The following is a 111,182-nucleotide window of genomic DNA, read 5'->3' as shown; positions in this document are numbered from 1 at the left end:
CTTCTATATATTTATGGTTTCAGGTCTTATGTCTAGTTTTTTAATCCATTTTGAGTTGATTTTTGTGTATGGTGGTGAGGTGGTGGTCAAGCTTCATTCTTTGCATGTAGCGACCCAGTTTTCCCAGCACCATTTATTGAACAAACTTTCTTTGCTCCAATGCATAGTCTTTGCTCCTTTGTCAAAGATTAGTTGACCATAAATCTGTGGGTTTATTTCTGGATTTTCATTCGATTCCATTGGTCTGTATGTCTGTTCTTGTTCCAATACCATGCAGTTTTGATGATTATGGCTTTGTAGTATAGTTTGAAGTCTGGGAGTCTGATGCCTCCATTCCCTTCTTTTTTTTTTCAGGAGAGCTTTGGCTATTCGGGGTTTTTTGTGATTCCATATGAATTTCATCAATAATTTTTCTATTCTTTGAAGAATGACATTGAAATTTGATTGGAAATAGCATTGAATCTGTATATTGCTTTTGGAAGGATGGCCATTTTAATAATGTTTATTCTTCCAATCCATGAGCAGGGGATGTCTCTCCATTTCTTTGTGTCTTCTTCTATTTCTTTACAGTGTTTTATAGTTTTTCTTTGTATAGGTCCTTTACCTCTTTTGTTAGATTTATTCCCAAATATTTGATTTTTTTTGTTTCCAATAACAAAAGGGATGGTCTTTTCGATTTCTTCTTCTTCAGATTTATTGTTTGTGTATAGGAAGGCTACTGACTTTTGCGTGTTGATTTTGTATCCTGCCACTTTTACTGAACTGATTGATGAAGTTGAATTAGCTTTCTGTGGAGTTTTTGGGGTTCTCTATGTATAATATCATATCGTCTGCAAATAGTGATAGTTTGACTTCTTCTTTTCCTATTTGGATTCCTTGGATGTCTTTCTCTTGTCTATTGCCCTGGCTAGGACTTCCAGTATTATATTGAAAAGCATGGTGAGAGTGGACATCCTTGTCTTGTTCCAGATCTTAATGGAATTGCTTTCAGCTTTTCACCATTGAGAAGATACTGGCTGTTGGCTTGTCATAGATGGCCTTTATGATGTTGAGGTATGTTCCTTGTATCCCAAGAACTTCAAGGGCTTTTATCATGAATGGTGTTGCACTTTGTCGAAAGCTTTCTCAGCATCTATTGATATTATCATATGGTTTTTTATATTTCTTTTTGTTGATGTGTTGGAATAACGTTGATTGATTTTCGGATGTTAACCATCCTTGTGCCCCTGGAATGAATCCAACTTGGTCGTGGTGAATTATCTTATGGATACATTGTTGGATTCTGATAGCTAAAATTTTATTGAGGATTTTTGCATCAGTGTTCATTAGGGAGATTGGCCTGTAGTTTTCCTTTTTTGTGTTGTCCTTGTTCGGTTTTGGTATTAGTGTAATGTTGGCTTCATAGAACGTGTTTTGGTATTGTCCCTTCCTTCTAATTTTTTGAAGAGTTTGTGAAAGGATAGCACTAATTCGTCTCTGAATGTTTGGTAGAATTCATTTGTAAATCCATCAGGTCCTGGGCTTTTGTTTTTGGGGGAGGTTTTTGATTACCATTTCAATTTCGCTAATTGTAATTGGTCTGTTTAGGTGTTCTATTTCTTCTTTATCTAGCTTTGGGTGATTGTAGAGTTGTAGGAATTTGTCCATCTCCTCTAGATTGTTAAACTTGTTTCCATATAACTGTTCATAGTAGTTACTGATTATTCTTTTGATTTCTGCTGTGTCCGTTGTGATTTCTCCTCTTTCATTGATGATCCTGTTTTTTTGTGCTTTCTCCTCTTTTTCCTTTGTGAGCCTGGCTAGGGGTTTGTCTATTTTATTGATTTTTTCAAAGAACCAGCTCTTGGTTTCATTGATCTTTTGGATTGTTTTTTTAGTTTCAATTTCATTTATTTCTGCTTTGGTTTTTTATTATTTCTTTTCTTCTACTGGTTTTGGGGTTTTCTTGTTGTTCTTTTTCTAGATCTTTGAGCTTCGAGATTAGGTGTTTCTTTGCGTTCTTTCTTGTTTCTTTGATGTGAGCTTCTATTGCTATATATTTTCCTCTTATTACTGCTTTTGCTGCATCCCATACATTTAGGATATTGGTGTCCTCCTTGTCGTTCAATTCAAAAAATTTTTTAATTTCTTCTTTGATCTCCTCATTAGTCCATGGTCTTCCAGTAGTGGTGGTTTTTAATCTCCATGAGGTAGGAAAGTTCCTTGCCTTCTTTTTATGGTTTATTTCTAGTTTGATGCTTCATGGTCAGAAAGATGGTTGATATGATTTCAATTTGGTGTATCTGTTGATGTTTGTCTTGTGCCCCAGTATGTGATCGATCCTGGAGAATGATCCGTGTGCGCTTGAGAAAAATGTGTACTCCGTTTTTTGGGGTTTAGTGTTCTATAGATGTCTGTTAAGCCCAATTGCTCTAGGTCTTTAATTAGAGCTTTGGTTTCTTTACTTATTTTTTGTCTTGTTGATCTATCCATTGTTGATAGTGGTGTGTTGAAGTCTCCCACTACGTATGTGTTTTCTCTGATGTCTGTTTCAGAGAGGACAACAGTTGTCTGATATATTTTGGTGCTCCTTCGTTGGTGAGTATATGTTAATGAGTGTTATTTCTTCTTGAAGTATTGTCCCCTTGATCATAATGTAGTGACCATTGGGGTCTCTTTTTATCTTTTTGAGTTTGAAATCTGTTTTATCTGATATAAGTATAGCTGTTCCTGCTTTCCTTTTTTGGTCCATTTGCTTGTAGGATTGTTTTCCATCCTTTAACTTTGAGCCTATTTTTATCTTTTGTAGCTAAATGTGTTTCCTGGAGACAGCAAAAGGTTGGGTTTTTGTTTCTTAATCCAGGCTGCAACTCTGTGTCTTTTTATTGAAGAGTTAGTCCATTTACATTTAGAGTTAATATTGATATGTTAACATCTGTATTTGCCATTGTGTTTGTCTTTCCTTTGATTTTATTTATTTATTCTTTTAATAACTTTTTTTTTTTTTTGGCCTTCTTTCATTGTTATTCGTCGCTCTGAGGTTCTGGCTTTAGAACTCCTTGTAGTATTTTTTGGAGTGGGGGTTTAGTTGCAATGAAATTCCGGAGTTTCTGTTTGTCTGGGAAGGTCCATATTCTTTCTTCAAAGAGGAAGGAGAGCTTTGCGGGATAGAGTATTCTTGGTTGGCATCTGTTTTCTTGGAGTCTGTTGACTATGTCCCTCCACTCTCTCCTTGCCCGTAGTGTTCTTCGGAGAAGTCTGATGTCAGCCTGATTGGTTTTCCTTTGAATGTTATCTGTTTCTTCCCTCTTGCCAGCTTCATTATTTTTTCCTTGTCCTGGATTCTTGGGAGCTTTACTATTATGTGTCTTGCTGTATTTTTCCTTTCGTCGTGGAAGTTTGGTGTTCTTCTTGCTTCTTGTATATCAATTTTCAGCTCCTTCTTCACATTTGGGAAGTTCTCTTCAATTATCTCTTTGAATATTTTCTCTGTTCCTACATCTCTCTCCTCTCCTTCTGGTATTCCTATAACTCTTATATTTCCTTTCCTCATGGAGTCCGATAGTTCCCGAAGTCTTTCTTCGTTCTTTTCCTTCGTACTTCTCTTTCCTTCTCTGTTTTGGTTCTTTTTATTTCTGTGTCTTCAAGATTACTTATTCGTTCTTCCATTTCATCTATTCTGCTTTCATTGCTTTTCCCGAATTCTTTAGTTCTTCCATTAATTCTTGATCTCCTGCATTTCTTTTACTTCCCTCTTTAGGGACTCAATTTCTTTCTTCTGACCATTGTTTTCCCTCTCTAGGGACTCAATTGCATTCTTCTGATCATTGATTATTTTTCCTTATCATTGTTTTCCTTTATGACTTCTGTCAGTTTTTTAATCACGGCAATTTTAAATTCTCTTTCTGGAAGGCTCAGAAATTCTTCCAAGTTATTGTCGTTGCAATCTGGGGGCTGGCTTTCTTTTTGTGGTGTGCTTTTTCTCTGGAGAGTGCTAGGTTGCGTGTGGTTCTTCTCCTCCCTACTGTCTGTTTTCTAATTTGCCGTATGCGTTGGGACACTGTGTTGTTGGGACTTGCCGGCATCTTGGGTGGGCTTCTCTGTTCCCCTCTGGTTCTTCCAGGAGTCATCTGTCAGTTTCAAGCAGCCTTTACTGGAGAAGGTCCCTGTTCTAAAATGCCGATGTGGGGCACACTCCCCTGTGCGCCTGGTCTGCCCCGGCGGTGGGTTCCTGCTCCCCTCTGGGCTTGGACTGCAGGCCAGAGGGGGTCTGGCGTGGGCGAACTTCCCCCGCTCACCTCTGGCTCCTGAGGAAGCCTTCTGCAGGTAGTCTTTACTGAAGAAATGTCCCTGTTCTAAAATGGTGATGTGGGACACACTCCCTGCCGCTTCTGGTCTCAGGCACACTATTCTGCGCGCCTGGTCTGCCCCGGCTGTGGGGTGCTCGCTCTCCCTGTGGGCTCAGACTACTTGTTCAGAAGGGGCCCGGTGTGGGCTAACTCCCCAGCTGGCCACTAGCTCCTTCAGTAGCCTGTGCTGGGGTCAAGTCGCTAGGTGGCACCGAGAGATCTCTCCTAGAGCCCTTGGGGAGCTGATTTTCCACCCCGTGGGACAGGGAGCAGAGCGGGGATGGTAGGGTACACCTCAACGGCTTTGGGGTGCTGTGTCTGCCTTGTGCCCCACCGTCGTGGGGAACCCACGCCCTAATTTCGTGCCCCGGGTCTCAGTTCCAAAGCCTCAGTTCCAGGACGCGGGCTGTAGCCCAGATCAGTGGCGCGGGAATGGCGCCTTTTGAATCCCGCTCCCTGCCTGGGCGCTTGTCCTGCTCACTCAGGGAGGGCCTCCGCCCGGGTCTCAGTTCCAAAGCCCTCAGTTCCAGGACGCGGGCTGTAGCCCAGATCAGTGGCGTGGGAATGGCGCCTTTTGAATCCCGCTCCCCTGCCTGGGCGCCTTGTTCTGCTCACTCAGGGAGGGCCTCCGCCCGGGTCTCAGTTCCAAAGCCCTCAGTTCCAGGACGCGGGCTGTAGCCCAGATCAGTGGCGCGGGAATGGCGCCTTTTGAATCCCACTCCCCTGCCTGGGCGCCTTGTTCCTGCTCACTCAGGGAGGGCCTCGCCGTCTCCCCCGCAAGCCTAGGTCGCAGGCGCAGGGCCCTGGGCAGCTGCAATCCGAGCGCCGCTTTCGCGCAAGCTTACCGGGCGGCCGGGGCTGTGTGCTGGTGCTGGGCTCCTCCTGGTGGGCGGGGCTCTCTTTACTGGCGCCTGGAGCTCACCTCCGCGGCGGATCCTGCAGGGTTCGCCTCAGCTCCCGTTCACGGGTGTGGTGGCTGAAATAGTTCCTTTCCACTCACAGTCCCGCTTGCTGCATCCGTTTTTCTTGTTGGGCGTTTTGGTTTGTTGTTTCCCTCGTCTCTGCCGGTCGGAGAGTGCCCGCCTCTGTGGGCGGGGGAGGGGAGCAGGGTTTCTGTGCTTCCCTCCCTTCTCGTCCTCTTTTATGGCAACTTTCTTCTTTGGCAGTTTGCTGGAGTCGTCCGTTTATCTTCCCTCTATACTCTATTTTTTTTAATAATAAATTTTTTTTGTTATATTCCCATACAATTGCAGCCCCCCCATTCTGACGCCCAATCCCTCCCCTCCCGCCCCCACCCCCAAAAAAGTGTCTCTGGTTCATAGTTTTTTGTTGATTTTGATTTTAACTTTCTTATAGTTATTCATTTTCCTGGTCCCTTATTTAAGTTTTCTAGATTCCTGCTATGAGTGAGACCATCCGGTATTTTTCTTTTTCTTTTTGGCTTATTTCGCTGAGCATGATCCCTTCCAGCGCCATCCATGTTGCTGCAATTGCATGTGTTTTATCTTTTTTGAATGCTGAGTAATATTCCATGGTATATATGTACACATCTTCTTGATCCAGTCATCTATTTTTGGGCATTATACTCTAAATGTCACTATTTCATGTATATGCTCACTCTTTCCAAAAGCAGTTTCATAGGAAAAAAATTACTGAATGTCTTTGCATGTGATCATTTGGTTTAATCACTACAGTGATTGCAATTTTAAAAATCTGAACAACTCAACTATTGCAAACACTCAGCTACGTGGCCAAGACTCTGAATTATATCCTTAATGCTTAGGAAAAATCAATCACCACTGCTCTCAGATGAAGTAGCTTGAAACAAGAGAGGAAAAGATGATTCCATGGAGCTAAGAAACACCACCAGGATAAAAGAATTTATTTTCCTTGGCCTAGCCCAGAATGGAGAACTAAGCTTGGTCCTTTTTCTCTTCCAGCTGCTGGTGTGTCTCGTGACTCTGCTGGGAAACATCCTGATCTTGGTCACTGTGAGCTGCAAATCTTGCCTTCACACGCCCATGTATTTCTTGTTCCGTAATTTATCCATCGCCGACATCTGCTTCTCCTCCATCACAGCTCCCAAGGCCCTGGTGGACTTTCTGTCCCAGAAAAGACCATCTCCTGCGATGGCTGCATCACCCAGATGTTCTTCTTCCACCTCGTTGGCGGGGTGGATGTGATTTTCTTGTTGGTGATGGCGTTTGACCGCTACGTGGCCATCTCCAAGCCCCTGCACTACATCACCATCATGAGCAGGGACCGGTGTCTTGGGCTGATCGCCGGCTCCTGGCTGGGGGGCTTCACCCACTCCATTTTGCAGATTTCCCTTTTGCTGCCTGTCCCCTTCTGTGGCCCTAATGTTCTGGATACTTTCTACTGTGACATCCCCCAGGTCCTCAAACTGGCCTGCACCAACACCTTTGTGCTGGAGATGCTGGCGATTTCCAACAACCGTATGCTCACCATGCTCTGGTTTCTCCTCCTCCTGGTAACCTACATGGTCATCCTCATTACTGAGATCTCAGGCCAGGGAGGGCAGGAGGAAAGCCATCTCCACCTGTACCGCCCATATCACGGTGGTCACCCTGCACTTTGTGCCCTGCATCTACGAGTATGCCCGGCCCTTCACTGCCCTCCCCACTGACAAGGTCATCTCGGTCACCTTCACCATCACCTCCCGGCTGCTGAACCCCATTATCTACACCCTGAGGAACCAGGAGATGAAGTCAGCCATGAGGAGGTTCTGGAAGCACCTCAGAACTTCTGAGCAGGGCTAGATTGGGGCTTACTCCGTCTCACCACCTTTGCAACTGTTGGTCTGTCCAATGACATGTGTTTAGATCAAGGATTTTAATGAATTTCTCTATTTCTACTATAAGAGACACGTGCTTTCAAGCGTCTGATCAGCATGTAAAAATAATGTAAAAAGGTTCCATGTGACAAAAGGAAGCAGGGGAATCATTGTCAGTGGACTAGTGGATATTGACAATGCAGCCTTGGAAGAAATACAGAAAATGGAACCAAACTTTACTCAGACAATTTTATCCCAGTGCAGTTGTTTTTTTCTAGGTCTGTTGAGGTTTTTTCCTAGGTCTATTGAGGTCAAATATATGATAAAAGTACTTTTACATATTTAAGATATATATTTTACATATTTAAGGTGTACAGGGATGTTTGGATACATATATATATATTGAAATAATAATTGGGGAATTGGGTTCAAGTACAATATTTCTGTGTTACTTCATACAACTACCCATGAAAATATCACTGTCTAAATAATATTGTAAATCAAGAAACAAAAATTATATAAACTCAGGTATTCCCACCACACACCTGTTCTGTCGCTTTGAAAAGAGATGAGACTCGTGTTAGATCATATTGGGGCTTGGGTATTGGGATTAAAGCAGTTCTTTCACGAAGTCATCACATATTAATCAAGCAAACACACCCAAAGTAAGCGCCCCTGATTCTATAATGGGAATAATTTAAATAATTACCACCTGAAGATTTTCCCATCTAAAGTTCACACCCCAATGGTGGAGAGCAGGTGCTGAAGATAGAATAGGGATCTTGCCAATTACAAGTTCCATGAGGTTGGCGTGAGCAACAACCAAGTAAGATTATCTATAGATCTATGGCACCAGATGAGGCTTCATGCATGACATTGAAGGAGAAAATGGATTTCTTTGTTTTGAGGGCCTCTGACACCATAGTGTCTGGAGCATGGTATGTAAATAGTCTCAAAATATATTTCACAATAATTCACTGGTGAATGCACACTCCCAACACATCCTTTGCTTTCTCGTCTCTTCATATGAGAAATTTGGTTAAAAACAAGAAAAAAGTGCATTTCCCGGTCTACCATGCTTCTGATTATGTCAATTACTAACACAATAAACAAACCATCTGTTTAAGAAAATAATAATGCAAAGGGATGAACTATCCCACTGGGAATTCTATGCCTTTTTCCCTGAGTTCCTACCTCTTCAGGAGACAGACTCCTGCTTGTCCCCTATGAGCTCTTCCAGCAGAGTGGGCTCAGATCACAAGGTCTATGAGGATTCAGCTCCTCCCTTTTACATTAGGAGAATTTGAAAACCAAAATGTGCGTTCTTGCACACGGCTTCAGTACACGTTTGACATGTTAATAACACTCAAGGGAGCTTCATCCCAACAGGAAACCCTGGCTACTCAAGTCAACAATCACAACCAAAAGTATTCCCCTCAGTGATCCTGCCTTCAGATCCGGGGCTGAGGCTAGATGCTCCCGGCAGGGGCACTGGGGCAGCGTGGTAGGAGGACAGCGGCCATGGTGGAGCCTGCCCGGTGCCCCCAGTGCTAGGAGAGAGGCGACTGATCCAGCCAACCCTCACTTGTCTGTCTGCCTTAAAGGGGAACATCCTTACAACGAGTGACGCTTGAGGTCAGTATGTGCAACCAAATGGCCAGTCCTACTTCTTGGGTAGGGAATTGAACTGCGGGACTTGAAGCGAGATCACTTTGTCATGTTGTCAATTGCTGGTGTGTGTTGCATGTCTGACCGTGTGAGCCCCTGCACCACCGATGCTGACCACGCAGCTTTCAGAAAGGTTTTGAATGTTAACAGTGTTCCTGAAAGGTTGAGGGCGATGTCTACTAAAACGAAAGTCTTTAATGATGCAGAATGGAGCCGTTACTTCTTCAAAATTAAGAAGGTGCCTTGAAGGACATTGAAAGAAGGTCAGTTTTTTTGCAAGATGGGGCAACATTAGGGCACAATTGCGTTGGGGTCCCCTCAAATTGGAGACTATAAATATCAATAAACCTGTTTTATTGATGGCTTTCCCTGTGCGTATTTAAAAAGAAGCACTTGGGGTCTTGAGTTTGGTCTTGCCAAAAAAACAAAAACAAACTTATAAACACTGTCTCTGTTTTCTTCTTTTTTGTTCCAAACATACACACACAGGCAGTCTCACTGGCCCGGTCTCCCTCTCCTGTGTCCTGGCTCTGCATGCATCATGTGCACGGAAGAACACAAGCAAGCGTTTTTGGTAGAATTGGCGATTTGATCACTTTCACAGCCAATTCTGCCCAGAACCTCATCCATTTGGGTTCTGAAGCCTCTTCTTAACCACTACCCTAAACTGTCCCCTGGAAACCCTGTTCTCAACTGCTCATCCTGCCACCACTAACCAACTTACAGTTAACTATCAGGAAACAATGAGCTTGATGGTGGGCTGAGGGGTGACTGTTGGAAATGGACAGAACACAATCTTAGACTAGTCACAAGGTCATTGAGATCAAACGTTATTTAAAATAATCGAGTGAGCTCCAAAAGCCTATAAATCACCCAAATCACTGGGTCCATTTGTTTTTTGAGAGTGAAACAAATGTTTATTTTCTTTTAGTTTAATAATTAAAAATTTTTAAGTAAAGAAAATATGCGTCTGGGTAATCAAAACTATTTTTTTTCTTGATGAGTCCACTTAATATTGTTATGGTGCTGAGTGAACATTTCCTACTCTCAAAAAGGCTTGACATAATGAGTGTTTCCATTTCACTAATGAAAAGACTGAACTTCCTGGAGTTTAGATGCTTTTAAAATTTCCACTGTGCATGGAGCAGCTGACCTCTCCTGTCTCGCCCACTGCTCCCCTCAACAGTGTATTTCCGTCGATCTGCCTGTTCTACTCCCCACTCTGTCTCTGGTGAATCCTCTCACACCCCCTGCATCTCTGGCCTGTACCCCAGCTCTTATATGCCTAAATAAATAATAAAAAAATAAAAAATAAAAATAAAATTTCCGCTGTGGTTCCACGAAGGCATGGAAGCTCACACTTCCCCAGCTGCTTTATCCAACGTCACTTCTGACCATGGTTTAAACAAAAATTCTCTAGGCATTATGTAACAAATTGCCTGTGTTCTAATAATCTTTTAACAATTAATATATACTTTAAAGAAAGTACCTGTCCCTTTCAAAGGCTAAAAACACTTTGAAAATAATGAAATCCTCTAAGAGTGATTGATGGACTCATAAATCATTGGGAGTTCATCAAAAAAAAATAGCTTTAAGTTGCTTGGGCCTCGACAGAGAGAGACTAGGAGGAAAGCTAGGAAAGGAGCTGTTCTGTTCCATGCAAAGGTGAGGCCTCCATGAGCTGGGGAGCTCTGTGTGTACAGAGGGACCCAGTGCTGCTCCCTTTGGACAGAGTGTGGAGGGCAGACGTACAAAGGGGAGTCGAAGAGAGGCACAGGTGGGCGTGAGTGAAAGCCGTGAAAAAGACTGTTCAGTAACTCTGGGGCTTGCTCAGAAATGACTGGGTATTTTAAAAGGGAATCTGGGCCTCCCTGGTCGTGCAGGGGTTAGTCTCAGTGCTATCAAGTTATTGGCAGCCACTGCAGCCTGAGTTCCATCCTTGGCCAGGGAGCTGACCCACATGGCGCAGCAGACCTCTCCTGTCTCTCCTGCTCTCCCCTCAGCAGTGTATTACAGTAGATCTGCCTGTTCTGCTCCCCACTCTGTCTCTGGTGAATCCTCTCACCCCCCACACCTCTGGCCTGTACCCCAGCTCTTGTATGCATAAATAAATCTTTTAAAATAAATAAATAAGAGAGCCTGAGGGAGCGGGGAGAGCAGGGACTCTGCAGACAGAGAAATGAAAATCTGCCAAGAGCCAGTGTAAGGCAGTGGGGCTGTTACGTCCTCCTGCTGGAGTGACTGAAGTCAAAGTTCGATCCTCCTGCAGAGCCAGGGAGCAGAGACCCTTCCTTGTGACTAAATTCAAAGGAATGCCTCCTGGGTGCTTGAGAGAGACATCTGAGTTGCAGAGATGCAGCTCACCATCGCAAGACCATTTCAGAACTGCTCAGGCCTCTCCCAGAGATGGGACAGGTTCACAGCTCCAGATGCATGTCACCCGCCGTCCTTCACCCTAGAACACTGAGCCCCCTCTTCACTATGCTCCCCACTCCCCACCCACCCTCCCTCTCTAGTGGCCTCCTTTCTGCGGTCTTATTTCTAAGGTTTGTTCTGGTTTAGTTTTGTTCTTTTGCTTTGTTTTCTCTCTGTTCCACATACGAATGAAACCATCTATTTGTCTTTCTTCTTCTGACTTATTCCACTTAGCATCATCCCCTCCAGCTCCACCCATGTTGCTGCAAATGGTAAGATTTCATCTTTTGTATGGCTGAGTCGTATTCCAGTGTGTTCATGTACCTCGTCTTCTTAACCCGCTGCTCATTCATGGGGCTTTTCGGTTGTTTCCATACAAGTTGATTTATTTTATTTTTTGTTTTGTGTTTTTTTTGTTTTTCAAAGTTGATTTTTTAAAAAGCTGCAGAGGGCAATTTCATTATAAGAAGCTTGGCAAAACCACAATACCCAGATGCCTGCTAATGCCCAGGTAGCAAGTACTGTAAATGGTCTCCTTTAAAAAGGTGGACAGCAGGAGGAAAGCATTGAACTAGGATTTATCAAAAAATGAAGTTTCATAATCCAAATAAGGGGAAAATGTTCTTAATTGTTTTTTCCTTTGGTGCATCTGCTTTTTATTTGGGGAGTGGGTTTGGAGTTGCTGAGTGGTTTTGCTGGGGAATGTATTTTTATTTATATCTATTAAAGTTGGAAAATGCCAGTCTATAAATTAATGGCATTAGGACCTCTATTAGGAGAGCATTGTAATGCTCCAGAATGTTGATCATTATTTTTGGTATAGCTGCTTTTTAAAAAAAAATGAATAGATTTGATTTCTTGGAGCAATTTTATATTTACAGAAAAATTAAACAGAAAATGCAGAAAAGTTATACATATCCCTCTCCCCCTACCATCGCCACTTTCCAATATTGTTAACATCTTGCATTAATCAATTAATAATTGATGGACTAACAAAGACACATTATTATTAACTAAAATCCGTACTTTGCATTAGGGCTGAGTCTTGTACATTCCATAGGTATTGACAAATTATTAGGGTATCACTGCTGTAAAAATCCCCCTAACCTTACTTAGTCACCTCTCCCCACTTCTACACCCCAGTCTCTGGCAACCACTCAGCTTTTTACAATAGTTTTGTCTTTTCCAGAGTATCACATAGTCAGAATCATACAGTAAGTGCCTTCCCCACTCGGTAACATGCATATAAGATGCCTCCCCTCTGTCATGCCTTAAGAGCCCATTTCTTTTTATCTCCAAATAATATTCCATTGTATGGAACACATCTATTTTTTAAATGCTAGATTGGATAATAGCTGTAATCATTTCAAAGGATGCTATGTTGTGGGAACAGAGTAAACTGTGAATTTTTGCCAATCTTTCCAAAATAATGTTGTACGGAAGATGGGTTCTGTGCAAAATATCAGTTGGCATCATACAGGGGGGAGTGTGGTCTGCAGTGAACTCAGACCAAATAGATGAAACAAGCCTGTTCAAACTTCACAGTCTTGGAAGCAAACACTATCACACACATTTTAACTCGTGACAAACTGAGACTGTGTCCCCTACCAGTGAAGTAACAGATGTTAATGGAGGGGAAGGCAAGGAAGGAGGCCGAGAGAAGAAACCCACTGTGAGTGGCCAGAGTGATAAAACCCCAGCTAAGAGCGTGTTAAGGAGCAGGGACCATAGAGAAGTTGCCAAGCCCGTCTTGGACCATGTTGAAAAGGGAACGAGACATCAAAGAGAAGAGAGAGAAAGTAGAAACAGTGATGGGCTTGATTGATCTCAGCTGCTGCAAAACTGTTAGTCCAGGGTGGAAATAAACTGTAAACTCTTTGGTTGGCTGTTTCCTTGACTTAATGTCAGCCACCTGGAATCATCAAGCTCTGGCCAGACTATGGCAAGTGGGGAATCTATGACAGCAAATGAGGACAGGGAAGTTTCAGGCTTCCAGAAACTATAGAGCATTTTATAATTTCCCCCGCTGTTTCCACTTCCTAACAATTAGACACATGAATATGTATTCGTTGAAAGAAAATCTAGTCTCTTCACTTGCCAGGGCACTCAGTGGATTTTCAAGAAAGGTATAGCGCATGTCAAATTATGTAAATGTAAAATGTTTTAGGAAGAATTTTATGAACACCCTGATTTAGGTGCATCTGTTCATCGCACCTGTGGAAACTCACCTTGATGGGCTCTTGGGACTAGGATAACTCGCTGACTTGCGGGCATTCTTGCCCAAAAAGAAAACACCGACTGAAATAACCTCCAAAGCACCCAAAACCATCTAACTCACACTTCTCTGGTTTTGATATGTTTTCTCTAACAAGAGTGTTTTCTCCCCAGGTACTTGAAGAAAAAGAACTTGACTCAATGGGGCTGGCAAATGACACAAGGGTGAAAGAATTTATTTTTCAAGGGCTGACCCAGTCCCGGGAGCTGAGCTTGGTCTTATTTCTTTTCCTATTCCTGGTGTACGCGGCAATCGTGATGGGAAACCTCCTCATCATGGTCACCGTGATCTACGAGGCTCGCCTGCACACCCCCATGTACTTCCTGCTCCGCAATCTCTCTGTCCTGGACATCTGCTTCTCCTCCATCACTGCCCCCAAGGTCCTCGTGGACCTGCTGTCCCGGAGGAAGACCATCTCCTTCCAGGGCTGCATGACCCAGATCTTCTTCTTCCACCTCCTCGGTGGAGCAGATGTTTTTTCTCTCTCTGTCATGGCCCTGGACCGCTACATGGCCATCTCCAAGCCCCTGCACTACGTCACCATCATGAGTAGGGGGCGCTGCTCGGCCCTCATTGTGGCCTCCTGGGTGGGGGGCTTTGTCCATTCCATTGTACAGATTTCCCTGTTGCTTCCGCTTCCCTTCTGTGGACCCAACGTGGTTGACGGCTTCTACTGTGACGTCCCCCAGGTCCTCAAACTCGCCTGCACCGACACCTTTGTTATCGAGCTGCTCATGATTTCCAACAACGGCCTGATCTCCACCCTGTGGTTCATTTTCCTGCTGTTGTCCTACACGTTCATCCTAAGGATGCTGAGGTCTCAGGCCGGGGAGGGCAGGAGGAAAGCCATCTCCACCTGCACCGCCCACATCACGGTGGTCACCCTGCACTTTGTGCCCTGCATCTACGTGTATGCCCGGCCCTTCACTGCCCTCCCCACTGACAAGGTCATCTCCGTCATCTTCACCGTCATCTCCCCGCTGCTGAACCCCTTAATCTACACCCTGAGGAACCAGGAGATGAAGTCAGCCATGAGGAGGCTGAAGCAAAGACTCGGGCCTTCCAAGAAGGAATAGATGCTGGGAACCCCCATTGGAGGTCAAAGATGAGAAATATTTCCTTACCACACGACAGACAGGCCCAATGAATAGACATCTAGAATCCCAGATGCTCCTTTCATCCTCTTCCACAGTCCTGTGATGAGAAAACAGTCGTTCCTGTGACGTCTTCTCATAGCGAATCCAGAAGCTGTCAGCTGCTAAGGGACCCTAGAGCTGCACCCCTAATACCTGTCAAAGGTAAGGAGATGAAGTGTGGGAGCAAACTACCACTCAGTTCTGGGGTCGTGATGGCACTCAGTGGAGCCTCAGCCGAAACTGGTAAAATGGCCTCCAGGGACCGAGAATCAAGGCTTGAAAATCCATCCTCTCTCTGAGTGAAAATCTCTCTCCATAGCATCCTTGCAGGATCCAGGGTCACCCCTCCCACCCCACCCACCATCACTGCACCCACTGTCACCACCAGGTTTTCGTAAGTTGAGATAAGTGTCGTGTTTTCTCAAAGGTTCCCTGGCTCATTAAGGGCAGAACAAAGCTAGACCAGAGACACCAACCTCGGCTAAGTAGTACATGCACCCCTGCTCTGCCCGCCACCTCCTGCAGGACTCGGTGGGCTGTGAAGCAAGCTCCCCTACAAAATTCCCTCCTTGCTGTAGTATTATGAAAAGTCCTTGGTCATCCCCTCACCCCCTTCCCTCAGGAGTAACTACTACAAGACTACCCCCTCGAAGAATTTCAACATCAGTCTCCAGAGAGGAAGGAATCCTATCCTGTTTCATTGCTAGGATGGCTCGACTCACTTGTACACGTGTCACAAAGGCTAAGAATAAACATTGTCTAGGCCCTGATTAGAAACTCCCCAGCCAGCCCATTCCACATTCCTCTTCCGTGTTCTTTCTAGCATGTTCTTTAGCAACCCTCTTCAAGAGATTAGAAAACAGGATTCAATTCCGTTGGTCTTCTGACAACCCATTAGATGAAACAGACCCAATGGGTGGTCGCCTAACATTTGGGCGGGATGTGCTGGCTGGCCTATAACACCCCAGTCTTCTCTCCCACGCACTCTCTGATGTTTGTGCCACCAGACTGGTGTAACAGGCCATTTGCTTCATGCAATTTAGGAGGGAAACAAAAGCCAAGAAAATCTGCCCCAAACATAGTTCGTCCCAACCGGCCCTATCACTGCTCCCCCCTGTCCTTCCATTGGCCCCTGCCTGAAATTCTTCTTTTGGGGTTATTTTCTAAGTTAGACACAGTTCGGGGGGGACAAGCCTGGTATCATGCCACCACTTCTCAAGTCAGACCCCTCTCTGGAAGACCACAGAACCAGAATCCCATCCTGCCCTAACCAGCATGATTCGTTAACTATCAAGAATGGCAGGTGGGCCTCCCCGGTGGCGCAGGCGGTTGAGCACAGCACTACGAAGCTGTCCACGGACTCTGCAGTGCTGGTTCCATCCCCGCCGGCAACAGAGCAACCCACATGGCAAGGCAGACGTCTCCTGTCTCTCCTGCTGCTCCCCTCAGCAGTGTATTTCAGTCAGTCTGCCTGTTCTGTTCCCCACTCTGTCTCTGGTGAGTCCTCTCACCCTCCTGCACATCTGGCCTGTACCCCGGTTCTTGTATAAATAAATAAATCTTTAAAAAAAAAAGAGAGTGGCAGGTATTTCCCTCTTGGTTAATCATTTTTATTACCAAAATGCCATGCTTTCCTTCAAAACTCAACTCCCCTTCCTTAAACATTTTTTGTTTTAGCATTTAATCTTTACTTTCTAGAAGCAAAGAATGAATGGAGTATTCATAAGAGACTAGTTCAGGAAGAAAACCTGTGCATGTGTGTGAGATCTGTGTATTTATGAGCTGTGTTTACACTTGTATATTTGCATGTAAGCTGCTCAATTTAGAAAAAGATGTGGCATGTAGATAATATTAAAACATACATGTACTTTTTACTTGGAGACTATCCCAGAATTCGCAGAGTGAGGTGGAGACCTCTAAGTAGAGGGGGCGCTGAGGCGCGAGAAGTCAGAATACCACAAAGGAACTATTCTTCCTTTGCGGGCTTGTTCTTTAGAGATATAGTGAGCAGAAATCACCAGAAAAGGCTCCAAGGACTAAGCACCAGGGCCATGAGGGCAGGGAGCGGCTGGAGAGGGAGGCCGAGCATCAGAGGGCTTCTCTGTGAAGGGGTGGGGAGCATTTGCGTTTCAGATCAGTCAGCCCTGGACTGGACAGGTGCAGGCCCGGAGATAGGGCCGCCACGGGTGTCCGTGGAAGACATGGAAGAGAGCTGCAGTCATCAGCAGAGCGGAGGATGATCACAGAGGAAAGACTCTGCGGGCTCAGCCGACGGGATGAGGGAGGCAGAAAGGATCACTGTCTGGTGTCTCTCTGGGGTGCTGGGTAGATGGTTCCCCAAGAAGGGACCAGCTTCCTATGGCAAAATCGTGGGTTCTGTTCTCAAAGGAGGGAGAGCCATCTCCTCCCTGTATGTTCACTCTTAACTCCACGCCTCCTCACATGACCTTGCTCGGATATGGGGTCTCTGTGGTGGTGACGGAGTGAAAATGAGGTCATTGGGGTGGGCCCTGGTCCAGTACCGCTGAGGACCTTATTAAAAGGGGACACTTGGGCACAGAGGTGCACACAGAGGGCAGATGTGCGAAGAGACAGAGGCAGAAGCCGGCGCCCACGGAACATGGAAGGGGCCCAGCAAAGGCAGAGCTGGTGTGCTCAGCACTTAGTGTTTTCTAAAAATTTCCCTTTGGGAAAACTTGATCTACCCCAACCACACCAAATTCACCTCCCAAGTCATAACACTCATAACAACGGCGTTCACTCAGCATTTCCTAGGGCAGATCGTGAATTATTCCCCGAGCCCCCATTTTGCAGAGCGTGGGTCTGCTACTCCTGAGTGGCCTGTTCGGCCACCATTTTGTTAAATCCTAAACAAGATCAGAATGGCCCGGTCAGTTAGGCACAGGAGCCCAACCCTGCAAAGTCCCTGTCAAATCAAACAAGAGCGCAAAGCTGGATCACGCTGGGAAGGCTATGCATCACGAGGTATGACCAGGAACGCCAGAGGGGCTGAGGACGGGTGTAAAGCAAGGGACCCCAGAAGCTGATCAGTGGAAAGCCTTGTTGGTAAGATTAGAACCGTGGCTGGGGAATTAGGGCGTGATCTCAATGACAATACCGAGTCATCAAGCAGATGAGAAGTGCCTGGAGGGCAGACTCACAACGCCTGATCTTCTACATTCTTCCCCTTTCTTTAATCTCCTCCCCTTTCCTTTTTCCCCTCCCCCTTATGCTGTCTATCAATAACAAAGCCAGGATCTTGCTCTTCAGCAGCAGCCTACATCATGTAGCCTGCTCCACCAGTCCCTTTTTTTAATCAGTGTGGTGTTGCCCCCTGCAACAGCAGAGGAGAAAAGGTGGCACAGAGCAGTTAAGCCACCAGTCCAAGGCCACAGAAGGTCCCAGATGTCTCAGGCAGGCATTCTGGGGACTGCACCTGGGCCGGGGGAAACTGCCAGGGCCGCTGTCTGTCCTGGTCTTTAGAGGCCCAGGTGGGCCAGCCCAGAGGACAGGAGGAGTCAGCCGGGCCCGGCTAGAGCTTGGTCCAGGAGAAAAACTCTGCCAGATGGAGAATTTGTAACAGGGTGGTCCCCAGGAAAGGGGGAGGTTCCCTGCCCCACCCAAGGGAGGGTGGAGCTGAGCAGCAAGAGAAGAAGCTGCAGGAAGAGACGGAGGAAGGAAGCAGGATGGAGCAAGGAGACCTGGAGGAGGCGCATGGAGCCTAGAGACACGTGAAGAAACTGCGCTTGTCTTTTGGTCGTGGACTGGGTGACACAGATGTGGGTGAGACCTGTGGGGAGGTGACAATGGCAGCTTTTATCTTGATGTTGATTTTGCTCTTTTCCTTCTGGGCTTGTCCGGTTGTTTGTGACCCTTTTCTGTGGGTCCCCACTGGAAGATGCTTTAGACTTGTGGCAGGCTTTGGGGCCTTGTTCTGGGCCAATCCCATATGGATGGAGTTTTACCCACGAGGGGACGGGTAACTTTGGGTGCTTCATCTAGAAACTGAACTCTTTGCCTCACCTGTATTGTTTCCTAGTTTTTATTAAAGATCCTTCCCATTAAAGTGTCATATGTTTTGTGTTAATGCGGCGGATGGCGAAACCCATTTAGAGTGGGCAGGTTTGCGGGGTTTGGGCTGCCCCTCTCCCTTCCCTATAACAAATTCACTGTAAAACATGTGGCACTGTTGGAACTCTGTACCAGGTACAGATAATTAAGTTCTCAAAAAATACTTTTAATTTAGCAAAGTATGAGGTTAGAGGACTTGGAAATAATCACAAAAGGAAAGGCGGGGGTGGCCTTTAAGATATCCCTCTCCTGAGAGGCATCAGCAGTTTTACAGACAACCCGAGCAGGGTGCAGGGGAGGAGCCAGAAGGCCCAGGACCCTGGCCAGGACAACCTCAGGCAGAGCGCGCACGCACAGCGCAGGCGCAGAGGCCCGAGCCGGCACAGCCGCCTGCACCGACCCGGAGTGGCCACACGGGGCAGCCTCGGGGACGGCGCCTCCCGGTCGCTCAGACTCCGGCCCGCGCGGCGGGGAGACGGGAGCGCCGCGGCGCCCTAAGAGAACACGGTCCCTTCCCCCTTCTCGGAGAAATACGCAAGATCAAGCTCGCAAAAATAAAACCTGACCTACTACTCCGTATAAAACGCAAAAGGGAGGGGTGCGCCCTCGTGGTTCCACTGGGGCTCGAACCCAGGACCTTCTGCGTGTAAAGCAGACGTGATAACCGCTACACTATGGAACCCGACGCTGGCGGAGGGCGCCGGGCCGCCATAACTCCACACCAAGGCGCCGCCCCGACACGTGGGGCGAGGCGGCGCCGTGAGCCGCGGCGCCGGCCCGCAGAGGAGCGTGGACCCGCCTCCCCGCCCCGCCATGGGGGCGCGGCTCTCTGCGCGGCCGGCGTCGCGGGCTGCGGCCGCTCCCGGAGGAGGCGGCGCACACGCAGGCGCTGCCTTGATGTAAGCGGCGCGGAGGGCCGCTGGCGCCGGGCTCTGTGGCGCAATGGATAGCGCATTGGACTTCTAGACCGTTGGGGGCATTCAAAGGTTGTGGGTTCGAGTCCCACCAGAGTCGCTTTTTGTTTTGTGAGGGGAACGGACGGGCCCCCCTACCCCAGGGAGGACGCTCTGGGCGGCGCGCTCGCCTCGAGACGCGGGCAGCTCCGTCCTGCGCCCGGGGGCGCCTCTCGCGGGGGCGCCGGGAACCCCGCTGCGTGGGTCGTGTGGAGGCCGGGTGGCCCCGGAGGGCGCGGGGGCGAGATGAGGTTTGGGCGCGCACGGACGGACGGAGCTTTCTGCCCGTGGTGTTCTTGCACTGCGTGAAGAGAAGCGAGTTTCAACTGTCATGAAACTCGGGTAGCTCCGGGTGGCGCGGGTGCACGAGATGCTCAAGGCGAGGCCCAGCGTCGGGCGGCGGGTGACTAAGGCTCTGGTCTCCGGCCCGGGGGACCTGCGCCCGCTGGGGTGTGCGCCCCTCGTCCAAAGCGGCGTCATTCCGTCCGGTTTCCGAGGATTCCACGACCTTCAGCGGCGCTGAAGCCTCAATTTTTTTTTTTAAGATTGATTTATTTATGCATACAAGAGCTGGGGTACAGGCCAGAGGTGTGGGGGGTGAGAGGACTCACCAGAGACAGAGTGGGGAACAGGACAGGCAGCTGAGGGGAGCAGCAGGCGCGTCAGGAGAGGTCTGCCGCACCGTGTGGGTAGCTCCCTGGCGGGCCAGGGATCGAGCTCGTGCTGCAGGGGCTGCGGACAGCTTCATAGGTTGCGTCTTAACCCCTTGCGCCACCAGGGACGCCCCTGAAGGTTCAATTTTTAATTTGAAATTGAACACCTTTTGCCAGATTTTGAAAATGTAGCAACAAGTGCAGATCCATGCTTTGTAGGAAGAAGTTCGTGGGGGTGAAAACTTGGGCGTTGTAGGGGAGAGCGGGGGCACTGGTTAAAATGCCCCCCTGACCTGAGGCCACATCCCACTTCCGTTCTAAAAGCAAGGGCTGTGGGAATGCACAGATTTAGTATTTGTATTACTTAAATTTTATAAAAGCAAAAGTTACCCTCCAGCAACAGAAAACAAGGCATGGTCTTCCCTAGATTGCAGCCCGGAGGCGCTCGCACCACAGAGTTCCTGAGGGAAGAGGTGAATTACAAAAAGCAAACGAACAGGATGTCAGGTGTGGAAGAGGGACATGAGAAGAGCAGGGCGGGGGGAGGGCGGGGCGGCGCCTTCTCAGGACAGTTGTCCCACGGGACTAGGGAAGCCGATCGCCCTAGGATGATGCCTCCCCTCTCTCTGCCAAACTAAACCTTCCCAGCACCGGCCAGCGCAGGCTCCGTGACCCCCGGGGCTCCCTCCACGCCCGTTCGTTGCCGGGAGTTGCTGCCCGAGGCCCAGGCCGCTCTAGCTCCTCTGCTGGAGCCTGGCGTCCGCTTTCTCGCTGTTTTCAGTTTTTAGTTTTAGTGTTTTTAGTTTTCAGCAAACTCGTCTGACACACCCGTGTTTCCATATGTGAAAACTGTCCCTAGAAATCTTAAAAGTTAAAAAAAAAAAAAAAACCCACTGCACTCCTGTGTGATGTTTCTATGCAAACATCTCCCCTGCAAAGCCGGGGGTCCCGGAGGGGACCCTACAGGGAAGGGAGTTGTTCTTGTCATCTCCGTGCTGGGAAAGTGGGGGTGCGGGGCTCTGCCTATGGGACCCCGCAGAGCAGAATCACCTAACAGACTAGGTTTTTTGTCTTTTTTTTATTTCATTATGAAGAGAAGCCAAGCTTGTCTTTAATCCAAGAAACCCCGGGCAGGCCTCAGGGAGAGGAGCGCGCGTCCTCTCGCGCACCGCAGCGTCCTTCCCCAAGGCGCCGTGTCAGTCCCGTTGTCTTCTGTTCCCAAACACCCCTCCGGGGTCGGCGAGCACCTGACAGCCCGATGGACATCGCTCGAGGAGGCACAGTCATAGATCTCTAATTTTTTCGCAAATAAGCGTTGCACCAAACATCTTGCTTAGCTGCAGCTCCTCGTGTGGGTTGCCTGACGTAACATGGCTCGTTCCATAATGGATTTTTTTTTCTTTTTGACGTCGTCCTTCGCTCCCGCTTCATCTCTCCAGGAAAGAGCGCGCGTGGGGGCGCCCACCCGCCGGCTCTCCCCTGCCCAGGGCTCTTTCCCCAAGACAACCCGAGCCTCCTCCGCCCGGGCCGGGCTGGCGGGACAAGGGGGTTTCCCGGCACAGCAACCCCCGCCCGCAGCCTGCAGGGTCAAAACCTTTCACATGGAAGCTTCGAGAAGCATTCAGAGCCCCGCTCGGCTGCCCGGGGCGCGGGGGCGCCTCCTCTCGGGCGCGGTCGCTGCTCCCCGCGCGCGCAGGCCTCACCCCCGCGGAGGGCCGGGGCGACCCTGAGGCCGAGGGGTCCTGCCGGGCCCGGGGGGCGGGGCGGGCGGGCCTCGCGGGGTCCTGGAGCCCGCGCTCCCTCCGCAGCCGCGCCTGTGGGGTGAGGACGCGACCCCGGCGCGGACTCCTGACGCGGCGCGCTCGGGACGCCCCGGGCGCTGACGATGAAGGACTCCCCGGGCCCCACAGCCGGACGGCGCCGGCGGGGCGCGCCCTCGGGGGCGCCGGGCTGGGGGGACAGCCGGGGTGCGGGCGGGGCGGACGGGCGGCCTTGTCTCGAGGGCGGATCTCTACACCGGAAAAGGGGGAAACGGAGACAGGCCCGTCCACGCCGGCTCGAGTTCGATCCCGCGGCTTCACCTCAGCGAGTCCACGGGAAGCCGCAGGCTCGGGTCCTGAGGGCCAAGGGCGGCCGCGCCCGTCCGCGCCGAGAGGCGCCTGCCTCGAGGGCCCGGGTAGCTCAGTCCGCAGCGCATCAGACTTTTAACCTGAGGGTCCAGGGTTCAAGTCCCTGTTCCGGCGCGGGTTCTTTTAAATCCCAAAGCGCCCTGGAGAACGCTTCTCAACGCCCGCGGAGCGGGAGGGGGTCGCCCACGCGCGCCCGGGGAGGGCGCCGGCCTCTCTCCGGCCTTCATGCACGGCTCCGCCTGCGGGGTCCTGCCCAAAACTCGCAGGGGTTCCTTGTGTGGCCAAAACACCATGAAGCACAGTCAGGAGAAGCGCCCCCCGTCAGCCGCGTCCTGGCAGTGGCGCTCCCGGCAGGATTGCGGAGCGCGCGGCCTTGAGCGATGCTTGCACTGAGCGCGCGAAGGAAGGGTGAGGGCCCCCCGCCGGGTCGCGGGCGCTCTGGGGGAACCCTGAGTGGCGAGTCTTGCTGTGTAGACATGTCTTTGGAGACTGCCTACCACTGTAGTCTGTGTCGTCTGTGACTGCCAAAAGACTACGGGCTCGTGGGTCTGGGCGTGGGTGGGCAGAAGCGCAAGCAAAAGCCCTGCCGAAACCCGGGATCGAACCAGGGACCTTTAGATCTTCAGTCTAACGCTCTCCCAACTGAGCTATTTCGGCGAGCACAGGAACCTTCTTTAACCTATTTGGGAAATTAAAAAAAAAAAAAAAAAAGACTGGTCTCTCCTGGTTTCATTTCTAATTTCACCTTCTCACTTTCTAAATTATTCTGTATTTAACTCTGAAGTTTTGAGGGCGGGAAATGAGCAAGTCCATTCCTGCCAGTAAGAAAAAGTGGGCGTTCTTCCTTCCCAGGTTCCCTTTTATCGTCTTCCTAAGGCTTTTCTGCCTCTCCCCGGGTTCCCAAAGTAAAGACAGTCACGTGCCTACTGTGTGCCTCAGTGCTGTGTGCCTACTGTGTGCCCTGAGTGCTGTGTGTCTGTGTGCCCTCAGCTCAGCCCTATGCAGGCCTGGTTGGCTTGTTGGGACACAAGCTGGCCAGATGCAGGATGCTGTGTGCCTGAGTGCTGTGTGCCTACTGTGTGCCTGAGTGCTGTGCTGTGCTCCTGCTGTGTGCCCTGAGTGCTGTGTGCCTACTGTGTGCCTGAGTGCCTATTGTGTGCCTGAGTGCTGTGCTGTGCGCCTGCTGTGTGCCCTGAGTGCTGTGTGCCTACTGTGTGCACTGGCTTGTCTACCTGAGTGCATTCAGCCCCTACCCCACCCCCAATTCGCCTGATACATGGTAACTTTTTCTGCCCCCACACGGTCCAGACAAGAACCAGTGACAGGCAGCTCCAAGCTGGCAACACCTGGAGGGTCACGGACCAGTTTAGCCCTTTGGTGAAAGAGAGCGAGCATGGGCTTGAGGAGCGGGCGCAGGGAAGCAGGAGGGGGCTCATTGCTGTCTTTGGCCTCACCTGCCCGGTCTGGTCCGTGCGGCTCGCTCAGGAGGCGATCAGAGCAGACACCCCACTTGTGAGGGTGGCCTGAAGTGGGCCGGGCCATTTCCCAGGGTCCCCTCCGGAAGGAGACGATTAGAGAGTTTCCACGGCTCTTCATGCGGCTTCTCGCCCGGGAAGGCCCTCTGGGCGCCCTGAATCACTTTGTTCTGGAAAGATGGCGCAGCAGCCGGACAGCCGGACAGCCTGACCCCGGACGCCGCCCGCACAAGCCACAGGCCCTGGCCTTAGCATCCTGGCATGTTGGGGTGTATTTTGAATACACTTTCAAAGATGTATTAGGAAGAGTTCCCTGCTTGTTTCAGTATGTATCTTTTTGTCCTCTTTCATGAGGAAAATAATACTCATGGCGTCGATGTCTCAGGATGCGAACTGGGCAGACTCGGCTCCGCCCTGTGCAGGCCCTGTTGGCTCGTGCGTCACAAGCTGGCCACATGCAGGCTGGAAAGAAGTGTCCATCCCCTCCTCCCGACGAGGAAGCCGCGCTTTGGGGAGAGGGGGATTTGGTGTGGGCACGGCCGTCGTGTGCACGGGTGAGGGAGGGATGGAGGCCCTGACTCACCCTGGAGCCTCCCCTGGGCCCGGCCCCCTCACCCGCGCACCGGGTGCCCAGCCCATGAGCAATGCCAGGAGCTGCCTCCTCCACCCACCTCATGCTGTTAATGAGGCCAAGGTCGACTTTCTTCCCTTCTCTTGGCAGAGGCGAGGTAGGGATCCCGCCCCCGCCCCCTTGACCTCACAGGGAAAGTCACTTTAGTTTCTTTGAATCCAAGCCTGAGCAGCTCCTTGCGCCCCCAACCCATACCTCTCAGGCGCCGAACCATCCCTTATTCATTTATAGTCCGTGGAAACTAGTTTTGGTTTTTCCTTTTTAAAAAAAATTTTTCAAAAAAAGGTTGTTTATTTGAAAATAAAATTTTAGACCATGTATTTTTTAAAGATTTATTTATTTATTTTAAAGATATTTATTTATGCAAGAACCGGGGTACAGGCCAGATGCGCGGGAGGATGAGAGGATCCACCAGAGACAGAGCGGGGATCAGAACAGGCAGACTGACAAAATACACTGCTGAGGGGAGCAGCGGGTACGACAGGAGAGGTCTGCCGCGCCATGTGGGTATCTCCCTGGCTGGCGGGGACTCGAACCGGCGCTGCAGAGGCTGCAGACAGCTTCACAGCGCGGCGCTCAACCCCCTGCGCCACCGGGGAGGCCCTAGACCATATTTTTAAGTGATAAAGGTTTTTATTATTTTTTATTTTTCCTTTAAATTTGGGGCTACATTTTCGCTCCCCCATAGGTGCACCCTGCACCAGGCCAGCCGCGCCCACACCCGCTCCGCCTGCCTCCCCTCCCCGCCCTCTGCCCCTGCTCCCCGGGGAGCGGTAAGTCCCTGCGCTGCGCCCCGCCTGTCCGCTCCGGCGCGGCGCCGGGCGTGGGGTCTGGGCGTTCCTGTCCTTCCCGGGCGCTGAACACGTGCCCGAGCCCCCGCCCGCGACGGCCTCTCGGCGCGCACGTTCCTCCTCCCCGCCACAGAGGTTCCGTCTCGACCGCGGCTTCTCCCTGTTTTCGGGGTCCCAGGGGGCGAGGAGAGACCCCACCGCGCGTGGGGCGGGGTGGCCGCAGCGGAGGGGAGGGGAGGGGGAGGAGGGGGGGAGGGGAAGGGGAGGGGAAGGGGAGGGGAAGGGGAGGGGCGGGTGAGAGGAGGATCCGCGCCGCGCCCCGGGCCTCTTGGAGGAGGGAACCCCAGAGTCGGCAGGGGGCGCCCACACTCAGCGAGGGAGGCGGCGACCTGGGGCGTCCCCGGGGCTCCAAGGAGGCGTCTGCCCCTCATTTTCCAATGCCAGCAGCCCTGGGCCAGCAGCCGGGCGGGGAGCTGCGGCTTAAACCAGTCCGGAGCGCCCCCCAAGCGGCCCGGACCCCGCTTCCCCGGCCCAGCCGGCCGCGCCCCGACGGGCTCCGGGGTTCCGCTCCGGCCCCCAGGCGCCGGCACACGCCGCCCCGAAGCTGGTCCTTACTGCGTAATTATCGTGGAAAAGAAAAGGATCCGCCCGAACAGGGACTTGAACCCTGGACCCTCAGATTAAAAGTCTGATGCTCTACCGACTGAGCTATCCGGGCTCGCGGGGCTGCCCCGCCGCGGGGACTGAACTGCGTCCCGCGGCGCCGCGCGCAGGCGCCCTGGGCAGGCGGGACCGGGGCCCGGAGGCGCGGGCGCGCGGGGAGTTCAAGGAAAATAAAGCGCTGGGGGCGGGGGAAGCAAAGATTGCCTAAAAATGAACAATGATGTCAAAAAAATAAATAAATAAAAATGAAAATGAAATAAAATAAACCATCCGTGAGTCCTTGGGATAAATCTCAAAAAAATAAAATAAAATAAAGTGAATAAGCCCGGTCCGTGGGCAGGTGCGCCCCCGGCTAGGGGTCTCCTGGGACCCGCCAACCCAGCCTGGGGGGCGGGACACCCCGCTGCTGTCCCGACCCCAGAGCGCAGCCTCCCAGCCCGTCGCGTGTCCCGGTCTCGGGGTGCCCCGGTCTCGGGGTGCCCCTGCTCCCGAGGAGGCGCCCCGCGCAGCCGCTCGCCCGCCCCGGCTGCGGAGTCCGAGGAGGCGCGCGCGGACGGGCGGGAGGACCCCTCCCCGGGCCCCGAGAGGGCCCCGCCGCCGCCCCTGCGCCCCAACCCCCAGCCGCCCCCCAGCACCCTCCGGCCCACTCGCCCCAGTGCCCAGGGGCCGGCCTCGGCGCCCGCGGCCCTGCGGCCAGGGGGGGCGGCACCCCCGTCCCTGCCCGGAGCGCGCCTCCTCCCGCCGGACCCCCCGACTGCAGCTCCGGGCGCCGCCCCCCCGCACCCCGACAACGACCGCTTCCCCAGGGGAGGTCGAACCCCTCCAGACGCCCGGGGGCGCCGCCCGCGAGAGGAGCCCGAGGGGGGCCGGGGGCGGCGCCGCGGGCGCCCCTGGGAGCTGCATCCGAGAGAACCCCAAGACCCAGGCTCGGGAAGCCAGAGGGACTTACTCCGGGGGACTCGGGGAGCTGTCGGCAGCGGGGAGTCTCCTCTAGGTGCCTCGGCTTTGGTCTGGCTCGCCCTGGGACCCCGTGTGAAAGTGGGGGGTGCGGGAAGCCCCTGGGCGGCAGTACAGAGAGTCGACGCTGCTCTGAGAGCAGCGGGGGGCGGGGGGCGGGGGGCTCCTTCTGGAGAGGGAAGAGCAGAAGGTGCCGGTTCTGCGCGGCCTCCTCCCGGCCCGGCCCGGCCCGGCCCGGCCCGCCGCAGCCCCGGGCCCGCGGGCGCAAGGGGACACGGCCTCGCCCCCGGCTGGGGAGCTCCTCCTGCTGCCCGAGACCCGCGGGTGCACAGACCCGGCATTAGCCCCAAACCCGAGGAAGCCCGGAGGCGCGCGGCCTGGCCAAGCCGGCGGAGCAGACAGGCCGTCCAGGGAAAGCCCCTTGGTCTCCTGGACCTGGAGACCAGGCCTGGCTGAGCTCCAGACTGAGAACTGGAAAGCCCTGAGATCCAGCCTACACCACCCCCCCTAGAGCCTCAGCCCCCCACCCCACAGCCTCATCTACCTGCGGACAAAGACCTCTCACTGTCTCAGAGCACAGCCCAAGGGAGCCACAATCCAGAAGCTGCAGAGGAGCCACAATCCAGAAGCCCCAGGTGAGAAGAGTCTGCCCCTGGCCTCCACCCAGCCGCAGAGAGGAGCTTGAAAACGAGTCCTGGGCCCAGGTTCTGGAACTGATGCCCCACGGACAAGTCCACTCTCCAGGCCTGGAGGCCGAGGGGGTTAGGACTCAGCCCCAGTGAGCTTCAGGGGCTCTGTATGTGGGCACTTTCAAAGCCAGGGCCTCAGTCAGCCTGCAAATCCTTCCCTAGGAACACAGGCTGAATGGCACACTCTCAACAAGGAGCCATCAGGAACAAATCAGGCTACTTAGACAAACACAAAGGCATGGGCCGCAGCCTAGAGCCTGGGCAGGTTAAATGATTAGGTTCCACACCCACACCAACTCCAGGCCTCTCCTTCAAGGTTGGCAGAAGTAGGGCTTTGTCTAATACATAGACACAAACAGAGAGTCTAACAAGATGAGGAAACAGGAATATGTTCCAGGAAATTCCAGAATGTTCCAAAGGAAAGAGCCTTCAGAAAAAGGCCTTCATACACCAGACATAAGGAATCTGATTTTTAATACACCCAAAATAACGGTCATAAAGATTCTCACCCAAGCGAGAACTTCAACAGGGAAAAAATATAAGGAAGTTCCAGAAAGACGTAATAATGCAATGAGTGAACTTTAAAATATGCCAAAGTTTCGAGCAGAAGCATGGAGAAAGCCTGATGGGTGTTACTGCTTTTTAATCATTCTATGAGGCTAAATAATGTCTATTTCCAAGAGTATATTACAGGATAAAGCTTTCCACAAACAGCAATAAATAAGGGTTGATTCTGTGGGAAAGAAACAGCATTTTTATTAAATTAGAGAGGACTCCCACATCTGGCAATACAGTGGGTGCCACACAGTTTGTTGAATGACTGTATGACGGGCCTTAACAATGTGGTATCCCTTGAGATGCTAGACGGCCCTCCTCCAGCTTGAAGCCAGCTAACACAATGACACAGTGGGAAGCAATTCTCAGATCCATTTAGAGCAAACTGAGCCCAAATCCCAAAGGAGCAGGGAATGAGGACTTTTTCACTTAGCTCCCTTTCAGAGACCTCCAGGTTTTTTTAAAGATTCCGGGTCCACTCGTGTGACTCCAGTAAGGGAAGGCTGATCAAGCCAGCGTCCTCCAGGGCTTTCCCAGTGAGAAATGGACCACGGGGGCTTCCTCAGCCCTGGATGTTCCTTGGGGACCCAGGCCAAGATGGTTAGAGTTAGTTCTGGGCTAAACCAAATCCCTAAACCAACCCGAATCAGAAATTTTTAGAGACACTGGAAGCAAAATCTCAGGACACCGCCAGAACACGCTGTTTCTCTGGTCCCCTGAAGTTCAGGCTCCTGACCACATCTCGAGACAGCCCGCAGCATGAAGACTGGTGATGGCTTAGGACTTTAATCTGATATATTTTACAATAGAAAAAGTGAAATCAGTCATTATTTCCCAAGTTCGTACAAATTCAACTTCTCACTAAGAGGTGCGCCACCTCCTGGCATTATTGAAACTAGGTCACTCCATTTCAGAGTCAGAAGAGGCTTCGGAAGATCAACTTACTATCTCCTTTCACTTCAAAGAAAAAGCAATATTTCTCCATTTTGCCTTTTATCACAAGGCAGGGGGTTGGGAACATGAGCAGTGGGTCTCCCTCATGTCCCCCCAAAGCCCAGGCTGGCGCCAAACCCAGGAGGGGCCATGCCTTGCGCGTGCACCCCCACCTTGCACTCACCACGTTGAAGCCCAAGGGGCGGTGAGAGCCCCCAGATTCCCCTCCCCCTCCGCACCCCAGGCCGGGCGCACAGCCCTGGAAGCCGGGTGGCCTGCGAATTAGCAAATAAAAACACAACTACACTTGAATGTCAGAGCAAATGACAGCAAGCAGCAGGCACGCCCCACGCGTGTCTAGAGCGCGCGTCTGCTGAGAAAGGCCCTTGATTCCCTGAGATGCAGCCGCAGCCGGGCGCCTGGGTCAGGCCGGGACTCGGTGTAGACAGACGCCCCTGCGCGAGGACCCCCCGGGCCGAGAGCTGTCCTTGGTCCTCGTCGTGACACCAGCAGGGCGAAGGCGAAACGAGGGGTTCGTCGCGCCCCGCGAGCCCGCACGTGGCCGCCGACCTGCGCGCCCCTGGCCCGTGCAGGTGCGCCCCGGCGGGGACCCCGAGCGGGGCGAGGAGGCGCGGGGGACCTGGAGGAGAGCGCGGCGGGGGGGGCGCTGGGAGGCCCGGGGCGGGGCGGGGCGGGGAGGCAGACGGGCTGCAGGTGCAGGGAGGCTGTAAAGGAACAAACTCGGAGCCTTTCCTGCGTTTCCAGTTTCCTCCTCCACCCAGAAAAAGAGCAGATTCCGGGGTTCAAGGGAGAGGGCGAAGGACCCCGCGGGCTGCCAGCCCCGGATTCTTCCCCATTAGGGGATGGGCCGTGGCCACCTGTAAAACCTTTGCCGAAACCCGGGATCGAACCAGGGACCTTTAGATCTTCAGTCTAACGCTCTCCCAACTGAGCTATTTCGGCTGCTTTTGCGCGGCGCGCTCTCGGAGCTGCCATGAAGAACCTCGGTCCAGCGCCGCGAGGGTCAGGGCCAGGCCAGTGGGAGGCGGGCATTGAGCGAATTCCTTTTTTTTTTTTTTAGAAAAATTAAAAAATATATATTTTTTATAATCACTTATAAAATTATTTTAAAATCATTATTCTTCTATCCCTTCTTAATCATTTCCAGTAACATTGACATTTTTCAAATATTAATGCTTACATTGAAAAATGTTGACATTTTCTTTGCTTAATGTTTCAATGGGATTCTTATTTCTCTTTTGCTAAATCATGAGCTTCTTATGGAGGCATCAGAACCTTTCTTTCTCTTGCTTCATTTCTTGAGCGAATTCTTACGTCGGGAGTGACAAACCAGATGACCTCAGGTGATAAACTAGATGCGCTCATTTCATTGTTCTCGGTTGTTTGTTTTTTGAGCCGCCCGTAATCTGCATTACTCATTGAAAAGCAAATCATAGGCTGTTTTCCGGCTTGCAGACCCGGGTCCTCCTGGGTGAGCCGTGCACGGCATTGAGAGCAGGATAGGACGGGGCACATGCAACCCAGTTGCTAATGATGGATGTTTTGATTCACCCCTGGTTTTCATTATTAAAAACAATACTGGAATGATGAGCCTTTTGGATTTGTTTTTCTTGTGAGAAGGCAAACGTAGCCAGGTCAAGAGATGTGAACATTTTCAAGTGTTCAGATATTGTCACACTGGGCTCAAGGTCATGCACCCGGGAAGGCCGCACATGAACTTGCACCTCCAGATGTGATATATATACAGTCACTGTAGCTGTATGTTGACAGCATTGACTTGCTAAACCCAGAATTTCAAATTTGCCTCGTTTTCTAATCTCATCTTGGTGCTTTAAATTTTTTAAGTATCTGGACATTGTTAAAAAGTGGAATTAGCTCAGACATCTCTCAAACTCTTGTGATGCAAGCTGGGTCTAATAATATCACATCATATGCTGATTTTATTCCACCCCCACCCTCCATTTCAAAATTTTGAATCCCTTGCTTTCATATAGACACACACATAGGAGTTGCTCTGGCCCTAATGGAAACAGAATCTCTGCAGATGGGGCTCGGGATTATATATTTATTTATAAGGCGAGCTGGCAATTCATGAGCACCGTCTCTTGGCCTCCCATTCCTCATTCTCACAAAAAGGGAGTTATCCCATCGGGACCATGCTTTAAACTGCCTAATCAACCTCTCCACAGCACCTCCAAAAATAAACCTATCTTTCCCTATCAACTTGTTTATCTTACCACCTTCCATCTAAGTTTTGTGAGCCAGAAAAATACCAAAATTCTTGCTCCCTCTCCCCCTCCCTCCCTCTGCCATCATCATACCCAAGTGCTGTTCATGCCGGTTCATTATTCTGGAACCCTCCACTTCTCTTCAATCTCACCTCATCGCCAACATGTCTTTTTAAAAAAATATTTATTCATGCATACAAGATCCACTGTGGACTTCCAGCTATGCCTCCCTTCAGGACACCCCAACGGTACTTGCCACAGTGACCCCCTCAAAACAAATGTGCACTGCAGCGTGGAGTAATCTAAGTAGGAAACTACTTGTCAGCGGCCTCCCAACCCCGTTTTTCCAGAACACAAGGCTGTAGAGGTCACAGACTCTGGGGTTAAACAAACCCAGCTTTGAATTCCAACACTGTGACTAACCACTCAGCTACGTGACCTGGAGTGGATTTACATTTTTTTCAGTGCCTTTATCTTCAAAATTACTGTAACATTTACCTCTTAAATTTGTTCTAAGCCAGACAACGTTCAGTTCCTATCTGAGTTCACTGAACGCAGCTAATGTACAGGCCTCCCCGTGGGGCGGCGGCTGGGCCTGCTCTCATCTGCGGCCTCTCCAAGGCCCTTTGGTCATCTCCTCCCCTCCCTGAGCCTAAAGAAGCATGTTAGGTTTTCAAGTTACTTCCCTCCAAGGTCTTCAGCACTCAATTGCTTTTATTTCAAAATATACCAGTACTGAATACCCAGTATAAATCCATTTCCCTGGATCCTCTGAGGACCCACACTGGCAGAGACTCAGCTGTTGAGGGAATCCCTACACCAAGCAGCTAAAAAAAATCTGAGAACCTAAACGGGCAAGGGAAAGGAAATTCAAGAAAACTTTTAATTTTTGAGTTGCCACAGGACCAGTATCAAAAGCACTAGAAACTGCTCCCCGTGTCAAAGCGGGGAGTTGACAATTATATGATATCGAAGGGATGACTTCCAGCCTGCGGCCCCTCCGCAATGCCGGGAAACAGCCGAGACTTCTGGAAACCCACGCCCAGTTGTCCTTTTGGTTTCTCAAGATCAGGCGTCCGACTCCCGACTCCCGGGAAGAGCAAATGCCCCCGGGACCAGCTCCCACCACCACTTCCTGCCTAGTGGGAGCAGAAGTGAATCAGACAACCAATATCACTTTTTAAAAATTATTTAATTTAGTATTTTCTTGGAAAAAAAACAATAAGGCAAAAAAACCGAAAATATATATAGTTTTGTTTTCAAGTGACTTTATTTCACCTGAAGGACTCAAAGCTTCTTCCGTTAGCAGGAATCTGACGGGGTGTCAGGCCAGAAATGTAGTGCAGGTGGCAGAGCAAGATGGGGGCGAAAGCAGTGACGTTCAACGGAGCCGCGGAATGCCCACTTCAGCTAAACTCTGCCCAGGTCACACTGGAGGGGCCTCCTTGGAGGAAGCTCTGGCATAACCCCTCGCTCACGCTGGCTCTCTGGTTCTCAGGAAACCCCGACAGCGGCCCCGCTTGTGTGGCATCCCAGCTGGAAGGGCGGGGCGGTGGGGAAGGAGTAAGAGCACTGATTTACCAGGTACAAATCCAGTTTCCCTGGAGGGATGGCTTCCTCTGGAATGATATTTTCCCCTAGGACCCACGCCGGCTGAGGCTCAGCAGTTAAGGAACAGAAACAAAAATACTAACAAAACGCATACAAGGAAGGCACCTCAATTTGTGATCCTCAACCACGGGTGGGCGGCACAGGGTGAGATTCCTGAACGAGACAACTAAAACAAGAACAGAAACGGCGGAAGCCAGAGCCCAACAGGAGTCGTCCTCGCCCCTCCCCACAGCCTAGGAAGCAGGTTGTTTGGGCATCAGCTGCATGTGCTGTGGTTTGGGTAGAGGCAGAATCAAAGTGGAAATGACCCAACTCTTGACCCATCCCTTCCTAACAAAGAAGGAAAACAGGCAGGAGAGGGCAGGAGCTCCGAACGTCAGGCCATGAGGCGCGCAGGGTTCAGATAGCAGCGCGCCCTCATGAGACACACCTCAGGGGAAGCCCCTGCTCCTAACTGCCTGACGCCCTCCTGCTCCAGTTTCAGATTCATCTGCCCCCCAAAAGGTGGACATCAGAGGAGTCTCCGATCCAAATCAAAGTGTCTAAGAGAGTCCCAGGGAGACAAGTGATATCAAAACACAAGATTCTTAATGGGAAGAAGGAAAATCAAACCAAAAAATTAGATTTTTCTCTACATATATATAATATACAGATATTTAACACATTATTCCAGAGGTGGCTCCAGTCCATGGGCTTGAGAGATGGTGAAAACTCTTATTTGATGAACTCCTCTCAAATTCTGAAGTGTATCAAAACGGAACAAGTGGCGTTTTGCTCCACACTGGGGCACAGACCCAAATTGGTATGGGGGGAGGGGGCTGCGGAGGACGTGGGAGAGGGAGGGAGTCAGAGAGGGAGGGAGGGCAGAGAGAAGCCAGAAAGGAGATGAAGGGTGGGGGGTGAGCAGAAAGCAGGAATGGCGAGCAGTCCTTCCATCCTGCCCTGTGTTCCCACAAGTTCTCGGCCGGGAAGTCTGTCCAGCCCCTCTGTGAGGATAGCGGCCCTCCTACCAATCACCAAAGTGGCCTCCGGTGCCGTCAAAGAAGATGAAGAACAGCGGGAGGAAGTTTTAGCAAGTGAAGACAGAGGCTTCCCAGGATGCAACTAATATTCCAAACAAGCTCTCTCACGAGTGTTCGGGTCCCTCAGCGGTCTGTGCACGAACGCCCCACGGGACGGCCCCGCTGGCGCACACGCTTCGGAAGGCTAGGCCTCCGCCTCGCCGCACCCGCTCACTAAGCCTCCGCTGCTGAGTCTCTCATGTTTCTTTTTAAAGGAGCTTCTAAAATCAGCTCTTGCTCTGAACAGCACCAAAATGCCCCTGAATCACACTGACGCAGGTCTTGGCTGAGCAGGAAACGACAGGGGCGGGGGAGCGCCGGCATCGCGCACGGGGGCAGAGGGAGAAGAACACTGGGCTGTGCAGCAGTGGAGCAGCACTGCCACCGGCCTCTGGCGCGCTCCTCACAAACACAGGTATCTAGTATTTCGATTTCAGTTTCAATCAGCTAAGGCAACCAGCCAATCACCACCACTGGTGTCTGCTTCTGGTGATTGATTTGGAAAATGATTGGTTAAGACAGACAAACTTGAGGAAAGCACTCGGTGAGAGGCACAGCGCCTGCTTCCCTCACATCCTCTGTCCTCTTCGCCTTTGGATCCTCCTCCTTTTGTCCCGCTGTCTCAGAAAATGTCTGGGCATGAGTTCCAGTCCTGCTTTTCTTTACTCTCCCAGTATCCGCCCCGATAAATATGAGTCAACTCCTTGGTAACCGGGTCCTTCTTCCGCTCAAACCACAGCGCCTTATAGGGGTCGTAGGGCGTGCCTAGAGGGGAAAGAGGGCAGAGACAGACCCAGTGAGAGCCGAGAACACCCGATCCCCCGCCTCTGAGAGTGAAAAGAGACAGGCCTGTACCATCTTCTGTGGCTTTCATAGCTTCTGCTTCTCTCTTCTTCCTGGAGAGTCTCTGCTTTTCCTCCAGGCGCTGCTTCTCAGCGTTGGCTTCATCCCAGCGTCCGTTCTCCATCAGCCTCTGGTCAGGCCGCAGCCGGCTGTCTGTGGGGGCAGTGCCACCTTCCCAGGCATTGAGAGTTAGAGCAAGCTCCGAGAAGTAGTACATGTTCTCGGCATTCTTCCTAAAAGGGAAGGACGGGAAGAGACGGGTGATGGCAGGGCTAGGGGGCCACGACTGCGAGCCGGCCCAGAGACCCTATCCGCAGGGCTGTTCTACAAGAGGGAAGAATCTAGAACCAAGTCAGGATCCCCTAACTGGACTACCCCCATCCCCACCCTGGATCATTCCACAGGATCCTTTTCTCAACTTGAGATGTGCTCCGCTGAAATAGGAAATTCCTTCGAAGAGAGACACATTCTCCTAAATGAATACTCCTTATGGCTGTTTTCGTTTAAGCCTCTTTCTGGGATAACCTTGGCTACTGCCACAGACTAAAGGCTCGAGATGATGAGAGCAGACAAATGGCTGCATCTTAATCTGTGCCCGAGGCCTCTATATTATCTGAGTGGCCTTCACATCGCTGTTGGGCCCGTGGGCGAAACTGTTAACAGGCGGTAGCCCCTTTCTGTTAACAGGCGGTAGCCCCAGCTGCTTCTGAACACTTTTACTCTAAATTACAGAAAAGCATGTTTGAACCACAATCCAAAGGACCTTCAGAAACCATCACATTTTTTTTTTTTAGCAGAGGTGGTTTGATTCATTTAACTCTCTCAGAACAAGGCAGCTACCCCTCACGTCAGACAGTGCCGACCTCCCAGCATCTCCCCGGAGATTGGGATTTCCTGTGCTCGATCCCACAGAGGCGCCAGGAGGAAGGCAGGCAGAAGGGCCACTGTCCACGCGCCAAGGCCGAGCTCAAGGTGGTGTCTGGGCAGCACGGCCACTGATACTCACGGCAAAGGATTCCTCTTCCACAGCACGACCCTGCTGTCCTCTGCTTCGTGGCCTCTCTGGCGGGCATCACCCCCGTTCTCCCCAGTGACCGGCTGTACTTTGAAACAATCCATTTTCTCATCCCACGTTCCCAGAAGGGCGAAGTGAACTTTCCCCGATGGATCTGTCACCTCCCCTGTCACCTACAGGAATGGGAGCAGGACACACATTCACCGTGGGTTAGCATGCCTCTTCTGGAAACAAATCTAATTCACGGTCAGACAAACACCATGGTGTGTGACCTTTCTGTCATATTTTCTTGAGCTGCTCAAAATAACCGAGGCATGTGTTGGGGGTTTCATTACCATTTTATTGTACAGGGAGTTTTGTTGCAGTGATAATATGTAGGAAAAGCTCTGACCGGTACTCAGAATTATGGCATTTCCTTCTCTCCAGACATCAGAGAGAACCACAAACAGATTTAAATGCCCGACTATTCCTTCCTCTCCCCAGCGACTCGGGGTGCGCCTTCACAGTGGTACGCATCCACAGCTGGATTCCAGCACTGCTCTCACTCCAGCCCCTCAGGCCTCCTTTGGGGATCCCAATTTCCATTTCTCATTGCTCTTGACTTTTCACTTTCTTACCTGTTGTCCTTCCCAGAAAAGAGGATTTGGGTTAATCATACAGCAAATACCCTTTCCTGCTGATTTTCTCCTTTACCTCTCCTTTGTGAATCACCATGTTTATGTACACATATATATTATGTACATATATATATTTAGATATCTGTCCTTCTGTCCATCTACCTGTCCAGCCAGCCAGCCTCCATCTCACCAGACCCTTACTAAGGAATACACACTGAATCAAATAACTTTAAATTCCATTTTCTCTTACCTTTCTTGCTACATCTCGAGAGAAGTAGCTGTAAGGAACAAATTTGAGATTGCACTTGTCTCCCGTCTTGTGATTCACAATATCAATTTCACCAGACTATAAAATGAAAAGAATCTTGAATTAGTTTTAAGACTGGATGACCTGAATATGTGTGATGCCCCAAGACTCAATTCCTTATTTTTCAATCAAATATGCTAGCATTGGGGTTCGGGTCCAGGCCACCCCTGAGATGCTGTGGAATCCCACGACAACTCGGGTGTTCAGATTGGGATCAAGACCAGATGACCTTCTGGCTTTTTTAAAATGATGCGTCACACGTCAGGGGCATGATCTGACCTTCAGCACATGTACTGATATTCACATATAATTACTTTTCTAAACCAATCCCCATTTGTGCCCTTTGAAAACCCTATACTTAAAAGTACTCAACTCATAATACAGTGGGACAGTCTACAGATCCATTTATTTCATTTTCTCTTCCTTTCAAACTTTCAAATCCAATACTGCTCGGTAAGACTCAACTTAATTCTCACACCTACTGTGACATATTTCCTGACTGTTCAGAGAGTATTCCCTCTTTTCTGAATTTACCGCAACCATTATCTTAAGAGCAAACTGACAATTAATTGGATGTTATCTTATGCTAGTGTATTTTGTTAAATACTTTTCAGCCTACATATATTCATTATAATCTCCCATGACATAACGCCACTCTCTGAAGCACAATGTCTCATCTGACTTTGAACCCCCAGGACCTAGCACTCTGTCTGACAATGAGTGACTGATGGATAAGGGGAAGAGAGAGAGGGGCAGCCATGTTGGTTATGCTCTTGCATCCTTCACAGGCCAATCCAGGTCCATGGAGCTGCTACTGAATGACTGTTACTACTCAAGAAATGATAACTTGTCGTCGCTCAGTGGAGCTGGGGGTAAGGCTATTGCCTGAGAGAAATTCATTAGAAGTGATAAAGCAGTGACACTTGTTTGGGGCCAGTTCTCTTGTCCTAAATACTACAGAACTGCACCTAAGGAAGGATTCTTCTGAACTGCCGAGCACTCTGGCCACCTTTACTCACCTGGTCTATCCACAACTTGCCCACAATAATGTTGTGCACCGTTGTAGTAACCTTTTTCCAGGTGTAGTGGTGCCCAGTTGCATGGAAAATACAGTGGATGCTACCTGGACAGAGAGAGAAGTACACAAATTAAGACAAACACAAGACAAACAGCACCATGCTAGCTAGAAATAACAATGCATTGATTCTCTTCAATTGAGAGATCTTAATTTTCAAAAGGAAACAATAAATCAAAAAAAGGATTTGTAACCTGCCTAAATGCTGGGAGCACTGATTGAATATTTTTACTTGATTTTTAAGTTTATGATAAAATATAACAACATGAAGACAAACACTGACAACTGATACAATTCTATTAGTCGTACTGCTAGAAAGAAATAGTCCACAATTGTGCAATTGTAGAAATGAAGACAAAAGCAAAAACCCTAACCCTGTTACCAACGTTGCCTGCCATACCAGCTGCCCCATCAAGGAAAAATAAAATTGCATTTGAAAGCAGCACACACTGGCAGTCAGTACAGAGTGTGTGTGTGTGTGCATGTGCGTGCGTGTGTGCATGCTCACAGAGTAAGCAGCTATGTGACCTTAAGCAAACCACTTATCTAAGGGTCTTAAAAGTGAAAGAGGAGGAGGAGATGGAGCAGGGGCTTTGGAACAGGGAGGAAGGGATTCAATCCTGGCTCCATCACTTGTTGATGTGTGACCCTGTGATATATAATAGTTTGTCTGGTCTTTGTCCATGATTCCTGGGAGGAAACCTCTGAACCCTTAGAATTTCCCACATGATAACTGTTTTTGTTATTCGGTCAATGATCTAATCAATCACGCAAACACAGTGAGCCTGAACAACAAAGGCTGAAGGAGTCTCCCGGCTGGTGAGCACGTCAATGAGCTGGAAGGAAAGGCACCCCGAGCCCCGGGGAGAGCCGCGCGGGGCGCTCTGTTCAGGGCTCTTGAGACCTCACCCGCCGTGTGACTTCATGTGTTGGAACAGTAAATGTCTATTTACCCAGTGAAATGCATGAAACACAGTAAGCACTCAGTAAACACACTTTTTTATACCAGTGAGTTCATGTCAAATTAATACCAAACCAAAGCCAGTGGTTTGAACAGAAGTGACTGGAGAAAAGAAGTAATCAAAAAATTTAAAAGTAACATCTATATCTACATAGGTACAGATACATAGGTAAATTCTAGTAACAGTGCAACTCTAAGCTCCCTCAGCAAACATTAAGGAAAAGAACCCCTGAGTCTTGTTTGTACAAAAGACTAAGCTATGCTGGTGGGCACAGCCATGATGCTGGTGGGCACGGCCAAGATGCCAGTGGCACGAGACACAGCAAGGCAAGCTGCGGGCACCACAGCCACATGCTCTCTCAGCACGATCTCCTTCACCTGCACAACCCTCTTCAAAGTAGCTGCTCTACTGAACACATCCACAATCTCTTGCTCACCTCTCCACTGCCACCACAGCCTCAGCTAAGTCACCATCATCCCTGGCCTGAACCTCTGTAACAACCTCTTTTTAGCCTTCCAGTTTCCACTTTTGCCCCATTAGTCTCACGTCGAAATCAGCTTGATAACATGTTTTATCAAGTTATCACACTGCCATGCAAAATGTCTCCATTACCTCCCACTGCAATTAGAACAAAGTCCACCTAATCACAGTACCCCAAACCTGGCACCTACGCACCCCTCAACTAGTCCACCACTTCCCTCTTGCTCACGAGGAGACAGAGAAGTGGCTTCAGTTTCTCAGCTGCCATGCTGCACCCCCAGCCAGGGGGCACTCTGCTGCAGCACCCTCCCCAAGCCATCTTTTGGTTGGTCTCTTGTTATCTAGGTCTCTGCTCAAATGTAACCTTTTCCAAGAATTTCCTTCAAGGCTCTACCCAAGGAAACACACACACACTCATTTCTCCACTAACCTCTATCTTCATTTTTTTAAACAGAATTACCACTATATAAAATTAAATCATGTGTTTACTTTTTTGTTGACTTAAAAAAAAACCCCACAAACTATTGATCAATGAGGGCAAAGTGGTTTTTGTTCACCACTGCATTCAGTGCACCTAGAAGCATCTTTGGGCTATAGTGGGCATTCAACACCTGTTGCTCTCTCAGCTATGGGCAGTCCTGCCCCCTACATCCACTTGCTACTACTGCTGAAACCAACTGCCACACACCTAGTGGCTTAAAGCAACACAGCTTACTCTCTTCAACTCTGTAGGTCAGAGTCTAAAATCAAGGTGAGCTCCTTCTAAGGCGTCTAGGGGAAAATCTTTGGTCTTGCCTTTTCCAACTACTAGAGGTCATCTGCATTCTTCGGCCCCGGGTCCCTTCCTATTATCACTTAAGCTTCTTGCTTTGGTAATCAATGACTGATCCTCCAGTTTTCCCCTGTGACTATACTGGGTCCATAAAATAATCCCAAAAAATGGGATAGTCTCCCCTTTTCAACATCCTTAACCACACCTGCAAAATTCCTTTCACTATGTAAAGGGACGTATTCACCAGTGCCAAGGGCTAGGATGGAGACATATTCGAGGGGGTGAGGCACTGTTCAGCCTACCATATCCCCCACGTCACCAGTGAGGATTCTGAGCTCAGGTCAGTCAGTGTGCGTCAGCACTGAAGTTTAAAACAAGATTCAAACACCAATACAGGCCAGCTCATGACCCTGCACCTCACCGTGATGTCACGCTGGTTGTCCTGTGGAATGTCTCTGTTCACAGGGATAGTAAAGAACAAAGACTGCCTTGTGACTGTTCTCCTTTATATAATATTTGTGTTTTGAAAACTTGACAGTAAGTTAAAGGTTACCAACGGAACTATTTAAAATATATGAAGGCCCCTAAATCATAAAGTGTTGCAAACCTACTGCAATAAAAAATTACGTAATTTAAAAAATGATGATAAAAAAATGAGATGCATGAAGGGAAAGACAGGCAATTCCAGAATGGTCATACATCTCAATAAAACCAGTACACACACTAGGCAAAGATGATCAGAATCAACTTTTCTGTAAAAATTAGTGAAAGGCTTGCAGTAATCCATAGAGCATGTATTAAGAGAAATGGCTAAATCTCAGTAAGAAAAGTGAGCTTTTTGACATTTTCACTGGAAAGCTGTCAACTGGCCTGTGTGGTGGTTCCTGGTAACTCCCACTCACCAGGCTTATCTTTATTTGCCCTGACTCAGCACCTCAAACAGCCTTGCCCTGGGGCAATTATCACAATAATACCGGCAGCTGTCTAAGGTGGTGATAACAGCTGAGGCAGTTAAATAAATAATGGTCAGAAATTTCCCAAGTTTGAAGAAAAACGTTAATCCAAGAGGCTTAATGGACTCCAAGTAGGATAAACTCAAAAGAGCAACACACCAAATACAGTCTACTCAGAATACTGCAAGACAATGAGAGAAAACAATGAGAGAAAGTGATGCTTTCAAAAACAAGGACCCTCAGCAAGACTGCCAGCAACTACCCGGGCCAGAGGCAGTGGGTGCCACGTTCAAAATACTGAAAAAGATGATCAAACCACAAATTCTATAATCAGGAAAACTACCCCTCACAAACAAAAGAGAACTTAACATATTCCCAGATAAACAATCTAAATCATAACTAGTGGATCAGCCCTCCAAGAAATACTAAAGGGAAATAATAAAAATTTGCAAAGAAAGAAAGAAATATAAAAGAAAGTTCTTCAGAAGAAATGAAAGGACACTAGACAGCCTCAATCTATATGAAGAAATAAAGACACCAGTAGGGGCAAATATAATTAAACTATAATAAAAGCATGAATGTATTTTTTGCTTGCAACTTTCTTATTTCCATATAGCAACCACACACAGTAACAGTTATAAAACTATGTTGAATGTTACAATGTAAAAAAAAAAGATAGTTTGTAAGAAAATAAAAGCACAAAGGAAGGTCATATAGGTGGCAGTTTGTGTATACTACGGAAATTATATTGGTATTAATCTGATCTAGATTAATAGAAGTTGATTACAATACCCTGAGAAACCATGCAAAAATACTTTTAAAATATAGTAAAAGAAACAACAAAGAAATTACAATGGTAAACCAGAAAAATATTTAACAAAAAAGGCAGCATTAGTTGATGAGTAGAGGAGAAAAGAAACATAATTATAAAGAAAACAAATACTAAATAGCAGAGATAAAGCCCACCTACCAGGAATGGTAAGTGTAAATGGACTGAATGTGCTAATGAAAACACTTAGAAGAAGGGATAAAACATACAAAGGGAATCTTTTTACTAATTTTTCAGGCATAGTTCAAAGCCCACGGATCCCAGCAATATCATCAATACAGAAACCAACAGGCTAAATGATGCTTATTTTCACATTGTGATTCTCTTAGTGAGCAAACACCAGAACTACAGAACGCTCTTAAATGCATCTCTTTAAACTTCAACACTACCTACTAGTTCAAATACCTTGACGCTTGCTGAGAAAATTTGTTTATCCTCTACCATAGTTTTCATCATTTTGCAAACTTCAATCACATTTTCTAGCATTCTTCTCTCCAGATTGCAAGAATTCTAACCCTTTTAATCTATTTTACGAGAAGATTCAGACTCACTGCCACGATCTCAAAAAGCAAAAAGCCAAGGACTTGTCTACTAACAACTCCATCCATCTGTCTTTTCTTAGTGACAACTACTGGCTTAGCAACTTTACCCACAAGAACTGAGTGCCAGCACTCAATGAAATGTGCACATTTCACAACGTGATTCTCCTTCCAAGTCACTGAATCAAAAAATACTAAATAGAGTCATTCCCAGGACCAATGTCTGGAAATTCCATTCTTTACACTTTTGTGTGCAGTTTTCTGTCACTGTGACAATCCTCTGATCTCCCTAAAGAGGCTGGGCTCTTGGTTTTTTTCACTCAGGTTTCCCAAGCACCAGGAGCCATGCCTGGCACATAGCAGGTGCCCAGGATCTAACAGATGACGGGACTTAAGACAACATATCCTAGTGACCTGGGTCCTTAGAGAGCCACAGGGATGGAATCCCAGCAAAGACGCTTCTTAACACTAAAAAGTTAGATACACCTCTTACATCACATACATATATTTACTGCTCAAAGAAGTCTAAATTAATGAAATTATAGAGAAAATATACAGCATATCACTGGTAAGTCAGGTTTATTGTTTTAAATGTATACAACCCTCCATAAAGTTAAAGATATAATCTGTTTCTTTAGAGACCCCCTGGTGGCTTCTGAAACTCTTCTCCACGTGTTGCGTCAGAGTGGGCAGCGCCACTGTCACCCCAGCTCTGCAAATCAGGTGTGAACATCCAGGCGTTTAATACTCTTAACACTTTTGAAATAATTTGCTTCAAAGACAATTAAGGAAGTAGAACCTTTTATAATGGTCCTCAGAAAAGATCAAGACCAAAATCACTGAGTTTCCCTTTCTTCTAGGATTCATATTAGCCATGAGTCGACAGAGTTAACACTCTAGTTTCTGATTACTTTTACTATATTGCAAACATTCCTAGAACTTTTCTGGCTAATTTCTAGTTTGTACTCCACCTGATACATTTAGTGTTTCTCAGAGGAAAAGGAATTTATTAAAAGTGAAGACTATACTAACCAAGAATGACAATTACAGCTCATGAAGAACCAGAATCAGGAGCTGGAAGCCCCCAGGAGCCGGGCAGCTCCAGGGTCTCTCCACGCGCTTCGCACTTCGGTCTTTGAGATCCGCACCTGCCGCTCAGCACATACATGGTTGCATGTGGCTGTTCTCACTCAAAAGCGAGAATCTCTGCTACCCTTTGTGAACAATCTCATGTGCCTTACAGTACAGACTCTCTAACATTATGTATTAGGATTCCTATTCCCAGGCCCGATCTTTTTGATCTTGGTGCAAAATTAACTTGTAATCCAATAAGATCTTTGAAAATAAGTTTCACCTTACCTGGAATCCAGCCATTACATAAAGGATACCTAACCCATCTGGTAGATGAAGAGAAAGGGGAGAAAGGAGAGGAGAAGGGGGAGGGACACAGTGAGAAACCTAACCTTGCAGTCACAAGAGTTCACACTTACAGACAGAACCTGACTGCTAGTGCAATGGGGGAAACAACACTAGTTAAGAGACAGAATTTTTAAAATGCATGCTAGGATTCAGATTCTAAAATGGTACCAGAAAATGCAGTAAATACAGCTAAGACAAAGAGTCTAGGACTGAGCAGGTCCCTAAAGAATCTCCTGCCTCCTCACTCATCCCATGGCCGAGTGGCTAGGTGGCCTGCCCTCCACTATCAAGTAGGGTTCAAGCCCAAGCAGACTCCGGTCTCCTGACTCCGAGGCCAGTGGCCTCCTTTGTCATACCAGAAAATCTTTCATTCCTGGTGCACGAATTATCACAAAGATGGGGCCTTACCGAGGGGCATAATGGAGAGGTATTTGCCTCGGAACTTGCTGGTGATTTTGATCTCCTGACGCAACGTCCAGCCATTTTTGGACTCAGCATGGTGCGCAGCAGCAGGGGGGTGGTGACTCACCTTGAAAAGTGAAGGAGGAAAAAAGAAGGGAAGGAAACTGTCTATTAATTGGTGACAAACACCCCAAATTCACACTTAACATTTTATACCCACAACACGGAATGCCGCAGTCCGGGGGGGGGGGGGGGGGGCAGGTACTGCAGGAAAGCTGGAAGCCTGGGATGATAGTGAGCGGATTTCTGCAAAGTGAACACCCTGGAGGATCAGCAAAAACTCATCCCTTTCTTCAAAAAGATGTGCTAACAGCCCCAGGCCCCCTTACCTGCTCACAGAGGGACCGGTACCCACTGTCCTCTAATCGGTCCAGCTCGAAAGTCTCCCCGAGGAGCGGGTTGAATGGCTTGCTGGTACGGAAGACGGTGGTGGAGTAGGAGGACACGGTGAAAGCCGCCACGTAGCAGAGCTGTTCTAGAGAGTTCTCACATTTTGCAGCTCTGTCTAACAGTTCATGGTATTCCAGATCTTCAGTGAGGCGCTGAAGCATGGATAAGGGCTCATTAAAGTTCACCTGTCAAGAAGAGAAGAGATGTAAAAACTTTGCCCACACATCCACAAGAGACCAGTTCAATTTTTTTGCCTGTGGAGAAACAGATACCAAGATGTCAAAACAATCAAGCAAAACACTGGGAAGAGACAAGGCCTTTGTCAGTAGAGCAAAGCTGCATACAAGGCTGTCTCCCTGGTCAGCTGTCTGTACAGGGGGGCAGACATCACCCACCCATCGCTGTCAGCCTTTGAGACAGGAACCACGTCGTTCGTCTGCTCCACTCACCAGTGCCTGTCCACTGATGCCCGGCCCGAGGAGCCCGGCATCCATAGGCATTGAAACAGATAAATCAAAGAGGCAGTGTAATTTAGCACACATATACCCAGAGAGGAAGCGAAGTACTTAAAATCCTTAAGGGAGGAAAGAAAGGAAAGTCAGTTTTCAGCTAAGGTGTGTCCTAACTAGTGGAAAGATCACATTCCACAGGTTCACTCCACTCCTGAGCAGAGGTCAGCCTGGCCTCCCGCTGTGCTCCACCAGACGGGACTGTGCCCACTTCTCGGGGGCTGGACAGCTCTTTCTGGAGCTGGCACACCCACCGGGGGCTGTATTTCCACCTCCCAGGCCTCGGAGCCCACTGAGGGGGCTCATCCACTGGATGAAGCAAGTGTGTGACTGCGGCTTCGGTGGGGGATTGTTTTATTCATTCATTTATTCATTCATTCACTTATTCACGTCACGCACACGCACTGAGCCCTCATGTGCGCCAGATCCATGCTAGCCGCTGGGTACAGAGAAGTATGCAAGAGACACCTTGTCCCCAACACTCCCTCCACCTCCAAAAAGAGTCAGTTTCTAAACTGACTACTTGGAACTTAAGGTGAATTGACTTAAATAAATTACTATGAAAAGGGGTTAGGTCCACAATATATGGAACTCACTAGCCTGAGTTCTGAGTCCAGAGAGCAAAGGAAGGAAGAAAAACAATTTCCTTTCTGTTGAATGGCAGAAAGCAACATTTCAGTTAAATAATTAAAAAAAGTTAATACTTTTTCTCGGAGACTATAGTCCCACCAATTTTTCTGCATGTTTGTCAAACCTACCTGTCAATCTACCCTAACACTGTCTACCCTAACACTGACTTCCTCCCAAATACAAAATATTTTGCAACTTCCACTATAACAAATGTTGAGAACAAAGTATAAAGGAAAAAAATGTGCTTGACATGCCATCATCCAAAAATAACCATTATCAATATCTCGTGTTTGTTTCTATACATTTTTAAAAATTAATGATACACCAGACCTGCCTGACCTCTGAGAAACAGACCAAGCATTTCTCTGTGCAGACCTCCCAGTGGACACGGAGCTGCAGGGCTGACACCAGGCCCTCCTTTAGGAAGCCTCAGCTGGAACACGCCCCTCCAAAGCCTCCTCCTCAGCACCAAGAAACAGTAGCACAAAAAGTGTGCACTGAGGGACAATGGACTGATACGACTTGAGCCCTCATGAGTCTTTTCTAAAGAGGGTGCTTATTAATGACACCAACAATATGTCCAACTGGTAGATTTTCAGGCAACATGAAGAAACACTTCCATACATTTTGAGGAAAATGGAGGCTGGATCGTGTCCTCCACAGGTGGCTGTAAAACCTATCTGCACTGCCTGGGACCAGAGTTGGAGCATCCAGCTTTATGTGCATGTGCACGAGAGACACAGACACACAAACACACACACACCCCACCCTCACCCACACACCCCTCCTCTCCCTCCCTGCCAACTAACACCTCTTGTCCCAGAAACTGTGCCAGGAACTACAGTTTCTCTCAAAGTGCCAAGCTTCTCATATTGATCACTTTTATCACTCAGAGGCCTTTTAGGGATGCAAATGAATCTACAAATCTTAAGTGGAAGGAAACAGGAAACTAGTTATATGGCAGAGTTGAGCACCCAAAAAAGACAACCTAGAGACGCAACAGCAGGAAGCTACAACCACTGCAGGGGGCAGGGACAAGACCAACAGTGGTATTGCTGTAGCCCAGAGGGTGCAAGTAGCTGGCAGAAGCGAAAACCTTGGGGGGCCATGCGCAGTGAAAACTAGAGGCACACAGCTGCTGCCAGAGCCCTGCCCCAAAAAACCTAGTGGAGGGAAGGACCCTGGGGTTCCTGGCTCCCTCGGGTTCCAAACTGCTACTGACCCCTTGCACTGGAGGAGCCCAGCACCCTGTGCCAGCAATGCGGAGCCGGAGAAACAGCCTAGAGGGATCAGCTTTCCTGTGACACAGCACAGAGCAGGGCAGCACCAGGACTGCCAGCAAACAGGTCCAGGGCCGCACATTCTGAATGGCAATGTCAACAAGGAACTAATGGTAGAGGAGGACGGAAAGGTCACCGATTCAGGTGCTACTGTTCAACGGGAACTATATTCCTGAGGCTACGAGGCCACCTCCCCTCCACTCCCTCAAGGCATTACGCAGGCACGGCTGCTTTGCAGGCTCCCCGTGAGCCAGTTTCCCCAGTGTGCTTACTCACAGCCTGTATGCGTCCAGAAGTCAAGATTTTTCTAACAAAATCCTACACACTAACATAGAAATCTATTTGTTATCCAAGTCCCAGTTAATGACTTACTTCAACATCTGCCGGATGGCATGCATGGCCCAGCTACTGCTCAAGCATCAAGGATACAAAGACCAGGACATAGCTCTGCCTGCCAGGGACAGTCACTGGGAGGGAGAAGCCACACTCTGGTCCTCATGTCCCAAGAGGGTAGGGGTGCTTGCTGTGCTTCTGTGACCAAGCACCTGGCTGTGGCAGGACTTGTAGCCACCCTGTCTATGTGCTTCTGCTGCACATAACAGAACTTCCAGTGTTTAACCAGGCCATGCCACCCAGAATAGAAGGCCTCATTTCTACCCCCTTCTCCAGCTACCTGTGACTATCCATCTAAGTTCTGGCTAAAGAGACTGAAGTGAACGGAAGCATCCCTGCAAGGCAGCACGTGACGTTCTTCACGTGCCTTATTCCTACTAACTGGAGTGAGGCGCTGGCGGCCCCAGTGGAGCAACCACTTCAAACCTAGTAATTGAGACCATAGGGAGCAAAGCAACAGGACAGAAAGGAACCCAGTCCTGATACTGCAGGATCCCAAGCCAGCCTTGGACCACCTACTTCTGGACTTGATTACAAAAATGAGAATGAACATTTGTTTAAGGCAGGGTTTGGGCAGCTTCTGCAAAAGGATAAACAGTAAGTATTTAGGCTTTGAGAGCCTATATGGCCTCTGTCCCAGCTACTGAATGCAGCTGTTGAGGCTGAATACAAAGAATAAATGCATGAACATCTGTATGTTCCAATAAAACTTTATGGACACAGGGCCTCCCCTGGTGGCGCAGGCAGCTGAGCGCCACGCTGTGAAGCTGTCCGCCGTCTGCAGCGCTGGTTTGATCCCTCCTGGCCGGCCGGCCAGCAAGGATCCCACATGGCATGGCAGACCTCTCCTGTCTCACCCGCTGCTCCCCTCAGCAGTGTATTTCGTCAGTCTACCTGTTCTGTTCCCTTCCCCACTCTGTCTCTGGTGAATCCTCTCACCCTCCCGCACATCTGGCCTGTACCCCAGCTCTTGTATAAAATAAATAAATCTTTAAAAAAAAAAAAAACTTTACGGACACAAACATCTAAATTTCGTATGGATTTTCACTATTTCATGAAATAGTATCCTTCCTTTGATTTTTCCCCCAAACATTTGAAAATGGAAAACTCAGTCTTCGCTTGTAGACTGTACACAGGGCAGTCAAATTTGACCTAAGGCCCTTAGTTTGCTAACCAGGGTTACTGAGAATGTCTCTTTAAATTGAACCCATCTCTGACAGATACACACAACACCAGGCAGAGAGCGGGTGCTCAGCAAAGGCCTGTGGAGTGAACGGCAAGTGATCTCCCACACCCGGCCAGCAACGAGGGAACATTAGGGGAGCGACATCTCATGACATCTCACCCTGATCAAATACATGGGTGAAGGTTTGCTCAGAGATGACACCAGAGCTGACTCCTGAGGAAAAGGGTGTTAGCCACAGCAAATGCAAAGTGGCAAGGGTGGGTGAGAAGTTCAAAGTTCAGGCAGAAAGAGCAGGTTGCACAAATGCAGAGGAAGACAGTGAGATGCCTCTGAGGACCTGAAGGTGACTCCCAGGGACCACGCTGGTGTGTGAGGGTAGAGCCTCGTCCGTGGGGAGGAAATGCCAAGTCCACTAAGGAACCTGGACTACTTTCTAAGCAATACAGATCCAGGAGAGAATTTGAAGCTAGCAGGTGACATGACCACATTTTCAATTTTAAAAATCACGTTGCCAACAGTACAGACAGATTGGAAGAACACGACTAGAGACAGGGAAGCCAGCATCTTCACTGTGAAGAGGGCCCTCATCTTCCTGGATGATGGTTTCTTGCTTCTGTGCCCCCAAACTTCTGTATGCACTACTCTCATCACACCGTCACAGAAAATAATGTTTTCTCCCTGTTTCATGTATTCGTATTTACATATTTCATGTAAATGTATTCATGTTTCTTTTACATTACATGCGTCTTAAAAACAGAAACTCTAATGTATTAATTAACTCTGCAGCCCCCAGCATAGCCAGCTCAGGAATTTGCTGTTATTGAGCAAATGCACCTAATTCCAAGTGATCTGGAAACATATCAGATCCAGTCAACGTTAAAGCAGCTGATTTTCAAGGACAGCCTAAGGGTAACAAAAACCAAGCCACAAACTGCCAGACAAGTAGGAGGGGCTGTCCCGGTGGCCCCCCCTCCCTGCTGAGGCTGGAGAACCCTCCCACAGTAGCCCAGGTGTGCAAGAACCTCACCGGCATGGGTATCTTAGAGAGCTCTTTGCCAATGCAGTTCTTCATGATGCTCCATAAATTGAGACTATAGTTCGGCTTGTATGGTATTCTAGTTCTCTTTTCTTTCTTGGTCTCTTCCAGCTGATGTTTGTACTAGGAATAAGAACAAAGCCATTTAATGACCCACAAAGAACACAAAACCCAGTATTTGTAACCTTCCCTTAGGCCCCCAAGCTAAAAAGCTCAGAATTTTCTGTTTCTCTTAGCACTTTTCAAGCAGACTCTAGAGAATCATATGCAAAGCCCCTCACTGCTGATAACTCCCAAATAAGAATTACCTGTTCATCGAGGCTGATGTCGCTGCTGGCTCCACTGATGTTGCTGCCAGTGCGTCTACATGGATGGGAAACAGAGCAATCAGGATGAAGACCAGAACCGAGTCTGGTCTCAGCATATCTTTACAAAGCGGAGCTAAGCAGACTGCACGCACTTATCAATGGTGCCTGAAAGACAACGCTCAGAACAGAGCACCCATGGATGTAAACATCACTGGGGAAACATGTGTGGGCAGAAAGCTGACAGAGAGCCCCGCTCTCCGTCCAGCTCAGTAACTGTGATACTCCCTCTGAAATAGGTCTAATCTTTTGAGTGTCAGGTATGTTTATCTGGGGAGGAGACAAGAATAACTTACTTGTGGCCCAGATTTTCAGGCATGGTGATGATCTCGGGAGCATCAAAAAATTCATTCTCATCATCCTCATCGCTCATGTCGCCTTTGCCCGAGCAGCACTGATCTATAAGGAGAAAAGCCCATTCATGTACTGTGGCCACATTAACCAAAGCTTGGCTCAGGGGGACCTTTTAAATACTAACCACAAACAGCAACAAATGTTAGAAGGGAAAGCCAGAAGAAATAAACAGTGCCAATTTCACGTCACAAAAATCATTGATTCTGGAGAATATGGAGTCTTCTATCAATTGCAGGAAACCACCTGGCTCACACCAGAATAGGCCACCCAAGAACCACGCCTCTTACCTTTACCCGAGCCGGCACTGCCCGGAGTGTTTGCAGGCAGGACCGTGGCTCCTCGGAAGGCCCTCTCCAGGTGATTGTGCTGCTTTGCCAGCTGCTCAAGGGTCTCTTCCAGTCGGATACGCTGGTCTCTTTCATACTGTAGTGACTTCTGCCATTTTTTACTATGGGTCTGAGCTAACATGAGGAAATCTCTGCAGGCCTGTACGGAGAAGATTTAATAAGTGTCACATCAACTCAACCAGTCAGAGAGTCCCCTCAAGCCTCTGTATGGCCATTCATAACCTTATTCTGGGAACTTTAAGGGGCAAGTTACAATGAAAGACTTTCCCTGTTATCCCACAGTATCAGGGACAGCCAGCTCCGTGATGCAATCAAGGTCAAACCCAGGAGAAAAAAATGGAACATTTTTTTCCCTATGGTTGTCACGTCTCTTTCCTATTTTCCTGGTCACGAGGACCAAACAAATGCCAAGCGAGCAGTAAACCTAGACAAAGTATTTGTGGCAACATCACAAAGGGCAGGTAATGTGAACAGAATGTGGAAAAGCACAGGGTAACTACTTTTGATAAATTCCCCCAGTAAACTCAAGTCACCTAAAGTTGAGGAATTCAGGCACTAAGAAGAGAGAATCTGCACTGAATTAGACCAAATATGGGAAACTTAATTTTTTATTTTGATCTCTCTGAGAAACAACTGACCTTAAAATTAGAGGCCTCCCAAGGAATCAAAGAAGGGATCTGGAGACGACACACACATCCAGTCAGATCAGTCCCTCCCCGGGCCTGGCGGAGAGCAGGACCACAGCCCACCTAGCGCTCCAGAACATCCAGGGCCCTTCACAGCAGGGCCACCACCCATCTTGAATCTCCCTCTCCGGGCAGCTGCCGCCGCCCCTGCACCCTCCATGCAGCGCAGCCTTGGAACTGCTCTCACCGTTGCTCAGGCACACATTTCTGTCAGGCCTGCCCACCACAGGAGGCGCTATCTGCTCTGCCCATTCCTACCCCTCTTTCTCCACTTTAGCCAAGCCCTCTTCATTCTTTAAGCTCTATGGCAGTTGTTAATCCCTTTGACTTTCCCCCAGTCTGTTCTCTCACCCCCACAGCACTCTACACTACTGCCATGTCCACAGCAGCACCGTGACTGAGTTTCTGCCTCTCTACACAGATTATGAACAACCTGAAAACCAGCTTATCGCTTACTTGTATACATATTTCAGCTCCTGACTTAGTTGCCTTGTACATTCTATGGGCCTGGTAAAGTCTGCCCAATAAACAAATGAAGGAAGGAAAGTAAGCTTGACACCCACGCCCTGTTACAGAAAAACTCTGAGGGAATGTCTCCTCCCAAGACTGCCGGTCAGTGCCTACCAAGTCAGTACTTCCAGCCCTGGGCTCATGGGGCTTCAGGTCAGAGGAATGCCTAACCAACAGTGTACAGTACTCTCAGCAGCAGTAGGCACTATGCTCCCCTTCTGACTCGATAGCTCCCCTTGGTGTCCCCATCCCAAGAAGCACTCCAGGGCCCTTCCACCTGCTCAAGCCAGAAACCTAAGGGGCCTCCTCAAGTCTGAGTTTTTCTTCCCTCCCCCAAACCTAATTACTAAGTGCGACTGAATCTTCTCTGATGTAATAATTAATTCTTTAATAATTTCTGAAATCTAGGGCCTCCCTGGTCGTGCAGGGGTTAAAGTCTCAGTGCTGTCAAGCTATCGCCAGCCAATGCAGCCTGAGTTTGATCCCCAGCCAGGAAATGGCCTGCATGGTGCAGCAGACCTCTCCTGACTCCCCGCTGCTCCCCTCAGCAGTGTATTTCAGTAGAACTGCCTGTTCTGCTCCTCACTCTGTTTCTGGTGAATCCGCTCACCCCCCACACCTCTGGCCTGTACCCCAGTTCTTATATGCATAAGTAAAATTAATCTTTAAAAAGAATAATTTCTGAAATCTACTTCTCTTTCCTTTCTCCATACTCAGAGGCAGTGCAGAGTACATACTCCACAGCTGGAGTGTTAGGGCTCAAATCCCAGCTCCATCTACCCACTCTCTAGTTATTAATTAAGTTATTAATTTTTCCGTACCTCCTCTTCATCTGTAAACAGAGCAACAATAGTAACCATCTCACAGAGTTAAGGCTTTATATGTAAACCACCCAGAACCCTGTCAGGCACAATAAGGAGTAACAACAGTTCAGTCTGCATCAAAACCAGTCTTCTCCTCCTCTAACCCGCTATTACCAAGCTCACTTCGCACAGTCTGCATCCTGTCCCCCCCCCACACACACTTAACTCCTCTCCAGTCACCTTCAGTTACTTCCTTGCTCTACTAATAGTCAATAACAAGCAGTTTCCAGACTTAGTGGGGGAGTGGGAGGGGGCGCACTATGCCACACTTCTACCTGGATCAACTCTTCTCCCGTACTTTATTTTAATAATACTGACCGTAACTAAAATCCAGTGAGAGACAATTATATGCCAGACACTTTGCTGAGCACTTTGTATCAATTACGCAATAAAAGCCTTTCAACAACCTTGTAAGCCACCACTGGTATCACCACCATTTACAGCAAGGAATTGAGGTCACAGAGGAAGCAGGGTGCCCCGGTGACATAGATTGTGAACCGGGCAGCTGGCCTTCAGGACACCAGGTTCCACACTGCTTGTCTGCGCAGGAAGATTCCTGCAATCTTTGAGAAATTCCAGGTGTTTCCTTCTGCATCAGAGCTGACAGCCTCCAGGCTTCTGTGCCACAGCAGCCCTGCTCACGTCCACCCTGGCACTTGGCACACGCCATGCTGACCTGTTCCCATCTCACCCCTCACTAGAGACTTACCCTCTGAGGGCAGGGACCACGTCTACATTTGATTTTTTTTTTTTTTTTTTTGGCCTTTGTTGTGTGTCCCTAACCTAGGCTGGAAACAGAGAAGGTACTCAGCAGGTGTTCACCGGATTAGCAAATGCATACACTGCAGGGTCAAATTACTCCCCTGGTTAGACTCACTTCAGTAGTAAGGAAAGCTATGCCCTGAGAAGCAAGAAATCAAGTGAAATGTGGTCTCCCTTTGACAGAACTTAGTCCACACAGAGATGTGACGCCCTAGTATGTGCATTTCTAAGCTCCATATTACACTTGAGGCCTCACCATCATCACTTACCGGCAAGGTAGAAAGGAAACAAGAGACAAAAACCATCTTTCCAGCCATACCCACTGACAAGAGTGGCAGACAGCTTACCAAGGGAGAACAGAGCGAGAAAGTGGCCTCCCAAGGGGCTGTCCCTTTGACACAAACTCCAGACACATAGAACTTGGGGAAGAATTGCCTCAAGGAATAAAACTAAGCATATTTTCAAAAGAAAATTCCAAATGAAAGTTTCAGTTTTATGAGAAAGTTTCAAATCAAAAGAGGTTTTATTTAGTAAAATTTTCACATCAGAGTAGAAATAAACTGTCAGAGAGTAGGGTGTTCATCTGACATGGATAAAAGGCGACATTCACTATCAGGAGGCCATTGTGTCCTGAGTTGTTCTATTTAAAAAAGTACATTTACTTGCTATTGGTTATCTGACCAGTTTGATTTCTGAGGTTTTGCTGATCACAAGAGGACCAGAAAAACAGGCTCCAGTCACTGAGAAGTGAGACAGTTTGGAAACAGAGCACATGACTAGACATCAGAAACACAGGCACAGGGGTGATTTGTAGGGTGGTCTTGGGAGACAGCTGGTCGTCCCGCAATCCTGAGGTGGACAAAAGGTGTCTCTTCTTGTATGAATTGAGCATCAAAGGCGTTCAAACTTCAGACAATATGAAAATAACAGTTATCATGACTCTGTATTAAGCAACAAAAGGGTTTCAATTAAGAAAAATTAAATTTTCCTTTGTTCGCAGGAAAGGACCTTCGCTCTCCAGAATAGCTAGCTCTCAGCAAATAGACTAGCTCTCAGCAAATATCTTAGTATCCCTCCCTAAACAAGGAAAAATCTGGCCGGAGTAAAGTAAAACTAAACATAGAGCTTCCATATGATCCAGCAATTCCACTCCTAGGTATTTACCCAAAGGACACAGAAACATCCATTCCAAAGAGCACCTGCACCCCTATGTTTATAGCAGCACTATTTACAATAGCTAAGCTTTGGAAACAGCCTAGATGCCCAAAAATAGATGACTGGATCAAGAAGATGTGGTCCATATACACCATGGAATATTACTCAGCATTCAAAAAAGATAAACACATGCAATTTGCAGCAACATGGATGGCGCTGGAAGGGATCATGCTCAGCGAAATAAGCCAGAAAGAAAAAGAAAAATACTGGATGGTCTCACTCATAGCAGGAATCTAGAAAACTTAAATAAGGGACCAGGAAAAAGAATAACTATAAGAAAGTGAAAATCCAAAATCAACAAACAACTATGAACCAGAGACACTCTATGGGGGGTGGGGGGCGGGGTGGGGGGAGGAACTGGGGTCAAAATAAGGTGGTCGCAATTGTATGGGGAATATAAAAATAAAATTTATTAAAAAAAAAAAAGTAATTTTATCCCACTTAGATAGGAAAAAAGCCCCTACATAAGCCTGTTCTTCTAGAGCACTCTTCTCACCTCCCTTATGAAACACCCTCGAGAGCCCTTCCATGGAAGCTGACAGAAACAGCCCTCCAGGCGATGCTCAGTCGGGAGCAGAGGACACACGGCAGATTTAAACCCTGCACTCAGTTCACACCTACCAGCCATGTCTGAGCTGCCTCACTAATGTCAGCCTGGCTTGGGTTTATCTTGAGCTTTGCACCCAAACAGCAGGTTTCCACCAACCACACCCATTATTCCACAACGGCACCCAAAGCAGCAGTCATAAGGAGGCACAAATATTGGCCCCCGTTTTTTCTTACCACCCAGATTCCTCCCTAAAGTCAAGGACTAATAACTGGGCCAATTTGATGGGCTTCTCAGCCTCTCTGATACGGATGATCCCACCCCCCACTGCCACTTGGTGGGCCAAAATATATCAGCAATTAGGGATAAGATTCCAACCTACAGCTCAAAGAACATGACAGCAGAGGGACCCACAGAGACCTTTCTGTTCCCACAGATAAAGTTAGATAAAAATAGATAAACCCACAACAGAGAGGAGTTAAGGGGTTCAACTAGCATCATCTTCTGAGGTCCTGCCAGTGGCAGAGCTGAACTCTGGACACCTAACTCACTCCCTGGAGCAATGTCCCGGACCCTTTCAGCAGAGCATGAAAGTCCCTCTATGGGTGCAGCCTGTTCTGTTCCATGCAACAAACAGCGTAAGTGCAATCTCTTGACCAGTGAAGGAGGACCTGATGTTCTGTGCTTTGTCAGTTACAATTTCCCCACACTTGGAGAATTACATTTCAAGAAGGAACAAATCAAAAGCAGCAGACGCTGTCTGCACTTACATTGATCATGGCATTGGACGTTATCCTGAAGAGTGTGGCCCGCTCATTGACCTGCTTGATCTTCTCGTTGCTCTCCGCAGGCAACCTCAGGGACTCGAGCTCACTGAGGGAGCGCTGCAGCGCCGTGCCGTGCTTGGCTATCAGGTCATTGCACGTGCTCAGGTCCTCCACTTTGCTGGAGAGGGTCCGGAGGGTATTCTGCAGCTCTGTCTTGTCAGTTTGTGAGACAGACTCTTCATCTCCAGACTCGTCTGTAGGGTGGAAAAAGAAGTTACATAACTTCAGGCTCAGCACTCAGTCAGAACCCTAATAACCAAACTGGCACTGGCCACACTGGGCATTCTGACCACAGGAGGGCCTGTATTACCGGACCTCTGTCGAAAGTGTGGCCCCCAGTCCACTGTTGGACAAGCATCACCTTTTTCCCCTGGGGCACACGATTGAATTTATTTTGCTCGTGCTTCCCTCCGCCCCCCACACCAGTTTTATTGGAATGTAACTGACATATAGGAAGTACTGTGTAAGGTTCAGGTGTAGCATAATGAAGTGACTTATATATATTGTGAAAGGATTGCTGCAAGCTTAGTTAACATCCAACATTTCACAGAGATATTAAAAACAACAACGGATTTTTTTTCCTTGTGATGAAAACATTTTGAATCTGTTCTCTTAGCAATTTTCAAATATACCACACAGAGGTGTTAACCACGGTACCATGCTGTACTTGACATCCCCAGGATTCATATATTATATCACTAGAAGTTTATGCCCTTTGGCCACCTTTAGACAATTCCCCCACCCCCCATCTCCTGGCCCTGGATTCTTCTTATAGGTGCAGTCTCTGACCACACCCCCAAAGGCTGATTTAGCTAGTGAGAGGCAAAGGCCAGGAATCTGCAATTCAAATAAGCTGCCCAGGTAATTCTGATGACCCTGAAGTTTGACAACCAATGACCAGGAGGACGGAATGAAGACGCTAAGTGGCTCTGGACTGGGAATCAGTGAATGAGCATTTTAACTCTAGCTTAAGGGTGTCACTCCAGTCTGAGCTCTGTGGGAGATCAGTGGGCCCTGTATGAAATGTGCTAGGAATCTAGCTTTTTGCAAACAAAACCCACATCACTAAAAAAAACCTCATTATTTATCTTCTCTGAAGGAGAACTCAGGAACTTCATGACATGCTAACTTGACAATAAAGTCACCGCTGCATCCAAAACAGTGCAAGGCCTTCTGCTGAGCGACTCTCTAGTGCAAAGTCAAGCAACGAACGAAGCTGTGCCTCCCACTATCACTTGCACTTAACGTTTTGTAACTGCAAAGTGCTTTTCCAGCAGTGTCACTTCCTTTAGGGGAGCTAACATCAGCACTAAAATCAAAACAAAAGACCTGCATGATCTGCTAGACAGCGCGGCAGGTCTGGAGTAAAAATATAACCTGTTACCCAAAAATTATAAAGCAGTGAATCTTCCTTTCACTGTTTACTAGATATGAAGTACAGTATGGGAATGACCAGTGATAAGAAAAACTAGATTAACAGGGGACTCTCCTGGTCAGCTCTCAGCGAGCAAATGCAATATAATTTAAATTATCGATATTGGGGGTGGGGGGAAAAATCTCATCATTTTCCTTTAGGAAAAATAAAAATATAATTAGGTTGTTCTTGATTCTTGAAACTAAGAGGGCAAAAATGTCATAGAAAATACCACACATGATGTTTCTGGTAGTCTTTACTCTTTCAACTCAACTAATAAATAATTGAGAAAATGTGTCAGAAGAAATAAGCAAGGACAGATATAGTTCAAGATTGAACTAGCAATAAATAATTATTTCTCAAAATTTTAAGTCATCAACTGGCTACTATCAAAAATTGAACGACAAATATTTTGCTTCTAGGAGAGTCTTTGAACTTCAGCATTACTGACATTTTGGGTCCAATAACTCTTTGTTGTGGGGGTTGTCCTGTGCATCCTGTCACAATAGTTTAAAGTAGCATTCCTGGTCTCTACTTGCAAGACCCCAAAATCATCACCACCCCTTAGCTGTGGCCACACAATTTGGCAACAGACACTGCCAAATGCCCCCTGTGAAGGAGCACCGACCCCAGCTGAGTACCACCAGTCCAGGAGAAGCACAGAGAAGCCTGAGACAGTTGATAATTAAGGACAATAGGGATAAAATAAGATTAATGCATGAGGGGCAAACAGAAAGTTCCCCAGCATGGCATTCTTTGCTCCATACCTGATTCTGCCAGCATCTTCACAGCCTTGGCCTTGGCCAGCTCAAGGGCTGTCACCCAGCGCTGCCGCTCCACTTCAGAGCTAGCCTTCAGGTGGTAGGTCTGCGCCCCCCCATTGGAAATGATGAAGTTACAGGAGTCCTCCACAGTGATGTTGGCTGTGGCAAGGTTGATGGTTCCGCGGCAGGTGTGTCTCATTTCTGCCTTTGACCTGCAATTGCAAGAAAAAGACAAGCTAAGTACAAAGCCGAAGGCTGGGTTATCCTTACCCGTTCTCCACTTCTTTTCATAGGTCTAAGCTTTCTGAAAACACAGGAGCTTCAGGAATCATCAAATTCCAATATTTCCTTTAAATGGTTCCCTCTAATCAGTCAGTAGGCTTTCCTTTCTGAGCCTGCAAGTGCTTTTTTTCTGAGTCAGATTTTATGGCTCTGCTGTTCCTCTTACCTTTCGTATTTTAAAAAGAGGCTTCAGTGAGGTGTAACGACATACAATATAAATTCAGCAATTTAAACTGTGCAAATTCAATGAGTTCTGACAAATAAAAACAATTGTGTAACCACCTCCACCATCCCAGTGGAAAACATCTCCATCACCCCCAAAACTTCCTCATGCCCTCTTGCAGTCAGGAATCACTTTTCAGCTAACAAGTTATAATTATAAAGCACTTTACAAACTCATGCAACAAAGCTTCGTACAACAACTCCAGTCCCCCAAAGAACAGCCCCATCTTACATATGCTGCAGGCGCACCCGCTCAAGTGTAACTCAGTGGAATGGAACTGTCACGCTGTGTCAGTGTCAGCTGCAGAAGCTGGAGGACACTTGGATGTTTAGTGCTACACACTGACCACTGCATGAGTGATATGGGATAGGAACAACTAGCTTTCTTTGGGAGCAAGGAAAGAATCCCCAAGTGGTATACTCTTTCTGGAATATTTTTTCCTAAGGTCCACAGACCTCTTTTGGTGGGAACTCCTAAGCCAACCTATTAATAGCTAGGGAAGATTCAGCAAATCTGTTCTCAGAGGACTGGGTGTAAAAATTTTCCCCACCTCTACTGACTGACAGTTCTATTAATAAACTCACTTTTGAACCCTGCAGCACTCCTTGGTGACAACAGCTACTAAAATATCAATCTTCTAGCACAATAGGGTGTTCAGTGCAAAGGGTGCGAATTTCCCTATCACCCGTGGATTATGCCCAGGGACCATATGTTGAGACCACAGATTTTGCTGACCAACTTGGAACATAAAGAGGTCAAAGTCCTTTGCCAACTACCACAGTACAAAGCAGGGCCATTTCCCTTTCACTGGTGCCAAGCAGCCAAACACACCTGGCACGTCCAGAATTCCTGCGTGCCAGAAATGACACACACCCCATCTCCAGGAGCTAAGATTTAGTGTGTTTGACAAAGTCTATTTACTGTGCCTAGGAAAACAAATTTGCTATTGTTCAGTTTGTCACATGAAACTGGTTTTTCTTCCTCAGATATCCAAACGAGCAGTATGGGATGACCAGGGGGTCTCAAAGGACTGGGCCATTTTCCATCCCTGCACCTGCCGCACTGTAACGTGAACCCCTGTTTTTTCTATTCTTATCTCCCTTCCTCCGCCCTTAGCTTCACTTACATTATGAATAATGCAAACTCAATTACCCACTTGCCCCTGGCAGGCCAGTTCTCCCTTATTTTCTCCTCCAAAGGCCCTACTTCTTACAAAGTGTTGGTACCTTTCACACACCACTGCCTAGGAATCCCTTCTCCCTGGCTCATCCTCATGAACAAAGAAGTTTCTCAAATCACATGATGTCTGTAGCAGTTTTAAAAATACCAAGGAGGGCCTCCCCTGGTGGCGCAGCGGTTGAGCACTGGGCTGCGAAGCTGCCCGCAGCCTCTGCAGTGCCAGTTCGATCCCCAGCCACCAGCGAAGGTCCCACATGGCGCGACAGACCTCTGTACCCAGCGCTTGTATAAATAAATAAATAAATAAATAAATAAATAATTCTTTAACAACAACAACAACAAAAAAACCCCAAGGAACCCCGGGAGTAAGGCAGGCTTGGCCTCAGAGCTCCTGGATTTGGCCAGGTGTTCCTATGGCCATAATTGACATGTGCAGAGGCTGGAAAGACACAATTTCTAGGGTACAAGGTCAGTTCTTCAGGCACTACAGTACTAGGTGGTATTTTCAGGCTACAAAGTTCCTCCTCCCTGGAAGGCCAGCTGAAACAGTAACTCAACCTCTAGAGGGTAGGCAGAAATGTAATACTGTGGGCCTGTCATGATGTGTCTGGGATGCTACATATGGTTTAAAGTAACTGGACATTGCGTAACTGGGTATGTAAGGAAGAATAGGAAAGGCGGAAAAGAGAAGCGGCTTGCTGAAGTCCTTTAGAACAGGTCAGCAGAGGATGGTCTAGTTAGCACACGATCTCAGTTAAAAACAGCATTTTGTAGAAGACATACACAGGAGATGGCAGCTTTGGAAGCCTGAAAAGCAGAAGGAGTGGGGCCTCCCTGGTGGCGCAAGGGGTTAAAACACAACCTATGATGCCATCTACAGCCACTGCAGCACGAGTTCCATCCCCGGCCAGGGAGCTACCCACATGGCGCAGCAGACCTCTCCTGACTCACCCGCTGCTCCCCTCTTCCTGTTTGTTCCCCACTCTGTCTCTGGTGAATCCTCTCACCACCTCCCCATACCTCTGGCCTGTACCCCAGTTCTTGAATGCATAAATAAATATTTAAAAAAAAAAAAAAAGCAGAAGGAGTGACAATTTGACTCTTTCCAAGAAGATGTGGAACCGAAGAACCCTGGAGGGAAGAAAAACTACCAATATACCTATAGAAGTACTTCTATGATTTTGAGGGTAGTGCATAGATTTGATAACTCAGAATCCTGCTGTTTTGTTGGCTTGTGGGAAAGATCATCTTAGTGGGCAAGGGCAAGTCTATGGTATATTTCCCAATATATGGTTTGGTATGTTTTGGAAGGAGTTTTCTCTGTAGTCAGCTAGGTGCCGACCACTAGCTCTTGTAAGAGAGAAATCAGAAGTGGTGACAAGTCCTTGAAGAGAAAATATACAAACTATTATATCCAACCAAGATCAGTAATGGTCAAGACTGGTACTAATCAAGAGTCAAAAGCCCTCAGAGTGGATCTAGAAATAACCTGGATGAGGAAAAATGATCATACATTAAGGATCTCAGCTGATACACAACTTCAGCTTTTGAAAATGGTGAGCTAAGTTAGGACATGAATCAACTGAACATTAGAACAACAGTCAATGACAACAGGAAAGCATGGTCTTGAGCAGGGGGGAAAGTTCAGAGCAAACTAAAACTTTAAATTTGTGATCTAACCTTAAACAGAGTCCAGGCTGAGTAATTAGAAAGGGTTACACTTAAAATCAATTCTGAATAACGCCAACGACATACACAACCATCACAAGTCATGTAGCTTAAGCGCTGAAGATGAGTTCTCCAAGGCAGTTTCCATGGTTAGAGGCTACTCAAAAATGAGTTCTTACTTCAACGACCTCCAACTCCCACCTTCCATTTCCTCTCAAAATTCTTTAAGAGTCAATATAATGGAGTTGACGCAAAAGGTTCTCCCGGTGCCAGACTCTGGCAGAGGAAAAGAAACGGAGTGAGTTCATCTTACCAACAATGTTTCATTAAAAAAAAAAAAAAAATTCAACTAGAAATGTCATTCCATTAAGCAAGGTCTCCCTGGAAGGAGACTTTTATACATTCTGTATAAAATATACATAGTAATCATGACCTGTAAGCTTACTTGCTACATGTAAGTAATCACCTCCGTATCTGACTGACACATGCAACAGTAGCCTGGGCTTTAGGTGATGTTGGTGTGAAAAGTAGCTTCAAATCCTGCCTCCAGCACCTTGGGAAATCTGCCCAAGAGAAGTCTCAGTTTCCTCGTTAGCAAAATGGGAATATCGCTTACTCCCAGGGTCGTTGCTGGCGTCAACAAAATACTGTCTGTTAACACCCAGCCAGGCTCCAGCTCTCAGGAAATGCTTCTGTTCAGTCTCCAAATCCTGGATCCTAACCCCTTAATCTATAGGAACAGGAGCAGCCAAACGCATATTGTTAGGGCAAGGCCGTGAGTCACCATAAACGCATATTAAACCCTCCAAAACAAACACTGCACAGAGGAAACCCTACCGGCGAGATGCCTTCTCTCACTGAAACTTCAGCCTCACCCACCAGAGACCCCAGAAACACCGGGGCGGCCTCATCACGTCTCCTTCTCATGGGAGGCGGCGGGACCAGCAAGCAGCGAAGCGACACCGGACGCCCCTCTCCACCCCGAGCCCGTCGGGGGGCCGGGGGCAGACCCCGCCTGAATGTGGGGGCACACGCAGGGTGGGGTACACCCAGGGCCACTAATAACCTTGAACTCTGGAGACCGGGCGAAGGCAGCTGAGACTCGGGACTTTCCTGGGAGTTCCTCGGGAGCGGCGTCTGGGCTTCGCTCCCCGAGGGGCGCCCCCGGGCGCCCCCCGCAGCGCCCGCCGCGCAGACGGCATCGCCGCCCCACGGGCGGCGGAGGCCGCGGACGGGCGCGAGCGGGGCCGGGGCCGGGGCGGGAGCTGGCTCCGCGGCGGGCGGGCGGGCGGCCCGGGGGAGGGGCGCGCCGGGCTTCCCCGCGGGCGCGGGCTGTCAGCGCGCGCGGGCGACGGGAAGGGGCCCGGGGCGACCTTGGGGGCCGCGCGGGGGCGGCGGCGGGGGCCGGCGCCCCGGAAGCAGTTACCTGTAGTAGCTCAGGAGCCCGTTGCTCAGCACGAACCACCGGCGCTGGTAGCCCTTGATGTAGTTGGTCCACTTGAAGAGCCAGCCCTCCCGCGCCGAGCCCGAGCCCCCGGCGCCCGCGCCGCCCGAGCCCCCCGCCGGCGGCGCCGGGGCCGGGCCCGCCGCCGCCACTCCCCCGGCGCCCGGGCCCGGGCCGCCCGCCGCCGCCGCCGCGGCCACGGCGCCCGGCACGGCCCGGCGCCCGGCCCGGAGTCTCCGCGGCCGCCGCCTCCCCCGCCGGGGCCCGGTGCCGCCGCCGCCCGGAGCCGCGATGGCCGCCGGCCCGGGGCCCACCACTCCTCTCAGCTCCGTCGCCGCCATGAGCCGCCGCCGCCGCCCCGAGATACGCGACCGGAACCGCCTACGAGGGCCGCCGTCGCCGCCCCGAGCGCCCCACTCGGCTAGCGCATCAGCCGCCGCCGCGCCGCGTCCCCGCCCCGCCAGGCCCGCGCGGGGAGGCGGGCTCGGCCGCCAGGAAGGAAGACGTCGATTGGCGCCGCCGAGCGTCACTCGCGGGAGGCCCCCAGGACACTGGCGTTTCTCTCGGGCCTGTCATTCCGCGCCGCCCCGTGAGGGGCCGGGTGGGACGCGGCCGCCAGGCTCGCCGTTGACTGGTGCTAGCGAAGGCCAATCAGACGCGCGGGCGAGCTCATTGGTGGTTTCTCGCAGTCCCCGGCGCTAGGGCGGGCTCCAGAGTGCAGAGCGCCCGGCCAAGTTGATCGCCGATTGGCTAGGGTTTCCGCCACTCATTTCCGTGGCTGCTCCCGTCACCGCCACGTCACCCCCTCCATCACGCTTCTCCGCGTCCCGCTTCCGCCCTTAAGGATTGGTGGTTGGTAGCAGCAGCCCCACATTTTTCTGCCACAGACTGAGCGAAGAGAGAGGAAAGGGGAGGGGTCTTCGCGGCACGTCCTCATTTTCATTTTTTATTGGTTGTCATGAATGTCACTCATATGTCGGCATCGAGGGGGCGGTGATTGGAGGTGATTGGTTTAGGGAATTGTCTGTGAAAGCCTGCTGACCAATGATAGAGACGTACTGAGAGAGGGGCAGGCCGGGGCAACCAATAAAAATTGGGAAGAGCGCTTGGGGGCGTGCCGGCTGGGGGGCGGGAGGGAGTCTGTGCAAGGCAAGTGCCAGTCAGCGTCTCGAAAGCGTTTTTGATGTGGGCGTGATTTGCCTTTCCCTCTGCTTGAATTAAGGCCAGAGCGTCTGGTTGGGAAGAGTGACTGTCAGCTGTCAGCCCCCGCCCCGGTCTCTCCCCCGAGGGCCGCCTTCCCAGCAGCTGCCTGGGAGCTGGAGGCCTGGGTTCCCGGGCAGCCCCGAAACAGCCTCCCCAGGCTCTCCAGGTCCCCCCCGTGGCCGGGTCCACATCGCACCAGCCCCTCAGCTCTTGCTTCTGGGCCGTCCTCTGCTTCTCCTCCTGTCCCTGGAGCTGCTGACCCAGCTGTGAGAAGAGAATAGATTCGCGAGGACCTGACATGTGTCTGCTCCCACCCCTGCCCCTTGCAGAGCCCAGGGCCGTCCTAAGCGCACGTGTGTGCTACACCCTGCACAAGAAGTGGTTGTTTTTGACTATTTGACTTTTTTCGTGGATTTGTGGAAGCCACGAGTAATTCACTTAACATTCCGATGTTGTCAACAACGGTTGCGAATAGTCAAAAGCCCCATGCTTTGGGGTATCCTGCACCTGTTAGGTTTTGCCCGTTTAAACAGGCAGTGGAAATACCTGTTAGATACTGTAAAACAAATTGCTTTTCCTGGGCAGTGTTGTGAAGCCCCCCAAGTCTCAGCTTTCACTTCTGTTAAGTAGGAACAAAACTTTACAGGGATGCTATGGTGCTGAAATGCATTTGAACGTGTTTGCTAAACTGTAAATAGCTACAGAATGTGAGTTGTATTACCAATCAAGCAATGGACGACTAGCCAATCGCAAAGAAGAAACACATACTTCTACAATGGAAAAAGCTGGCTGTTCCCTCCTTCACCCAGTTATTCAACTTAGCATCAGTAACCCTGGGGCAATCAAGTGTTAGAAAGTCCCTGGTGTGCTGCAGCAGGAAGTATACAGCCTTGCTTTGTGGTATTTTCTTGCCCAAAAAGTCAAACCTGAATCTAATCAAATTTTCCATCTCACCTGTAGTTTACAGGGGCTGGAGGAACCAGCTAAACGACAGCCTGAAGGTGACAATCAGATAAATCTAGAACATGAGGCATTCTATAAGACAACTGGTTTTGCAGAAGATAAAGGCATAAAGATTAAGGAACGCTGGTGTTATAAAAAGGCATCACAGAGGGATTTAAATTTAAAAACTCAAAAGATACCACCAAAATTCTTGATTCTGGTTCTGAAAAATAGTTTTGTGGACATTTTGGGGAAAATTGGGGAAATTTGAAGATGGAATGGTATTAAATCATCTTCAGTAATTAGTACATTAGTTCAATATAATACTAGTATGACTGGTGGGGGGAAAGTCTTTAAAATTGGGAGAAGTATTTACTGAAGTATTTAGGAGTGAAGAATCATAGTGTCTGTTATTTCTTTTGAATTGATTCAGAAATAGAAGTAGAAGGAATCAGCCAGGCAAGAAAAAGTAATACTACTTTGAAATGCACACACACACATGTATCTGTACACATATTAGTACACAAAGCAAATTGGGGAAATGTTAGTGATTGAATGTAGGTGAGTGTTTTGGTGTTTAGTGTAATATCATTTCTACTGTTATGTCTCTGAATTTTTCTAAATGTTCTCAAAGACTGAATTGAGTTGTTACCCATAACTGCCTTCAGATTACAGCCCAAATTTCTTCACCTGGCCCCTGAGGCCCTTAACAATCTGGTGTCACCTCTCCAACCTTTCTCTTACTCTTTTGCCTTGATGTACTTTATGCTTCAATTAAAGGGATGCGTCTGTAATTTCCTTGGAACACATCTTTATCACATTTGCTCTGCGCTTTCCCAGACTGACTTCTTTGCCCATGCTTTCCCTCCTTTCAGTGCCCAGCCCAATCAATACTCTCCTGCAATGGTTTCCTCTCATTTCCCTGCCTAGAAGTAATACCCTTCCTCGGACGCTTAGAATTTCCCATGACACTGTCTTGCCTCAGAGTTACTTACGTTCCCTCCATAACACCCTACCTGACAGGGTGAGCCACATCTGTTTCCTCTTAGTTCCCTGAGAACAGCACACAGCCTGGCATGTTCATCCACTTAACAAATATTTACTAAGCCTGTGCTTTATCATCTCTGGGCTTGTGTCAAGTGTTGGAGACAGAGTAGTGATGCAGAGAGGCTCTAATTTCTCATAGAACATAAAGGATCTTGGGGACAGACAGACCAAGGAAAATATACAGTATTTGCATAGAGAGAATATGTACAGTAATTACATACATATATACCACAAAACAGAAGACAATCAACCAGCTATGAAAGAGAATAACAGGTGTAGCCTGTTTCAAACAGGTATAGAGCCTTCTGGGGGCTGGGGAGGAGTTAGAAAAGACAAGAACAGAGAGTCATATTGGAGGAGTCGCTGAGGCAGCGGGCTAAGAGTGGGGAGAGCAGGTGTAAAAGGCACACAAGTCCTCCGGAGGAGCTTGGGTTTTATTCCAAGTGGAAGCAATGGAAGGGACTAGGGTAAGTGACCCAATTTTTGTTTAAAATTATCCCTGGCTGATGTATGGAATCACAAGAACAGGAGAGGAGCTGGCAATTAGGAAGCTTCTGTAGCATTTTAGAAGATAACTACTGGTGATTTGATTGAATGGGGTGTTAACAGAGATGGAGGGAAGTGGACAGACTCCAGATGGGCGGGCAAAACTGAATGGGCATGTGACACTGATTCAGTGAGTGCTTGACGTTGGCATTTGATTTTATCACGACTCATCACCCTCATCTTCAACTCCAGGCACTAGCCCAAAGCTGGGTGATCTCTATGCTTTCCTTTCTTTGTTTTCCAAGTTTCCCAGTTTTATTGAGATATAAGGCAAACAGCATCATGTAAGGCTTAGTGGAGGGCAAGTGTAACATGTACACCTATGGGAGAACAAACATTAAAATAAAAAATTTTTTTAAAGATTTATTTATTTATGCATACAAGAGCTGGGGTACAGGCCAGAGATGCAGGGGGGTGAGAAGATCCACCAGAGACAGAGTGGGGAGCAGAACAGGCAGACTGACTGAAATACATTGCTGAGGGGAGCAGCAGGCGAGACAAGAGAGGTCCGCCTTGCCATGTGGATGTCTCCCTGGCCAGCCGGGGATCAAACTCATGCTACAGAGGTTGTGGATTGCTTCATAGTGTGGTGCTTAACCCTTTGCGCCACCAGGGAAGCCCCCCAAATTTTTTTTTAATTATGTAAATGTAAGGTGTATACATGATGATCTAATACACATAAATATTACAAAATGATTAGCACAATAGGGTTAGAAACACTTCCATCACCTCATAATAACCTTTTCTTTTAAATGGTGAGACTATTCAAGATCTACTCTCTTAGAAACTTTCAAGTATATAATAAGAGTATTGTTAGCTATAGTGACCATGCTGGGCAGATGATCCCCAGAGTTTATTCATCTTATAACTGAAAAGTTGTAGCCTTTGATCAACACTTTCAAGCCCCACCCTCTCCCCCAACCCCCTGGTAACCACCATTCTACTGTCTGCTTCTCTGATTCACTGTTTCTTTGATTCCACTTACAAGTGAGATTATACAGTATTTGCCTTTCTCTGTCTGACTTATTTCACCTAGCAAGATGCCCACAGATCCATCCATGCTATCTCAAATGGCAGGCTTTCCTCCTTTTTCATTGCTGAATAATGTTTCACACTTTCTCTACCCATTCATCCGTCAGTGGATACTTAGGCTGTTTCCACGTGTTGATTACTGTGAATAATGCTGCCATGAACATGGGGGTGATTTCATTTCCTCTGGATTTATTTATTTATTTTTAAAGATTTATTTATTTTATTTATACAAGCACTGGGTACAGTCAGAAGCACGGGAGGGTGAGAGAATTGACCAGAGCCAGAGCAGGGAGCAGAGCAGGCAGAAGGACCGAAGTACACTGCTGAGGGGAGCAGCGGGCGGCAGGAGAGGTCTGGGCGCCATGTGGGACCCTCACCCGGGTGCTGGGGATCAAACTGGCGCTGCAGAGTTTGCGGGCAGTTTCACAACCCAGCGCTCAACCGCTGTGCCACCGGGGAGGCCCTCCTCTGGATTTATACCTGGAAGTGGATGTACCTGATCATATGGTGGCTCCATTTTTTATTTTTTGAGGACCCGCCATACTTTATGCACCCTTCTTTACTGACCGAGGCATTTGTGCTTTGTAACTAGTCTCTTTGCTTCCAGAACTCTCCTCGCAGAAGAGAAGTCAGACTTCCTAAACTGTGTGTTGTATTTGATTTCCCTGCTCATTAATCCTCAGCAGTTCCCTTTGGTCTACAAGACACAAGTCCCACTAAGTCATCTGACCATGTAAGACCCTTCCTCACCTGCCCTCACCTGCATTTCCTATCCCGTTTTTTACTGCTATGTTCATTTTGAGAGGGTTACCTGCCAATCTCCAGTGCTATGGACATTTTGCTTTCATGCTTTTTAAACACAAACCTGAGCAAAATGGGTACAGAATGTGGGTACAGAGAGCTTCCACAAACCACTTGCCCCTACCCGTGAGGAGCTTCCCCCACTGTCAACATCCAGAGCAGAGCATCTGCTGCTTAATCTCCACCCATCGTGGACCCTGGGCTTAGTCTTTGTGTTAATATGTTCTATGCATTCTATAAATGGATAATTACTTGTATCCTCCATTACAGTATCATGCAGAATAGTCTCACGGCCCTAAAAATCCTAAAAATCCTCTGTGCTTTGACTATTCAGCCTCCGTCTGGCTGCCTGGCAACCTCTGTCTGACCTTCTTACTGTCTCCCCAGCTTTACCTTTTCCCCGAATGTCGTGTAGTCAGAATCATACACCCTGCAGCCTTTTTATATTGGCTTCTTTCACTTAATAATATCCATGAACGTTTCCTGTGTAACTTGCCGTGGCTTGAGAACTCATTTCTTTTTGGTGTCTTACAATATTCCATTGCTTAGATGTACCCCAGTGTTTATATCCCCTACTAAAAGGCATCTTGGTGGCTTCCAAGTTTTGGCAATTAAAAGTAAACTGCTTTACAAACCAGTGGGCAGGTTTTGCATGGACATACATCTGTCTCCCTTGAGTAACTCTCATGACTTTTTTCTATTGTTTCCCGCGTTGCCATTGACTCACTTCTCCTAGTCTTAATAGTGAACGGCAGGTTCACTTTTACCTTAACTTTGTGTAGTTCATACAAAAAAAAATTTTTTTTTTAAAGGGTTTTTTATTTATGCATGCAAGAGCTGGGGTGCAGGCCAGAGGTGGAGGGGGTGGTTTAGAGGATTCACCAGAGACAGAGTGGGGAGCAGAACAGGTCAATCTACTGAAATACACTGCTGAGGGGAGCAGCGGGTGAGTCAGGAGAGGTCTGCTGGCCATGTGGGTCAGCACCCTGGCTGGGGATGGAATTCGTGCTGCTGTAGCTGCAGAGAGCTTCATAGTGTTGAGGCTTAACCCCTTGCACCACCAGGGAGGCCCCAACAAAAAAATTCTTATTGAAAAAGGCAATTTGTGATTTCAAAGGACAAAAAATGCATCCCCTTAACTGAATGAAACAGAAATTCAAGTTTGTCTGAAGTCAGGTCCCCCCAGAAGTTTGTGGGGGGTGCTCTCAGGAATAACCCTTGTGGGGAGGTGAAGGAAACAGGCTCAGAGGGAGAAGCTGAACTGAGGCCTCTGCTGTGGAGAGTCCTGGGGTAGCCAGTCTTGAGGCCAGGTGGCATCAGAGGCAGGTGTGTTCAAGGAGGGGTGGAATGCAAGGCCTTTCCTTTTGGAGGCACAGAGGGAGCCGGCCCAGCTGTGTCAGCCAAGGCCATCAGCCACCAGGGTATGAGTACCTGGTTCTTGACAGGATCTTGAGCATCTAGAACATCCACTGCATTAAACAATTGATATTTTTCCCTCCTCAGTCAGGACTTAAGTATCTGCTTCCCTTAACCTACATGAAAGAAAAAGCAGACTGAACACCTGGCAGAGACTGTACTTGGTGGTAAGCCTGTTATTACATTTGCCCGAGAGGCTCTGTGGTCAGTCACTCATTCATGCTCTCTCCAGAGAGTTCCCAAAGCCTCCTAATTCCAGGCCCAGCAGGGAGCAGTGCAAAAGGGCGGGATTGTTTTCTCTGGTTAAGGGTGGTCCGTGGCTCCCTTGCTTGCTGTCTTGGTTCTGCTCTACTGGGGCCATCTCTAGCCTTGTGGTCTTCTGTTCACATGTGTGCAAGCGGGTGATGAAATTGCTGAAACCAGGGAGACAGTGTCCCCCCACACAATGGAGGGAACTGCCAGCAAATCAGAACAGGTGCTCTCCCTGTCTCAGGGGAGGGCATTCAACCTCTGCTTTTGGGCTGACAGGAATGGTTGTTCCTAGAGAGCAAGAGCCACCTGCCTGTGTGCAGATGTAGACAGTCACTTGTCGGCCCCTCCAGCCCCATGCGGGCTACACTGTGGCTACGTGAGCTCTGGGGTACAGTGCCTGACAATGGTCTCAGGACCCCAGGCCTCTGGGGTCCAATCCCGCCCTTGCTAAGGAAGTGTAATCTTGGCCTGTTTACTTAACCTCTCACCAGTTTCCTTGTGACCACGTTAATGGTAATTATTTCTCAAGGTTTTAAGGAAGGATGAAATAGACATATATGATATGGGCCTGGCATCTAGCCATAAAAGCAGGTTGTAATTGTTAGTGATGTAAGTTGGTCTTTGCAACACAACAAAACTGACCCAAGTAGGACCTGCAGGATCTTCCTTAGGGGTGTTACACGTACCATATAGAAAAGGCTAGGGGTACAGGGACTTCCTTTGGAGGTAGAAATGGATGATTGGCTTTGACTGTTAGACACTCACACAAGTATTAATTTCACTTTCTGTCACAATCCCAGTTGTCTTAGCTCTCCCCCCTTTACTGATGGGGAAACTGAGACTCCGCCAAGTCAAATAACCTGCAAAGGCAGTCAGCATTCACACACAAGGAGGCCTCGGCTGGCCGGCTGGCCATTCTACACTCATGCATTGGAATCTTTCATTCCCCTTTGTAACAGAAACAATTCAAATAGTTAAATCAACTGTCATCAAGACAATGGAGTGACTTTTGGTTTAATTTTGGTTACGGGAGAGGAAGACAATTAGTTGCTTTTATTAGAAAAAAGCATCCCTCCCTGGCCCTGCTGTTACTCCCAGTGCGGCTCCCAGCTTTTCTTACCCTCACCAGGCTCCACACACCCTCTGGTTTCACACCAGATAATAGTGTATTGTGCTTCAGAGAAAATGGAGAATTCCCTCAAATTTGTAATCGTTTGAAAAAAATATGATTCAAAGTTGTTTTTTCCCCCAATAGCAATTAATGAACTTTCATACCAAACAACTGAACAAGTCCTTTGTAATCATTCAGATTAGGTTTATTTGCAAGTAACAGAGGCCCAATCTATGTCGGTTTGTTTTGTTTTTTTTAAAGATTTGTTTATTTATGCATACAAGAGCTGGGGTACAGGCCAGAGATGCGGGGGGTGAGAGGATTCACCAGAGACAGAGTAGGGACAGGCAGACTGACTGAGATACACTGCTGAAGGGAGCAGCAGGGAGACAGGAGAGGTCCGCTTTGCCCTGTGGGCTGCTCCCTGGCAGGCTGGGGATCAAAATTGTGCTGCAGAGGCTGTGGATTGCTTCATAGCGTGGTGCTTAACCCCTTGCGCCACCAGGGAGGCCCTTCTATGTTGCTTTAAACACATCAAGAGTTTATTGTTCAGTGGAAGACAGCCCAGAGTCTGTAGGGTAACACACTGAGGTCTTCAGAGACAGACCTTTTCCTCCACTGAGCCTAGTTTCATTGCTGAGATTACCTTTTGCCCCAAGGTGGCTGCTGAAGCACCAGTCATTACAACTGCATCCTAGGCAGCAAAAGAAAAGGGAAGGAAGGAGGACCAAAAGATATTCCCTCCCTTCTCGGGAGAGGTTTTTAGGAAATTGTTTCTGACTTAGGTGTGATAAAATGAGAGACAATGTATTTTAAAATAGGCTGTGTACAGGCACACTCATTTATCATGTTACAGTGTGTCTTCTTTTTTTTTTTTTTAATAGAGGCATGTTTTATTTATTTGTTTGTTTGTTTGTTTTGTTTATGCATGTACTAGGTACAGTCAGAAGCACTGGAGGGTGAGAGAATTCACCAGAGCAGGGAGCAGAGCAGGCAGAAGGACCGAAGTACACTGCTGAGGGGAGCAGCGGGCAGCAGGAAAGGTCTGCACGCCATGTGGGACCCTCCTCCGGTGGCCGGGGAGCAGCCGGGGATCGAACCGGCGCCGCAGAGGCCGCGGGCAGCTTTGCAACCCAGCGCTCAACCGCTGCAACCACCGGGGAGGCCCTACAGTGTGTCTTCTTAACAACCCTGTTAAGCTCTGTTTTGTTTTTTTTTTTTAAAGATTTATTATTTATTTATACAAGCACCATGTACAGTCAGAAGTACGGGTGGGTGAGAGAATTCACCAGAGCCAGAGCAGAGAGCAGAACAGGCAGAGTGATGAAGTACACTGCTGAGGGGAGCAGCGGGCGGCAGGAGAGGTCTGCACGCCATGTGGGACCCTCGCCCGGCAGATGGGGATTGAACTGGCGCTGCGGAGGCTGCGGGCAGCTTCGCAACCCAGCACTCAACCGCTGCGCCACCGGGGAGGCCCTTAAACTCTGTTTTTGTTTTTTTTTTTTTCAAAAAAATCTCTCTTTATAACATAACTACTTTATGAACAGACATGTGTTGGTGCCTGCTAGGTGGTGCCCCTCTGCTGGGTCTTGGGGTACAGTTGTGAATAATTCCTGCATATGTGGAGCTCACACAGCAATGCAGTGAATGAATGAATGAACGAGTCACCTGGGATTGAATTTATCTAACATAAAAAATGCTTTTCAAAATGCTGGGGTAGAAGAAGAAGGGTGGAGTCTTATTTTTTTTCTCCTTTTCAAAATGCTTAAAGTGAAAGGATCACACAGATGCCTGACAGCTGCCTGCCCGTAACTCTGATCTGTACATATCCCAGTTGCTCCTTTTTTGACATTACTGAGAGGCAATTGCTTAATTTGCGTACTGAAAATCAAGACATGACAATCCAACCAGAAGACTTTGCAGACATGTCCTTAAGTGCTGGCAGCTGTTTGCTTGCTCCCAAAAGCAGCGTGGAGCTTAAAACTTATGGTTTTCAAATGCCAGGTGATCTTCAAATCTATAATTTTGATACAATTATAGTTGCCCATTCAATTTCAAAAGGTTATAGAGAAGAATGAATTAGAAAACCAATGAATATTCTTTGTACACTAAAAACAGGGTAGCCTTTTATAAACTGACATAAGACATTCTCTCCATGATGCAGAGAAAAAAATAAAAATACCCCTAATTCTATGTATACACTTGCACAGAGAATCATTTGGAGGACAATACACTAAACTGTTAGCAGTGGTTTTTCTTGGGGTGCAAGTGGTGATACTTCCCCATGGTGAGTTATATGCAGGTTTCTCTCTCTCTGGTTCTTTAGGTTGTACAGAATTTAAGCAATTTAAGAGATCCTGTATTCACAATTGGCCAAGTACACACACACTGATTACCTAGTTCTCGTCTAGTTGTTTCCCAGTCCTTGGATCTGATTTAGGTTAATATCACCTTGGAGAATAAATTTGGCTAAGGTAGGGAGCTGGAGAATCACACTGTATAAGTGACAAGCTCCTTGGAACAACCTCAAGTGCACTATTTGCAAAATGAAAAGCAAAGCAGAGGCTGTAATGAGACCTGCAATCTACTCGCAAGTGTACCTCTCCTGCAAGACAGAAAAAGGTCAAAACAAACCTATTAGGTGAATGTAAGATGCTGATTCCTCAGTTTTAAAAGACTCAGTTCCCCAAACCCTGCATATTCATCTATGTACAATATTAAAAGTTTGAAATGTACTTGGGTAGAGATGTAAAGATTCCTTCAACCTTCCCACTTCTACCCACACAGGGACTTCATTACCCTCTAAAAGCAAATGGCAGATGGCATCCAACTCTCAGTGTCAAACTCAGTCATGTCTTGGCCTTCTTAATGATTGACAGGGTAACTTTGGTGAAAGCCAAACCTTAGGCCATAACCGACTTGAACGATCTTTCTAGACATGGAGCTAGGATCCACCTTGATACAACTGTCAGTTTGGAACTAATGCAATTTAATGTGACCATGGAAGCTTACTGGGTCAAACAGCATGGACCTCCCAAGTGGCTCTTTGATCCCTCAACTGATCTATCATCTATGTCCAATAATGGAACACCTGATCACACCTCTTAGGACCCTGCCCTGCTTTCATGTGACTTTTCAGGTTCCTACCATGTTCATCTGCTCTAAAGTCAAATGTGCAGGTTCTGAAGTCAAGCACATCTAGATGAGACCCTTTTGCCCTGACAGAAATTACTGCTCAGTAGATAAAGAGTGCTAGCACTCTCAGCAGGTCTTAGCGGATACTCCCACCCCCTCTGGTTCTAACAGGACAATTGCCTATGTCATAAAAAACCCTCCATGACTGCTCTCTTTAAAGGTCACCACTCGGGGCCTCCCTGGTGGCACAGGTGGTTGAGCGCAGCGCTGTGAAGCTGTCCGCAGCCTCTGCAGTGCCCATTCGATCCCCGCTGGCTGCAGAGCAACCCACATAGAGTAGCAGACCTCTCTTGTCTTGCCTGTTGCTCCCCTCAGCAGTGTATTTCAGTCAGTCTGACTGTTCTATTCCCCTCTCTGCCTCTGGTGAATCCTCTCACCCTCCCGTGCATCTGGCCTGTACCCCAGTTGTTGTATAAATAAATCTTAAAAAAAAATAAAAATAAAGGCCACCTCTAACTGGCTTCCCCTCCACACAGAATATGTCATGTACATATATAGATACTATATTATACTTATATTCTTAATATTTTTCATTTAACTAAATTCCTCAAAAACAATCTCTCTTTAAAGTATTACTTCTAAGAATATAAGCAGTGCATTTCCTTTATAGAAAATTTAGAAAATACTGCAAAGCAAAAACGTTCCTCTTAATACCACTAGAGACACCAGTAACCTGTAGGTGAAAATCCTCCCAATATTTCTTTCTGCCACATAAGCATTTTCTTAAAAAAAAAAAAAAAAATTAACATTCAAAGCCTATATACTTTGTATTTTTCCACCTTACTGTATAACCACTTTCTATGACTAAAAATTCTGCCTTTCTGTCCATGACACATAGGTTATCATTTATCTAAGATTACTGGAATCTTAGACATTTAGATTATCTCTAATCTTTTAAACTTTAAAGAATGCTTACGTTGATCGTTTTTGGAATTTTTCCTTACAATATTCTTAAAGTGAAACACATTAGCCAAAAGCTATGACTATTTTTGAAGTTCTCACATTGCTAAGCACTTTCCAAATGAAGAAATTTACTGTTTAGCATGAGAGGTGGCCCCAAATTCTCAGTAGCATCATTTTAAGTTTATTTAGTAAGTAAAAACATTTTTCATTTCTTTGTTAACTAGTGGAGATGAACTTCTTATAAACACTTTACTTGCATTTTTCTTTTGTGAAATTATTCAGTCTGTTTGCTATCACTTATCAGGGTCTTTTTCTTATGTAAGATTACAAGATGTCTGTTTTTAACTGTGCCATATTGTTATCAATTATTTTAGTGCATAACCTAATTTCATTATTTTTGATATACCTAAGCAGGAAGGTTAATATTGTTCACTGGTTACTGAGTATTTTTATTTTTAATTGAGGTAGTGTATGTTCATACCTCTGCAAATGAATGTTGCTGCACAGTGCCCACCAACACAGTACCAACAATCCTCCACCCCTTGCAACAAAAGAAAATAGGTAAAAATTAGATAATAATACCCTCACCAACGCCCACATCAAAAGTTTTGCCAGTCTATCTAAATATGCTAGAAACACAAAAGATCATATTCAAAAGGTAACAATAAAACAGAAATGTAAGCACACTTTTTTTTTTCAAGTATACAATTTGTTTTTATTTACAATACCCTATAAAAATGTAAATTTAGAAACTTTAATTTTTATTAATTAAACCAAACAACAAAGATAAAGCACGGAAAAGAGGAAATAATAATCAAGTTTTCACTTGATCATTTGTGAAGGAAAGGCTGGGAGGTGTGTGGGGTCAGTCGGCAGGTAGCAGCAGAGGGAAGTGGGGTGACATTACTGGGGAACAGCTGGTGGAGTCTGGGGTTACAGAGGGGGAAGAAATGGAGAACTGGGACAGCTGGTGATAACGGAGGCTTTTACTGTTGTACAATACATGTATGTGCAAAATGTTTATTCTCTTTAAATATGACTTGTCCCCCTACTACATTCGAGAAAGTGAGAACAGCAAAAAGTCTATCAGGACAGTCATGTAAAATTAATTCAGATCTAATTTGCTTAAGGGCTATAATCACTAGGGATCAAAACCCCTGATCTTGGTTGATTGCTGAATGAAAGAGGGGTGAGTGAGAAGGGTCAGGGCAGGCTGTCCCTGCTGGGATTCAATCCCAGGCCCCTTGCTGCCTGGGAATGCGATTTGGGAGAGACAAAGTAGCAAGGACAGCAGTTCTGTCCACGGTGTGGAGGAGACTGAAGAACAAAGCACGCCAAACTCAGCTTCCATGGTTATAACTGGAGGTTTCTACCCATGACAACAAATAAAAATGGGGAAAGATAAGTAAAAGCATGGCTTACTGAAGTAGTCTCAGGAAGACAGAGTGAGTGCGCGAGAGCTACACTGTGGAAGCAGGAAGTAAGAAAGAATCATCTTGGACAATCTTGCATGCACTTGAGGAGAGAGACTCAAGTGCACCGTAGTCGCAGCAAGGAAAAGACTTAACCGTGTGTTGTCTCCATTAGGTGGACAGAAATAAAGGAAATATAAGTTGGGAGTAAAAAAGGGCCTTCTCAGCCTAGAGCTGGGCATCAGCCAGTTAAGAGTTCTGATTTTATTAAAAAATGCTGCATACCCTGTATTTATATTAAAACAAGTAGAGCCCACCAAATTAATTAAAGATGGACTAGAAACATTAAAAATATGTAAGTTGGTTTGTGTTTAGAGGGGGGCTGTGTCAACTAAATATTTTTCAATCTAAAACTTGTTCTTTAAGGATCCTCTGGAGACCACATAAACTTATGTATGGGGGTGTCTCTGTGCATATATATGTGTGTATATTGATTCCTACTTAATTGCCTCTCCTATAATCATATTAATACGGGGCAATAAGACTTCAATAGAATGAGGGAGGGACTCCTCTGGCAGGCTACAATCTATTCTGAACTGGAGTAGTGGTGGGAGGATAAAGGGAGAGATTATATTATGTCTCTAGGGCAAAGAAAATGCAAAATTGAGAAGAATTGAGTAAAAGTAGGGCATGCAGAATTGTAACATAGAAGGTAAGAAGAAACCAGCACAAGTATCACCCAGCCGCATTTCACAGAGCAGTAGGGAAATACCTGGCATTTAGAGACAACCCCTGTGAACAGGAATCGGTCCCACAAGATGCTTTGGGGAATACGCTACCTTCCCTCCCTCACTAAAAACACTCCATTGGTGATGGCAGCAGTGCGGGTGATGGCCGAAAGGAGGTACAGGACACATCTGGAGACCGTTTACCGTATCCCCTGAACTAGCCTATGGGTACAAAGAAAGAGAGGAAACGTGTTTATATAAATGAATTAAAACAGAAGGTAATGTTTGGCATTAAAACTGTATCTCTGTATGAATTCTCTTAATGAAACATCTGAGCTATCACTCTACCCTTAGCATTTAGACAAGCTTGAGGGCAATGGCTGCACCTAACACAATGTTTTGTATCTAGTAGATACTCAAATATTTGATAGAAGTCTTTATTTCTTCCACCAATAGTCCCTGCCCCCACCCCCCTAACCTCTAAAGCGCCAACCGTAGCGAGATGGGGAACTCTCCTGTGCAAACTTACTGCAGTTTTGTCTCCAGCAAGTTCAGTTTCTGTCGGTCAACATAGCGAGAAAAGAGGGACACTAGGTTTGTGGGGATGGAGATTGGCTTAGCCAGGGCTGCTTGGGGAATCCGTAGAAGTTCTCGTGTTGCCATGAACATCACCTCCGTCCTGATAGGGAAAACCGACAACACCAATGTGAGAAAAAGAATGAAGACTGCCTAAAAGAAAATAAAAGAAGAAACACATACTGACCACTGGTTGTTCTGCATTGATTCTGCAGCAGGATCTGAACTCTGCAGGTCTTCCCCACGGCTCAGGACGACAAGAAGCAGCGATAGGCCAAACTGTAAAAGGAGACGGGGAGACATTAGCACCCTATCTAAGCTTCCTCTGCTACTGCTGAGGGGACTCCAGCATTAAAGGGGGGATAGCACTAAATCAAAATGACCCCAGTGCTATATTTTGTTGTGAAAGTAGGCAAAGGCCAGACAGCCCTGAGCTGAAAGGCTCTGCCTTACTCCGCCCTCACTTCTGGCACGGCAGCGACAAGCACTGTCACTGGAAACAAAGCCCCAGTGCCCAGCGTCCTCTCTGCTCTCCCACCCCACCTGGGACGAAAAGGTGGTTTTTTCCAGCCACGGATAATGTAGGATTTAGTTTTTCTTTTATTCTACAACAGAAATAGATTAAAAAAGAAAGCCAGATGAAGAAAACTTAAGACAGAAATTAAAACTCATGGAAAAAAATAAACAAAAACATTAGAGTAAGATACTTTGACTTAAGAAAAAAGGTGGTAAGACCTGTGGGGAAATATACAAAGAGAAGTAACTGAAATGATCAGGAGGAGAAAATTTCCTTAAAAAAAGGGCATATTTATCTGGAAAACAAAGCCTTAGATAGGATGTTAATAAAAGTCTAAAAAATAAAGGATAAACAGGTAAGTTCACTTGGGATTACTACAAAGCAGAAACATACTTTACAGAAACAGAACTACAGAGAGGCTTGTTCTGTTAGGTTTGTTCTATTCAGCGGGCAGTGAAAGCAGGAAACACACAGTCACGGGGCACAGAATGAGAACACAAGTAGGGACAAGAGGCCCCAGGTTAGATCCATGAGCCACGGCGCCATGGATCAGAGCGGGAGGTGGGGGGTGCTGTGGACCCCATCTCACCTTTCTCAGCTCGCCTCACAGGGACAATCTTGCCTTTCCACAAATTCCAGCCCACAGTCAAGTTGGTGTCATTGCTATGAACGTGTGTTAAGAATGGGCTAGAGATACTTTTGTTTATCAAAATCAAAACACAAGAGACTAAACAATGCAAGAGGCAACAGCTGATCACTCCAGACCCCAGCCCGGGACGTGCTGTCTGCAGGTCACACTCTGGCACCTCTTTCAGGTGCAAGGAGGAAAGAGGTCTTGAGACTTTTTCATCTAATGGAATGGATGGCCCTAACAAGTGCCCTCTGCGTGGCGGGCATTACATTAGTCCTCACTCTGGTCCTTAACACATGCTCATGGCAACGAAACCAACTTGGCTATAGGCTAGTTGATAAAATGAAGAGTTTAGCTCCTATGGCAGATTTCTGGTCACAAAACATCACCAAACTTCTAAATAAAGACCCAAACATTTCTAATAGTAAACAACCATTTGTATTCATTCTTCAAACTGCTTATTCCAGTTCACGGCTGTGGGTGGCCGGAGCCTCTCCTGGGAGCTCAGGGAGCAAGGCAGGAAGCCACAGCAGATAGGCAAGCCTTCCACCGCAGGGTGCACACACACCCCCCCGCCCCCCACTCACTCCAACTGGAGAATCAGTGAACTTCGCACACCTTTGGCGTGTGGCAAGAAACCAGAATACCCAGAAGAAACCCACACAGACATGGGGAGAATGTGCAATCACTACAAATGCAGTGGCCCTGGCTGGGAATCAGTTGTTTCCCTTTCAACATTAGAATGAAATGATGTCGAACAAAATGACATTTGTGGAACTGCTGTGCATTTAGCCATCACAGCTGTTCTCTCATGTAAAGACTGGGCCAACTCTGACACTGATACCATGCCCTCCAATTAACAGACCAGGAAATGGTTTTCAGAAAGGGACAGAATAGGTTCAGGGCCCTAAAACTAGAAAGTGGCAGGCAAGATAGAGAAACCTGCCCTGGAAACATCAGGCTTCCTTCTGCACTGTGCATTCTCTCTGGGTCTCTGGCTCTTTACTCTGATGTGATACATGACATGGGATATTCTACTTCTTATAGCCTTATGACAGAGGCTGCTACTACTTAATATCCTTTTCTTATCAGAACTCTGATTTTATTTGTGATGAAAATGGTGCGAACGGAGAGATGTCCTCCAATTCTTCCCTGTGGTTGGTTATTGCCTATGATGAAATTTGGCCATAAGATTAAGAAGTTACTGGAGATATTATCGCACTAACAGCTAATCTACACCTTTTGGCCCTGGCATATACCCCTCTTCTTGATGCAAAGTGAAGCCTTGAATCCTTTAACTTTGGGTCACTGCTAAGGACAGCAGAGAAGGCAACCAAAGGAGCCTGGATCCCTGCTGACTCTGTGGAGCCACTATGCCAGATTTATTTATCTATCTATCTATCTATCTATCTATCTATCTATCTATCTATCTATCTATCTATCTATCTATCTATTTATTTATTTATTGTGGGACACTCGCCGTGGCCAGGGACTGAACTGGTGCTGCAGAGGCTGCAGGCAGCCTCGCAACCCAGCGCTCAACCGCTGCGCCACCAGGGGAGGTCCCACTATACCAGATTTATTCTACCCACACACTTATTTTGAGTCTCTGTTACTAGAGACTTCATTAACTCTCAGCTGAAAGAAGCCTTTTTTTCTAAAGTTGCCACACCCACAACAGTCATTACTTTATAAGGCAAATTTAGAAGACCCCCAAAGTTCAGGGACATAAAATGGCAAGACCACCTTGTTCTGAAGCACAGCGGTGAGGTGAGGGTTGGAGGGTGCTGGTGCAGCTGCACTCTGAGGTAGGTTCATTAGCTGTTGCAGAAGGCTGGTGACAGTCAATGATGGAAGATGATAGAGGAGGAGAGAGAAGGGACTCAGTAAGCATGGCAGCACCTACAAAATACAAGTGAGAACATCAGGTCCTGGGAACTGCTCTTCACCCTGCTCAGTCACCCCCCCGTCAGGGGTCACGGGTAGATGTTCAGTCATAAACTCAACCTCCCCAGGCAGATCTAACAAAAAAGGCCTGACAAGTCTAGCAGACACTGCTGTGTTTTAAGAATGGATTCTAAGGTATCTACTGAGCACTTTTCAAGTTGCACAGGAAATGCCACGACTTGTGTGAACCGCAGTTGTGAAATCACTTCTGAAATACATAGCAAGGTTCATGATAAAACATCAGTATTCTAATTCATTCTACAAACACTTAAAGACCTACAATGTGCCAGATACCATGGACTAAAAACAAACAGTAATCAGGACACAGATTCTCAGAGATCTAAAGACTAGTAGGGAAGATATCAATAAGTTGGCAACTCCAATATATTATAGTGAGAAATATTCTAAGCTAGGTAAATTCTGAGTGCTAGAGAATGATTAACTATTTTCAGACCTAATTTTATCTTGTTTTAGCTTTACATAAGCTCATTGAGGAAGTGGAGAAATAACATAATTTTTATAAATTAGTAGAGAAGCTCAGTGACCAGAAACTTAGTACTGAGCTATATAGCTAGTAGTTAATAGAGACTCCAAAGCCATTGAACTACAGTCTGCTAGTCATTCATTCTGTTTTGCCGTATGACTGGGAAGTTAAAATACAGTGCTACCAATAAAACTAGTTCAAAGACATGAAAGTATATCAAGGATTCTTCCAGGCACTCAGTGCCTACTGGAGAAAAAGTGATGGCTGTCAAGTAGACTAGTTTTTGTTATCTGCTAAACAAACAAAGCTTTAAAAAAATGAAGGCAGGGCCTCCTCTGGTGGCGCAGGCAGTTGAGCGCCACGCTGTGAGGCTGTCCGCTGCCTCTGCAGCACAGGTTAGTTCCCGGCCAGCTGGTGAGGGTCCCACATGGCACGGCAGACCTCTCCTGTCACACCCGCTGCTCCCCTCAGCAGTGTATTTTGTCAGTCTGCCTGTTCTGTTTCCTGCTCTGTCTCTGGTGAATCCTATCACCCTCCCGCGCATCGAGCCCGTACCCTGGTTCTTGTATAAATAAATAAAATAAATCTTTGAAAAAAAAAAAAAGCATTTTTAAACATGCACAAAAGCACAAAAAAGAGCATAACAGTGTAATGATGACCATGTAGCCATCACTGAACAATTAAATCATCATGTTGCTACTCCTACTAAATCTGTGTTCCTCCTTTGTAGCATTTCACCCATAAATACTTCACTTTATATATCTAGCAAAAGCCCTATTACCATACCTAACAAAATTAACAATTCCTTAATGTTATTTAATATATACAGGAAATTCACATTTTTTCCAATTGTCTCAAAAATGCCTTAGAGCAGCTGATTTATTCTGTTTCAAACTAGATGCACATACTGCATTTGATGCTTTTAAATTTTGCAAACAGGCCCTTTGTCACTGCCCATTCATGTGACTTTTATCTGTTAGAAACTGTCATTCATCCCAGTCTGAATCTGGCCAAATGCACTTTTAAAAAAAATTATTTACTTATGTATATAAGAACTGGGGTGTAGGCCAAAGGCATGGGGGCGAAAGGGGGTAAGAAGACCAATCAGAAATAGAGTGGGGAGCAGAACAGGCAGATCTACTGAAATATACAGCTGCGAGGAGGAGCAGTGGGCCAGACAGGAGAGGTCTGCTGTGCCATGTGGGTCAGCTCCCTGGCTGGGGATAGAACTCGTGCTGCTGTGGCTGCCAGGTAGCTTGATAGTGCTGAGATTTAACCCTTGTGGCACCAGGGAGGCCCCCTAATGCACTTTTGTGGTGTAACTTAACAGGTTCCACTATTCTATTTTCCGCCCCCCATAAAAACTGATACTTAGAATTATAGGCTTGCTTAGCTCCAAGCTCAGCGGGGTGAGGTGGGTTAAAAGTGCTGTGCGCCTTCTTCTGTGCACACGAGGCATATGGTGTCTGGCTGTTCCCCTTCATCTGGTAAATGACCTGTGTGTACAGGTGCTGTCAGCCAGTGTCAACCTAAGCTTAAGTTCCCCATCCATATTTTACCTAATGCTTTTACCACTAGTAATTTTGTCCAGATAGACTGTTTTCCTCTTAGGAAATGTAAAATGACAATTTTCTGATTTTATCATTTTTGCACTTACTTACTTAGCTGAAATTCTTCGATAAAGAAGAATTTTCTATCAACTTTCCAGTTAGCAAGATATTTGGCTGTAGTGAAAAGGCAGGAGAAATGCTTGATTCTTCTACTTTATTTACCAATTAATGAGCTGATAGCCTAGCAATTTCTGAAGGTGATTAATGTGTTTAGTATCATTACAAACTCGTTAAATAAAATACATTTGATATATTTCAATCTGCTGTATTTTCTTCCTGATGCCAAGTGTGCCCATGCGGGATCAGTAAGGAGCCCCCGGGTTGACCTGTGCATCTTTTACACAGGACCTAGTGCTCTTCCACTTCTTTGCTTTCTGGCACAAGGAGTATTCAGACTGGAACCAGCTATTACTTCAAGGAAATATTATTTAGAAATGTGGCCTATTACCCTTCACCAAATATATTTAATCAAATTTTGCTTACTAGCAGTTAGCTCCATGAAGATAGGCATTTTTGAATTCCCAGCTCCTAGCAACTAAAATTAGGTGCTACAGTTACAAGACCGTGCCTGGTACAAAGAAGTGCTCACTAAGTAGTTGTTAAGTGAACAAAGCACTCCTGAACTGGTTCCCAAGGATCACTTCCTCTGAGATTGAGCTCCCACTTAGTGCTTATAATTTATAGGCTGGAAAGGTAGCTCTGACTTCTTAGTCTTGCCTTCTGTTTTCAAGGATAAACCTCAAATCTTTACTTTCCTGACATTAATTTTTCATTCTTAAAATCTTTATAAACTTGTCTTATGCCGCCTTCACATTTCCTGATGAGACCTAAACTTTGTATTCATTTCTTCTGCAGATGCTAAAATTTCAAGAAGGAATTTTTCAACTTTTATTTCAGACTAATCCATGTCATACTACTTAGAAGGTCTTTGGTACCATTTCATTTTCTGGGGAGTATTACTAGATGGTTAGCAATTAACTAGTAATCAGCTAGTAACTAACCAGTGAACCTACAGGTTGACTCTCATAAATTCTATTATTCTGAATCTTATGCTTAGTGATACTGGTGCTCTGGGCCATCCTTATCAAGACTATTCTAAAATTTGCTCATCTTTCGAACATTATGACAGGGGTAAGCAGAAAGCAACTCTAACCAAGAGTTAACTTGTAAACCTGTTAATCAGGCTTCCAATTCTAGTTTAGTTTAGATCATAATGAAAGTTACTTAAAAGCACCAGCCAGGGTCTCCCTGGTGGCGCAGCGGTTGAGCGCTGGGCTATGAAGCTGCCCGTGGCCTCTGCAGCGCCGGTTCAATCCCCGGCCGCTCCCCGGCCACCGGAGGAGGGTCCCACATGGCGCGCAGACCTCTCCTGCCGCCCGCTGCTCCCCTCAGCAGTGGACTTCGGTCCTTCTGCCTGCTCTGCGCCCCGCTCTGGCTCTGGTGAATTCTTTCACCCTCCCATGCTTCTGACTGTACCCAGTGCTTGTATAAATAAATAAATCTTAAAAAAAAAAAAAAAAGGGACCAGCCAGATTTCTGCGACATCATTCAACTTAGCCTGAAGGTAGATGTTAAGCCCAGTGAGAAGTGTTATTTTATATATCAGGCACAGCAATTAAAACCAGAAGTTTGCAAACTTTAGTCAGCAACAGATTCAGCTGGGGACATTTTTATACAGAAACCCTGATCTTCTGTAAATTCTGATTCAGTCTATTTGGGATAGGGCCAAACAATTTACTTTTAAGTAATTCTGATAAGACCATAGCTTTGCAATTATGTCAAATAAGAGAGAATTGCGTTCTTCATGCTTAGAAATATAGTCTTTTGGACCAAAGATGGGATTAAAAATAGCCTGGAAAATTTTGTTTTTAAGTGATCAAATCACGCTGCCAAAGGTTATACAAATCAACACAGAGGGGAAGAGGAGAGGAAAGCAAGGCTGAATTCTAGAAATCTTATCAATTATGAAGGCCCAAAAGAAAGATGTCCCATATGGTAGATCACCTCATCTTGTGCATCCTTCTTGATAAGGAAAGGAAGGTTCCTGGCTGTTGTCATAAGAATGTCAGCTGCTTGCTCTGTGGAGAGGAAAGGAAGAATACGGGCAACCATTCTCTTCCCTTTTCGGATACACATGATCTGTACAAAGTGGTCATCACTTGGCCTGTGGGGGGAAAAGAACACTAACTTAGGTCAACAAGAGCTATATATAAAAAAAATCTTCCTCTTTTCCCTTTTACATGCTACAAATGATTATCCCACATTCATTTTCACTCTACACTTACTGTACTACGAAACAGTGAGATATACTTAACTCCTAACCAAATCATAAAAATCTGTTTTACAAATGCAAAAAAAAATCATTTAAATCAAATTGCCTAAGTCCTTAATAAAGATGGCCCAACTACATGCATTAACTTCCTTTGTTAATTAATTACACAAGTAACATGGTTAATGCCGTACAAATAAATAAAAGCAAAAAAGAGATAACACATCCTCAGTGTCAACTTATTGATGCTCCCTTTTTGCAGAAACTTGTACTGTGTTTATTTTTTTTCCTTCATAAAAAGGGTGGAGGGGAGCAACAGAATTAATATGGCTTTCTAATAAGACTTTTTTCAGTCAACTTTTTGTGAACACCTTCCCATGTCAACAAATAAATTTCAACTACATTTAAGGGCTGCATACTATTGCTATCTCAGATAAACCCACTTTTATTCAACCAGCTCCCTATAGCCCAAAACCAGAAAAGGTGTGTGGCAAACGTGTTCATCTATGCTCTGTTTTGTCTATGTCCTGATGTAGAATTATCAGTTTTCTTGAGTGGGTAAAGGTATTGGGACCTGTTAAGAGACATAGGTTTTCTGCACTCAATGAATTAGTATTGGAGATTTACAGAGCATTTACCATCAAGTTTCTGCTGCAGACCTGAAGTAGGAGAGAGACACTAGCAATGCACAGAAAGAGAAACATGAAGAAACTTAGTCTCCACTGGAAGACTGGTTTTCACAGCCTATAAGTATACTAAGGAAATCCCAAAGAAGTATGCATTTATACTTCCCATCTACTAAGAAAGAAAATACACAGAGATTACAAGGTTGAACATGTTAGTAAGCATAAGCCAGATACAATCTGTAGGTTCAAAAACTGAAGCCAAATAATGTTCTCCACTCTCTCACCAGCATCTAGCACAGTCCCTCACGGATACTGAGTGTTTGCTGACTAAATGAATTCAGGGTAGAGAGATTTTTTCCCCCTTGGCTGAGGAGGATGATGGGAAATGTTTTATAAGAAGTGGTATTTGAGTTAGGCTAATAGAACAGTCTTTGAGCTTACTAGAGTGGTAAGGAACAGTAGCCAAAAGCAGAACACGTATAAAGCTCAGTTTGGTAAAGGATTTCATCTAGTTAATCTCATGTTTTTCTCAAAATGCACAATTATTACCTCTCTTGTCCAGGCAATTTCCCCCTTAAGTTGTCATACATGCTACAAATTTTGTGCTTTCTTTCTTCCATCAAGGCAGGTCGCTCTTCTTCTAGACTGAGGACATAACGCCTTTCATAATCCTCCACATCAAGGAGTAAACTATAGGTCTGAGGGAGACACAAAGCAAGCCACAGGGTGTGAGGTCAGGGTCATACAATGCTCCCAGAGTCTGTGCTCCTGGTTACCAAGCTCGATGGCCTGGCAACATGGTATTTATGTTTTACAGACAATTCGCTAGCACCGTATTATAACACTCCGCATAACACAGCACAGCGCATAGCACCAGGGAGAAAGATGACAACAATACAGAGGAAAAACCATTAAGGATCTTAGTTTCCACTGGACGACTGGTTTCCATAGCATATGGGTATTCTGTGAGAATACCAAGAAGTAAAATGCTTGTATTTTCCATTTTAGCAAAAAAAATATTACATATTCAAGGTTGAATGTGCTAATAAGCACAAACACAAAAGCACAGGTGAACCAACTAATTAATTCATAGGCATAACAAGGTGATTTTTATTTTCTTAGAAAGACAAGCTGTTAACTGAACATGCTTGGATAAAGCCAGTGCATCTTATTTGAAACTATATCAACAAACCTAAACTTACTTTCTCAATTATGACAAGGGTTTTTCGTCTCTTGTCCCGAACCTGTTTTTCTTTTGTCTCCTAAAAAGAGATAAGACAGTGCAATATGAACTTTCTACTGCTGTTAAAAATAATTCACTAAATATGCACATTTGTTTCCACTTGTGACAATACTTTAAGGGAATCCTGACTCTATGAAAATTCATAACCTAAAACAACACTAATGTGGACAAAGGCCACAGAGTTGATGGAATCAACCCACACACAAACTATCAAACTGAATTCATAGATAGGCAAAAGATAACTGTAGAATGCAGAAAATGAAGATACCATAGGAAAACTTTAAAACACAGGGAAAATGGTAATTTTTTTTTAAAGTTTTCTTTTGAGATTTCTTTTTTGATCTATTTGTTTTTGTTTTTTTTTAAAGATTTATTTATTCATGCATACAAGAACCAGGGTACAGGCCAGATGTGCGGGAGGGTGACAGGATTCACCAGAGACAGAGTGGGGAACAGAACAGACAGACTCACGAAATACTCTACCGAGGGGAGCAGCAGGCGAGACAGCAGAGGTCTGCTGTGCCATGTGGGATTATCGCCGGCCGGCCGGCCGGGATCAAACCCATGCTGCAGAGGCTGCGGACAGCTTCACAGTGATGCGCTCACAGTGATGTGCTACCAGGGGAGGCCCGAAAATGGTAATTTTTACAACAAGAGTAAATAGTTGATGTTGTTTGCACTTACAGCTACCCCAAAGACCCCTGTCACCCGAAGTCCTGCCTGGCTGCCTCAGAGTGACGTGTTAATATCTCAGCACATCTGCAGATGCCAGAATGCCAGGTGGGAAGCTCCACAGCAGACTGTGAGCAACACTGCCTGAGTCCATTCACAGCACTCTCATAAATAGTGGTATTGACCAGACTTTCTTATATAAACAGTTCTGCTGGGACTTACATCATCTTCGCTCCGAGACGTCACAACAGCATCAATCATTTTTCGGGGATTATTCACACTAGAGACAGTAAGTTTTCCCAAAGACCCTTCAAACTGCACTGCAAGGACAAAAAATTTTCAAGAAATAAAACTCACTAATGCAGGCAGGCATTTCAAAGATCTTTATATTCTCTATTTTTCACTCATGATCTAATAATTTACTACAAAAATCTATGTGTTATCTAAAACAATCTCTTATTGAAACTAATCTTTCTGATTTTTTTTTTGGTTAATAAACAAAAACTCTAAGTAATAATCCCTTACCTATTTTAGGAGCACAAGAAATTATAACAGGTTTAAAAAATAGTTATGGGATTTTAAGTAGAAGGGATCTAAAAGACTGTCTGCCACACTGTTCACTCTAGGATGGAATAAAAAATGGTACTTTATAAGTCAGTTTTAAACATTGCTATCCAATCATCTATTCAGTTACTACCGTATCAACAGCTTATCAAGTTTCCTTACTATGGCTCTGGGACCTTACCAGGTTTATAGGCATGCTCGAGTTTGGCCACCTGAGGCGTAATGAGCTTGGTGCGTTCCTTTTTAGGGCCATCACCTTGCACTTCTTCAGCAGCTGACAATTTCTCCAGTTTTTCGAAGTAATTCTATCACAATACGAGCACAGAACAGGGATGCTCTTTATCATCAAATAATTTATACTAATGGCTGTCATACAACTGACTCCTATAAATGTATCAATCTAATTCTTGTTAAGATTGTTAGAAATTTGCTTTATCAAATCCCAGCCTTCAAAAGCTAATCTTTTTTTTTTTTAAGATATATCTATTTATGCATACAAGAGCTGGGGTACAGGTCAGAAAGGCGGTGGGTGAGAGGATTCACCAGAAACAGAGCAGGGAACAAAACAGGCAGACTGACTGAAATACACTGCTGAGGGGATCAGCGGGTGAGACAGGAGAGGTCCACCTCGCCATGTGGGTAGCTCTCTGGCCGGCCGGGGATTGAACTTGTGCTACAGAGGTTGCGGATTGCTTCATAATGTGGTGCTCAACCCCTTGCACCACCAGGGAGGCCCGTGAAAACTAATCATTAATGGAATACTTTTAAAGTTAGAATGCCAATATTCACAATGGAAAGAACCAGATTATTGATGCCAAAGGAATTTGAGAACATTGGCCTGAGAGTGGTTATACACAAGAAATAAAAGGCATGTATGTAAACATTTTAGTGAATAGTATAAGAGGTTCTCCAGCTTGAAAAGAGGACAGAATTTGCTTGGTCAATTATTACCCACTTGAAGAGAATGCTATTAATGTTTAAGTCTACCAATACTTAAATGAGTGAGTGTCTTCACTCATTTAGTCCCTGCATAAGGGACTAAACGGTTATTTTCAAAACTAGCAGAGCATTTACCTGGTAATAAAAATCATCCAGGTAGGGATCAGTGCTTTGTAGTTGCATCATCTGGATTTTAGAGACCCAGTCCTTTTCCCGCTGTAACATGAGATTGGCATAGGGATCCTTTCGGAGATGATCCTGATGACTGCTTCGGTGACTGCCTCTGTCTCCAGCACCATTGAGATTCCGATGCTGACTAAAACGGAAACACATGCCACACTCACTCCAAGTGGGTACATTCATTATGCTGTTTAACAATGCAGAAACAGACCAGGCCAACAACAACAAAAAAATTCCCCATTGCTTATGTTAAAAGAGGAGTGGGAAATAACTGAATCTTAACAGAATTTGAGAGAACCATGCAACACAATTGAGGAAATAAACAAAGACCTAAGTGCCTTATCAGACAGATGTTAAGCAATTTTACCAGTGGACTTTTAAAGATTTATTTATACAAGCACTGGGAGGGTGAGGGAATTCACCAGAGCCAGAGCGGAGAGCAGAACAGGCAGACTCACGAGGTACACTGCTGAGGGGAGCAGCGGGCAGCAGGAGAAGTCTGCGCGCCATGTGGGACCCAAGCCAGCGGCCCAGGATTGAACCAGAGCTGCAGAGGCTGTGGGCAGCCTTGCAACCCAGTGCTTAACCACTGCACCACCAGGGAGGCCCTCACCAGTGGACTTTTATATATATCCTACCATAGCCCCATGAGATCAGCAGCTTTATTTTCCCCACTTAAGACAACAAACAGAAGCCAAAAAAGATCAAGTGACTTGTCCAAAGCAGTAAACTGAGTGGCAGGGTGATGAGATTTGAACCCAGGCCTATTTGACTCCAAGTCTAAACAAAAGTTTTTAATGGGAAAATCATGAAATACTTAAAAGACTAGTAACAGTATAATAAACATTGATTTACTGATTGCCTAAATTTAATGAAAAGAAATTTTTTTGATCATTTTTACCTCAGGTTTTTAATAAGTAATGAAATAATAGTGCACCATCTACAGTTCAAAGCCCTCCTGTATCCCTCTGGATTCCAGTGTCCAGCTTTCCTTCCTCTCAGAAAAACCACTATCCTGTGTCTGGCATATATCCTCCCTGAAATGTTTTTTATATTTAGTTGTATATCCATCTTTAAATGTGGTGCAACATTCTTCTGTATGCTTTTAGGTTTTTTTTTTTTTAATATTTATGTATTTATACACATAAAAGCTGGGGTGCAGGCCAGAGGTGTATGGGGTGAGAGGATTCACCAGAGACAGAGTGGAGAGCAGAACAGAAAGATCCACTGAAATACACTGCTGAGGGGATCAGTGGGGAGACAGGAGATGTCTGCTGCGCCATGTGGGTAGCTCCCTGGCCGGGAATTGAACTTGTGCTGCAGTGGCTGTGGACAGCTTCATAGGTTGTGTCTTAACCCCTTGTACCACCAGGGAGGCCCCTGTATGCTTTTAGGTTTTACATGAACTGTATTAGACATGTAACTCTGCTCGTGGCTTGTTGTTCAACCTATGCCTTTCGTAGTTATTCATGATGATAATGTATAGTGTAAATTACCAGGTACATAGTGAAGAGCAGAACTGCTAGAAGGTGGTATAACCACATTGTTTGCCTTATTATTTACTGCCAAATTCTCTCTCAAAAGTCTGTACACTCCATTCTTGCAAAGAATGTCAGTGTTAAGACACTTCAGGTTTTGCCTGTCTGTGTTACCACGTAGAGCAGTGATCCCATTTTAATCTTCATTTCTCTGATTACAAGTGATCTTGAAAATCTTTTCATTTTCATGAGCCCTGTCGTTTTCCTCTACTGGAATTGCATATGAGTATCATGCCTTTTGTTATACAGAAGTTTAAAATATTTTTAAAATTGCATCAAAAAATTCAAAAACAACTTTATTGAAATATAACTGATATACAAAGATCTGCACACATACAGTATTTCCAATGATATGTACGAACTTGGGCGACACTTGCAATACCATCACCATAGTCAAGGTAAGAGACACATCCGATGCCCATCAGTGCTTCCTTTTGTCCTGTTTTTTTTTTTTTTTTGCAGTAAGAACACCTAACATGAGAGCTCCCTTTTTAACAAATTCTGAAGTGCACAACAAAATACTGTTAACTACAGGCATTAAAAGTTTCATACTTTAACACAAATATATTTTTAGTTTTTCCCTTTGTGGGTTATACTTTTGTGTCTTGAGAGCTTACATTGTTTTTTATCCCCTGTAAAAAATATTATAGAAATTCTATGAAAGTGAGAAAAAAGAAATACACAGAGAACTTTAAGATTTCAAGGTTCAAAAAACCTGCTTAACTTTCTTATTTTATATATGAATGATTAAAAAATATAACCCAAGGGCCTCCTTGGTGGCACAAAGGGTTAAGTTTCAGCACTATGAAGTTATCAGCAGCCACTGCAGCAGGATCCCTGGCCAGGGAGCTGACCCACGTGGTGCAGCAGACCTTTCCTATCTCGCCCACTGCTCCCCTCAGCAGTGTATTTTGGTCAATCCACCTATTCTGCTCCCACTCTGTCTCTGGTGATTCCTCTCAACCCCTCTGCCCCCCGCACCTCTGGTCTACACTCCAGCTCTTAGATACATAAATAAATAAATCTTAAAATACATATATATACATATATATAAATATAAACACATATATAAATATAAATAAATATAAATAAACATATAAATAAAAATATATAAATATATAAATACACACACACACACACACACACACACACACACACACATATATATATATCTCCCCCAAATAAAGGCAGGGGTTTTATGATTCTTTTTCCTTTAGTCTATAAAACCTAGCACAGTGTCTATCACACAGCTGAGGCCACATCTGTGAATGAGGATTAAATAATTAGAGGCAAAAATAAAGAGTGACTGTTGACTTTACATAAGACTGAATATAAAGGTAGTCTCTTATTTCAAGATTATCTCCAGGCTGAAATGGTAAATAAAAGGTAGTTAAGAATAGGGCAAAAACTTGTTAAGGAGCAAGTATAAAATGTTGATTTAAACAAATCACATCTAATCTGCATTTCTGACTTAATGATCAATAGAATTACAGTACTGTGTAAATAAGCTGATGAAATATTGTCATCTGAAGCTAGTGTATCCAAAAAATAAATAAAATGGCAAAATATATGATCTGACTTTACCAGTAAATTCAATCCAAACTAAATTTACTAAGAAAAGGAAGCAAGCAGCACTTTGTCACACTGTCAAAATTAAAAGTTGAATTATGCAACCATAAAGGAATGGAAACGAACACTTACCTTTTATTTTGTTGCTGCCTCTGATGTAAGAGTCGACGATGCTGTGGGTGTAGGTGAGTGGTGTCTGGTCTAAATACAGGGGCCTGAGATCTAATAAAGATGAAAAGTTTTTAATTGTCATTTTTATGATTTGAAATTTTAAAGAATATTGACAGTAGAGGGTGACTTCACACAGGTTCACCCAAGAAGATGTTAAAGTCTATTTCTTTTAGAAGGGAAAGATAGCTGTATTTTCATGTATCTCCTACAAAATTTAATTCTCAATTCCAAAGGGACAATCATAAACTTTGAGTGAATTAGCAGTAAAACTGTACAGCTTTTTCTTTTTGCTGTTACACAGGAGTCTCTAAATAGATTTCACATACTTAACTTCAGTTACCTGGAAACTGCTTTGACAATAATGAAGCTATGTGTGAAGGTTAAGTTAATTTATATTTTTAATTTTTATTGCAGTACCATTGTTTACATCCTTGTTAGTATTTTGAAGCTATAGAATCTCCCCTTCAGGTGGAGCCACCACAGCACCCCCACCACCAAAGCACCCATGGTCCCTTCACCAGTCACTGTGAAGTGACTCACCCTGTCCTCACTATGGATGTCCCAGTTCTATACAGTCACCTTTCAAAGGGTGAAGGTTAACTTTATATGCCAACTTGGGGAGGCTACAGTGCCCAGCTATTTGTCAAGTGCTAGTCTGGATGTTGCTGTGAAGGTATTTTGTAGACATAATTAACATTTACAATTGGATGAATTCAGGAAAAAAGATGGGTGAACCTTATCAAATGGCTGAAGGTCTTAAGAGCAAAAACAGGGGTTCCCAGAAAAAGAATTCCGCTTCAAGACTGAAACATAGAAGTCCAGCCTGAGTGTCCAGATTGCCCAACGAATTTCAAATTCAAGACTGCAGCTTCAACTTTTATTTCTATTTCCAACCTGCTGGCCTGCCCTATGAATTTGGACTTGCCAGTATCCACGGTCACATGTCAATTCCTTAAAATAAATCTCTTTACACACAGAGTTTTCCATTAATTGTTTTTCTGGCTGTGAACACATACGTAATTAAGTACTTGAATCCCTTTGGTTCTATAAGCAGAGCAGATGCAAGCATCTCAGTGAGCACTGAGATTAGCTAATTACGCAGCATCTGTATCTCTGTCCTTAGTGTACAGTTATCCTTAAGTGATTAACACTACTTATATATGTAAGTATGAATGTTCATAAAATGGATATGAAATGAGTTAAAAGTTTGGAATGAAAGAGGTGATTAACCAGTAATGTGCAAGTAAATGTACACAGAAAGTATGTAACTCGAGGGAAATATGATTCCCAAGAAACCCTGCAGACTGTCAAACATTTCTGTGCTTGGCAACTTGAAGACTCAACAACACCTCAAAATGTTTCATGAGATGTATGTCTAGATTATAAAACTAAATGTCAACAACCAAGAGGCTTGGCTCGCAGTGGATACACAGTGGCATTTGTTTTGCATACCTTAGGTTTTGCAGGTGAGGTCCGGGGCCAGGGGGGTGCGGCTGTGGAGGTGGTGTGGCAGGAGGCGGAGCACCAAAGAAGGCACGGAAGCCTGGTGCTGGGGGAAGCATCTGCCCCACGCGCCCTGGCAGCAGCTTAGAATTCATGGCAGCAAGTGGACTACCAACAAACCCAGGGACCCGCGCAAACTGGCTGGGAGACATGCGTCCAGGCTGTAGCTACAGAGAGGGACAAGATTTAGTTAATTAGCAAGGCCACTTACTTTTATCCACAGAAAAGTGAATAATGTTTCATCAATGAAACTATTTAAAAAATGGGGGGAGGGAAGGCAGTAGTGATTAACAGCAAAGAAAAAAGCAAATCTAGGAAAGTGGGTGGAGCTAATCACAGGCTTACCTGTGCTCCTCCAAGAAGCTGTGCTCTCTGGAGGGGGCTGAGAACAGGAGGAACACTAGGGGGGAATGGGTGACCCAGCAGGGAAGAGTTCTAGAAAAAAAAAAAAAAAAGAAAAAAATTATACTATGAAACAGGCAAATCCACATAATAAGAGGACTCAGTAGAAACGGAGAATAAAGGTGAACACAAAACTTTCAAATTACAATCAATCTGTTCACTAAAGAAATACAAAAGAGAGTAATGATGTTAGGAATTCTGAAGCACTATGATCAGGTAATAGCAAAAAGAAAGCAGATGAACAAGGGACTGAAATTGCAAGAAATGAAACAATCACAGTAGATATTTAGAGGTAAAAGTTGAGATAAGAAACAACTGAACATGACGAACCAGGTCTTCTGACCCGGAAACTGTAAGACCCAGAAATTCAAATACGGGACTAACAGAAGTAAGTGTAACTTAGGAGATGTCTGTGTACTAGTAGCGATTGTGCAGGCAGTGGTAAGAAAGCAGAGTGCACATTTTCATCAGGCTGCAAGTGACATACCGGGACACTGCAGAGCTGGTTTGGAGACATCCTCTCACCATAGGGAGCAGGGTAACGCGGCGGCATCGGGGGCCGAACGTGGACAGGCTTCGGACAGAGAATCTATCAGGAAACATACACAACTACACTCAAATGAAGCCAGCTTTTCCTCCATCTATATTCTCTCCCCTCAAGTACTGGTAGAGACACAGAACTCAATGTCAAACCCTACATCTAAGCAAACTGCTACAGCTATGAGTTCACATACAGAACCTTGGTCACTTCCTCTCACAAATATCAAGCGCCATTTTTAATTGAGGAAGATTTAGCTAATTCTCCAGTTATCCCCACCCTTCCATGCTATCTGAGGGAGGTACCAGCAGATACTCTGACTTGCAAATTCTCTCCAAGAGGATATATTTTGGTAGCAGTGAGGGAGAAGGAATGATAAGAAAGCTGGAGGATTAACTAAGTCCTATTCTGAAGCCCCTGTGATATGGCCGCCATGCTCAGCTCTTTTGTGATATATTGTGACTCCACCATTTCATAGGATGTTGAACCTAACTAGGCCATACCAACACCACCCTCCCCCCATACCTTCCAAATTGGCCTTCCTTTTCAGCTGCTGGTTTCAGGTGGAGGGAAGTCTATGGAACAGGACTGCACAGGCTCTAGGGAAAGCAGGGATATCTTAAAGGTAAAAAGGGATGTGGACAGTGCTGTGTCCCCACCCCCCCAGCTTTCAGTTACCTCTCTGCCAATGTTTTGGGCAGCCAGCAAAACACTTTAAAAAGGATATATACACTAAGTGTGGTGAACTACCCTTTTCTCCCCAATTAAAAGGCAGCAGCACCAGGAGCAGTACCAGCAAAGGGCATTAGGGAATGTGTCTCTGATTTGTACTAACTTCTCCTCTAATTAGCTATTTTTCTCTCTAACCTAATGCCTACCCAAAACTCCCATCGCCCCCTCCCAGCATCACCCATTCCCAAAATAATTTTGCCCAGATTCCCAATTTCCTGGGCTGAGTGCCTGATCATGAGAGGTACCTGTTGGTTGAAGCTGGGCACAGCCATCTGCTTAGGCGGAGTGCCAATGGGGACAGCTCTGACAGGAGGGCTCCCGATGATAGGTGAGGTTGACCGCCTTGGTAATGCACGTTCAGAAAGGTCCCGCTCATCTTCTGGGCCCTGTGGGGGCCTCTGAGGCAAGGCATATTCTAAAACAGACACTGTAGGCATTTCCTAATTGACAGAAATAGTGAAAAAGAGAGAGATTAGCCAACTTGAAATGTTTTAATAGTCTCTACATAGTGTAACCATATCTTAAAAATTTAAAGACTTTATTTTTATTTCTTATGTAGTAAAATTTATCCTCCTTAGTACATAGTTCTGAATTTTGATAAATTCATGGATCTATACCACACTCAAAATACAGAACAGCTTTACCACTCCTCCAAATTCCTCTTTATTGTCTCTTGCAGTTAGTCCATCCTACCACCCCCATATACTGGCAAACTCTGATCTGTTCCCCATTCTATAGTTTTGCCTAGAAATGACTTAAATTTGCGTTTCAATGCCCCTCTTTCAATCTTTCCAAAATGAAGCACAGTCAAGTGAGTACTACCGTGGTGGCTGAGGAGGGGACAAACAGGAGATACAGCTAAGAGTGCTGGCAGGTGAGACACATCTACATACCATCTCAGTAAGGGAAGGATGACCACAGAGTCAACTGAAAATTCTCAGATATTAGGAATTCATGTACATTTTTTCATACCTGAGTAAGCAGCGGTCCTCGGATTCGCCTCAGAACTTCAGATCCATCCCAGATGCTGGAATTGAGACTTCCAGGTTGGGGCTGGGGGAAAAAAAAAGGAAAACACATACACAAAGTCTGGCAGAGTCCAGGCTCTCTGGGTGACTAACTTGCTTTTTTTGGTGAATAAGACTCCAAAAGAGCCTCAACTGCTAGAGAACAAGAAATCAAAGTGTTCCAGAATATGCATATTCCTCAATGTCATCTCTAGACGTCATCATGAGCAATTGTAATAACAGCTTCCCATGTCCTATGTAATTGTCCTGTTATATTAGATGAAATACTGAATAATATAGCAAAGTTCAATATCTTATTTATTTATTTAAAAGATTTATTTATTCATGCATATAAGAACTGGGGTATAGGCCAGATGCGCGGGAGGGTGAGAGGATTCACCAGAGACAGAGCGGGGAACAGAACAGGCAGACTGACTGAAATACACTGCTGAGGGGAGCAGCAGGCCAGACAGGAGAGGTCTGCCATGCCATGTGGGATTCTTGCCAGCCAGCTGGGATCAAACCCACACTGCAGAGGCTGCAGACAGCTTCACAGCGCTGTGCTCAAGCTCCTGCGCCAACAGGGGAGGCCCCAATATCTTATTTGATTGCTCTGCTCAACCCAGTGTAACTTACTCACTTGCAAAACTGGCCTGGTCTGCACGGCCGTCATAATGGCTGGATCTTCCAGTTCATTTTCAATCACCATCTTACTGAGCCTTTCTGCCAGATTCTCCTCATGGTCACCCAACAAGTCCATTTCATCTCTTTCTCCATTGCCTGTTTGGTTATTAACTGTTGCCGGTAGCTTCTCTTCCAACTCAGCCAACCGCTCATGTGCTTCCTGCCAATCATCATCTAGAAGGAAAGCAAAAATAGAAATAGTGTTCACAGTGGAAAATTTTATAAAATTCTTCTGTTAAACAAACAACTTCAACACCAGAAGACAGGTGGGAAGTTCCATTTCCCCTCAGAGACATGAAATAAACTTTAAACCAAGGGGCACCAGTGAAGAGGGTCTTCTCACTATTCAGAAGAAACAGCATACCAGGTGCAAAATTCAAGTGTTTAGAGTAATAGCTTAATATGTTATCACTGGAGTCCAAACTGTGTTCTGAAATTGATTTCTAAACTGGCGCTAGATATGCACACTACAATCCACTGGTTCTGAGATACTATGACATTTCAGACAAAGGCTGTAAGGGAAAGTTAAAACTTATTATGCTAACATACAGCTTTCTTAGATTATAACTGCCATCCTCTTTATGAGCTCCTGAACCCATTCATTTCATTCAATTACTATCTGCTGACCATCTATTTTGTGACACATTGTTTTAGGGACATTGATATATACACATCAGTGTACAAAACAGACAAGGATCCCTGCCCTCCTGTAGCTTTCCTGTAGCTTTTCTCCAAGCAGGGCAAAGCAAGATGTTAGACAATAAATGCCATAGGAATATAGAGAGAGGCAGATCAAAAAATTTCAACAGGATGGTGAGAGGTACATCTCATCGAGAAGGCAACACCTGAGCAAAGATTTAAGAAAAAGGCAGCCACATGGATATTTGGGAGAACAGTGTTTCAGGCAGAAGTAAGTCCTTCAGAGACTGACAACTGGCAGAAAGAGCAAGGACCCTGTCTGCATTGAAATGTTCAAAGGAAGGCGTGAGAAGAAAATGAGGCCAAAGAGGCAGGAAGAGGGCATTCCTTAGGGTCTCTGGTTCACTCTTAAATGGGCCAGTGGAGTTTTGATGTGGTTTGACTTTCTGAAGGAATCACTCTAGCTACTTTTTTTAAAAAAAAAGATTTATTTATTTATGCATACAAGAACTGGGGTGTAGGCCAGAGGCACGGGGCTGGGGGTGGGGGGCGGTAAGAGAATTCACCAGACAGAGTGGGGAGCAGAACAGGCAGATCTACTGAAATACATGGCTGAGGGAAGCAGTGGGGAGACAGGAGAGGTCTGCTGCACCATGTGGGTATCTCCCTGGCCAGCCGAGATCGAACCTGCACTGCAGAGGCTGCGGACAGCCTCACAGCGCTGCGCTCAACTGCCTGCACCACCAAGGAGGCGCAAAGAAAACAGTTGTTAAAAAATTAAATGTTAACTTAATATTGAAAGTTCATCATAATTCCACAGCTATGCTATCTTTTTTAAAATGCAAACTATAGGGCCACCTCAGTGGCGCAGCGGTTGAGCGCTGGGTTGCGAAGCTGCCCACAGCCTCTGCAGCACCGGTCCGGTTCAGTTCCATCCCCGACTGGAGGAGGGTCCCACATGGCGCGCAGACCTCTCCTGCCGCCCGCTGCTCCCCTCAGCGGTGTGCTTTGGTCCTTCTGCCTGCTCTGCGCCCCGCTCTGGCTCTGGTGAATTCTCTCACCCTCCCGCGCTTCTCACTGTACCCAGTGCTTGTATAAATAAATAAATAAATCTTTAAAAAAAAAATAAGATGCAAACTATAAAGTTTAAGATTTTTTTGTTTAAGCAACACACCCTAACATCTTTTCACACATGCACATGTACATATAAACTGTTGACAATATTATCTCATCTTTTTAATACCTATAAAAGTCTATTTTATTTTTTTTTTTTTAATTTTCTAGAAGCATGTCTTATTTATTTATTTTGTTTTGTTTGTTTGTTTGGTTTATACATGCACTGGGTACAGTCAGAAGTGCTGGAGGGTGAGAGAATTCACCAGAGCCAGAGCGGGGAGCAGAGCAGGCAGAAGGACCGAAGTACACCGCTGAGGGGAGCAGAGGGCGGCAGGAGAGGTCTGCGCGCCATGTGGGACCCTCCTCCAGTGGGTGGCCGGGGAGCAGCCAGGGATCGAACCGGCGCCGCAGAGGCCGCGGGCAGCTTCGCAACCCAGCGCTCAACCGCTGCGCCACCGCGGAGGCCCTGTAAGAGTCTATTTTATTGATAAACAATTTAACTTATTTCCTACTAGTGGAAGTTTGAATTATTAGCAGATTTCCAATAAAATAGCAATTAATACTATGACTACTATATCTAAATACATCTTTTTATGCATTATTTTATTTTATATAATTCTTACATCATTTTTCATTTTTGCATAATGTATGCATTTTCATTTTGCTTATATTCCCCATACAATTCCCACCCCTCTTTTCTGATCCTAATCCCTCTTCTCCTCCCCCTGCCCCCCATTGTAGTGTGTCTTTGGTCTATAGTTGCTTGTTGTTTTTTTTTTTACTTTATTGCAATTAGTCTTTTTCCTGGTCCCTCATTTAGGTTTTCTAAATTCCTGCTATGAGTGAGACCATCGGGTTAAATACATCTCTTAACATCTTAAACAAATATGTAAGTGGGCTAAGTCTCTTTCAGGACCAGCTTATAAACATTTAAAGTCTGTTACTTTTTTTTTTTTTTTTAAAGATTTATTTATACAAGCACTGGGTACAGTCAGAAGCACGGGAGGGTAAGAGAATTCACCAGAGCCAGAGCCGGGAACAGAGCAGGCAGAAGGACCGAAGTACACTGATGAGGGGAGCAGCGGGTGGCAGGAGAGGTCTGCGCACCATGTGGGACCCTCCTCCGGTGGCCGGGGAGCTGTTACTTTTTTTATTATATAACAATGTATCACATAACACTAGTGATTCAAAAAGTAAGAAAACTGAACTTCCAAACTTATAATTTGGTAGACTCAGAAGGATGGTCTAGTCTTTGGGCACTGTGGCATATTTGAATGTACTACTTGGAAAAATTCACTTTAGATGAAAATCACGGTATTAATTTATATTACCAGCTATCTGAAAAAAAATATTCTTGAAGAATAGTGTAGTTAAAATGCAACTGTGACATTAATGTATGCCATTTTTCCTAAGTAAGAGTAAACAGAGCAAGTTTTTAAAGGACAAATTGCTTTTTGCAATGCCAAAAATTTAATCCTGAATTAAGGGATTTTTTTTTTACATTTATTTCCCAAATTTAAGATCTTAACTTGTTAATGGATTAATTCTAATGCAATAGAGCTCTGATTTGCATTGCTTTCGTTCGCCACTTCCCATGTTCATATTTACCAACTTTATCACATTCTATCAAAGATGCATCTTACAAGATAAGATTTGCCTTTAGTAATTACATTTTTTAAATACTGGTTAAACAGCCACATTCTGTGAGAATGGCAGATGTGAACTGTTATTTTTCAAACACGTAAGCAAAGGACTGTGCCACAGAATACCATCATCATTATTTGAGTTTTCCAGTTCTTGAGAAAAATCACCTGAAGCAGTATGCTAGAGATCACATTGCCTTACTATAGCGGATACTTTGTTCTGTATCTTTTTCAAATGACTTCAAAATACAGTTACTTAAATATGACAACACTAACTAAAACCATATTGGTCAAAGAGATAAGGGGTCACCAAAAAAACAGGAAGTGAAGGGAAAGTGATATCTGTGAATCTTCAATTAATTAACTGATACCCTGTTGTGAGTCCTTGGCTGTTTTATAAACTAACTGTAATAATTGCCCTGAAGCCTGTCTCAGGGATATTTCTGAATAAAAACTAAATGAATGGAATTGATTCAATTTGAAGGAAATCTCAGTCCATAAAAATTACAGTAGCTATCAATAGAAGAGAAGCAGAAAGGCTGGGGAGCCCTTCCAAGAGGAAGCAGGAGGTTCCCAAAGACTGTTTTCACAACACTGGTAGTTTACACTGATTGTATTTATAGTTACTTAACCTGTCACTTTCCTTTCTCATTTATTAAAATGTGGATAATAATAGTATCTACTTCACAGAGTTGCTATGAGGATTAATAATATGTGTAGAACATTAGAATGGTGCTTAGCACAAAAGCACCTTGTAAGTGTAAGCTTTTATTTTTAGAGCATGAGTTGCAATTACCATGGTCCATTTATTGCTCTATGATGATGCAAATATTTTTCCATGCAAAAGACAGCACCTACTTTCTTAAGGAAAGGTGACATCAGAGCATTAGTAGCTTTAACTTAAAACAACCACTGTACTAACAAGTATTACTCAAGATGCTCACTCCTTGAGTTAAAAACCACCAAAACACAGGTCACAAGTCTAACATTTTATCTTCTGGTTTAAATTCACTGTGCAACTGTATATGTATTTCCTTTAAAGGTGTATTAAACAGGTCACAAGTTGACTGAGGAAGCAAGTTCCTTTTTATAAGCCCTTCTTATACATCTATCAAGATGTTTAAGGTGAGGACTTTGGTGTTGAGGAGAATAACTACCATGGCTTCCAGTGCTTTGATGAGAACTCAGATGTGTAGCTTTCTGGCCAAGTGCCCAGAAGGTCATATTGGTGGAGCATTCATAGTACGCCTGGAGTTACAGTTTTAAGTTTGCTGTGGCTGAATTAATAAGAAAGAAGGCATACACAGATCCCTACAGAAATTATGGTTCCATGAAAGATTCTGAGGCAATGAAGAAGGCTGTTATCTTTCAGAGTGCAAAATGATTTTGGAATGTAAAGAATTTCTTTGGGTTTGCGCCACAGAAGTCTATCACTGACCCACGTTCCTGAACTATGAAACGTTGAGTATTTGTTTCATGGGTTAAGGAATGGTTTCTCTTGATAAATAAACAAATACTGTGGGGGCGGGGGGTGAAGGCAGAGAAATTAGGATTTTAATTTTACAATTCAAGTATTTTATACCCTCAATAGAAAGGGCTCACACTGGGAAATCCTTTTTCCATTATAAACTTTGTTGACCAAGAAATCCTTAATTATCCTTATGCCCTAGGTTACAAATTGGGCTCACTGCATTTTATTTCACAGCCTTTACTTTCTACTATCTTTTACTGTAGGTTTTTCAATGTGTGTACTTTTCTTTTTTTTTTTTTTTTTTTATTTATTTGTTTGTTTGTTTGTTTTGTTTATACATGCACTGGGAACAGTCAGAAGCGCGGGAGGGTGAGAGAATTCACCAGAGCCAGAGTGGGGAGCAGAGCAGGCAGAAGGACGGAAGTACACTGCTGAGGGGAGCAGCGGGCGGCAGGAGAGGTCTGCGCGCCATGTGGGACCCTCCTCTGGTGGCCGGGGAGCAGCCGGGGATCGAACCGGCGTCGCAGAGGCCACGGGCAGCTTCGCAACCCAGCGCTCAACCGCTGCGCCACCAGGGAGGCCCTGTACTTTTCTTTTTTCCCATCACATTAGAAATAGTTCTGCACACTCTAATGTCTTTTTAAGGCAGTAATTTCCCCATCTTGTGAGGAACATAAAAACTCAGGAAAAAAGACTGCCCATAGCAGTCAATAGAAGGCAAGACTATTTCTTCTTGTGTCCAGGCTCAAAACTGAGAGCATATTACTACGTGGTCTCATTTTAATATTAATATATATAAACTATACAAACTTCATTTTGACACTGAGGAATTTGCTTTAAAATGGTAACATTAAGCACAATATTATAAGTGAAAAAGAATTTTAGAAACACCTTTGTAGCTTCTATGGTATTTTATAGATTAGCTCTTATTTACAAATACAACTTGGAATTTACCTCCATTCCCTGCTTTTAAAATTGTATTATAATGTCCCTTTCCCTGAGATCCCCATGGAGAGAGAGGAGCATATTAGATCAAGTCATCCTTTGAATGATCTCATCTCCTAAACTATGGCTGTGATCCAGGTCTTTGGTTCCCTTCCGTAACGAGGCTAGCTTCTACCTCACAACACTTCTCTTGCTGTCCCAATGGTAGCAGTTTCAGTTCTCTGCTGACTGTTGTAAACCCTAACTGACAATGCATAGCCTTACGTTTTTGCCAGTTCATTCAACTCAGTCTAAGTCTTGATAAATTTAAACTGCTGAGTTACTGCAAAACCAGTAACCTCTATAATATTTTCAGATGTTTTGTTTTTTATATTCAACATATTGCTACTGTTACTTTCCTCTTCTTCCTTATTACTTAACTTTAAATGTATTGCATAGATAAAAATGCTGACTCTAAGAAATTACTTATCTTTACAGCCTAACAAAATTGTTATTGCTGCTTTTCAACACTAATAGTCAAAGCAAAGTTATTAGCATTGATTCTTACTCATTTTTTAAAGCACAGTTTAATTTTAACAATTTGTATACTTGTTCTGGAAGCTCTAATCCTCAAATCCTATATATAAACATGCTATATAAATTTCCCATCTCAGTAATTATAACTCTACATGTGTCCTCTAGAGTTTAATTTGGCTTGTTAATTTTTTTTTTTAAGACTTATTTATTTATGCATACAAAGCTGGGGTGTAGGCCAGAGGTGTGGTGGGAGAAAAGGGGTAGAGAGAGGGTTTACCAGAGATAGAGTGGGGAGCAGAACAGGTGGATCTACTGAAATATACTTTTGAGGGGAGCAGCGGGTGAGACAGGAGAGGTCTGCTGTATCATGTGGGCTAGTTCTGTGGCCGGGGATTGAATTCATGCTGCAGTGGCTGCTGATAGCTTCACAGTGCTGAGACTTAACCCCTTGCACCACCAGGGAGGCCCCTTGTTATCTTTTTAAACTTTTCCAACTCCTAGAATATTTACCTATATCTAGGAATGGGAAATTTTTACCTGTGAACAGTACTTTTCCAAATTATGAAGACTTTCTAGGATCAAAAGTTAGTTTAAAAGTTTTTCTTTGAAATTAAAGATACTATACGTCAATAGCAGGGACATGTAATATATTATTGATCAAACAACTGAATTTTCAAACACATATATATCTGAATCTGAGTTTTCTTCTAGTCAACTAGTTTTCTTTAAGTTACATATTCCACAAGTAAAAATTTCCCTTTTCTAGGATTACTTTAAGGCTTTGTAAAATGTCTACTTCTCTAACTATTTGAATTCTTTATATAGTCAACCTAGAGCCATAGGTCAAATAGCTGGAAGGGACAGGGTTTACAGAACACCCAGTTTACAAGTGGTGTAAAAAGAAGCCCAGAGGAACATCTAGATGCTTCCAGTTAAGTCTGAGACCAAGAACAGAATATTTTGCCCAATCAGTGACTGAGATTATTCTTACTAAAACAAACCACTTATAAAAGAGGACATCTGAAAAAAGCGAGAGACCAAGATGATATAAGAGAAAGATGTTACTTACCAACTGCACCTGACCCAAATGTATCATCATTGAACTGATCAATCTCTTCATCTTCTTCTCCCAGGCCCTGAAAAGCATCTTCATCTTCATCCAGAGGACAATCCTCCAAAGACTTAAAAAAAAAAAGAGAAAAGGTTATCTATTCATGATATTCACCACCTCATTTTAAAAAATGTTCTAAAAACGTTCATCTTACCTTCCTAATCAACATAATAGCTTCATTATAACTTCTTGTAAAGATGGCATTTTTTTAATCCCCCAATTTCCCTGACACTGGAAGATTCAGTACCCTTTCTTTCAGTTCCACTTTCCTATTCCTTACTTTATTTAACCTTCTGCATTTTATCAAGAATCTAATAATAGCATTTCCTCATGCAACCAAGAAACTAGGCCCAGGACTTCCCTGACTTCACTCACTAGAACAGTAGTGTCAACTGAAAATGAACACGATCATTCGCTTGCATTTTGTGTATGTTTTTCAACAAAATTCTCATCTCCCCCACACTGTCATGTTTTCCACTATGCTATTATTTCCTTTTAAAGTTTTCTCATTATTTTCTGTCCTTCTGTTTCCAACACACATAAACTGAAAAGTGTTATATGACAAGTTGAAGTCCTGGCTCCACTCTTGCAAGTGCTAACTTGGACAAGTCACATTCTTTCTAATTAATTACCTATGTCTTGACCACTGACTGTGTGTCAGGTTCTGTATTAGAGCCCAAGCACCAGTCTCTTAAGTGATAATAATGCAGGGACAATACCACCTGCCTCAGGAACTTATGAGGCAAAGACACGGGAAATGATTGCAGATTGCTGAACAAAGCTAGAGATCGCCATAACAACCAAGGTGTGTTCTATTTTACCATTTTTCTCCTTCATTTCAATGGATTTATTTTTTTTTTAATTTTTTTTTATAGAGGCATGTTTTTTATTTATTTATTATTTATTTGTTTGTTTGTTTTTTGTTTATACATGCACTGGGTACAGTCAGAAGCGCGGGAGGGTGAGAGGATTCACCAGAGCCGGAGCGGGGAGCAGAGCAGGCAGAAGGACCCAAGTACACTGCTGAGGGGAGCAGCGGGCGGCAGGAGAGGTCTGCGCGCCATGTGGGACCCTCCTCTGGTGGCCGGGGAGCAGCCGGGGATCGAACCGGCGCCGCAGAGGCCACAGGCAGCTTTACAACCCAGCGCTCAACCGCTGCGCCACCGGGGAGGCCCTGGATTTATTTTCCAAGTTCTTTTCTTTTGGCAATTCTGCCTACTGCACCTCATCACTTTTAGTGATGGTCATCACTCAGTAGTTTGGTCTTACATGATTCCTATCAAATACGTATGCGTGGGCCCCTAATTTTCAAAGACTACCAATGGGAATTCCACGCTGTCTAGGTAGGCAGGTCTGTGACACAGCTTGCCTGGCAACCTCTTAGCTATGCTGTTACTGAAGAAAAGGTAAGATCAAAGGGCGAGTCCCTCCTTCGCAGGCCCTCCCAAACTTACACCAAACGGGCATGCAACTGCCTCCACATCAGAGGCAACTTCCAGCGCTCACTTGCAAATCACAAAGACTCACTTAAGCAAGTTACTGCGTTTTGGACTTGAAAAGACTCTTACGGGTCATCCAGACCAGCCCTTTCATTCTAGAAACCCACAAACTTTCTGTCCGGTGATGAGCAGTCGGTCAAGGTCACACAGTCAATCAGTGACAGGGTCGGGGCTCTCGACGATTGCCACATTCCCCGCACAGGCACCAAACCCCCGTCCCCCCCACTCCCGCCGGGCACGCCCCCCCGCCCGGAGTCCTCCTCAGTAAACAGTCCTCGGCCGGGGCCGAAGGGCGAGCCCAGGCCCCGCGCGCCCGGTGTGTGGTGTCTGCGCGCGCGAGGCGAGCGCCGGGAGCCGCGGCGGTTCCGGGTCCAGGGCGGGAAACGCGTCTCGGGGCTTCCCCCGGTCACTCCCCTTCCTCCAGCTGAGCCCCCCGGTGGGTGCGACGCGCCCCCCCAACCCCCCCGCCCGGGACGGGGGTGGTCGCGTTGGGGCAGTTAACGGGTCCTGCCCACCCCGAAAGCCCCCACTCCCCAGCGGCCCCCGAGCGGACAGCCCCGCCCCTCGCGGCCGGCGCGCAGCCCGCGAGGACGCCCGTGACCCCGGGCCCGACGCGCCGCGCCGCCCGCGGGCGCCCCCGCCCGCCCCCTCCCCCGCCGGCGCGCGGGACGGACGCGCGGGGGGTGAGAGGAAGAGGGGCGCCCGGGGAGGGAGGAGTCACTTCCGGTCGCAACAGCTCACCTCGTAGCGGAACATTCTTGGGGAGGGGGGGGAGGGAGCGGGGAGGGGAATGGGGGAGGGAGGGAAAAAGCGTTGACTCCCCGGGCTCCTCCGCGCGCGGGTCCTCCACCGGCTCGCGACCCCTGGCCGCCGCCGTACGCCGGAGCGTGCGTGGGAACGTGCGCAAGCGCGCCTGGAGGTGGGCGGCCCCCCGGCTCGGCGCCCGGCGGCGGCGTCTGCGCGGGGACAGATTTGGCGTCCCGCTTCCTAGTCTCAGCGGCGGGAAGGAGGTCCCGTGGCGAGAGACTGCGCACGCGCTGCCCGTCGGGGCGGCCTCGCAGCCGTGCCGGCTGCTCCGCCCCGGTTGCTCTGAGCCCGCCCCGCTCTCGGGTTCCAGTCACGAGTTTTCCGTCACGGGCGGGGCGGGGAAAACCCTTGTGATGGTCACAGGGTCTGGCTTTGAAGCGAGCCCGGCTTAGCCGGGGCTGGGGAAAGGGAGATGCCCGGGCTCCTTTACCTACTGCTGCACGGGCTGCTGGGGGGGGGGGGGGTCCTCGCGATGTGCCCTGTGCGCCCTGTGAAACTTAGGGTCATGGAAAGGGACTGAATTCGTCGGCACTTTGAAGATTTATTTATTTATGCATTCAAGAGCTGGGGTACGGGCCAGAGATGCGGGGGAGTGAGAGGAGCCACCAGAGACAGAGTGGGGAGCAGAACAGGCAGAAGGACCGAAGTACACTGCTGAGGGGAGCGGCGGGCGAGACAGAAGTCTGCCGCGCCATGTGGGTATCTCCCTGGCCGGCAGGGGATCGAACTCGTGCTGCAGAGGCTGTGGACTGCCTCATAGTGTGGTGCTTAACTTCTTGCGCCACCTTTGAGCGATGTGCCACCAGTCGAATCAAGGGCAGGTTCAGACTGTGGTTTATGGGTCTCGAAGTGCTAACAGCGCCCTTTTTTTTTTTTAAAGGCACGTTTTGGGACTGAACCCGCATATTTTTAGGCGCCCGTGGAGCCAGAAGCACGTGGAGCCAGAAAGGGCCGCGTGGTCGTGGGCAGCGGGCCGGTGCCTTGAGCAGAAATGTCATTGGCGCAAGACCAGGTGATCATGCCGCAGCGAGGCACCCTGGTTCCAGAAATGTGTTTGGTGACTTGCTGCCTCAGCTAGCACCTCCGAGGGCCTTGAAACCTGTGTGAACTCGCAGACCTTTCTCTTTCCCCATAAAGACCGAACTTGCTTAATGAGGATATATTTCTTGTGCGTTTCGCAACTCCTTTCTCCGGGTGTCTTAAAATGCAGCCTCACCTAGTAATGACATCCAGTAAATTCCTTACGAGCCAGTGTGGCTGGATTAATCAGAGCCACTGTACTGGGAATTTAGGAGGTGGAACTACCCGGGTGGCAACCAGTGCTTTGTCACTGACTCTCAACTTTGGGACATGTATTCTAAACATGTCTGTGCCTTGATTACTTGGAAAGGTTGGTATAATCATACCTGCCTCTGAGGCATTGACCATTCAATGACATCGTGCTTCTGTTGCTACTACTGAATGAAGCCTGCTAGGCTCTCTGTTAGGTGCTTTATGTGGGTTATCCCCTAGAATCCTTACGCCAGCCCACTGAAGTAGACACTGTTGTCGTCTCCACTTTAAGAAGAGGAATCTGAAAATTAGCGATGTCAAGTAATTTGCCCAACCACCTAATGATAAAGGGGATTGGCTGGTTGCAAAAATGTTGTCTTAATCACTGTGATAATTCAACAAAGGCAGATGTTTATATGGACCAGGCCTGAACCTTAAAGAAGTGGATCAGGCTCAGGATATGATGATAACTGGCTTGCAAGCATGCATGGAACATTGCAAATCCTCGTGTACTAGCTAACAGCAGGCCTCCACAGTGAGCAGACTTGGTGCCGGCTAAGTCATGGCTGAATCTGTCCAGCTGCTTGTTTTGTAAGTAAAGTTTTATTAGAAAGCAGCCACCACCCCTACTCCTACCCCTCATTTTTAAATACCGTCTTTGTTGCTTTAGCAGAACAAAGGTAGGTTTGAGTACTTTAATAATAGAGGCCACTTGGCCAGGAAAGCCTAAAATATTTATTCATCTCAGCCCTTCAGAATTTTTAGATCCCTAATGTTGCACATCATCTTTTCTGATCATTATGTTAGAAATCAGAAATTTTAAAAAGGCCTTGTGAGTGTAGCGGTACAAGGCTGCTTTCAAGTTAGACAAGAGCAGGAGGTGTGATCTCCCTGGGGCAATACTGCTGTGCCTTGCGCCCCAGGGACTGATCAGTGGAACACCTTGTTAATAAGATTAGAGCCATGGGTGAGAGTTGGGTGTGTACTCACCCTCTCTAAAGCCTATAATCCAGTGTTCAGTTCGACCCACTCGTCTCTGTCAATAAAATGGCTGGGATCTTGCTCTTGGGAGGATCCTGCATCTTACAGCCTGCTCCATGACTCTGTGTCTCTTCTATAAAGCTTCGGTGTTGCTGACATAAGACCTTATCCTTTAATTCATGGGCTATCTAAGAAAACATAATGAAAATAGAAAATATTTACAAATCCTAAGATACTAAAAGGTACGGCAGTTTATTTTTATTATTTTTTTTTAAAGATTTATTTATTTATACATGCACTGGGTACAGTCAGAAGCGCGGGAGGGTGAGAGAATTCACCAGAGCCAGAGCGGGGAGCAGAGCAGGCAGAAGGACCGAAGTACACTGCTGAGGGGAGCAGCGGGCGGCAGGAGAGGTCTGGGCGCCATGTGGGACCCTCCTCCGGTGGCCGGGAAGCAGCCGGGGATTGAACCGGCGCTGCAGAGGCTGCGATGATCTTCGCAACCCAGTGCTCAACCACTGCGCCACTGGGGAGGCCCAAGGTACGGCAGTTTATATAAGAAAATAGGAAAGCCCAAATATCAGTGGACTATGGGATATACTCAAAGTAGAAGGAAAGAAATGAGTAAAAACTAGAGAAACAGAAAACAAGGTGGCAGAGAATCAACAAAATTAAAAATTTTTCAGTTAACACCTGTCTGTAAAGGGAGATTAACAAGAGTCCATTTCAGAGAAAAATATTTGTTTTTTGGGCTGTGTAGTAGTTCTTCTATTAATGTTAGGGGGAAATGATGTCCTGAGCTAATCCCTTAGGCTTTGTGGACTCCACTCCCAGTCCAGACTAAAGCCATCAAGACATTGGGAAAGACAAATCCCATCACCACCAAAGGGAAGGTGGCTGGGACCTGAGGGTAGAGTTGGCAGCCAGGTTGGGTATAAAAACCAAACACGTGGGCCTTGGGGGGCTTGCTGTCGCTCTCCTCCTGGCTTCAGGGCTCCTGGCTCGCGG

The 111,182-nt window shown here is 46.5% G+C and overlaps 3 protein-coding genes, 5 non-coding genes and 1 pseudogene across 9 annotated transcripts; 3 read left to right on the top strand and 6 right to left on the bottom strand.

Annotated features, from left to right (window-relative positions):
* The first annotated feature begins 6,175 nt into the window (after window positions 1–6,175).
* Window positions 6,176–7,108, top strand: LOC119248836 (olfactory receptor 4D10-like; annotated as a pseudogene).
* Window positions 7,109–13,620: 6,512 nt separating this feature from the next.
* LOC119250553 (olfactory receptor 4D11-like) lies at window positions 13,621–14,556 on the top strand. Its single transcript, XM_037518302.1, has one exon. It carries the CDS (start codon window positions 13,621–13,623, stop codon window positions 14,554–14,556), a length of 936 nt encoding a protein of 311 aa, XP_037374199.1.
* A 4,740-nt stretch (window positions 14,557–19,296) lies between these two features.
* TRNAV-UAC (transfer RNA valine (anticodon UAC)) lies at window positions 19,297–19,369 on the bottom strand. Its single transcript has one exon. It is a non-coding gene; the product is annotated as a tRNA-Val (tRNA).
* A 246-nt stretch (window positions 19,370–19,615) lies between these two features.
* Window positions 19,616–19,701, top strand: TRNAR-UCU (transfer RNA arginine (anticodon UCU)). The gene is given in 2 exon segments: window positions 19,616–19,652; window positions 19,666–19,701. It is a non-coding gene; the product is annotated as a tRNA-Arg (tRNA).
* A 3,305-nt stretch (window positions 19,702–23,006) lies between these two features.
* On the bottom strand, window positions 23,007–23,079 carry TRNAF-GAA (transfer RNA phenylalanine (anticodon GAA)). Its single transcript has one exon. It is a non-coding gene; the product is annotated as a tRNA-Phe (tRNA).
* A 2,885-nt stretch (window positions 23,080–25,964) lies between these two features.
* On the bottom strand, window positions 25,965–26,037 carry TRNAK-UUU (transfer RNA lysine (anticodon UUU)). Its single transcript has one exon. It is a non-coding gene; the product is annotated as a tRNA-Lys (tRNA).
* Window positions 26,038–30,006: 3,969 nt separating this feature from the next.
* On the bottom strand, window positions 30,007–30,079 carry TRNAF-GAA (transfer RNA phenylalanine (anticodon GAA)). The gene has a single exon. It is a non-coding gene; the product is annotated as a tRNA-Phe (tRNA).
* A 2,462-nt stretch (window positions 30,080–32,541) lies between these two features.
* Window positions 32,542–63,542, bottom strand: OSBP (oxysterol binding protein). Its single transcript, XM_037517852.2, is given in 16 exon segments — window positions 32,542–34,802; window positions 34,893–35,113; window positions 35,887–36,068; window positions 36,763–36,858; window positions 37,839–37,942; window positions 44,257–44,377; window positions 44,640–44,885; window positions 49,726–49,857; window positions 50,043–50,097; window positions 50,396–50,498; window positions 50,741–50,939; window positions 56,154–56,404; window positions 58,392–58,600; window positions 63,167–63,398; window positions 63,401–63,444; window positions 63,446–63,542. Coding segments are annotated over 16 exon segments (2,418 nt in total). The 5' UTR covers window positions 63,526–63,542; the 3' UTR covers window positions 32,542–34,659.
* A 12,788-nt stretch (window positions 63,543–76,330) lies between these two features.
* Window positions 76,331–108,014, bottom strand: PATL1 (PAT1 homolog 1, processing body mRNA decay factor). 2 transcript variants are annotated; one of them, XM_037517850.2, is made up of 19 exons: window positions 107,856–108,014; window positions 105,574–105,685; window positions 98,131–98,348; window positions 97,456–97,536; window positions 96,729–96,923; window positions 95,701–95,802; window positions 95,157–95,246; window positions 94,761–94,978; window positions 93,270–93,359; window positions 89,986–90,166; window positions 89,093–89,216; window positions 88,570–88,667; window positions 87,635–87,694; window positions 86,982–87,130; window positions 85,542–85,701; window positions 81,243–81,398; window positions 78,536–78,627; window positions 78,302–78,451; window positions 76,331–77,994 (listed from the first exon to the last, which is right to left on the bottom strand). In XM_037517850.2, exons 1-19 carry the CDS (start codon window positions 107,868–107,870, stop codon window positions 77,973–77,975), a joined length of 2,313 nt encoding a protein of 770 aa, XP_037373747.1. In that variant the 5' UTR covers window positions 107,871–108,014; the 3' UTR covers window positions 76,331–77,972. The 2 variants fall into 2 exon arrangements, with proteins under 2 accessions (XP_037373747.1, XP_037373748.1); XM_037517851.2 differs by lacking the exon at window positions 107,856–108,014 and adding an exon at window positions 105,770–106,662.
* Between the last annotated feature and the right edge of the window lie 3,168 nt (window positions 108,015–111,182).

The sequence above is a fragment of the Talpa occidentalis genome, unplaced genomic scaffold (genome assembly GCF_014898055.3).
Source record: "Talpa occidentalis isolate TD23 unplaced genomic scaffold, MPIMG_talOcc4v2.1 talOcc4.17, whole genome shotgun sequence".
In the NCBI taxonomy this organism is placed as follows: Eukaryota; Metazoa; Chordata; class Mammalia; order Eulipotyphla; family Talpidae; genus Talpa; species Talpa occidentalis.
Note: the sequence above shows the minus strand (reverse complement) of the source record. Positions and strands in the feature narration are given on the sequence as shown.

Excerpts from the sequence above, each read along its gene's own strand:
- PATL1 (XM_037517850.2), bottom strand. Across the intron at positions 95,803-96,728 it reads TGCCCAGCTTCAACCAACAG|ATTCTCTGTCCGAAGCCTGT; the intron begins GTACCTCTCATG and ends GTTTCCTGATAG. Across the intron at positions 89,217-89,985 it reads TGGATGATTTTTATTACCAG|AATTACTTCGAAAAACTGGA; the intron begins GTAAATGCTCTG and ends GTATTGTGATAG.
- LOC119250553 (XM_037518302.1), top strand. The coding sequence starts at position 13,621 with ATGGGGCTGGCAAATGACACAAGGGTGAAAGAATTTATTTTTCAAGGG.